This window comes from Gobius niger (genome assembly GCF_951799975.1).
Source record: "Gobius niger genome assembly, chromosome: 11".
NCBI classification, from domain to species: Eukaryota; Metazoa; Chordata; class Actinopteri; order Gobiiformes; family Gobiidae; genus Gobius; species Gobius niger.
This window is the reverse complement of record NC_136862.1, coordinates 20041638-20185816: the sequence shown is the minus strand read 5'-3', so window position 1 is coordinate 20185816 and position 144179 is coordinate 20041638. Positions and strand designations below refer to the sequence as shown.

General features: G+C 41.8%; 1 protein-coding gene across 1 annotated transcript; it reads right to left on the bottom strand.

Annotated features, from left to right (window-relative positions):
• Positions 1–24320: 24320 nt before the first annotated feature.
• dchs1b (dachsous cadherin-related 1b) lies at positions 24321–124378 on the bottom strand. Its single transcript, XM_079566919.1, has 30 exons — positions 123922–124378; positions 102806–103654; positions 102441–102638; positions 101963–102319; positions 101371–101787; positions 50874–51062; positions 47885–48116; positions 46897–47133; positions 44820–45875; positions 44557–44744; positions 44320–44416; positions 44085–44242; positions 41662–42096; positions 40903–41198; positions 40206–40321; positions 36903–37142; positions 36248–36373; positions 35192–35401; positions 34637–34893; positions 34340–34546; positions 32964–33360; positions 32725–32838; positions 32061–32272; positions 31829–31983; positions 31268–31398; positions 30866–31152; positions 30470–30611; positions 29874–30045; positions 29369–29778; positions 24321–28728 (listed from the first exon to the last, which is right to left on the bottom strand). Exons 2-30 carry the CDS (start codon positions 103634–103636, stop codon positions 26681–26683), a joined length of 9915 nt encoding a protein of 3304 aa, XP_079423045.1. The 5' UTR covers positions 103637–103654; positions 123922–124378; the 3' UTR covers positions 24321–26680.
• Positions 124379–144179: the final 19801 nt, after the last annotated feature.

Below are 144179 nucleotides of genomic sequence, written 5' to 3'. Positions count from 1 at the left end.
AATTATAACCAGCGCCCGCAAAAATAACCTAAACTTTATTGTTTCTACTTTACAGATGTTTGAACTATCTCATGCTTGAATTCTCCTGGTCAAGGTGATGCCAGTAATGTAAACACATGGAACTGAATCATACATGATGTCATACTGTCAATTTGGCGGTTGGCAGGTTACCAATAACTGTCAGTTATTAATGAGGTAATGACCAATTACCATTAATAATAATAATAAAAATAACAATAACAATGCATTGGTTTTATATAGGTCTTTTCTGGACACTCAAAGACGCTGCACATTTCATTATTCGTTCACTCTATACTCGGTGGTAGCCACAGCTGCCCTGGAGTAGACTGACGGAAGCGAGGCAACCAGTCTGCGCCATCAGCCTCTCGGACCACCACTAACACTCACTCACTCACTACATTCGCTAGGCTTCCTGGTGTTCCCAAACGGTCTCCCATCCGAGCACCGACCAGGCCTTTCCCTGCTTAGCTTCCAAAGGCCACATTAACGAGATAATGCAATTTGAAGTGCGCTTGTGAAAAATATTCTGCTGAACTGAGAATGTGTTTATTAATTATATTAATATTTAAATAAGAAGATACATGTCAAATTTGTGTCTGCATTATTGTCAATTTCACCACATGTTGACAGAATTGTTCGGTGCCCACGTACGTTGTGACTTAAGTTGTGCTTTTGACTAAAAACACATGAGTGACCAGTGTTTCTGTCTTGTCTTTTATTTGAACAAACAGGTTCATCTGAGGCGTTCACCCTGAAGCCTGGGGCTGCCTCCCTGATCTGTGAGCAGCAGCAGCCTCATTTGCTTTCACTTATGTCCACAGACCAGGTTATGGTGAGACAGGGCACTGCAGGAGCGTATTCTGACATTACCATGGATTACCTCACACATTCACAGTACTACTCTCTTCTTTTGCTGGCACTACATCCATCAATGTACACGAAGAAGCAATTAAATCTGCACCCGATTTGACCTTTGTCCAATGATGAAAGGAGGTTAACCTGTTAGCTCATCCCCCACTCATTTCTAGCTCCCACAATCCCTTCATCTAATCCACAATTCACAATTCGGGGAGGAGACAATGAAGGGAAACTGGGCGCACCACCGTGGAAAAGTGTTTCAGCTGATTAGACTTTTAGTTACGCATTACAGATAGGTAAAAACGCATTATATTTAGATATAGACGATGAGCACACAATCACAATATGCTATGCAAAAACTAATGTAAAAAATCAGTCGATAATAGGCTATAGTCTTTAAAGGGATATTTCAGGATTTTTGACATAGGGCCTCATTTCCTAGTTATTCAGAGTGTTGTTGATTTCTGAAGATATATATATACACGCAGTCCTTATATTTGAGGAGTTTAGTGGCGCTAGTGCTAGGCTAGTGCATGTCTATGGTAACTAGTAGCCTACATTAAAAACCTTTTCAATATCATCAGGTAGTCCTCCAAACGTTGCCGTATCTGATTTGTAGAAAGCTCTTTGTGAATTCCACATGTAGTAATGCCGGCCGCAGGTAAACAAACTACTGTAGATCCGGTAACCGAGCAGATCACTCCGCCACTACTGCGTAGCTTGCAACCAGGAAGCTAATGCTGCTCAAATATAAGTTATTTTAAATGCAAAATGGTTATATTTAAAAACGTATTCAGTCAACACAGACTTTTTCTATCGGTCTGGTGTTATAAGTGATTTGCCTCAGGTGCACTGTGCTTGGGTCAGCGTGTTTTTAATGCAGGCTTCTAGTTACCATAGACATGCACTAGCCTAGCACAATCCTGAAATATCCCTTTAATATGAACCTGTACAAAATCATATACTTCCGGAGCTAATTTCACTCAACATTTTAAAACAGTGAAATAGCCTTTTTTACTTAATGAGTATTTACTACTGCTCCTTATGACAGGTCCTTCAGATGTGTGAAGGGAAACCGTAGATGGTCTGCACTGACAGAGCATCACAGGTGTGTGGAGGTATTGGAGGAATGTGATGTACTTGTAATGAATGGCACATGTGGCCGCAGTATTTCTTCTCTTTGGTCATGCTCTCTGTGCAGATGAAGGTGCAAAGCCGTCTCTCCACTGCACATTTTTACATCAATTAGATCAAAAGGGTGTCTCGTTACTGGCTCAGTTTGTTTTCCCACTTTCTCAGAGTCAATCCCTGCCTAAGTCGATCTCACCTTTCTTTAAAGTATGTGTATTTTGATCTTTGACCCTCGTGCCCACAACAAATTGATCCTGGCCCCCAGGGGTTAGACAAAGAGCAGACTGAAATAACAAGCCCATGGATAAACTGCCTAAATGAAATAATCACCTTACGCTCCAACTGACATTACTGACTGAGCTGAGATGTTCTTGTTCACATGGAATTGATTTAAATGCACAGAACATTTACCTGGGATACAATTGCTTAATCATGTTTTAAGATATACAGGTGAAACTCAGAAAATTTGAATATTTTATGTTGAATTACAGAAATAAATTAACGTTTTAATGATATTCTATTTTTCCGAGTTGCACCTGTATCCACGATAAAGGTTCTTGAGTCATCATCTGTACTCTGTAGTTGAAGTGTAGGATGTTTCGTCTCTCATCCAAAAGGCTTCGTCAGCAACACTAAGATGAAGCCTGAGAAGACTGGGAGCTTACACAGACATGTGTAAAGATATACAAAAAGATAAGATAAGATAAGATAAGATAAGATAAGATAAGATAAGATAAGATAAGATAAGATAAGATAAGATAAGATAAGATAAGATAAGATAAGATGGTACTTTATTGATCTCACAGATGGAGAAATTGCATTCGATGAGAGAGCATCCGGCAGCAGCACCCATTCAGTGCGCACCACTCTTTTTTCAAAATCAGTGTGAACATTTGAGCAGGTTTGACACATTAGGTTTAACATGTAGTCCTTGCTGTCCAAATATGTTTAGGAAGATTAGTGACTATAAATCACCCTTAGTGAATGGATGCATGAAAACAATCTGTTTTAAAAGGGGAAAGACTACAGGCAAAACTATTTTTTTCCGGTTTTGGGACAAATTGGTCTCTGAACATATAAGCTTTCACCTGGAAACAAAAAATATACCTAATCTTCACAATAACATGTTTAAATTTTGCGCTGATTCAATGTTTCCCCATAGATTTATAAAGGACAACACAATTTCAAAGGCCTTTTTCTCAAAACACATTTCTCCATCATTGTGGCGACACTATCTCTACGTCAATAGCACCTAAAGACTTCAAATTTTCCAACCTTGGACTGAACAATATTTGAAGCTTTTTTCAGTGGTATATTTTAAGATCTAATTCCTAGGGTGATTTATTAAGGTTTGAATGTCAAAAAATAAGGCAAAAATTCCATTTTTACTAATTTTCCACACAAAAAAAATGCTCATTTTAGAACTAAACAAGAGATCCAAAATCCCCTTTGAAAAAGTCTAGGTAACTCATTTATCAGTAAAATGAAACCATACATTTGAATGTAGCTCAAGCTGTTATTCAGATTTCGTCACTGAAAAGATAGGAAATTTGGGGCATTTTTAGGCATAAAACACCTTGTTTTTATAAGGAAACATAAATTGACAGAAAACTTGCAATGTATTTTCTTCTAATATTTATGCCAGTAATCTACAGCAAAAGTTTCAAATTTATCAAAACAAGTTGTGAAACCTACGGGGGAAAAAAACACATTTTTGCTGTTTACTTTGTTAAAATACCACATCAGTTTCGCCACTTTACTGGAAACTGGAAAGTGTAGTCACAGCTGCCCGAGGTAGACTAATGGAAATGTGATCACCAATCTGTCCCAATGGCCTGTAAGACCACAAACAGCCACTCATGCACCACATTATGCGTGGTGTCGCACCAAATGACGCACCACTGTTCGGTGCTGATTAGAAAACAATCACAATAACCCCTGTCTCCCCATCTTTTTGGTTCAGGATGGAAATAAGACCACAAGTACATTTTAGATCTTGTTTGTTTTCCCAAAATATAGCTGGGTACGGTGTATTGGTGAATATAAAAGACTTGCAGAAGCCGATCTCTCACTACAAAGTCAACCATTCTTAGATTGGTACTCCAATTTGTCTGAATATCATGTGTCTATGTTTACAAGACAGTCCTTTATGTTCTACTGTAGCCATCTGAGAACCCCACAGAGAAATCATTGCGGGCCTTTACACACAAATGAGTAAATCAATAGTGGAATAAATTGGCCCTCTTCTGCTCAACAAGGCCCAGAGGATGAATGGAAAATGGGATGGCCAAAGGGCACGGGTGGGGGAGCATCTTTTTTTTTTAAATTCAAATAAGCGAGAAGACACCACCAAGTCAAGGAATAGCGGGACAGACGCAGAGACATCATGCGTTATTCATGCGCGCTGTGGTTGGTCAGGGTCCCATGGGATGTACAGATGGATAGGAGGTGGTTTGCTTTGTCATAAGAAGCACATGTGACCGCGCTGAGACGACTGGTGTGATGGCGGGTCCTCTATTGACCTCTAATGCAGAGGCGAGACAGGCAGGCTGCACGTCAGTAAACACAATTATCCGCTAAACAGCCAAGAGCGAGGCAGCACTGGGGGGGAACGGATTCTCATTTGTCTTTATTGAGAGAGTCAAGACACATACCGTCAGAATAGAAGTGTGGGTTTGACCAATAGGGATGAAATGAAATGTGGGATGTTATGAACGATGTGAGTGCGGTGACCTTTTTCACTCAAACGATTTTTTTTTTCCCTCATCGAATGCACTCTGTGAGTTTAAAAACCACTGAATCGATGATAGCTTTGCCAGAGAACCCCATTGTTTTTGAAGTGGTTCAGGATAACCTTCCTTTCAAACCTACTTTTCTACCCCTGAAAACAGACTGTACTGTGTCTGGGGGCAAAGTATCCATTAGGGGTTTTTCATTTTATTTTATTTTTATTCTTTAGAGGTTGAAATGTGTGGAGACCAGGGGTATGGGAGAAAAGCTTTTTTGTTTTGTTTTGTTGGGTCTATAGTAAATACCATTTTGATTGACTGATATTACAGTAACATGGTTGTGAGTTTGAATCCCGTACTGTGTGGAGCTTTTTTGAGTGAGTGGGGGGAACCGGGGCTATTTGTCACCCTTTTTTTTCTAAAGTTCACTGCTCATCAACAGAAAATCCCACAAGAGCCAGACCTGCATTAAATGAAAACTTGAACCCTTGACTTGAAGTAGACCTCACCCTCTTTTTTCTATCATATTGTGATGAATAGTTATTAACTTTCAAACACAACAAAATCAACTGTGAGAAATTCATAATAAAGTGATCATTAAAACATATTAAACATAAGAGAAAAAAATGTCCCACAATTTATGCCCCATGTGACAAATGACCCCACAGCTTTTGTGACAAATAACCCCGAGTGCCCACTTTACCAACAATGTAAGCTAGCTAACAAACGATTTTAGCATGTTAGCTCTAAAATGGCTCAAATTGAAGCTAACATCAGTGTCTTTCAGATCAGTGTCTTTTGTTGCAGGCACTCTCTGAAGAAAAGCTCTCATTACAGAAATAACCCAAACATTGAAGTTTGGGAAAAGGCATAAAACAATAAAAAAATGTGTCCTGTCCTCATGTCTAAAGTGTAAACGTGAAAATTATTAGTGGAAGAGACGAAGTATGTCAATACACATATTATACAGCAGTACCAGCGTACAGCCTCCTCTAGTGTGGCTACAAATTAACCCGCGTGACAAATAGCCCCGGTTCTGTTAGGGTTACTACTGTAGCCCACACTCATAGGTTTTCCCATTAAGCCGAGAGTTACCAATAACAGCAAACCTTCACATTCATAATCCAATGTTTCCCCTATATCAGAACTTGAGATATCTACAAAGATATGCTATAACACTACACTCCTGCACACTTAAAGCATCTAAAGACTATTATCCAAAACAAACAAACTTCTTACTGGACTACGAGGACTTGTCCAAACTCAAGAGTGTGACAATCCAGTCCGGGCCAGGCCGTGTGTTGCAGAGAACGACATTAGCAGATGGATATAATTCACTGTGAGGAGCTTTAAACATGCCGAGTTTGGTCTTGATCCAGCGGTTCAGATCTGGGCTTTGGTCCCAGTGAGAATTTAACAGGACTCCGGTTTTAGGTGTTGACTCATTATTCATTAAAGTGGGCCTCGGTGACTGTACACTGGACTTAAGCGGGTCTGCTGGGTGGATTACCGCTTCAGAAGGAGGACTGTTGGTCTGTTCGTCAGCGGGATCGTTCAAAAGCAACCACACAAGTTTATGTGAAGCTTGGGACCAGTGGTTTCACTTGACTTTGGATACATTTCACTCAGTTATGGAAAAAAATGACATTTAATTGATAAGTGGATTAAAATTGATTTAATTAAGGTCATATATAGAGGGTATTAACAATATCTAATATAAATGTTAATACCTATGCACACAATAGGGGGCAGCAGAGGGATAAAAGAGGAGAGTTCAGGATAAATGAACAAATACATTTTAAAGAAGAACCAAGTAACTTGTTTACCTTAATAAATCCTTGTCATAGTCCCTCTGGGGGTAAGTGTTAATAGGATGATTGGGGGGTGTTTTATCTCCCCCGGTGTCTCTGGCCCATGCAACTTTCCCTGCACTGGATCTGAGGCGCAATACACACTAATAAAATCACGAAGAAGAAGCTAATAGGCTAACAGGCAAAGCTAACTGTGGGCTAGCTCCATTTTAGCAGTATTTACAGCCAAGTTTGAGTAAAAAAAATATCTCCATTGTGGAATTGGGTTGTGGTACAATGTGTAATATCCCTCTCACCCTTTGTTTTTTCTGTCAGCGTATTTACTCTCACGGACAAATAATTAAAAAAAACGCAACATGCTACGACACCTGCAGTGGCGCTTATGGCCAATGGCCGCTGGCTGCTCTGCTTTATGCCCACGACACTAGAGGCCACCATTGCTCCGCCATGTAGTACCTCCATATCGCCGCTAGGCCCCCATTGAAAAGCATTGGAGTTTAGACACATTAAAAACAACTTCAAAGCCTGATTTCTATTTTTTCAACACTAGACTAGGCTAGATATTCCTCCTGAGATAACGCTGGGTTAGTCACAATTTATGAAACCAGGCTGGTTTTCGTAAGAAGAATTTGAGAAATCTCGTACTTAATGAGGGTCGGACTGTTAGCATTGGAGCAGCGCGAGCTACACGTCACGCAAGGGCCGAGTCTACGGTGAAGATCCTGCCCTTCTGCCCTTTTTAGGAACATGCTTCGTCAGAGCTGGGGAGGGAGAGTCTGTAAATCCGCCATGATTTCCCCCTCGACCGTGGTCATTATGGCAAACGGGGAGGAGTGAGCAGAAGCTGTCCATTTATATGTACAGTCTATGTCATGGCATGAGCTACTTAGTTCTGCTTTAAAACAAGATGATACTTTATTGATCTCACATAAAGACACTCATTGCAGCGTAATAATACAAAGGCATAGCTCAACCGAACATGCGTCATCAAGGCTGTATTCCTGTTGCTTCATTTACCAACGCAGGTTACTTGGCATCTGTGTGTTGATGCTTCCTCCGATCTCTCCTTCCTTCCTCACATGTGATTTATCAGAGCAGAGGAGAGAGAGAGAGAGAGGCCGGGAGCACCGCGCTCATTCTCACCAACTGTATAAACACACGCAAATATGCAATAAATTACTGCTCCTGACAGTGGTCCACAGGCAGACACGTCAATAAATATTTTTTGTTTGTAATGTCCTTTTCTTTTCTTTTTTTTTTGAGCAAAATGTTATAATAAGATTTTCAGCACATAACAAAACATTAGCTTAAATTTTGAGAGTTTTCCAGCTGACACAACAGAGGAAACAAGGAAAACAGAGGAAAAAATAGCATCAGACATTTTCCCCTCTATCAATAAAAACCTCTTTGCTGATTGTAAACGGCGGACACACCCATACTGTTCAGCATTCATAAACCAGTGTGTGCGCAGACCATGGGTGGGTAGCGTCTTGCTCAGAGGCACAGTGGCATTGCCATTTCTGTGCGTTTCTGATGCCCATGTGTGCTCATTCAGATCATTTCAGCACTTAAAGCAGTACTACTGTAAGTAACTCATGCCCCGAGAGGCCATAAGTGCCACTGCAGGTGTCGTAGCATGTTGCGTTGTTTTTACTCATTAAATGTCCGTGAGAGTAAATACTACGCTGACAGAAAAGACAACGGGGAGAGAGATATTGTACATTGTGTCACCACTCAACTACCCAATGGAGATATTTTTCCCCCTCTAACTCTAACTGTAAATACTGTTTAAGTGGCGCTAGCCCGCAGTTAGCTTTGCCTGTTAGCCTGTTAGCTTCCTCTTCGTGATTCCATTATTGTGTATTGGTAGCTCCGACCCGGAGGCAGCGAACTTGCAATTGTGGTTTTCCGACCAGACACCAGGGGGAGATGAAAGACCCCCCTATCATCCCATCAACACTTGTATTGCCCCCAGAGGGACTATGAAAAGGATTTATTAAGGTAAACATGTTGCCTAGCACTGCTTTAAATTGCCTGCATTACGGTGCATCCCTGTTATGTCATGTTGCCAATAGATGTTGAAGAGATGTTGCAACATATATTTTTTTACAGAATTAAATGTATTCTCCTTTTACTTTATTGGAGTAATGTGAGAGTAACAATAAAAACGACTTCAGATTTGGAAAGAGAAGACGTGAAGCAGGATAGATAGAAAGAAAAAGGCAATAAAAGTGTTGAGGGGGGCTCTTTATTTAGATTAGGCCAGAGACCAAAGTGAAAGCAGATGGGACTAAAGTCTGGAATACTTTCCACTTTAGGTCTTTCTGAGCTCATTGGACTTCATTTTTACCTGCGTTTTGGGCATATAACACGATTCGAGGCGAGTAATTCTTATTTGTGACAATTGACCAGGACTCAGAGACAGGACTTTTGCTCTGTCGGCTGCTCTGAGGTCATTGAGGTCGGAGTCGGTCAGACCCTCCACAGAGACTGCATGGACAAACACAAGCTTAAATGCAAAACAATGACTGTGAAACAATGCTTGTGGTTTGGGGGAAGTCACTTGACAGTTTTAGCACCATGCAATGTGTTACAGTAACAGCGTGCAGTGTGTGTTTTTCTTTCGTTTTGATGACAATGAAGTTTGCCTCTATGGTAACTGGACTCTGGGAAACAGTGAGACGTGGTGATAGGATGAATGTTGTGTTTACCATAGTACAAGTGCATGATGTACTTGCGTGATATCGGACCATCGCAATCAGCCAAACTGGCCATGTGTGTCTCTGTTTGCATGATCCAGCTGACGAGGAAACTACATTTATTTACCCAAGTGTGGCCTTTGGTTTTGTTGAATGCTATTAGAGATGTATATTAATATAACTCGTCATTACAGTATAGTCTCTTACCAATAAAGATAGATTCATAATTTTGGCTGAAACAGAGAAAACTATATTTTAAAGCCACACTGTGTTACACATCACTCTTATAATAGACAACATTAAATACATTATGGGGGCAATAAAGGACATTACCACTCCATGGAAAAGTTGCTGCTTTGCAGATAGTCAACCAAGCATGATGTTTAAATACATTACATCCTCTTTCAAATGTCTCATTTTGTATCAAAGGTTATGTAAAATGCAAATTCAACAAAAAGGTAACAGATAAATTATCAAACTAAGGATGTTTACAATATGTTCAACGTTCAGCTCGATAAGTGTCTCCAAAACAAGTCACAGTAGACCGACAACAAAAACCAGTGGCAAACAAATTGAGACACAACTAACTTAACTGTAAACGAGCTTCCCTGGACACACACAAAGTCTTAATAGACATGAAGGGGACGGGGACACAACACAGAGTGACATTCCAGCCACAAAAGCCAGCAGTAACTGTTCCACAGTGTGGCCTTTTATAGGTGTGGCTGCAGCAGGTGGTTAAATAGAGGCCAGGTGTTCAGATGCTGCACCAATCAGGATCAGGAATGAGCAGCCAATTAGAACAGAGCTGGAAACTAGTCCTCCAATCACAGGCAAGGGCTCACTCATTCAGGTTTCCATAGAGGGAAAGGGGAAATTATTGTATTACAAACTAATACAAAAAGGAGGGCGACTGAAGGCCTGGGGCCCTAACATGAACATATAACCGAGGCTTGAAGAATGGGTAAATAGAAACAAATATATCATACCTTTAGTCATTGTAAAAGTAAGATTTTTGTATTGTTTTTTGTATTGTATCATTTAGCTGCTTCCACATTCACTAGGAGACAGTCACATTTAGTGGATTTATTCTCTTCTGGCACATATTTTGCTCAATTCATTGCAAAAATAAGATTAGTTAGGAAAACAACAAGGTAGTGATGTCCTTACTGCCTTTATGTTCATGCTAGAGCAGTGAAAAGCCAAGACACATTTCTTGTGTAAATAAGAGTTACTTGAGCAACAGGTCATATAGAAGTCAAGACGCATGTGAGTATTTATGACGTTGCTTTCCGACTCTGGATCAGCAAAGTCCAGTCCACGGGAAAACCACATCCATTTGGTGTAGCATGTGTGGCCCCTCTTGTGTTGGTGATTCTAAGTGTTGTATACATATTTATCACTAGCTGTAAATAAGACCGCAATCAGTGCTTATGTATTCTGTAAACAGACAATGAGTGATGGGCTTATAGTTTAAAACACATTTTCTCTGCATGGCATGCAGCGTATAACCAGGGAGTGATAAAATGGTTTTCAACGTATCTGTGCTCTACAGAGACTCGCAGTTTTGGTCACCTTCTCTGTTTCGTACAGTTGTGCTTGTGTGAGTTTTATTTTTAGCCAGTGATTAATGGCGTGAGCAGCCAAAGGTCTTTTTTTGGGGGGGAGAAACAAGAGCAGGAATTGTGCTGCGTCTGTATCCACGCTCAACCACTCTGTCCAGGATGCATTTAGTTCATGGTATGGATTTTTATGGTTTTGAGGCGTGTAATATTTTCTTCCACCATATTTTCTGTTGTAATGCACAGTGACAGCATTGTGTTGTTTCAGCCACAGTGTAAGAGCACATTGAACTACTGATTTTTTTTTCCTTTACTTTTCATATCTTCAGAAAACACACAAGGGCTTACACATAAAAGACAGAGGGGCATTGGCTTGTTTTAACTGCCTGTCTACCTCTGCCACAAATAAAGTAGTGTGCAACAATACACGTAGTCAAAAAATGAAAGTAATTCAGAGAGCGGGATAACGTCACTACCTCTGGACAACGTGCAGCACATTAAACTGATATTCACGTCACTTTTGGGAATAACACCTAACAATGCGCTGGCTGTAGTGCAAGTCGCCATGTTCAAAGAGCACATCTGGAAATGAGGCAGAAAAATGTACACAGCATCAAAAAATCATCCTCTTTCACTGTTCGAGGCTTCTGGACACTGTTTCTGTCTCTCCTGCTTCAACCTAAAACATGAACAATAGGCGCAAACCTCCTGCTTGATAGTGACGATCTGTAGCTGGGTCCCTGGTGGTGCACTGTGGTCCCTGCAGCAATGGAGGATGGGTCAATGCAGAGGACATGCAAAACTAATTTTAGTGAGATGTGAGTGTTAAAGATGGAGTAGTTCTTGCTTCTTAGATTTTTATACAAGTCTGATCTTTAGCGGCTGTAGTAACTCCACAATGACATGACAGAAAAAAAGTGGGGCTGGCTGTCCTTTCACAATGTAAACAATGCATACCTTTTACACTATTTGTCAGTATCGCTTTTTCTGTATGTTGAATTCTTCTTCCATCTCTGGGAATAACCCGTCTCCACCTGCATATTTCCACAGTAGCACATGCACAGACTAAACGCCGACTGGTCTTTTTCACATTTGCAGCCGTAATATGTCTAATTTCTTGGAACAAGGCACGCAAGTTTTTGTTGGCCGAAATATCCAATTTGTTACAGCCCCTCGGACCCGCCATGCTGTACTTACAGTTCTGAGTCATGGCTGTATACCTGCAGATGTGGAGGGGACTTCATAGTAACCAGAAACGTTTTTTTTTTATGAAGAAAAAAAAAAATCAATCTAGCACTTAAGTCCGAGTGAAATATTATTCGCACCTTATCCGTCCCATTTCAACATAAGAACTCGAGGGCCATTCACGCTCCACTTACTCCATTCATGGCTGGATCGCATTGACATCTTACTGCTCCTCTGCGGGACAAACCGCTCGGCCAAAAAAGTCTTGGCCATCTGAGCAATTTAAAGCTGCAAACTGTATCATTTACAACATGCACAACGCCATCGCTCAATGTATAGAGGCCATGATATCGAGAACAGAAAATAGCCCAACTGTGGTCCCTGTTGTTTTTTCTGTGCGAGGTGAGCGGTGATTTGAAGCTTCTGAATGACAGTCCACACAGCTATACGGCACGCTCTGAGTGAAGAACTGTGCTGTGATACAAAAGCCAGATCTTAATTCAGACTATCAGACTGTAGCATTACGAGAGAGGGTGGTATTTCAGCACATTTAGGCTATATCCACACAAAGACAAAACGCTTATATTTTCAGAAATGTTGTTTGTAAGCACGAAGCCAGCTTAGTTAATGTGTGCGTCCACATGGGTTGACTCAGGTCTGTGAAAACAGCGCAATTCATCTTCCAGGCCTGTGTGAGGCACTGTGACACTAACACAGATAATAGAACAAGATGTAGAGGGTGCATGCACAGTAAACTTATGTGGAATGTAAACGGTGAAAATGAAACTGATTCAAGGATATGATCTACAGGAGAGATGAGGAGAGTTTATTCTTCAGACATAACGGGACTAAAGCAGAAAAACCTGTCAGAGACCGGAATTTGACAGTCAGTCCAAAAACACAGACTGACTCGGCCGTGTTTTTATACTTGTCACCTGTGGCTCACGGACTGCAGTGGAGCAAAGAGGAGCGGAGTAAAACCATCATATATCCATGAGTAAAACTCATTATAAGGTCAGTAGATTATGGATAACAGACCACTCTGGCTCTGTGATGTCATCGTTTTAGTAAACGTTGCGGAGACGTCGTAACAGCGGCGCCACGTAAACGGCGTTTTGAGATCTTTCCACTCTGGAAGCTAGTTTGGAAAACGTTCGTTTACAGACCCCCATTACGCCGGGCTCGTATGAACGATACACTGGATTGATAAAATATCTTTATGTTTGGTCCTCAGCTTGACAACGCCATTCATGTTCCTTTTACATATCATATATTTCTATTTCAGTTTCAGTTCTCGTTTCATACTTTTGTTCACGTTAAACATTTTCTTGTAACAAAAGGTGGTAGGCTACACATAATCTTTCAGTTGGATCACAGTTTGTTCACATTAGGTAGGTTGTGTTAAGAACGTCCAGAAGAAAAGGAGCAAAAGAAAAAGAAGCAAGATAGCAGCATTGCGATCAGGTCCAGCTTTAACTAAATTAAACAGGTTAGGTTAAGATACTTGAAGAAGGCTAACCACGAGGCAAGGTCAATCTTACCGTCACACGCCCACATCTAGCCCTCGTCGGAAGCTGGCTACTGCACTCCGCACATGAGGGCCCAACCCGGATCATATCCCACCAAGAGAGTGACGGACGCCATTGGAGTGGTGCGCGTTGAGGCTCTCTGGACTCTACTACCACCCGAGACGCTAAAATAAACCCTGCATTAGTGCTTCAAAAAAATCTAAAAATGGGGAATGAGCGAGAAATAGCTACCTGGACCCGTCGAACGAAACGCACGCCCTGAACTCAGTCCAGCCAGGCGGGGTGTGAACGAGGGAGGACTTTTATAGTTTTGGGGGCCTGATGCCATCTGCTGCCCGTTTCAATAATTAAAATACAAAGTTTAATCAAATTAATAAAATACATCTAATAAAACTGATATTGCCACAAAACAGTGGCGCCTGAAAGATGCAGCTGAAAGTGAAGTGCCATTTTACACGGTACAGGAGGCCAGACCGCTGGTGTATGACTTATTCAGCAGGAATGGGCATTTAGCTGACATAAAGAAGCTCCCTGTTCGTGTCTTGTGCATTGACTAATACTCATGCACAGGAAATGGTTTGGTGGTCACTAGTTTGATGGAGACTAGTTTGAATCTTCTCTTACCAGCATTAGTGACCAATAAGATTACCCTCGTCATCTCCTGCTGCCAAAACCCAAATAAAAAAGGACTGAAGACTGGATCAGCAGAGACATGTTTTTTGGGATCACTTTTTTGGCAGAGGGTGCTTTAATTTTGCATTACTGCATATTTATAATATTCCACAAACATGTTTTCTTTGTACATGGTACCATAGATGTTTGAAGCACAACAATAGATGCTCTATAAGTAAGTCACAGTGTAGTCAAGTGTGGAATACTGTTCAAACCTCCACCTCATGGGTTTGATTCCACGCTCGCCGCTCTTAACCCCTTTTCACCCGGAGTGGCCCTGTCCAATAAAGGCTACGGGCCAAAAATAAAAAGAAGAAAATCAAGAATCAACTATCAGGAGAATGAGCTCTATCATATTTCTCAAAATCATAGGTGGCCAGAGGATACAGCCACTATTGTCTGACTATAATGTTGAAAAAGTCTTACCAGTATCCTATGTATTTTACTAATAACAACCTGAATTGTTTTGTTTTTTTACATTGGTGTGGTAACTTTAGAGTATGGCAAAACATAAGCCTGAACACCACTTTGTGTCACTTTGGAAAGAAAAACTCTCACAGCCCTGTGGAGCGACTGCTGTCCAACTGAGAATCCACATAAAGATAATGACAGCCCCACACTTAAGTTGCACAACAGAGACCAAACGCAGCCAGTTCTTGTTTTTCTTCCATCGGCGGGTGTTACAATCTGCGCTTTTCCACCGCGCACATAATTCAAAATGACAGTCCCCGAGAAGGATGGGATGTGCAACCCCAGGGCGCATCTATCCAAATCCAAGTATCACGGGGGCGAGGTAAAGCTGAAGACACAGTAGGGGGACATGACAGCGATAGGGGTGAACTTTTGGGGATTGGATTACATGGGACGTCCGACACCGAGTGGGACAGGAAGCAGAGAGGCCAATGGGGGACTCCTATAAGTCTCCACAGCTGGACAGATATCTCTATTTTGTGGCCATGTCCTCACTTAAGCAGCAGCTCTTCCAGGAGTCAAAGCATCCATTATGGAAGCAAAATGACCCTGGTGAAATGTGGTCAGGTTTACGAGACAGCCACCCACATCGAATGCGACACTCAGGGTGTGTTTCCAAATCACTTTATTCGGGGTGTCTCAAGTTCATAAAATAGATTAAAAAGTTGATAAAAAATAAACATGATTTGAAATATATTTCTCATCATCTCTATTCGTTATTTAACTAAGATCGTCCCATTGAGATTTCAGCATGTTTTGGCCCCTGATGAGACCCTATTGAACATGTTTTAGTAGGAAGCTAGAGGAAATCTTTATTGCAAACTGAAAGGCCAGACTGATTTAAGGAGCAAACCCAGATAAGATAAGACTGCTGATCCCACAAATGAGAAATTCAATAGACCCTGAGTCAGTTAACGACATGCAGTGAGTCACAAACTTACCGTAATAGCTCTTAAAGCTCTTAAACCTGATCCGGGCACATTTTCTCCAGTTTGGCTTTACCCAAATCTAAAAGGTTCTTTCAAAAAAAAAAGTCAAAATGGCAACGAAAACAAGGATGAAAATGCAACAAAAAAGCAATGAAAAAGCAACAAAAGCAACAAATGTGCCAGAAAAGCAACAATACTACAATATAAAAGTGACGAAGGAGGGGAAAAAGGTGACAAAACCATGACAAAAAGACCCATGAAAACATGACAAAATGCATCAAAAATATGACAAAAACATGGCAACAATGTGACAAAAAAGTTACAATGAGTTTTGTAGGACTTAGCTTTCAAATGAGGCGCTACACTGTTGCTCTCCAGTCCAAAAGCCTTTAGATTTGGGTACTTCCGAACTATAAAGAAAATGCACTCGGTTAAGGTGGGGGTTCAGAGGTTGAACACACAGAAAGGGGGTGCAAATGGTCAGGAAATGTGCAATCGAAGAAAAACAAGGTAAATGTGCAAAAGATATGAACAAAACAAAAAAGATGACAATGAGAAAAGAAGGCAAAAAATAAACTTTTATAATAAGACACCTTGAAATCTTGGCTTTGACAAACATGGAGCTTGCCAACACTGTCAGCACATGCTCTTACGTCCTGTATTTGCCGACTGAGAATAAAAAAAACTTACATCTCAGCTGAAACATGGCCAAACAAGACGCTAATACCATCTAGAATAACTACTTGCAAATTGACACTTAACATATCTGCGGGGTCAGGTTTCTCTGGTGTTTCCCCATCTCGTGCAAAAGACTCAAAATGCGGTTTCGTTACTCACGCACCCTCAAACACACAACGTGCCTTTCCCCTTGTTGTCCTGACTGAAAACAGGCTGTGGAGACACTGCAGGAGACGTTTAACCGTTAGAAGCTATTGCTAATCGAACACAGAGGCCGGAGCAGACCCTGAGTCAGTTAACAACACGCGGTGAGTCACAGGCTTACCGTAATAGGTGTGTTGTTATAATAGTATATGGGCATGCGGTGATCATCTGATGTGTGCACGATTTCGCCTTTTTGTGCCTGGTCACTGTATTACTAACAATTTATAAGACCACACAAATCTGCTGGCTTCAACAAAAGAAAGACCTCATAACCTTCAATGGTTTAGAATATGTCTCCCAGACCAAAAGTGCAACAGATATACTAAAAGGCTTTCAAAGTTAAAGCATATTTTACCGTATATTAGTGCGTATGGCGATTGCTGAAACTCCAACATGATAAGAATGAAGTTTATTTTGAATGCACATACATTTCTTAAGTGTGTCCATCAGTCTTTGTCAAAGTTGGTCCGCTAAGAGCTGCATGATTTAAGTGCAAATGCTGTGGATGTGAGACAGAGCTGGGACATAATCTAAACACAGAGTCAGATTAAGTCAATGTTTTAGTGTCAGAGGAGCTAAGTCGTCCAACACGTTAAGCCCATATGACAAGTGCTTGGCTCGTCTTCTGTATGCACTTCTCCTCCCAGCCAAAATCTCATCTCTCTCCTGTAATGCGCTTTAAGTTGTCCTTTTAAAACAGCACTTTATGGGAAGGCATGAAGCTAATACTTGTTATTCCACCATTCTCGCGTTTAAATCCATGTAATTCTTCTGTAACGCGTGAGAGATTGTGTCTTGTTTCTCGACCAACTGCAAAGTCACAGCTTAATTTGATGGAGGAAATGTCAATGGACTTGATAATAATGACTTAAACTTAATCAGCAGCTTCCAGGATTCCCAAAGCACTCGGGATTGCTGAATTATTCATCAACAGTCCATTGTAACAGGCAACAGCTGCCCTGGGGCTGAGTGACAGATACATGCCTGTCAATCTGCAGCAACGCTCAACGTTCACACAGGCAAGTTTAGAGCGTGGGGGGAACAATGGGGAAACAATGTCAGTTTGCATTGATTGGGCCTTGGTTAGGTCATCAATTGCAAGGCAAGGCAAGGCATGTTTATTTATACCGCACATTTCGTACACAAGGCAGCTCAATGCGCCTTACAAAAGAAGATTTGCGAAATTACAATCAGGTTAAAGTTAAGGCAAAGCACGAAAACATCAAGACATGGCAAATATACAGTCAGTACACGAGGCCACGGAAGGACGACCGGCCATTGGCCATTCAGGAAACGTGTCGTGGCAGACGCAGAACAACAGGGGTGTGTTTAGGGAGGTGGTGTGTGAAAGTCAGTGTTATGTAAAGTATAAGCCAAGGAGCTCAGTCCGTATCTGATTTAGCTCCGTGGCTTGGCCTTGAAGGGAAAGTGTTGACGGCGTTGGAGAGATAAGCGGTTCAGATAAGCGGTTCAGCTGCTTAAACCTCCTCTCTTAGAAGGAAGAGAATTATTCCAGTTTTAGTTCATACATTTATAATTAATTATCTTTTACTTGATCTCAGCATTAGCTCAGTTCTCCAGAGCAGGTAGTTCACTTCACAGTTCATCCCTTCTCCTGCCAAAATATTGCCTTGCTTGCAAAAACAAACAACAGAACAGAATTTGAGTTAAGTGACAATCATTTCAGACATAACCCTATTTTTAGCATCGAACAATGAGACATTTGTAGTTGACATTTGTTTATATCCTTGCGACACAACGCTGAATCTATGAGCAAAATTCTTCTTGGCTGTTTTGGCACATGGCTCACATGTAATCAAAGTGCAAGACGGCAAATTATGTTGGACAAAAGCGTCATTGTAATGAGGTTTTTGTCCAACACGATTTGCTCACATCGGTGTCACTCACACGAACAGCAAGCCAAGAAATCGCTCTTACATTGTTCAGTGTTCTCATGAGATCTCTTGACTTTATTTGCCCTTCATTTTTCAGTTTTGAAGGAAGACGCTTGAGATTTTGCACAGCGTCCGGATACAGACACATAATCTGGACCGAATGAAACGCTGGATCTCGGCATTATTGTTTTGATATGAAAAAATATGCAGTGGCTCAAACCTTATGTTTCCTGACGGTGCCCTTTAAACCTCTTTACGGAGCTTTGATATGTGACTAACACACTGAACATATCAGCAAAACACAGGTGTATGCTGGGAAGCGTGGCCAAGAAGAGTGGATGTTCTCAGTAAAGATGTTTCTATAAAAACACAATTCTATCAATCCATCATTCTTATGGTAAGTGATGAAAAACACACTTGGCTTCCATATTTTCCCCATTTACTCGAATGAAAATACCAAAAAAAATATCAAAGGCCATGTTGTTGGTTTAACCTTAGTATTTGTGGGCCAAAGTGTTTTCTTAAGTTTAGTGTCTCCGCTCGACCCCTGGCTCACATTTGGGTCATGAATGAAGGGGAAGCGCAGAAGTCGGTAGGGAAGGGAAGGGAAGCAAAAACCGTGAGGTCGATACAAAATAAGGTTTCATGATACTAAAAAATGAGTTGATAATGTACGGTATCAGGAAGGATACATGGATTTAGACCTTATTATGCACTTGGAGACGCTAATGTTGAATGCTATCCAAATCTAAAGCAGTCCAGTGCAAGTTATAGACTAGAGGAAAGGTGGAGTCCATCAATGAAAAGGCAAAACCGGTTCCTGTGTTTTACCTGGGTGACATCCATGTGACCTTTGAACTCTACACTTCCCATAAATGCCCAAAAGTGAATGACTGACTTCCAGAGTACTCCCTGGGCCTGCGGATGGATTGACTGCCGGCAGAGTCAGACCAGAGCTGACTGTGGTTTCAGTTTAGTATGAGGCTGTTAATGTATGGCCCTGCAAGCTTTGAACTATGTAGCTTACGGCAATGTAAGTATATGCTGAATAATGTGCGTGATTATTGATAGTTATTGTTTTCATTAAATCCCTTTAATAGTTTGCTCAATTGTTTGGTCAAACACACCTTATTGAATCATGTGCTGTTTATAATTCTGCCTATCTCTACCGTTCTCTCGGATCAAACTATCCAGTTTAGATCGACTGGTATCGACGTGATTTGGATTGGTTTGGACTGGTTTATACTGGTTTGGACTGGCGTAGACTGGTTTAGAGCAAGTTTGGACTGGTTTATACTGGTTTAGACCAGTTTTAGACTAATTTAGATCAGATATGAACCGGCAAAAAAAAAAACACTGTCTCCCAAATAGTTCGAAAATATCCGGTTGTAGAGGGTAACATATTAAAGGGTTAACCAGCAGACCTGGGCAAAATATGGCCCGCGGGCCACATCCGAGAGATGATTCAGTCCAGCCCACCATGTAGGGCATACATTCATAAGTATGTCAAAAAAAATCTCTAGCCCATTCCTGTGCCGAGTTATGATTTTTTTTTTAGTACCATAATGCTCACTCCAGCCACTAGGGGGCAGCTTAAATAAAAATAAAAGGAAAGAATTCCACAGGTGTCCAGCAGAGGGCACTGACATAATGAAAGATCAGGAAATAAACAACACATTGTAGTCAAGTGGGAAATGGACAGTCTGCCCCTGGGCAGCTGTGGCTGCAATCATAGTATGAATATTGACTACAATGTAGGAGAGACTTGTGACACAGGCTTGTAAAGTGCAATAAGTGTAAGCCGTTTATATGAGGCTACAGTCCTGCCAGGCTCATTATTATTTATTTATTGAAAGAAAAATATTTTTATTTTTTTGGAGCTTTTGTTTATTGACCCCGGCGATACACTCCCGTTATGTTATGCTTATATCCCGATATAAGTTTGTGTTATTGTTCACCAACTCAATTCAGGCTTCTCATGTGGCCTCTTATGAAAATTAATTACCCACCCCTGGTATAGATGAAAACACAGTATCTGAAAATATTGACTACAGTGAATTGCTATGTATTGCTGGATAGAAGTAAAGCTGCTCCACATATGGAATTCAAGTGTATTTATACAGCACATTAACAACTATATGACCAAAGTGCATATGATTGGGGACTGTGCCTGACTCAGTGTCATGAGTTCAATCACCACCTCTGACTGCACTGTCTTTACAGCAAACCAAAAAACTAGACACAAGTTGTTGATAGATGAAATCGGCTGGGAGTTGGGAGACATGTTGGCCCTGCCCACAATAACATGTACCGGATAATAGTACAAAATTGAGTACTAGGCTTGAATGCCATTATCCACGTAGCTTTTCTTTTTTGAATTACCTGTCATTAGTCATTTTTTTGTGTCACACGAAAAGGAAAGACGTACGCATTAAATACACAGCGTTCTTTTCAGTGTAACTGTATTATATTTAACACTTCCTGGCACTATTACTATGTTTCAGGTCTTGCCCATGGTCATTATTATTCAGGCGCGAGACCAAACTGATTGACACCTGCACAGTCTCACACAGAACCTGCCACAGCCATGAGGAAACTAGCACAATTATTTCTTTCCACTAATTTCCCCTCAGCGCAGGAGTTTATTTGTCTTGCATTTATATTCTGATTATGACTTTTTCTACCAAAGGCAATAGACAAGCCAGACTTTCATAAAACTTTCCATTAATTCACCACTAATTAACAACATAACCGACATTTGGATTTTTCTTTGCATGAGATTTATTCAAGTCACGAATCTTGCACTCTTTGTTTGTTGCCTTAATATTATAGTCCCTCCTCTGCGGTGAAAAGTAATTGTGGCAGTGCCTATCGCAGGGTCAGCACTAAATGATGCGCAGCCTCTTTATGACTCAGCTGGCTTCTTTCTCCTGTCATTGTTTCTCGGCACGCCATGTGGAAAAAGGCAAGAAAATGAAACCTAAAAATAGCAAGTAATGCATGTGTTGGCCAGGTTGAAACCAGTTTTGAATTAGAAAAAGCTGAATTGAGGGCAAAACAAAAAAGTGAATGTGAGCAAGGTCTAAATGGAAACTACGATAAGGCATACTTTTCTCCATTTGATCCATCCCTCAATGCTGTGCCATTCTTCCATGATATCTATGATGACTACCAGGGAATGGCTACTACATGAACAAACTTTGAGAGTATAGAAATGTCTGTATAAAGCTGCATAAGGACTAAACTTGAGCTAACAATCAAAAGGATTTACGATACACATGTGGACATTGTTTTTACAAAACATGCCGAAACTTAATAGTCTTTCTAGTAAGTCCCAGGTTATGAGAAACCAGGCACACATCTTTCATGCCTGTTCAGATAACCAGTGATAAACAGCCTGAAACCTAAGCCCCGCACATGCAAAGGTCAGAGGTCGGGGATGTGTGTGCTCGCATAGCTCCCCAGAGGGATCAGACCATGCTCTCAGGGCAAAGTCACACCAGGCCAAAGTAAACCTGAATCACGTTGAGCTGTTGTTAACTCTGGCATCCAGTTCAAAGACAGTAAAGGGAGAGATTTAATCCTAAATTGAAGTACCCTGATTAAGCACAGAAGGAAAACATGTTATCCGGAAATAAATAAAGTAGACTTCAGAGGTTGGGCTGATTTGATAACTATCACTAACTGGATGAAATACTATAAATATCTTCATAAGGTCAATTGAGTATCAAACATTCACTTGGCCAGTGGTCCTCAACTGGTGGGTAGGGTCCCAATCGGTGAGCAGTAACTCTTGTCATTGGGCCATGAGCCTTTCCGAGGGAACGATAGGGTTCTGTGGACAGTTTCCCCCACCTGAGCTGTAGCTCTCTGCAGTTCATCCGGGTCATCATAGGCTTCTTGGTGACAACTCTGGTCAGCGTTGTTCTTGTTCGGTCAGTAAGTTGAGGAGGATGGGCGGGTCTTGGTAGGTTTGCATTGATGTCATACTCTTTCCATTCCTGGATGGTGTATTTACTGTAACTATACTTTGAGAGATGTTCTAAGATTTGGAAATCTTTTCATAGCCTAACTCAGCTTTATACTTACATACTCAATAACTTTATCCCGGACCTATCTGGTGTTTTTGGACTTCATGATGCTGTCTGCCCCACAATAGTCTCTTAACAGACCTCTGAGACCATCACAGAGCAGCTGTATTTGAAGTGACATTAGATTACACACAGGTGAATCTTGAACCTTTTTAGTCATTAGATCAACATGTGATCGTTCAGAAATCATCAGGCAACTTCTGAAGGCAATCGGTTGCACTAAGAGGAAAAGGGGGCTGGTACTTTTGCACATCCCACTTTTCAAACTTTATTAATAAAAAAAAGTTTAAAATCATGCATAAATTTCATTTCGCTTCACAGATTGTGTATCACTTAGTGTGTGTTTTTCATAGAAAATTTCAACTCAATATATTTATGTTTGTGGTCCTGTTGATGGTACTCTCCTTTTGTGAGAAAACACATGGGGAATCTCCTTTATTGTTATAATGCAGACATAAAAAGGACAGCGTATTTGATAAACAAAGGTTGCTGTAAACAGGAATTACCTGGATCAGCCTCAAATAGGGGTTATTATGAAATAGTAGGATCTTGCCTAAGACACGTGCATGTCTTAGGCAAGATCCTACTATTTCCTTGAAGAGCACCTGGCTTTACAGATTTTTCCAACATTGCCTGGATCCCAATTCAGCGCTTACCTGAAGCTACTGCAGCTGTAGGAAATAAAACAGGCTTTAACAACATGCACGTCCTTTTTGGTCAGAGTCTCCTCTTTGATGAGAACAAAACCGTAGGTACATAATCATATTCCTAGGTGTCCATTGCTGACATCTTCCAGTAAAATGCACTCACCAAATACAATTATAATATATTTAATCCATGCAAGACGTTAATAACTGTGGGACTTACTTCTTCCTTGAACTTCCTTAGCAGGAAAGTGCTTTGGACACACTTCTCCCAGATTTTGGATCAGAAACACGTGCCAAGTATGTGCCTGCACGGAGCTGGAGGTCAGCCAATGTCAGTTTGGGGGTAGGGGGTTTGCGTGTCCTGTTTGAGAATGTGTGTTGGGGTGAGTGTATGAGAGGCTAGAGCAGGTCCTGGGACAGAGGTAAACACAGCTGTGTGTGGACATGACCATCTAAGGGAGGACTGCACGCTCTGTTGTTTGTATTCAGTTTGAGCTGAAAGCATTAGAGCACTGGCTTAGGTCCATCTCACCCGTTTGTTTTGCATTTTTTGACTGACATTTTCATGAAGTTAAATATTTCACATTAGCTAATTAGTGTAAATGACGCTGCAAAGCGTACTGGTATTAAATCACTTGTAAAAACCCCTGTTGAACTAATGGCCACAAGCTTTTGAAAGAACAAGATCCATAAAACAATTAAATTAGTTTCGTCTGGGAGTTACAAACAACCACGTAAAGGAATTCAGTTATCAGGGAAGACCTTGAAGTAGAGCTGCTGCTCCACCGCTTCAAACCCTTAAAGGGAGGTGTTGCATGTCCCTGACCTTGAAAGTGCTGCAGTTGAGTGGCCTCGAAGAAAGTGTCTTGAAAGATGAAAGTCTTTGAGTTTCTTGCGGTTGATGGATGTGACTTGATGTGAATACTCACACATATAATGCTGGGTAATATCAAGCATAAGTCACCTTACTAAATGCAAATAAACCACACAAGAATCCACTTGAATCCTTCTGTTATTTCTTGGCTAATGTTGCTCACTCCAGATGCAAAAGTCCTATCAGGCAGATGTTGGACTCTACAGTTTAGCACCTTCCTGTTGTGTTTACTAGACCATGCTGTTTTTGCTCTTGCTTGTCTCTGGAGCGCCTCTCTGTGGGTGGTTTGTTCTGCATCTTGTCCAAAATCATGTATCTCCCCCTGCCCTGTACATTATAGCCAAATTAGGCAGAAAGCTCAGCAGCTACACAAACAGGGCGCTCTCCATATGGAATAAACATTTGTAATTATTCAGCCACACATGATATTACTTTATACGAGCTTGGAGGACTGATGATTGAATCCTGGCGTGAAATCTGGGTTGAGGTATGTGCAAAAAAACGACATTCAGTAGACCTGTTTTAATCCTCATGTTTCTGAGTATAACACAGTGAAATGAAGCAATTTGTCAAAACAGATCAGTAGGAATTTATTATTTGCATCTTAAATACATGTACAGCTCATAGCAGTCATCAAAGACGGTCATGGAAACGTGGAATCTACCAATTATAATGTAGCAGTGGGAAAGCAAAGACCTTTGTAATAATATAACACATGCCGGGCTTGACAGTGACCACGAAGGTTAATATCAAGCCCTGACCACATCTTGTTGGCGGAAAATGATTTTGTATACAGCAACATTTGAGGACAAATTGTCCAAAGCGTTATCTCAACACCTCGATGATGTTTAATGGAAAAGGTTCAAATAGAGTTGCCCCAGTTGCTTTACGTTGTATAAATATGGAATGAATCGACTACTGTATTTTGTCCGTTCACACCAGACACATTTTTAAAATAAATCCTGAATCTTTGTTTTGGCCATAGATCCTTAAATGTCAGACGTGAATGATGACCTAGACTCATGCATTTCTAAATGAAAACATGTGAGTGTGGACACAGCCTATATACAATTGAATATGGGCTGTCCAAACAGCATCATGGTTTTATCCTTAGTTTTTGGTACGAATGACTTATAATTCTATATGAAAGCAAATGGAGAATGGACATTTTCTAAGCTACACCATGACACTTAAGAAGTACTTCTACATACTCTATTAGAATGGTGCAAAAATCAAAAGGATGTAGAATATGGAAATAACTCTGTTCTGAACTGGTAGATCATTGTACATTCATTGACTTCATGCAGCTACTTTGTCTTATGTGCTACATTTGACCAAAAATGCGCTTTACCGACTGCTTTTGTTGGTTACCCCTTCAAGTCCATTGCCTTTGTTTTCATTGTGCTGAGAAGAACCTAACTTTACAGCTGATGCTTCTTTCTTTTTTCTTTTTGTTTCTTTTTTACTAATGTAAGTGATATTTGGAAGCACAATTTTCCAAAGACACAGAGGTGACAAACAGTCCCTGAAAAACAGAGGGGTTTGAGTTGAGCTGAAGAAGCAAAGCGACAAGAGATAAATCATCTTTTGAGAACTTCGATTGACAAAGTGAGAATTTTACTTTCCTACAATCCATAATGCAACACAGAATTCAGTTTGTATAAATAGTGATTAAAACACAAGAATTTCTGTCACTCACACAAGGACAAGAACACTATAAAAATGAAATATTTTACATACTATACATAGCAGAGGCTTCATACATACACATATTAGCATTTACACAATCCACTCTGTGCGAAATACAGATGTTTTGAGACCTGAAATCATACGTCCATATAAAAATATATAAAAAATAATGTAAAAAGGCATGTCCTCTGTAGTGACAATGGGCATATTAGTCTATACAGATGTCGGTGCTTGGCAACTTTGTGAGCTCACTGTCAGTTCAGTTCACGGTAATGTCAGAGGCCATTTTAAAAGCAGCCACGAGATTAAGTAAACGCTGTAAGGTGTTCAAAAAGAGAGGAGCTGTACTCTCTGGCCAGCCAGCGAGGTAAAACAAGGAAAGTACATTATCTACAGCTAAGGGATCTCTGACTGACCAACATGGAAAGTCCTGCGTCACTACAAACATGAGGCTGTGGGCTGGTCCTGTCAGCCTAGTCCCATTCAGTTCATTAACACTTAAAGAGACATACTGTTCGGTATCTAGCAAATAGGCAAAGTCTTTGAAATGCCTAGGGAAAAATCTGGGCACTTGGCACAACAGTTCCTTCATACAGTACAACTTGAGTTTCATTGTAAAGACAGTACAGACACTTCCATACATCCCACTGGTGAAGAAGTTGCGAAAATGTTCACTGTGGGCTATGTTTCATATGTCCCAAACACTTTAAAACTTCATCACATGATCCATACTGACTACAATCTCTATGAGTGGAGTCCTCTTTTCTTCCATAGGTTGTTTTAGTGCACCCCCACTTCATTGTTCTGTCAAAAGAGGCCCACAGTTCCTGCGATAGAAATACTTTAGAAAAATCCATTTGGGCACTTGGCACAAGAGTCTCTTCTTAACTACGGTTCATCAGTTCAAGACAATACACTTCCATACATTCCACAGTTTTGAAAGAGTCAAAAAATGCTATCATTACTGTGCTGTCTGTCTAAATGTTCACTTTAAATAAAAATCCTTCATATTCGCATTTCGTGGACCGGACTCTGGTCCAGTGAGGGCTCCCGAGTGCTGATCATAGAAGCAGATGGCCCTTGGTTGACCCCGAACGGTGAAACGGCTGGCGATCTTGCAGCCAATGGGGATAAGGACGGGGAGAAACTTGGGGACATTGCTGCTGATGATATCGACCCTTCGTGGCTGATGGGTGACCTCCGTAGAGACGCTAAATGCGGGAATGTCCGACCAATCACAGGGACTTTTGGAGGGACTGACATGGCGCCAGGATGGGCCACCGATGTTATCAGAGGAGGCGGGTCAATTCTTGGCTTAGGATCCATTTTAGGTTTCGGTTGAAAAGGCAGGCGCGGGTTTTGAGTTTGCTGAGCCGTTTCATCTTTGAGCCTGGCGATTTCCGTGAAAACATTCGCCAATGGTTGGAACTGTGGACACCAATTGAGAAGGTAGTCCCAGTTGTAGCTTCCTCTCAGCTCCTCGTCGCTGGCGACAATCGCTGTAAGAGACCCATCCACTGAAGGTTTGCCATCTTCTGGAAAGGCGTAATCCTTGGGGAGAGAGATGTTAAGTCCTCGTCCCACTCCGAGATACCCTCCTCCCTCATCTCTGTAGGCCGGCAGCTGTCCCGAAAGCAACGTCCCACTAAGGCTGCCTCCGAGCTTCTTCCCTTTGAACCAGGTGCTACCCTCCAGGCTGGACGGCTCACAAGAGATGTCTGATAACTGATCTGCATCTTGCTGGATACCGGAGTCTGGACCTCGTGCTGAGATGTGCTCCTGCATGGATGAAGTTATCGAAGCCACTCTTGGGTATTCATTGATCATTCTTATTTCATCATCTTCTGCTGCCTCGGCTGACCCTCGTCCACTAGAATGAGAGGGGTCAAGAGAGCCTCCCCTCGGGTACTGACCGCCACCCGCCCCGCTTTGGTCGGCTGCGTATCCTGGCAAAGTCTGGTGGTACATTCTCTCCCCAGCCCCAGAACTGCACTCATCGAGTTTTTGCATAGCAGTGCCAGAAGCGACATTTCGGTTTCCTGCATCTTGACTTTTCTTTCTTCTCCGAGATTTCACCAAAAAGACCACGACAGCCATAACAACCAGTAACACTATGACTCCAAGAGAAATAGCTATGATGCTTATGAGAAGGATGTTGACATCAGGAGCGAGGCCAAAGTTCGTATTTGTGACATCTATGGAAACCTGGGCACTTGTAGTCCTTGAAGCGTCTAGAGGACTGTGAGCTTTTATATCTAGATTCATGAGTCTGGCATCTTGTTTGGCCCGACCTGATCCAGAACCGGAACCACCGCTGCCAGTGCTGTCCATCTTTAGGAAGATGACTCCAGTGGTTTTATTCACATCAAAATAGGGTGAGCCAGTGGGGAGAGAGTACAGAACAATTCCGTCAACCCCTCCATCTTCGTCATTTGCTTGAACTTGACCGATGCTCTGGCCTTTCTTGGCTCCTTCTGGGACCTCAAATGCAAACTCAGGAGATGTGAAAAGCGGGTCATACTCGTCTTCCCCAGTAACAAACACCTGGACGGTCACAGTGGCGGAGTGGTTGCCGGAGTCAACGGCTAAAGCTACAAAATTAAACGAGTTGATCTTTTCGAAATCGAATGACGTTTTGCTTCGAATTTCTCCTGTGTTTTGATCGACTATGAAGCTGTCCTTTCCCACGCTTGGCCGCTCAATCATGTAGTACTTCAGATGTCCGTAGACGCCCGTGTCGTGGTCTATGGCATGGAGGACAGTCACTGCGGAGTTGGCCGGTTGGTTCTCCCTGATGCTCGCTGTCAGGACCTCCACAGGGAAGTATGGGTGATTGTCATTCACATCTTTGACTTCAATAGTGACAGGGGCAAGTGCGAAGTGGCCCTGTCCGTCCGAGGCTTGCACTATGACGATATGAGTCGACTGATGCTCTCGATCGAGAGTGCGATGAAGGCGTAAAGCTCCGGTCCACTGGTCCACAGTAAACAGGTTCACCTCGTCCCCAGAGCTGATGCTGTACAGGATCTGAGCGTTGGGAGTGGAGTCTAGATCTGTCAAGAAAAGCAGCAATAAATAAAACAACTTGTGAATAACTGAAAGGGTAAGTAGAAGATGTGCAAGATTTTATGGCAAAGGAAATTGGTGGTTTGGAACTAAAGCAAACTCAGAGTTTTATAGTAATGCAATTTTCAGTTCAGCTTACAGTATTAGTATTTCAAGGTCGGCAACATTTTAGAAATAGAGTCAAAATAGTTCAAGGATACTAATGTGACTGGTGTTTTAATGTTGTTAACAGAAAATAGATGAAGAGGATTTTTTTTGCTAATCCCAAAGAGTTAAAAAAAAATCTGATTGGTACGTTAAATCTGAGTGATACAACACAGCACTATAATTTAGAGTACAACAGCATGTATTTTACAGTTGCCAAAAATCTGCAAAGGCAATAAACTGATATATTGAGAAAGACATGGCAAACCACATGCTGAGAATCGACAATATGCTTTATGCTTAGCGAAATTTGAAATGACAGTATAAATAAATATTGGAGCCATGAACAACTCCTGGAGGTAATAAAAATAATACAATAGTAGAAGGCTCCCAGGTCAATGAGTGCCCTACAGAACTGAACCATGATGCACCTTCTCCTGATAACATACAATAACATTCCACTACGTATTATGTTTCTCTCACCTGTTGCGGTCAGTCGTATGATCTCAGTTCCGGCAGAAGCCCCTTCGCTCAGCGCCACAGTGTAGTCCGCTCTGCTGAACACCGGCGGGTTATCGTTCACATCCCCGACCGCTATCATGGCCGCCACACTGGAACTCCTCTGAGGTACTCCGCGGTCCGACACCACCACGGTTAGATTGTACAGCGGCCTCGATTCAAAATCCAGACCCTCGGCCAATAGCAGGGTCCCGACAGTCTGGAAGCCCCGCCCCTCCAGGTAGCGGACGCTGCTCTCAATCTGGAAGGCGTTACCCTCATTTCCGTTGGCGATGGCAAAGTCAAATCCGCAGTTGTCCCGGGAGAGATCGCTGTCGAACGCTTCAAAAGTCAAAATTGTGGCCCCTGGGAAGCTGTCCTCAGACACAGTCGCCCTGCAGACACACGGAAATGTATTTAAAGCTGACATTTTGAAGGGGACAGCATAATAAAGCAGGAAATAAATGAATAAATTTGTTTTTTGGCTGACCTGTACTCAGACTGGTGGAACAAAGGAGCATTATCATTGACGTCAACGATTTGGACTTGGACCGTGGTGAGAGAGGACAGAGAAGGAGAGCCGCCGTCACAAGCTTCAATCACGATATTGACTGAGGGACGTTCAGGGTCGAACTCAGCTCTCTGATTGATGAACAGAGTCCCTGTGCAAAGATAAGCGGAAGAGAGTCAAACAGCTGCAGCGCTAGAAAGATGCTATCAATTCAAGATGCTTCCAAACAGTTTGGATGAAACTAGTAAGCATCTATGGAGCATTTCACATAAAGTAGCTCACAACAGACACGCTTGGAGATTTCTGTTAAATCAGCATAAAACGACATCATGAATAAACCACAACTAAATCCTTGGATGAACCTCAAATTAAATCTGCTGTTCATAATGATCGTTGAGCGTTCGAATAGACAATGTACTATTTACCACTATAATTGTCTTTCAAGCAGACAAGCATAAACACATAGAGACTGCACTTACTAATATTGTGGTGAAACATTTGCTGAATGCAGAGTACAACCATGAGACAGCTAAAACGCACAGCTAAACTGTCAGAGAGGATTATGTTATGTATACCGTTATTGGGGTCGATGTAGAAGCCCTCCTGTGTGGAGGACATGACTCTGTAGGTGATGCGCCCATTGTCCCCCGAGTCTCTGTCAGTGGCTGTTACTGTGATGACTGGGCTTCCTGCTGGGGTGTGCTCAGGCAGTGTCACCTGAAAAGGGAATATTTAATATTTTAACATCTCATTACAATCAACCTTCGAAACCTAATGTCAAATAACTTTTAGAGAAGATAAGTTTTGTGAACTCAAACATTGATGCTTTACAGTGTTTGTAACCAAGCCAACCATTATTTTTATATGTTATACCTTCATTATTTTTCTGCTTTAACCCATTTTGATATGGCAGATTTGGCTACACACACATCGACTATACTGAGTAAAATTGAAATAAAATGGATGATTACCTGATACAGATCATTGGTAAAGGTTGGCATGTTGTCATTGATGTCCTCAACTAATATGGTGATGTTGGCCTCAGTGTCGTGGCGGCTGTCCGAGGCTCTCACGGTGATCGTGTACCAGGTCTTGACCTCAAAGTCCAGAGGGGCCGTGAGGGACACACTGCCACTGTAGCGGTGGATCCCAAACCTCCCTAACGCTGTGGGCTCCAGCTTCAAGGAGTAAGACAGGGCCGGACTGGAGTCTACATCATTACCCGTTACCAAGGTGATCTCTGTGCCAATCAAGGTGTCTGAGAAAAACAATGCAAAATATTGAAAGTTATATATTTACTGTACATTGTTGCTCATGAAGTTGTTTTGTGCCCAAAATTCTGCTTTAGTAAAAGCCAGTGTGAATGAACTTACTTTCAGGGATGCGAATCTCTTGGGGAAGTGGAATCGTTGGTTTGTTGTCATTTTGGTCAACAATAATCACTGTTAATGTTGCTGAACCTGCCAACTGAGGAGATCCTCTGTCAGTGGCTGTAACGACTAATCTGTGAATTAAAAAAAACAAAAAAAAACATGAATAATATCATATAAAACTGTGGTTCCAAAACTTTTCACACACAGTATCACCTCATGAAATATTAGACCTTCCAAGTACGATTGAAAACCACTGATATACGATATAAATAGTTCAAAAAGTCGCCTGTCTGTCTGTCTGTCTGGTCTTGTGCATCTGGTGTGCAAGTATGCTCTGCCTCAGTCTTCAGCCGATTATGCTCACTTCCTCACCAGCTATTTCAACATGCAACGTCTGACTGAGTATGATTTATAACGTGATACATCAAACTTTTTCCCTTTAATAGATGTGCTCCGTGATCTAAAAGACTTGCTCTGTTCGCTCGCCGGCACGCCTCATTTTAAAGAAACACATAAAGGCTCGGTGTATGGGGGTCATTTCTGCTGCCGATCTGTCCTCACTTGGTCTGGTTGAAGATCTCGCGGTCCATGATGGCTGCCGTGGTGATGGTTCCTGTCGTGGGGTCGATTTTAAACAGTCCCCCGAACGAAGCCGTGTTCTGGAAAGAGTAAGTCACCTGACCGTTCGAGCCCTGGTCCACGTCCTCAGCCACCACCTGCAGGAGAGACGAGGGAGGAATGAAGTTGAGTGTGAAAATTAATATCGCTCCACCAATGAATAGACTTGACTCACCTGTATAATCGGCTGTTCGTAGAGTTGCGCCTCTCTAATGTAGGCCACGTAGTTCTGCAGCTGGAACCGCGGCAGGTTGTCATTGACGTCCTGGAGGATCAGGTTTATGGCCATGAAGGTCGTGGAGGTCACGGTCTCCGCCTTCACCACGAGGCGCAGCCGAGGAGAGTCCTCAAAGTCCAGCCCTATGGAGCTCTCCACTGTGATCTCACCTGGAGGACAGACATTAGAGTTACACAAATTATGTTGTACTACATTATTGTAACTCTCTTGTAGGGCTGGGTACCATTAAACAGTACCAGTATGGTTAAGTTTAGGTACTAATGGTATCGAAAAAAGTGAAAATTTTGTCCCTTTTTTTTTTTTTACAATCTTCTCGCCCATTTTTTTTTTCATTTTTCCCAATTTTTGAATTTTTTTATTACAAATATTTTCCCTATTATTCCCCATTTTTACACTATTTTTCACTTAATTTCCACAATTTCTCCCCAATTTTCCCCAAATTATTCCCCATTTTCCCCTCATTTCTTCACATTGGAGACTAACTCGATATTGTAAATTTGCAGATCTTTCTTTTCTGGTTACAGTACTAGTGTTGAAATAAAATGAACGGTAGCCAGCTCTACTCTCTTGTTATCTTATGCAAACATATAACTGAACGTACCACTTGAGGAGCTGATCCTAAAGGACTGCTTTCGGTTTCCACTGAAGAGGCTGTAGCTGATGCCTCTATTGGAGCCATCGGGGTGTTGGGCCACAGCCTGGAACACAGCGGTGCCTAAAGAGCGAAGAGAATAAAAATAATACATTAACTGGCCAGGAAGACACAATTACATACTAAAATCTTGGGTGGACAAAATGTATAGGCAGCAACATTGATTGTTAATTCAAAACATGTCATACCTTTTGAGGCGTTTTCTTGTATGTTGACATCTCTTGCATTTCTGGAGAATTTAATCCCGCTGTACTCCACCTCCTTCACAAAGATGACCACCACGCCTTGAGCGGATTGAGCCGGGCTGCCCTGGTCCATGGCCTCCACGATGAGAGTCCTCTGGGCCTGAGTGAGACCGGTGAGGGGCTCGGTGGCCTGGATCTCTCCTGTCAGAGAGTTAATGCCGAAGCCTCTGACCGGTGTGGCAAAACGGTAGAACACGGAGCCGTTCGCTCCAAAGTCCTTGTCCTCTGCCTTCATCGTGGCCAGGACACGCTGACTGCGTTTACTCGAGACCTCTATGATGAGAGGGTCTTGGAGGAAGAATGGGGCGTTGTCGTTGACGTCTGTGATTGTGACTATCACCTAAACAGACAGAGAGAGAAAGAGAAAGACACTTTAACTGGAAGGTTTTCTATAGTCATCTAGAAAACTAGCAATTAGGAACAATATTATGGCAAATGATGCACTTGTTGGCGCATTGTAGTATTAGACAACAATAATCATTTGTCTTCTATGGTTACTGATATGCTAGAATGATTTACCCAGGTCATTTGTAGTTGATTGTTTCAAGTGGTGAGTTTGAAAAGTGGCCAAAGAAAGAAAAAGAAATCAACCTTAAACAAGTCATGGGTAACAAATACTAACCTAACTCAAACATAACTTGGTAATAGAGTTAATGCTGTTTACTATATGATAGAAAGTGTGTTATGCCTGTTTGTTTTGCATAGGGCTACATGTTATGCAGGTGTTCATACATAATGTTGGGGGTAACGTATTACAAAAGCAACGAGTTACACAAATATATTACTTTTTTCAGTAACTAAGGAATATAAAATATTACTTACAGAAATGTATTAGTCATTACAATTCAAGTTACTCGAGTTACAAGTGTAGTTAACTGTATGAACCCCCAAAAATAAATAAATAAATGCAGCCCCAAATCATGTTGAACACTGGTGTTTAAGATCTGCAGTTGCATGTTGTGTCATGTCGTCAAAACAAAACACAAGACAATGGGGAAAGAGAAGGAAAAGGAAATCTCTGACTGCACTATTGCTTACTACAACTTTCAGTTAATTTTTTGCCAAACGTAACTCAAAAGTAACTCAAAAGTAACTCAAAAGTAACTCAAAGTAGCGTAACTCAGCTACATTTTTGAAACAGTAATATGCAATACAAGCATATTACATTATTAAAGCTCTAATCACAATATAGAATATATTAAAATTGTGAAGTAACTTGCCCAACACAGGTCATATCATACACTGTATTACTAAACCACTTATAAGAAGGAAGCTGGGTGGCTGAATGTCACTACATCCTCTCGTCAAGACTTGCATACCTGAGCAGAGCTGTTTCTGGGTTCAGCCGGGGACAGATCCACAGCGAGCACTTGGAAAGTGTATGTGGCCACTTTCTCTCTGTCCAGAGGAGCAGAGGTGATGATGTGTCCCGTGTTTTCATCGACTGTGAAGGCCCCGTGCGCCTCCTTACTCAGGAAGTACAGGATCTTCCCATTAAACGCCTCATCCTTATCTGTGGCTTTGACCTGGAAATTAGATCAACAGAGAACATTAGCATTGTGAGTCTTATCAACATGAATTTTAAATACATTTGGGTTTTATAGATACTTCCTTACCTCCAAAACAGGAGTTCCCACTGTCGCATCCTCAGACACGTCCACCGTGTAGCTGCTTCGGCCAAAAACAGGGCTGTTGTCGTTGACGTCCAGCACGCGCACATTGACTGTGACTGTGGTGCTGAGGGCAGGGCTGCCCTTGTCTGCAGCCACCACCTCCAGGTTGTACTCCGCTGTGGTCTCCCGGTCCAGAGCTCGCGAGGTGGACAGAGCTCCTGTGTTGGCATGGAGCTGGAAGTCTCCATCTGGATCTCCACCTGAATACGGGCAAAGAACACTGAGAATGACAAGATGTTTTTACAAAATGAGTGACGAAAGATGCAAGGAAAGGGGGATAAGAAGACCAGGCCAACTTTGCACATATGTGGCTAAATTGACTCCAGACCCACTGTGAAAAAGTGTAACACAGCACAGATTTATAACAAGAAATGTCAGTCATTTATAGTACCCAGAGCTAAATTCAGACTAAAATACAGGGATAAATGCTCACTCTGTTGGGACACAAAACAAAGTCACTATCTTCACTTTGTATCTCAATTCAATATCTGTTTTTACCAGTGATCCTGTATTCCAGCTGTCCGTTGGAGCCCAGGTCGGGGTCTGTGGCTTTGAGGACGCACAGTTCAACAGGTGCTTGGTTCTCGGGCACCTCCAGACCGTACCACAGCTTCGCAAAAACAGGGGCGTTATCGTTCACATCCTGCACCTCCACAACAACCACCGCTTTGGCGAAGTTAGACGGCATCCCTCCATCTCTGGCGTAGACTGAGGAGACAATGTACGCAACATTAAAAAAATATCTATCTTTGACTGATGTCATTACAATATAACGGCAAAGGTTTGACTGGGCTACTCACAAAACTGATATCCAATGGTAGAAACAAGCCTTTTTATTTTACATGAAGTAAAGTTGTTCGTCAATTATCTCTGTTTTCATACATGTTTTTGCAGCTTAAAACCGATGCGAGAAGTTGTAAAAACTGACGTAAGTTAACCTCTTAATACCCACCTGAACCAAGCCCATTTTCAGTTTGAGATTACCCAAATCTAAAAGCTTCTTGAAAAAAGTAGCGACAAAAACGGGAAGGAAACGCAACAAAAATGTGACAAAAGAGCGATAAAAGAGCAACAAAAATGTGCCTGAAAAGCAGCAAAAAATTTGCGACAATAAAGTGCCAAAAAACAACAACAAAGCATCAAAAGAGCGACAAAAACACGCCAGAAAAGCAACATAACACAACAAAAACGTGACAAAAGAGTGACAGAAACATGATTAAAAAAAAAGCTATTAAAAAATTGAAAAAAATTGAAAAAATCATGCAAAAAACCTACAAAACGACCAAAAAAAAGAGACAAAAACTCTTCAAATATGTGACAATAAAGGTTACGATCAGTTTTGTCAGTCTTTCAAATGAGGTGTTACACTGACTCTCCAGTCGAGAAGCTTTTAGATTTGGGTAAAGCTGAACTGAGAAGAGCTTGGTTAAGGAGGAAGGTTAAGCATCATTTGAAGCCTTTTCTGAAGCCTCCAGCCCCATAAAGAAAGCTTCACACAGTTTTGCCTGTTGAATGTGTTGCCTGCAGCTTGTATTCTCCTGCTCATATTCTCACCTGTGAAAGTGTAGTGGTCTTCGTGCTCGCGGTCCAGCTCTCTGGTCGTCGTGATGACTCCAGTTACAGGGTTGATAATGAAGCCCTCCTCTGTCAGCCCGCCGTACGTCACATGGCCATTAGAGCCTGCGTTCAAAAAAACACACAACATTTAATAAAACCAACCAATGTGGCTTCGGCAGCGCACTTAAAGACCCAATTAGACTTGTTGAATCGAAGCTCTGTGTGTCAGTAACCACACTTTTAATTTGCTTTCATTAGCTCTTTAGCCCGCGGTTCCTCTGTCTACGAATAACCTTTTATTGCATGTTGGTTTTCAAGTCTTTCCCAGAGAAAGATGTTGTTGTTTTTTAATAACTACACAATAAGTAAAAAATCCAGCCACTTTTATGTTTGTAACACTGCATTTATTTACACTGATTGCCCCTCTAAACAAGAAACTCACTACTGTTGCTGCCAGCCATATAAAAACTGCAGAAACAATCGACTCATTTTGAACATTTTGACAAAACTGGACCTGGCTTACATCCTAAAGAATATTTATTTACATTCATTTACCAAATACCCATGTTTTTTTTCCTGCCCATAACCTTATTAGTAACCCACATACACCCAAAGCTCCTCGGTGAATAAACGTAATTGAGACTTGAAGTACCTTGGTCGCGGTCTGTGGCTGTGACCGTCATCACTGTGGTCCCTGGCCCTTTGTTTTCCATCACCGCGGTCTCAAACTGTGCTCGTTGGAAAACCGGCGCCTCGTCGTTCACATCGATCACTTGGACGCTCAGCACTTGCGACGTGGACAGCTGAGGTATCCCGTGATCCTCTGCGACGATGGTCAGGTTGTACACTTCATGCTCTTCACGGTCCAGGGGTTTGAGAATGGACAGAGAGCCTGCGAAAGAGAAGAGGAGTTTATTTAAATGTTCGCTTAGGGGCATTTAGGTCATGACTTCAACATTGCATTTTTTGGCATTTGGGATAAGCGGAAAGACGCAGTTAAACAAAAATCTGCAATTTTACCTTGTTTTACGAGTCTTTCCAGTGAAAATTGATGTTTGTGACACATCAAGCTATTTTTTATAGAAATAATTTAGGTTTTCCAAATAACAGTGACACACAGAGCCAAACAGGGATAAAATGCTATTATAGTTAATTCCCAGCGAGGCCTAATAACCTGAGAAGTATTACGATTTATACATCATTGGCTACATAAACCATTCATTCTGTTTCGTTTCTTTCTCTATTTGAATGTATTATGTGTTCGCCCCTGTCCTTCCCTCAAATACAAAGAGAGGTCAGCCAAAGTGATAGGAAACATGAAGTGTGTATCTGAACACTGCTGCCAACAGTGTCCAGGGTTAAGCAAGTGAACGATACAGGAGAGGCCATTATAAGTCATAAAAGCTGCTGAATGCCAAACACATATATCAGGCGGAGACTTCTGTGCTGCTTTGAAGTTTCTGCGGAACTTTGCTTATATCAGATAGAGAGAATATTTTAAGTTTTATTCTGCTCTGGAGTCAAAGCGCAGAAGTATACTTTTGATTAAAAAAAGCAAGCAAGCAAGCAAGACATCAAAGCAAGGACATCTGTGGCTTTGACCGAGTGTGGTTAAAAGACATCATCAACTTAAAGCAGAACTAAGTAACTCATGCCCCTAGAGGCCATAAGTGCCACTGCAGGTGTCGTAGCATGTGTTTTTTTTTACTCATTAACTGTCTTTGAGAGTAAATACTACGCTGACAGAAAAGACAAAGGGGGAGAGGGATATTGTACATTGTGCCACAACCCAATTACACAATGTAGACTATATTTTTCACTCAAACCTTGATGAAAATACTGCTAAAGTGGGGCTAGCCCACAGTTAGCTTTGCCCGTTAGCCTGTCAGCTTCTTCTTCGTGATTCCTTTAGTGTGTATTGGGTCTCCGGGTCGGAGCAGGAAAGTTGCAAGCATGGTTTTCTGGCCAGAGACAACAGGGGGAGATAAAAGACCCCCCAATCGTCCCATCAACACTTGCATCACCCCCAGAGGGACTACGGAAAGGATTTAGTAAGGTAAACAAGTTACTTAGTATTGCTTTAAGAAGGTTAGACGGCTGAAGCCTATTTGAAATTTCTCTCTTGATCAATTCTTTAAGATGAGCTACTGCTAACACTCTCAGATTTAGTTTAAAAAAAATGTAAAACCCTGTACCTGAATTATTAATTAATTATTTTAGAATAAACTGTTGGGATCCAAACTCATTCCTTACTTTTCTAACACATTGATAACATGTCATTTATTCTTAGGGCTGAGTTCAGCTTGTTCCTTTCAGGGAGTAAAGCGGAGATTTTTCATTTCAAATGTCTGATTGCATAATAAACTTACTTTAAGTGCATATGACTGAGCAAAACAAATTACATTCCACATCTAGGAAAAAAAGGGGTCGACCCGTCATTCCGACAACCCTCCATAGCGACATCCCGCCAATCCGACCTCTATTCCAACAATAGTTTTGAGCGTAGCCTGTTTAGTTTGTAAACTCCACCATCCACGTTAGGGCTAAGTTAAGGTTAGGGTTAGTTCTAGAAGGCCCATGTAGCTTTAATAATTCTCGTGTGTGTCGGAATGGCACGACGTTGCACAAAAGACAAAAGTGTCACCACTCCGACAAAGGGGGACGGGCTGGGACGTTTGATAAAGAATGGAAATGCCTCCACTCCAACAATTAGACCTCAATGTTGGAGTGGGGGGGGTGTCAGAATGGCTGGGTGTAACCGGAAAAAAAAAAAAACTGATTCCTAAGACAAACATTATATAGAGGATACACTCACAAACGATTGGAACTACAAGTCTTGCATAGTGCAATTTAAAAGATGTTATACTAATTTCCCATGGGCAACAATGTTAACTATAGAAAATGGCTCCTGCCAGAGATTCAACTATTAATTTCTCCAAATCTGGCTGACATTAATGACATAGATAGAAGATAAACCAACAATAAAAAAATGAAAATAGTTTTTGCACATTGCACCATTTCGTCAACATCCATATTATTTGCAGTAAAAAGCTCCAGCTGGAGACTGTAACTATGACAGGTCTTATGTAAGGCCAAGGGCAAAATCTCCTCCAAGCATTAATAAAACATATATACTTCAAAACCACAAGAGAAGAGGCTCTAAACTTTAAAGTGGTCTGTGAAACTCTCTGAGCGGCTGTAATTTCTAATAGCACAACTTCACATTGGCAGAGAAAACATATAACTAACCAGGCTAATGATACACCACACATTAGCAAAGTGGTTTGGTAAATGTCTTCGCTAAATGCTAATCGGCTTTTACTGCTATTACTGCTATTATTAACCTACAGTTTTTTAACATGGGAAAGCTTGGGGAAACCAACCACAAGTGAACTCAAGATTTTATAACGTCGATGACTTGGTGCCATCTGGAAAAGGCATCAACTGTGTACCTAATCTTATTTCAGCTAAAGTGAAGCACGGCCACACCACCCAGGAACCCTTGCGCGAGTGATGAAGAGATTATAATGGGACATATAGGATATCAAAGGCAGTGCAGCTCCCCAGCCCAAATAAAGATTGGTTCCCACGAGCAAATCTACACACAATACACCTTAATACTTCATTCTGTAGTGCTGGGTATGGGATTTTTAGTGTTTTAGCAGTCCTGACAGTGTACATACTTTTAAAATCGCGTCTAAATGGAAATATTGACTCAAGAGGCTGATTATCTATTAATCACACTGCAGCCTATATATCCACAATGAAACCTCACACATAAAGCACTCAGCATTACAGCTTGTGTTAAATCATTCAGTGAGGAAATTATATGTCGATTTATGCAGCTCTGATGGGGTGTAAATTGGATATTTATGGGGAAAATCTGGCTTATATCATTGTATTATGATATTATGATGTTTTTAGATTGATTCTCAGACTGTGAAAAAAGGCTCACCGGTGTTGGGGTTGAGGCTAAAGCGACCAGCGCTGTTGCCTGCCTGAATCCTGTACGATACAACGCCATTTTCCCCTTCGTCGTCATCTCGGGCCATTACGTACAGGATCACAAAACTGCAAAAATATAAAGCAGGTGATTAGAAATTACTTTAAAGCAGAACTAAGTAACTCATGCCCCGAGAAGCCATAACCACCACTGCAGGTGTCGTAGCATGTTACGTTTTTTTACTCATTAATTGTCCGTGAGAGTAAATACTACGCTGACAGAAAAGACAAAAGGAGAGAGGGATATTGTACATCCAACTACACAATGGAGATATTTTTTGTCACTCAAACTTGGCCGTAAATACTGTTAAAGTGGCGCTAGCCCGCAGTTAGCTTTGCCCATTAGCCTGTTAGCTTCTTCTTTGTGATTCCATTAGTGTGTATTGCGCCTCCGGGTTGGAGCAGGGAAAGTTGCAAGCATGGTTTTCTGGCCAGAGACACCAGGGGAGATGAAAGACCCCCCAATCATAACATTAACACTTGTATTACCCCCAGAGGGACGACGAAAGGGATTTATTAAAGTAAACAAATTACTTAGTTCTTCTTCAAGGCTAGATTTGTTTTCTTTCTCATGCATGGATGTTCATTCTCTAGATCAGTGGTCTTCAACTGGTGGGCCAAGGTCCAAATTTGAACTGCTATAAACTCACCCCACGGGCTGGTCCTCCATGACACTGACGGCAGAGGGGGAGCTGAACACTGGGGCGTTATCGTTTTCATCCCGGACAAAAATCCTGGCCGTGACCGAACCCCACCGGCGCTGGGACAGCTCCAAGGCCTGATCTGTCGCACGCACCACAAGGTAAAGAGAGGGGGTGGTCTCACGGTCCAGACTCTGGCCTAAAGTCAGGACTCCGGAGACGGGGTCGAGGGTCAACAGGTCAGCTGTGTCAGGCCACTGGTGCTCTATGGAGTAACGCAGGTCACTGTTGGGCCCGCTGCCATCCTGTAAAGCGGGGAACGGGGAAATAGACGTTAGTGTTTAAATAAAATCGTACTTGCTTATCTCACTACAAATCTACAAATGTTCCTAATAATCAGCAATGTATGTATCCTTTTTTTAAATATTAAGATATTACTATGTTGTTTTGAATGTAATAGAAGCAACACAAGAGGAAAAACTTTGAAGGGCAAAAAATGTCTGGAAAAGTGGGTGATATGAATGTAAATTGTCTTAGCATGGGAAATTACTAGGTGGAAATAGGTTGCAAATTTTAGAATAGAATTTAGAGTAGAATTTTTTCACTCCCCTTCACAAAATATGTTGCTGTATGGCCAGCAGTAGCAGGACCTGATAATCTAGGCTGAGGGGCTTCCATGTGGAACATTGTTTATGATATATGAATAAAATGCATCCGTTTCCTCTTTTAATATCTGAAATGTATACATATTACAAAGTTATGACAGACCTGGTCTATGGCTTGGAAAGTATGCACAAAGGCCCCTGGTTTGGTGTTCTCCTGGACCACGATGGAAATGGGGTCCTGCGTGAAGTGGGGGGCGTGGTCGTTGTTGTCCTGAACGAAGATGTCCAGCTGCACCTGGTGGCTGCTGGGATACGCCTCGGAGAAGTTGGACACCTCCACCTGAAGAGTGTACCTCGAGCCCTTTTCGTAGTCTAACTCTCTCACCAAATACACGTCCCCTTTGAGGCGGTCCACCATAAATGTCCCGTCGTGGTCGGTGCCTCCCACAACCAGATAAGTCACCTGACCCTCCGCGGTGTTTTGCTGGTCACGGGATCGCACTGAGCCGACCACAGAGCCCGGGGTGGCTCCTTCGACAATGTTGAGCATCATGGATAAGATATTGGGTTTGGGGTTGGATTTGGATGAACCGAGAACCTGAAAGAAGGAGCAGGTGAGCGTTTTACTGTGTGAAGCAACAATATAACCACCAACCACTTTTTTGCTTTTGAAGAAATGTGTTAGCCATAATTCTTCAAAAAGTGTAACAATTTGTACTAGTTTGTTTATTGGATCCCATCAACATGCTGTTCAGTGTCATGCATGTTGTTGGATTACACTACCTTAGGTATTTCACAGACAGTGAGTCTATATCAATCTCTTCCCAGCCCATCCCTGAGCATAGCCTTGTGCTTTAGTCTGTTTCTGTTTTATTCTTATTACTATAATTACTCTCATAGGAATTCTGCATGAAGACATTTTATACAAGCTTGCCAACAGGCAAACCAGCACTGTGGTTATAGAATTTTGGCTATGAGATAAGAGCAAAATCTGCGAACTATGACTAAATTATAATGATTGTGATGGGAATACATTTTCCAAGTCAAATTAACAATAAGCGTGTTCTCCATATTGCTAGTCAGGTTTGATGAGGGTCCATTCCGTGTCAAAAAGTGAGTAGACACTAAGCAGCGCCTTATACAAAACTTGAAGGATAGATCAAAGCGGTGCGCAGACAGCAAATGGACAGAGATGTTAACAAGCTGTAATTTCATTAGGCTCTCAAACACATTGACACAAAGTTGTTGTTGGCTAAAGGGAACTGGTTTGCATGATGTAAAAGAGGGAAATAATTTGGGATAATGACTCTACTTTGTTAACTTGTCTATTTTGCATCCAGTGTGCACGAAATTAAGAGCTTTGCCCAAATGTTCTAAGGTTTTGTGCATAAAAAAACACAATATTTAGGCCAGTACGTTAAAGGGGAATTTCTTACCCTGCTTAGTGTGTATGCAAACTATAAAAGTAGCTCTATGCAAAAATGTGCACTGCTTAGTGAAGTGCAATCTAAAAATCATTAAGGTGGAACGTTACCCATATGTTTTTACACTCAGTGCTTGTATGTCCTACGGGCTGCTACCGTATGTATTGCGACGTATTGCTTTTCTTCTTGATGTGATTTGATGCAGATGGCTCCCATCAAATCTCATCTGGGAGCGTTTGATTCAGAGGTGCTTGCTCCCCTTCTGTCTAATCTCAATGTTGCACAAGCGTGCAGGAAACACGTAAGTACTGAGAGCATGCACACCCATTGTAATTAGCGAACCCTTTTCCTCGATCAAATCACATTAAAAACAGTGAACTTAAAGCACACCACCACCCTGCAAAAACGCTTCCACTTCCACTATTTTATATTCTTGATAGGACATGTTGATATGAAGGACAGGGCCTGAAGAAAGCCCAGATTTGTAACTCAGTCCAGACATGCTCCAGCCTCCCGTGGACCAGCGGGTTTCGGTTACCTCTTTAACCTTTTGAGCAGGAAGCAGGAAGTAGATTGGATAAATCTCTTGTTTGGACAGGCAAAGATTTAGTTTCCTCACAAGCTTTTCTGTATTACTTTATAATTGTCTTTTGCAATTCAGGGGGCAGTTTCATTTACAGGTAAGAAAACATATTTAGTTGAACTACAAGCACATTGTAGCGTGGCAGTTAGTTGGCGCAGCAGTTAGCGCTCGTGCTTCACAGTTTCTGTGTGGCGTTTGCCTATTCTCCCGTGTCTGCGTAGGTTTCCTCCGGGGACTCTAGTTTCCTCTACCACTAAAACATGTACAATAGGCCAGGTTGAGTGAGAGAGTGTTTGAGAGTGCGAGTGGGGACAATAGATGGAAATGAGCCCATGGCTACAATCCGGCATGAGTCCCATGTATGTTCCCATGTATGTTCATTAACATGCAGTGTCCCAATAAAATAAATACATTTCTTGGTTAATTTAATCTTAATTGCAAATATTTAGGGAATTTTACTCTTACGTTGGTCAAAATAATGATTAAAAGGTCAACCTCTTTCTGTCTGACACAATAATATTCCCACAAAAGAAGTTTCACCACTGTTAAAAATGCATCGCTGTGTTTCTATTGTCCTACCTGTATGCGTATCTGGCAAGTGGAGCTGAGGCCAGGCGTCCCGTGGTCTGCAGCAGTGACAATGAAGGAGTACTCAGAGCGCTCGGCCCATCTGAGAGGAGACGAGGTCCTCAACTCACCGCTGTTTTGGTTCAGGGAAAAACGCTCGGCTCTGGGGCCTAGAAAGAAAAATATAAAGCATTGAATGGGATTGGGCAGAAAGAAAGTGAGATTGTTAAAAATAACGAGGGTCTACCTGATAAGGAGTAGAAGATGGTGCCGTTTTCCCCCTCATCTGGGTCTTTGGCTGTTAATGTTGATATCACAGATCCAGATGGAAGCCCCTCATTGACCTACAGAAACGATGCATTACACATAGCAGAGGCAACTATGACGATCCCTTTAAGGAACTATTCTTTGCACTTGTTTACTGTATGCTAACTCTAATGATGCATTGATTAAGGTATAAATAGAAGGCCCATCATTTCCTTACCTGTAGGAGCAGTTCTCTGTCTGGTCTCACATGAGAAAACAGCGGTGCGTGATCATTCTCATCCAGGACAGTGATGTGAGCTGTCCCTGTGGCACTGCGCGGGGGCGTGCCGCCATCTTGGACCACAACAACCAGCTGGTAACTGGACTGCTGCTCTCTGTCCAAGGCTAGACGAGTACTTATCTCCCCTAGATGAAAAATATAACATTTGTAAGCAATGCGATTCACTTAGATATTATGAAAAGAGGTATTTTGGCCATTACCTGTTAGAGCGTTGATCTGAAAGTGTTTATCCGGATGCAGCAGTCTGTAGCTTAGCCTCGCGTTCAGCCCCGAGTCTCTATCAGTCGCCGACACTCTTCCAAAGCCTGTCCCGGCCATTAGATTTTCCCCCACCGCCAAAAACACTCTCTCTTGACTAAGTCTTGGCGCGTTATCATTCTCATCGGTCACTGTAACCCTCACCGTGGCACTCCCTGTTCTCCCGATGCCCCCTTGTCCTGAAGTGGCAAGGACAGTCAAAAGGTACATGTCCTTAACTTCACGATCCAGAGAGCTTCGGACGAAGAGCCAGCCACTATCGGGCATTATCCCAAATCCTGCCGCATCCCCGTCCGGTCTGAGTCGATAAGAGACGGACGAAGATGCGGAAGATGCAGAACCACCGTTTCCTGAAGCTTCTCTGTTTAAAGCTCTAACTTGGAGGAAGCGAGTGTTAAGAGGCGAATTTTCTCTGAGTTCGACCCGGTATGTCAGAGTGTCAAAATGTGGGCCTTGTGCATCTTGAGCTTGTATGTGGACGACGAGGGTGAAGGTCGAACTAAGCTGGGGCGCCCCTCCGTCTTTGGCAACAACTTGAAGGTCATAACGCGGAACACTTTCATAAGATAGACTCCCAATAAGACGCACTTCGCCACTGCCCCGGTCCACACCGAATGTCCTCTGTCCGGTGCTCCCAGAGGCCCCAGCAGAGACCAAGTCAAAGCTCAGCTGCCCATTGTGACCCGAGTCCTTGTCCGACGCTTGTATGCGGTAGATGACTGATCCCATTTTGGTGATTTCGGGGAGGAGCAACGATTCCGAGGATGAAGGATAGAAAATCGGGGCGTTGTCGTTGACGTCTGAGATGGTGATTCTGACTCTGGTCGTCCCATAAGCAGGGGGGGAGCCCGAGCGCGCCTGGATTTCCAACTCCAGGCTGGAGCAGATCTCGTGGTCTAAAGGCAGAGCGGTGCGGATTGTACCGGAGGAACTGTCCACGGTGAAGTAGCCGTCAGGATCACCAGACGAGATGGAGTACAAGATGTCCTTTGAAACACCTGGACACATCGCAAAGTACAGAATGTAATATAGTAGATTCAGTACGATACCCTTTTTTTTTTTAATGAGATGTGCAAGAGTGCAACAAAATAAAGAATTTCTGGCCAGGTGCTGATCCTGTCTTGCAAGGGTAATGATATATTGATGAAACTTGACTTAAAATTTCGAGATTTATTCATTTATTGGTAGATTCATTTTCTATTAAATCACAAACTCCCTATACTTCAGAGACATGTATATTCCTATTTACTGTATTTATTTTTTTATTTTGATTATAACTATTATAACTAACTAACTAATGACCCTTACTAAAACATTTGCGCAGTATTGTATGTCATATATGGAGCCAGGTAGTGCCAACACTAGTTTTTAAATGCCCATAAATCCTGTAATACTATGCCCCCAACCAACAGTCTACTATTTCTCACAGGTAAGTGCACATAAACACCCCACATTAAACTGTTCCACAACATGAACATTTACATTCTTGTGGCAAGGGGAAACTGCTCTGCTAGTGTCCAGTCGGTGGAGATGGATCTCTCAGAGCACACGATAGGCGCTGAGAGCTTTGCACAGTTTCTCAAACAGATAAGTATCTTCAGTCCGCTCCACTTTGGGTATATTTCACTTAAGACTCCCCCCTCGCTATGTTGTTGAATTCAATCCTGTACTCAAAAGTCTGGCATAGTAATAAATACTGCATGCTACAAGCCACGCTATTGATGAATGTGACGTCTTAATGCAAAGTGTTTTATGTGACTGCTATAGTCAGATCCATTACGGTCGTTCTGCCCTGGTTCTGGTAAGGTAATGGTGAGATAAGTTGCTATTTGAGAAGAGCAGGGCTTGTACATGTGGGGACGCTACGCATAAAACACTTGGGTAATGTCTAATAATAATAAATACATTTGTTAGCCTGGCCACCACACTACTCTTTACTACTCTACTTTACTTTACGTGCCTGAACAATTGTAGTATGCATATAGAAAGTTAAATGAATCCTTTAACCCTCAATCTTACCTGTCCTGGCAGCAGCTCGGACCACGCCCACTGCGGTGCCCCTCAGCACGTCCTCCGGGACAGTGAAGAAGTAATGCGCTTGTTCAAACACGGGGGACGCGACTGAGCCTCCCACAATGCTGATGTTCACTTTGGCATCGACCGGCGCCTTCAGACCTCCGCCATCTTCAGCCGAGATCACCATGGAGACGACCGTGTTGGCCTTGCCGTGCAGCGACCGGGAAAGGGAGATCACGCCTATGGGGAACACAATGACATAGTTTAAACTTTAGTTCAAGCCTCTAATAGGACTGGGGTAAACTTAAACACACTACTGTAACAAAGGACCTAAAAATCCTGTCATCACATACATTTTAGTGCCTTATGGCTCAGCTTGTAAAAAACCCAAATTAATATTAGCAAGATTTTGTAGACAACAAAATCATTACAGCGACATCTTAAAGCATATATCAGAAAGTATTTTGCCTAGAATGCAAACGATTTATTAGCAACTGCGATAGCTTACAGATTTAACATAATGCAATATAAAAAGAAAGTCTCTAGGCAGCTGAAAGATGCCGTGTAAATGTTTGAAATGTTTTAATTGTGTTGGCAGCAGTTTGACGTGCTGCTGCCAAAAATGCAACTTGGTTTAATCATGTAATTTCAAACTTTTAGAGATAGATATGGATCAGTTTCTGCCTACTTTAAATCTATGGAAAGCCGCCTGTTTTCCGCCAATATGTTGCTGGCTGTCCTGCGTTACCATGGAAATCAGCTGTGATAAGCTGCTTTCAATAAACCGATGAGTTTGCTGAAGCTGCCTAGACTTTAATAACCCTTGAGAAACTCTGACTGACAGGACGACTCAAACAGGCACAGATGAAGCAAAACACAACTCCAGGTATGTTTTTTTCAGCACAACAAATTTAAAGTTACCGAGTTCTGCTTTAAAACCACAGAGCGGAAGGTTAAGAATAATACATTTTTTTCAATTCTGTAGTTATACCTGTGTCTTTGTTGAGTGTGAAGAACGCAGAGCCCCCTCCTGGCGCAGTCCGGTACGTCACTCTCCCGTTGGGACCAGAGTCAGGATCGTTGGCCGTAACCTTGACGACGGAGGTTCCCGGTGCACTGTGGGTACTCAGGCTCACCGTGTACAGGACGGGGTAGAAGGTTGGACGGTTGTCATTGATGTCCACTACTGTCACCCTGACACCCGCCACTGAGCTGAGGCCACCCTGAAAACAAAAAAATACACAATAATGGATTACTTTTATGTTTCATTGTTGGTGAAAGTTGAGTTTTAGACATGATGAAAGGCGTTTAGTCAGGATATACAATTTCACCAGGTTAGATAGTTGTATTTAAACACTAATGTCAAATATAAGAGCTCTATTTAGTCACGTTTTGGGTAAGTTCGACAAATAAAACGCTTTACCAAGTAACTCTCTGGACCTATCCAGCATGGACGTGATCCTTGAGAAATCCAGGGCACTCTTAAATTACAAATATTGCTGCATATTTCATGGTTTGTTTCTATGCAAGATCATTGGAGTTTCAAATATGGGGGCGTTTTAGTTGTGGGAAACTTTTCTTCCTTTAAATCTAAATACTTAAAGACAATCGTCAAATTGTTCCTCGACGGGAACAGCCTTGGACTTTCATCCGACTACAACACTGTGACAATAGATTGATGTTGCACAAAATACGAAGCAGATGTAAAAAATAAAAAAAGTACAAAGGAAGCTGTCTGAAAGTTGTCTGCCGAGGCTGGCTACAATGGAGGCAGTTAATCATGATGTAAGTAATTGTCAGAAGAAAAGGGGAAGTTTGTGTTACATTGTATTTGTGGGTTTGGTTTTATGGCAGCACTAAAAACAGGGCTCGTGAAACTGAAGAGGAGGAGACAGCAGTGAAATGAGACGGGTATATCTGAGGGGTACGATGAAACATTAAAATAAGCATTACCAGGAAAATGGTTTACTGATGTATACTTACAGTAATTTTAAGAGGATGACATACAATTTAACTATCGTCAACAACAAGGAGAAGATGAAACAAGGACAACGAAGAATGTCCAATGTGTTAATCTATGTTTATTAAGATTAGTAGCTGAGGTCATAAAAGTATAGACAATAGAGGCAGTAGTTCTGAAATGGAAAAGTAGACAGAACAGCAGCAGTGGTGCAGATCGTCGCCTTGTGATTGGAGGGTCGGCGGTTTGAATCCTGCAAGTGCACACTGTCGTTGTGTCCTTGGGCAAGACACTTCACCCACCTTGCCTTCAGTGTCTGCAAACACTGGTGTATGAATGAGCATGTGAATGGGTGGAAAATTAGAAAATCATTCATTTGAGTCTATCTAATATATGATAGACTCATTATGCAAAGTGAGATATGTATAGCCTTTATTTGTTATAATTTTGATTATTATGGCTCAGCTTGTAAAAAACCCAAATTAATATTTTGAAAATGGACTGTAAGCCACTCTCTTGGAACCGCCACCTTAACGTGGTAGATGATCCTGGGACCTATATTGTCGGGGGCTTTGTGCCCCTGGTAGGGTCTCCCATGGCAAACAGGTCCTAGGAGATGGGTCAGACAAAGAGCGGTTCAGAAGCCTCTTATGAGAGACCAACAGGCCCGGTTAGAACCATGAGGCCGTCCTCCCGTGGACCCACCACCTGCAGGAGGAGCCATGGGGGCAGGTGCAATGTGATTTGGGGAGCTTTAACGGCTGCCCCCACGACCCGGCAACGGACAAGTGGAAGGGGATGGATGGATGGGTGGGTGGATGGATGGATGGTTGGATGGATGGATGGATGGATGGATGGATGGATGGATGGATGGATGGATGGATGGATGGATGGATGGATGGATGGATGGATGGTTGGATGGATGGATGGATGGATGGATGGATGGATGGATGGATGGATGGATGGATGGATGGACGGACGGACTGTAAGCCATAATCATCAGCATTGGCATGTGTCACTTTGCATGTAATGAGTCTATATCCAATATTAGTTTCACATTTTAAGTTGAATAACAGAAATAAATGAACTTTTTAACAATATTCTAGTTTTCCGAGTTTCACCTGTATAAATGTAACCATTTTATGTGACCATTTTAGTAGGTGGTAACAGTACTATCAGTAACTGTGGTAGTAGTCGATCTAATGGAAGTTATAGAAGTACAGTGCCCTTGAAGTGACAAGAGTGAGGAAAAAAATGGGGTGATTAGGTCAGGGCCCAAACTTACTATGTCAAGGGCAAATAGGTACAAAATCTTACTCTACCCTGACCAGTGGCCATACAAGGATAGTCCACTTCAATCCACAACATCACAACGATTGAAGAGATTCAGTACAAGGACAGTGCTTGCCCCCACTTTTGCCTCTTAAAAAAATGCGTTATAGTCGTGTAAGACGTTTGACGACCACTTGAACTCTCTCTCAAACTTCAAACCTGCACCATTGTTCAGAGATTTTTTTTAAAATCTTTTCCCCATTCATGTTTATAGCCAGCATCCTTTCAGCATCCTGATTGCTTTGCCATGTTGCTCCTGTTTTCTTGAAGTGACTGGGAAAGGCATAGGTATACAGCTTCTCTTTGATGAGATTTATTGAGAGGCATCTGCACACATCTTTAATTTGCCTTCAGCCTCGAGCTTTGATCACCGGAGACACTGAGCACACGACTGCATTTGTGCCGGTCTAGGAATGACACAAATCAAATGAAAAATGGCTTGTTGATACAGGAAATGGCTATCCCCATTTATATAATCGTTTCACTTTGAGCAGATTGACTTGCGTGATAGGGTTAAAAAAAAATGATGGAAAAGGTGGATAGGCAGGAAAAAAAATCAAGACAGAAAAGATTTGTTAAGCTTTATGTTTCAAAGACTTTGCATGCAGTGTTTAGTGCAATGTGTGAGGAACAGTGTCCAGTCAAATGAGTAAAACTGTAAAATTGCAATTGGTGCTTAGGCTCTTACCCCATCGGTTGCTGTGACAGTCAGATCAAACTTGTCCAGTCCATCGTCCCGGTCCAAAGTCGTACTGGTGCAGATCTGCCCCGTCTCCTTGTGTATGGTGAACTGAGTTGGCACAGCGCCCCCTCCTGGTGTTCCCAGAGTGTAGGTGATGGCACCAAAGGAACCACGGTCTTCATCTGTGGCTGTGACCTGAAAAGAGAACGACACCAAGCGTAAGGTAGTGTTGGTTCAATGACAGGCAATGGCCCATGGACCCAAGGGTGCCACCCCGGAGCACCCAGCAGGCTTTAGAAGAAGGAAAATGTGTCAGTCAAGTTATATACGATCGAGGGAGCTTTCTGTCACAATAATGCAAACTCCTTACAACCATTAAACAGAAAAAAATACGTTTACACTTGTTATGAGTGCCATAAAACATCTGTGTGAGCAATTTACTTTTTCAAGATTGGATGAAAAAAAGTGGTGGCTTTGAATGCTGGCAAAGTGAACAGGTGGTGGCCATTAAAGTTACAATGGGGTTTAAATAAAGACAATGAGGACACAACATGGCGGTGGACAGAGGGAGAAAAGGGAGGAAAGTTAGGTCGAAGTTGTAATTTAGGTTTTTGTGGCCATCGGAGAAACTCTAAGTGATTTCGAATGGCTATGTGCCTTTAGTGATAGGGTATATTTAAGACTTTAAGACACTGGGGACACCTCACATTTGCAGCCACATTTTCTCATAGTGACCCAAATCTGTCTGGTGCGTGCAGCAGACAGATGTCTTAACTTCTCTTATATCTCTTTCGAAAAATCTAGGCCATTGTCTCAGTTCTGTGGCATTGTTTTCAAACGCTCTTTTATTGTAGAAGAGGGTGTAATTGAGTTATTGAACAGCGTTAAAGATGCGTAAAACCAAAGAGCCTTTGGTTTTACGCGTTGGATTGGTTTCCTTTTTGATGTATGAACTACACAGTAGCTGTGGCTACATACTGTAAGACCTACAATACAGTATTTAGCCACAGCTACAATGTAAGTGGATGGCCACCATGTGGGGAGGGAGGGAATAATAGATAACACATTGCCAAGCTGAAAAGTACCATGTAAATCCAAGTCATTGTTACTTATCCTTTACTGTCACAAGAATTACCCTGGTTCTTTAATATTTGACTTTATTTATTTTTTCATGTGCAGCCTCTAAATTTGTGTTTATTTTTAAAAGAAATCAATGTTTTTACACTGAAGTCAGTACAACACAATTACTAGCAGATGTGTGTTGATTTAGCAAAGCCTTTTAATTCCACAACTGTTATGGCAAATGCTTATACACTTGAAATGTCCAGCTGCTATAAAAGGTGAATAGATGTGCTTTGATGTGTACTGAATAATAATGTCTATCTATATGCAATCGAAACCCTGTAATATCCACTGACCTTCATTTGCACAGGCCTTTGCTTTGACCAAACCATGTCCTTGCTGTTTCATTAGTGCTACATCAGAGACATCACAATGACTCAATGCTCCTATATGACATTATAGAAATATTAAATATACTCCTTAGAGGCCTCCAATCCATTTCCCCCTCACACTATTCCACCTTTCCCTTCCTCTCCTACAATGACTATTTACAACTGGGGATTTAGCCCGCGTTTTGAACTTCCTATAAGCCTGAATGTTGAGACTAATAGAATCTATATGATCTGGGTGTTGCTCATATATTGGTTCGTAATGGATTAGCCACCTGTGGAGAAGAGAGCTCCGCACACAGAGATGACCCCATATTTCGGACTAAATCTAATTAAAGGGGCTCATAAGCACCGTGACCGCCCACCTGGTCTGAGTGACTTCATCGCCACCTCTATCTATATACCCGCGAGGCCACATTTGGACCGGAGCACTTCGGAAGGAAGCGAAGAGTGTGGGATATGAATGGTTATGAATGGTTCAAGACAATATGCAATTTAGACACCCTTTTTAGACACGGTTTAGGCTTGACTTGATCTTGGTACTTGGAAGGACAAAGGTGTGGAGTTTGAGAACCACTGGTCAAGAAGTATCCTATGCTATGTATGATTTTAGGGTTAGGAACTTTGCATTGTCTCACTGAAGGCATTGTTTCATGAACGAACACATATGGAATTATGTTTTAATGACAATCCCACAATGTAAATAGTGTTGAAAAATAAGAACAAGTGTGCATTTAACTGCTTTGACTTTATTATTACCAAGGCCAAGATTGTTTTCCTCACCATTTGCTATTCCTACTATAACTGCTTGTGCCAAAAATTTGAAGTTGCTCAAATAAACTTGCTTTACATTAGTGCAAACAAGACGTCTGTCACTATTCACCATTTTGGCAACACGTCTGTGTGTTTACAGTGAAATTGAGAGACACGAAAGTGAGTGACAGGTTTAGTTTGAAAGACATGACACAAGAGACATATTTTAAGACAGCGGGGATTATCTAAGTTGACTTGCCAGAATTCGCCTCACTTTGTCCAGGAGCTGAACCCCCCCACCTCCCAAAAAAAAATCCACTCCCAAATTTGTAGAAATTCCAGGATTTGAAATGCTTATCTCATCTTCGAAATCCCGAGGGTTGATAAGGTAATCTAGTAAACACACACTAGCGAGACGGTGCCCTAAATCAAAGGTTTTGGTGAGCCAGACAGGAGTGCTTTGCCAGAAAAGGAATTCCTCCCACGCCAAGGCCGGTCTTACAATCCCCAACTAGCTTCCAACGCTCCATGTTGTCCAAGCGCTCTCCTCTCTCCAGAAATGTCAAGCTGAGATAAACACGCAACTACATAGCAACACAAACACAGACAGGAGCCCATACGTAGCATCCAATGTCTAAATCTCATTGAAGAGCTCTGGTGTATTTTCCCATTAAAATTGTGGTTACAGTCCATTGAATTAGGCTTTGGCACGAGGAAGTTTGCGTCTGTGGTCAAGTTGTCAAAAAACATGTTTTTTCAACAAAAGGTTGAGAATTGTTCACCTCCTCTGTGCAACATAACTCAATCTCAATCATACGAAAAGAAAAAAAGACCCATGTAAATCTATCGGCCCCAACTTTGATTCAACTCAGCACAGCCGTTATGTGGAAAAAAACACACAAAAGTGGTAATGCTCCGAGTGGATTTATGATACATATCTGGCATCATGTGAAAATAGCGGGTGTGTGGGAAGGTGGTAGTGTTTCGTAAAAAAAATAATAAGGCCTGCTGTGATGTTAACGATACGCGATTTGAACTTAATGGGCTACAACTTGCAAATCCGACATGGCGGTTGTGTTACATTGAGACTTGTTATTCAAATGAAGCCAAGATGGTAAAATATGAGTAATGCAGACAAATGACAAGTCGTAGATTTTGATTTATGGGAAAACGCTCCACTTCACAGACTCAAGCCACACAACTATTAGCCATGTTATAACTTTTTACAACAATTTTTACATTTTATGGAATCTTTTTATGAGCCGTGGTCTCATGATGAAAATGGGTGCAAGATTAGTTTCTATATAGCATTAGTAAAAGGTTTGCATACAGTATGTGCATGGTAAAATCGAAGTGTGGACATGGTCGCTGATGTCGAGCTTCAGATCGGCGGGCCCAAAAAAAAATCCAGCCCGATCCAACCCGGCCCCGCGGGCATGAAGCCTGAACTGACCAGATCCTGACCAATTAACTTCATTTGTAGGCCAGAGGTAAATCATTTTATTTAAGATCCGTGCATTCTTCAGAAACGTGACCAATAATGATGCTAAGATCTAAAATTTATGATAATGGCTGTATAATCTTTACTGCAGTATCAGCAATGAGCAGGGCTTGGTCAAGACTACCTTGCTGGAGATCTTAGCCTAATGTCCATGTTTTGGGTTGATGGGGGTTAAACAGAGCTTCTGGAGGAAACCCACCCAGACACGGAGAGAACATACATCTAGGGCTGCTTGATTATAGAAAAAATAATAATCACGATTATTTTAGTCATAATTGAAACCACAATTATTGGTTGCCTTAAAAAAAAAGTAAAGAAAACTATGCAAAATAATTTCTTTGGACAGCAAAAAAAAAAAAAGTCAAAATTATATCAAATATGCTACTGTTTCTAAACTAATCCTCTGTTAGAGACATCCCTGGCTCACCTGCCCCCTGCTGCCCAGCCCTCACACCTGCCCAAGCAAACCAAGCTGTGCAGCCTGATGACATCATCACACAGCGCTGTTTGTTTATGTCGGGCCAAAGCATGTGCCAGTATGATGTGAAACAATCATCACAGCGGCATGAAATGATACGAGTTTGCTTTGAGCTTTGTTTGTGTTATCTGCTCATGTAGAAGAGTTTTAAACTTTTCTGCAACAACCAGCCCTGGGCAAAGGATATAGAGGATTCTTAACTTCGGTTCTCCTTTCAGCAAAAGGAGAGCACTTATCAGTAGCGCTATCTCAAGAGCAAGGTGTGAAAATTATTATTATTCTACCTTTATTTTCTCGATTAATATAAAAGCTCATCACGCTGCAGGTAGTTCAGCTGATCAGCCGCACTCACAAAACTGTGCAGGTTTGACCTCTGCCCTTGGACAAGCGGGAGGGCATCCTTAATGATTGTTTTATTCTCAATTATGCCATTTTTGTAATCGTCTATTTCGATAAATTGCACAGCCCCACAAATGCCACAAAGAAAAAACCCACATGGTCATGGAATTTCTTACTGCAAGAACGCTAACCACCAATGGTTAGCGTTATAAATTATATTTTCGAAACTCCCATTCTCTGAAGAAAAGAACTTCGCTTTTTATCAATGATATTAACCCAGTTTAAATGCCAAGTTGCAGTACAATGTCCCTGAACATCTGTCTGCAATGTGACCAGCATGAATCCAGCCTGAGTGTAAGTTGGCCTCGGAATACATAAAGGCAATAAAGAAATGTCACATGGTGGAAATATGTGAAGAATAGCAATAGTGAGCACAGCTGAAGCCGATGCTCGGGGCTGAAGCTCCACGGAGAACGATCTATCCCTAGGCGGGACGTCCGTGGAGCGATGGGTCTATGCAGCGTATAGAGAACATGCAGCAGACCTCATCACTCATAGCTCACTGTGTCTCCTCTCTGCTACTTAGCGCTGTACTTTCGCATGCTCCTGGCCCGTCCTAATGTAAAGCATCACAGTGCGATGGGTCTCTGAGGTCTCACTCGCGCACACGCCCCGTGGTCAAAATCCAGCACTTCATCTGCGTTTATCTTTCATTTGTCTTCAATGGTGCGGTAAAGGACTGGTCTGAGTGCAGGGAGGTGATGCACAGTAGTGTTGAATGAGTGAAGAGGGTGGTGGTGGAGGCGCCTTGAGCCATTTTCTCATCATCAGGTGGTACGTAGTGCAGTTCACATGAGTGCAGGTTTTATTGCATGGGGCTTGGCACGGTGAAAGCCCCAAAAATATAGACTTAAGCTGCTTTCTTTGTGCCTGATGGTAAATGGATGCAAAAACATCTGTCTGTCTCATGGAACAGAAAGTAAACCTTTTCTTTATAATAGATTGCCTTGTTTTGATCAAATGAAAGAGTTCAAAATGTTCCTTTCTGTCACATAAAGTTAGATTTAATTGACCCAAAAAGCCTATGTGGATAAGAACTTGGACAAACATCTGGTAGATTTCACAATGATACAGAAGTATAGTGCCCAGAAAAGACTTGATCGAGAAACCCAGGAGCGACATTTCAACACAAAATCCAGCAAAACTACACTTTTCAATAATACCATGCTATTGTTCTCTTAATATCTCAAGCAAAAAGCTTTGAGTTAACAACGTCAACAACAATTAGTCAATCTTTTGCAAATGGGGCACCCTGGAAGGAGTCCTTAGCGCATGATGTTGGGCCCTCAAATTCATTCAGAAAGATAATGAAGAAAATGCAATGAAAACCAGTTAAACCAGATAGTATAGAATAGTCTTTCAGATTGTTCCACCGTACCAGACTTTACATGACTATTTTGTGAAGATAAGGCAGTTCTTTTAATAAACACCAGCCCTGTCCTATTGCTATCATTCCTTTGTTGTCCCAGAGACAGGCGTCGGTCCAAACAGCCTCTGTCCCGCTGCAGCCTGCCACTGTGTCTGTAAAACCTCAGCTCTGAATCGGAGCACATGTTGGTCTGAGCGGAGGTTTCAGACGCAGCTGGAGATCTGTAGGGCTTTTACAACTTCTCCTTGAGAAAGCCATAATGAACGCTGTAAACCATAAAGGACAGTCTGGTCGGCCCATCCCACGACTCAGACCCGGCATCAGTAAAGAATTAATAACAGCCTTTTCGAATACAAAAAGACAAACATGAAGTGTTTAAGGAAGAGACAATGATCAATCTACTACCTCTGGCACTGAGGTGGAATTGCATGAACAGGTGTCATAACGGTCATGCTTTTCAGATTTTTTCTTCAAGTTCTAGCTCACTAGCTGAAACATCAGGCAGCACTGTAGGTCGAAATATTTTCCATTTTAAAGATTAAATATTTTTACATGATCACATAACATTTGCCGTCTAGACAAAATCTGCAAATAAAATAACACTCTTTATTTGTTTAGTGAGACATTAGCAGTAAATCTGGCCACATCCGGGTGCACATGATAGGCCTCAAGTTGTAATAAAGCACAATTATCCTTGAGAGCAGCAGCAATGACCATAAAAGACCAGAATGGAGCAAAGATTGCATCGTTATAGACCGAATGCAAACTAGCGCAGGTTATTTACAACAGTTCCCTCTCTTATAGACGGGATACGCCTGGGTGTCAGGGAGAGCTAAAACACACATTTCACTTAAGCTTTCTGTTTTTCCGTAGACACATTCTTTCATTCTCCCATGAGCTGCATTCCCGGTATAAAGAATTCCCAAATTTCGGAAGCAATTTCTGCCTCCATGCTTTGGACGGATCGCGGCTCTGGATAATATTACGATGCCGTGTAGAGGAGTGAAAGGTGAGGATGAGGGAGGTAGATCGTGGGATGGGGTGATAAGTTTGGCAAAGGAACAAAAAATGTGTTCGAATAGAATAATGTTTGACCAACAAATGACTTTGCCAAACCCATTTAGGACCCGGACTCCTCTTTATCATAAAAGCAAGTAAATTTCACTTCTTGGCTTGCACAAAGATTAATCCATACTTTGAGTTTAGTTCTCTTACTGGTGCTATATTGTTATTCTTCCATTGTTCCTTAAAATCATCATGCAACAATACTTAAAGCAGTATAAAGTAACTTGTTTACCTTCATAAATCCTTTTCGTAGTCCCTCTGGGGGCAATACAAGTGTTAATGGGATGATTGGGGGGGGTCCTTCATCTCCCTCTGGGGAGGCCAGAAAACCATGGTTGCAACTTTCCCTGCTCCGACCCGGAGACCCAATACACACTAATAGACTCACGAAGAAGACACAAACAGGCTAATGGGCTAAGCTAACTGCGGGCTAGCGCCACTTTAGCAGTATTTACAGCCAAGTTTGAGTGACAAAAATGATTGTATAATTTAGTTGTGGCACAATGTACAATATCCTTCTCTCACTTTGTCTTTTCTGTCAGCGTAGTATTTACTCTCACGGACAATGTCTCCTTTAAAACTCCATTCCCAGTGCTACACAATCCCAAACTTCCAAACCAACTTGTGCCTCCCAGCTGTCAATGGCGCACGATTAAGATGTATGGATGGGAAGTGCAAAGAGCGAAAGAGGGAGTGTGATTGCGGGACGGGGGTGATGTCTTGGCAGAGGAACAAAAGACCAGGCTAATGATAACACGAAACCTTGAAAATGGGAATGCAGAGGACTGAGAACTTCATCTCTTCAATCTCCATTCCTCCCTTGACCTCCACAAGTATTTTTTTTTTCCTCTTCTTCTCCGTGTGCCTCCCTCTCGTTATGTCGTCTCTTGAGCTCGTTCTTTCAGCACCCTATTACACACGAGCACTTGTTGTCTTTCATGTGGAGTTCACGGCTGGAAATGATTAGAAACATCAAACCGCCGAAGGGAGGCATAGAGGGGAGAGCGAGAGGACTTCTGTTACTTCTATATTTGGAAGAAAGATTTATAAAGCCAACTCAATTGTAAGATAAGTCAGGACAATGACCGAAAAAACTGAAACAAAAACATTGAACAACATGCAATCTCTAATTCGTTCCAATTTTGTGCAAGTTCAAAACCGCAATGAATGAAAAATGGAACGGGTTTCCCAAAGTACTTAGAGGCACGGTAGGTTTACATGCGCCCTCTGGAAATGGCACATCCGAATAAAGGCGAGCTTGGTGTCCATATCTGTTTTTATAAGACAAAATGACAGTCAAAAGTGGTACTTATTTGATTGATAGTCCCTATAGCTAAACAGTAATCAATGCTTTTAGCCGCACGGTCTATCTTTACAAACATGTGGTGCGTATTAGCGGCGCATCTTTACAGGCTCCAAACAACTCGCACTAAGAGACTGTTGTTTATCCATTACCATCATGCGTGTTTACACTGAGGATTAACCACAAACAAAATAATGGACACCAGTAATTGGATACTTTCAATAAGGAACAGCGCGAGTTTGTTCAGATGTGGAGCGCGCGAGGGGAGCAGCTGCAGGAAAGTGTGGCAGAATTCAATTGTGTTTGCTATAATAAAGTAATGCGGTCATGGGCAAAACACTAAAGTGGTAAGAAGAGATTGCGCATCCAAGAGGTCGATAACAGAGGACGGTGTGATGGACGCGAATGTGAAGAGGGAGTGACAAAGCGCTTGGGAACTGTCTGGGGAAAGGGGGACGTTGGCAAATTTCAATGTCTCAGAAAAGCTATCATAGAAAACAATGTACCAGCTGTAAAAAATGGTCCAGCTGTGTCATGAACTTATACAGAGAGAAGGGTTGCCTTGTGTGAAAGCCACTTAAAAAGCTGATTTTAGAAGCCTTTAACTCGAGGAGACAGTGGGCGGCATCGGGACAATGGGGATGACATCACCTCTCTGGACTCTGAGTGATAAGAAAGCCTTTGGGATTATACAGTACAGGGTCCTATCTCATCTAAAGCCCCACAATGTGTTCACTCTCAACCCCCAGTGTACAGATACGTGCATGCCCCCTCACTATAGCATCAGTCCAATCGGCCCTGACTGACAGCCGGACTAATCAGGAGAGAAATCATCCCTCTACTTCGCTTCAATATTAATAGCTGTTTAAAGCCCGACTCCAAATCTCCACTCCTGTGAAATCGCCAGAGGTTTTGTTGGGTCTATCGGAAAACTAATGAGAAGCTCCGGGCCGAGAGTCAATTCGAAGACGTGATGTCTACAAGTGCCACACACCACGATGCATGTAATTGCAGCTACGCCAAGTACAGCGACTGAAGTCTGCTCCTTTTATGAAAGTTGGAGAGGTATGATGAAAGTGCAAGCTCTTTCGCAAAACCAACAGAGAGCACAGTGGGTCCCGTCATTGCCCCCGTCTAAAAATAATGAGGACATGCTTCTAATAATTGGACTTGTGCTCTTCTAATTGTGGGAGTCTATTCTGTACGAAATGAATCCAGTAAACCCTCACTCGTCCCCCTCAACACGTCTCACATTGTTATTGTTTTACATTTGGTTGATTATTCAGGATTGTATGGATCCGGCTCGAAGGACCAATATGCTGGATTGCAGGATTGTATAAACTTATTTTCTGGATTCTTCATCACACTCTTACAAAGGAGCAAAGTCGGACACACAAAGGGCAGTTTCGAAGTTGTAAAATAGGTTTCAATCTGTTACAAAAGTCTGGTGATCTGAAAAGTAACATAAAATAACTGATTACTACGAGTAACTCCCTAGTTCCACATATAACTGATCTCCTAAATCACAATACTTGAATTAACTTGGCATAAGAAGTAAGAAATGACTCTTAACACTACTAATGTACTAGATTTGACCAGATTTGACCATCAAAATCTATCTTTTAACCCACCTTTGTCATGGACGCAGACATTTGCAACTACATGCTGCTTCGTTACCTAGCAACCATAAACTCCGCCCTCCTGGTCGACTATAATGGAGAATTTATGGCACATTTTACACAAGTAAACTGACTGACAAACAAACTAACTAATTCCAAATAACAATAACAAAAAATAATTTGATAGACCAAGCGTTTTGTATTTATCTTTTTTCCTCCAGCAGAAAACTTAACAAACCCAGTAATTAGTGGAAACTTACACCTAAAGCCCAGTCCGTGACCCTTGTTCTGAAATCAAACAGACATTTTGAGCTTAATGAGGTGAAAACGCACAAGTCTGACAAACAACACAGCTGTTCTGCTTTGTGCAGCCCAAAAAACAAGCCAATTCAACATCTAAACATCGATGTTTCTTTGATTTATTTACAGTAGGCACCATGTTATTTTCGATTTGAAAGAAAACAGTAATTAGCGGCGGACCGAGTATAAAGCGCCACAAATGAGGGGCTTCGGCCATAGGAGATGAAATGACAGTGTCTCAAAGGGAATACATTTCGGCACAGAAGACGTTGCTTCCTCTGTGCTGGAAACATTTCACAGACCCGAGTGTTTTTTTTCTGTGTTTTTTTGTGCATGAGTGAAGAATCCAGATCTACTGCGACTGTTGTGTGTGGATAAATATAACTGTTTTGCCTTTTAGTGGTTTGTCCAATAAAAACATATTCCAGAGAGGCGTCTTTGTTCTTTCTTCCCTCCAGGAGTTTAATCTGGGACACCACGCTCCTCGACCACCACCATCTATGCAATAAATCCTGTTGAACGGAACTGGATAATTGGTTGTAAAATTATTTGTCTGGAACTTGAGAAAGAATTCAGTATTGTAATTGGGGGGAAATATGGCTACTTAGTTAGTCCAAGCAGGCCTTACAGATGTATTGATCTCGCCATGTGACAGCCTGGAGAGTGCACATTAAAGACCAGATCAATAAGCCTGAGTCAAGAAATCTTTTACGCTTCAGCGGCTAAAGCTCCAGAGATACACGCAAAAACAAGAAAAAGAAGGAAATAACGTATGCGAGCGCCGCTTTGATCTTTGCTGTAGTAAATTCAAACTCAACGTGGCGTGCGCTATCTCCCTGTTTACATTCACCGGTTCAGTCGGTGCTGATAAAGCTGATGCTAGACAGTCTTCAAATAAACACGAGCGCCGTTGCTATTATGCCGAGGTGTTTGGACAAGCCTTTTCCAAACCAGGAGACAATGTGGGATGTTCTAGTCGAGCAACAGCGAGTGCGTTTGCAAATATGGATAAGTCGAAATGAACTAAACACAAAATAAAGATTAGGTTTATCTTGTTTGGGTGGCGGTTTTGGCCCATTGAAGCAATTTAGTGTCTCAATGGGCTTTATTCAGTCAAGTGAGCTGTCTGAAAGTGAGTTTTTGTGGTGTTACTATAGGGCTGGGTACATTTATTTCAATGCTGGTACCTTAACGATACTTGGTTTTCGATACTGATACCTGAATGATGGTTTTACCTTTACTAAACTATTTGTCACATAGAACCATAAAACAGATTAATAATGTTCATTTATTCCTTTGATTTTAATTTCTTTTGCATTGGTATCACTTGTTTGAGGTGAAACAACCAAGAAACTTCCTTTAACTACAAAAGGGTTGAAAAAAACACTTTCCAAGTTTTTTCTTATTTTTCCAAGTTTTTTTTCCCAGATTACCCATATTTTTTCCGATTTTATTCCCTAAATTTTCCCCAGTTTTTCCACTTTTAATCCTGAAATTTTCTTCTTTTTTTGTCAATTTTTCCACTGTTTTTCCAATTTGTTTCACTTGTTTTGCCAATTTTTTTCTGCTCTTTTGTCAAATATATATCTCAAATATAAAGATTCTATATTTCTTTTCGGCACCTGCTTTCGATACTTTTATTTTTTCTATACCAATAGTACCCAGCCCTATGTGTTGCTATGAAAAAATATAGGAACCACTTCTGCTGCAGCTGCAACTGGGAGAGACCAGTTTGAAAGCATTGAATAATTCAAAGCTTGTCCTCTTCTGAACTGTAGAAGTTAATGTCTCTCACACTAAGACCAAACCACTTTACAGATGGAAGTTTAGACCTCAAAGACTTATTGCATTGTTATCTGTGCCCCGTTCGAAGTCTGCCGTAAATCTCACCCGAGAGCAGCTACACAGATTCTCCACTGACATGTTTTCAATTGAAACAAAACCACTCCTGTATAAAGTAGATCAGATTGGAAGTGCGTCCTCTCTCCATTTTGTAAACATTTATACCCCGGAGTCACTTTATTTCCACATTTGTAAACCGGCTTGTAACTTAGTGGGAGGTTTGCACTAATAATGCAAAGTGTGTTTATGGTACGTGGCTTTATTGGAAAAACATGATATGGTATAAATGACGGTGAGATACAACCCCAGCTCTATCAATTCATCTAACTTCAAGATTGTTCCAGTAAGCTCATGTGTGAATCTATAATGTGTAATTAAATCAATGTCAGGCCCACGGTTCAAAGGTCAACCCTGCTTCCAGCTGGGCCCCTCTCTCCCCGGTGACCCCTCAAGTGTGCGAGTGTGCAACAGGTCAACCGCGATGGAAACAAATGAAAGTGTGAAAACAGAAGGAGGAGATAACACCTGTTATCTTTGTGCAATAACAGACGCATTTGCATAATGTGTCCACCAAAGAAAAAGCAAGCCGCATTGGTGTCACAATAGACACGCTTTCAAGATCAAGGAAGCGTTGGAAAAATGGAGGATGAGCACACAAAAGAGGGTTTATAAAGATCTGTGGTTTCTCCATGTTAGCTTTCTGTTACCCTGTACTTCCTAAGGTCACGCCGCTGCAAACTCCACTCAAAGGATGTGATCACAGTGAAATAAAGCAGCCCAGATGCTTTGGCCATATATATCAAATGCATTGGTGGCTTTCTTAGTATTCAACATTTCACATTTTTAGCATTGACCTATTGATCCTTGACGGAAATTAATAAACTCCCTTTATTTTTATCGATTATTATTTATACTAAAAATTAACACTAACTATGGAGATGAGAGACACTGACACTGTATAGGACATCACAATTTAAAGAGGGGAACATGGTTCAAAATCCTATTCGGAATCGCTCTTGGGGTCATGGAGAGTCAGGAGATGACCTAAGATGACTTCATAGAGTGCATAGAAAAGTACAGCGTACACCAGTTAATCCCAGGGCAGCAACTTCAGAGACAGACGTGAGCTCCCACAGTCCCTCTCCAGGTCTCTGCGCTTAAAACTGCAGATACTGGCTGCATTATTGTATGTCAAGCGAGGCCAAAATAAATGTACTGTAAAAACATATATTGCTTTACGCTTTCTGTCTCTCAAGGAAGATTCGGCGCAGTGCAATCTGGACACAGCTGATGCTTTAATATGACAGGTTTTTTTTTACTGTTCCCAGCATAATGTATAAATCAAAGCCCCCATTGTATATAGTGCATTAATATTTGGTCTCAAAAGCTAAAGTGCATTGATCTGACATACACATTTTGTGGCCTAAATTATGTCTTACATCAAATCAATGAAAATTAAAGGAACAGGCCACCATTTTTAAATTCTGAGATATGTTCTTGCCTGAGCTTAGACGAGTTGATGCGTACCTGTCTGGTCTTTGTGCGTGCCCTCAGTCACGCAAAACGACCAAAGAGCATTTGGCCAATGTATTCCTATAGCTGGCCAATGTATTCCTATAGCTCCAACGGGGGTGAAGTTCGAAGCGACCAAGCTCTTCCACGGGCATGCAAAAAGACCAGACAGGCAAACTCGTCTAAGCATGTCTCAGCATGGAATAACCTGTTCATTTAACAATAAAACTCCTCAAACTAATTTGTTGCTTCAAGCTGACAATAGAGCTTAAGGTGATTGTGCAGTTAGCAGCAGCAGGGAGCTCTGATAACTGGATTAGTGTGTGACCTCGGCGTGAACTGAAGCTGGAGTCAGGACTGGGGCAGGACCAGAGACGGTCACGGACACAGAAAGGTTTCTCTGTTTGTGTTAATGCTTAATTACAGAAGTGGTCGCCGGCAATGATGAAGCTAAACACTGTTAAAGATATCGACTAAAGGGCAAACTATCTATAATGGCTAAAGTTTGTGACCTGCTCAAAGATTCAGTGGAACCTTTTTAACAACTTGCAATCTGGACTGTGTTGCAAAGACATCCTTGGCACTGTCCAAGACAGTGTTTGGACGAAGACAGTAAAACCATAAACTGAATTACTCCTCCCACTAACTCATAGGTTGAGCTGGTGCCATCTGTAGAAATGCCTCTGTATTCTTAACCTGCTATTACTCAGCGGTGTCCTCCTTCCACTACCAGTAAAAACACCAAAAACAAATCATTTAGGGCCATAACTGACCATTTCATAGAAGCAAGGGCAGGGATATTAGACACTGGATCTTCATTCGCCGCCTGGGGGACGTAACGAAGTAGCTTATCTTTGTTGAATTAATTTCCGGACTTCGCGCGAGTGAGAGGAAATCGAGGAAGAGCGAAGAAACACTGGTCCTGATTCCAAAAGCACCTGTTAAATCACGCTCCGTGCAGGTCCAAATCTCTTTCTCCCCCCCTCTCTCCCTTAAATTTTCAACCAAACTCAGAAAAGGCAGCCAAGTTATTTTCTGGATAAACCGTTCTGTCTGGGGTGGCTTCTAAATCACCCGCGTTGCTTTGCCTTTATCCCGTGCTCATGGCCGGGGCTCATGTGCTCCTTTCAAAGAGGATTAAAGCTAATTGTTGCGCCGTGCGGGTCGCTAACTTTCTCATTGGTTTTGCGACTGATTTGGAGCGCAAACAAAAGCCTATACGTGGTCAGTGTGGACAGGCAGCCAGCGGGGAACTGATCAGATTAAAGCAAGTACCAAAGGGCTCGTAAAAAACCAAACCAAAATACACTTTACAAAGAGGGCATGTCGTAAATTAACATCCATGTGGTACACAGGCTTCAGAAACGTACTCCACGGACCGTCGGGCCAAGTGGAATGTCCAAGGAAAACAAGTTGGACAGGCGTGATGCAGCCCTGGGGTCAGAGCTGCAGCCAACTCCTGCCGCGAGCAAAGCAGAGTTTGAAAAAAAGAAAGACAAAGGAAGGGGGAAAAACTGAATGGTACCTGTTAACCTCTTAACCCCCACCTGAACCGAGCACGTTTTCTCCAGTTTGGCTTTACACAAATCCAAAAGTGTCAAAATAGCAATGAAAATGAGGATGAAAAACGTGGCAAAAAAAAGACCAGAAAAACAGCAAAAGAGTGACAAAAACGTGCCGGAAAAGCGACAATGATACAATTTAAAAAAGCAGCAAAATATGGCAAAAGAGAGATGAAAAAGCAACCAAAAAGCCACAAAAGAGCGACAAAAAACGAGCCAAAAATGTGATGAAAAACTGATGTAAACAACAAAAAAGCAACAAAAAAGTTCTCACAAAAGCAATAAATAAGCGACAAAAAAGCGACAAAAAAGCGACAAAAAAGTGACAAAAAAGTGACAAAGACTCGACAAAAAAAGTGACAGAAAAACATGATGAAAGCAACAAAAAAAAGCCTCACAAAAACAATGAATCAGCGACAAAAAAGTGTCGACAGACGAAAACATACAAAAAATGTGTCAAAAACGCTGCAACAACTTGACAAAAAAGTTATGATCACTTTTGTAGGCCTTAGCTTTCAAATGAGGCGTTACACTATTGCTCTCCACTCGAGAAACTTTTAGATTTGGGTAAAGCTGAAATGGAGACAGTGCGCTCGGTTTAGTAAGAGGTTAAAAACCTAAAATCCTAAAAAGTTTTAGATGATTTTTCCTGTAAGCACTTTGAAATCTCATAATCAAAACATAAAACCTTCCAGGAGTGACTTGAACTCATCCCAGCCAGTTGCAATTCAAGAAGACACAGATAAACAGACACATAATAAGCTTTTTCACTTTAGAGTCCCCACTTCACTCAGCACTTACGGTATCTTTACCAAATAACCAACCACCCCCAATTCCAAAAGAAGGTTAAAAATGTGCAAAAACAAAGCTCGGGTTCTGTGGGAAGACGCCCTAAATCAGCCACACGTCCACACTTCATCAGTCAGCTCGATGGGAATTGGCTTCTCGACGCACGGAGGTCAAAGACAAACACTGAAAACGCCGGGCAGACAAGACCCAAGCCACAAATGAGTCCATTGTCTACTGTAAAAATAGTAAAAATACAAATTGGTATTCACAAGAAGCCGAATGCTTTTAGACAGTGTTTTATTACTGACTGAGGGGAAATGAAAATCTTAATTACTTGAACAGCAGCGAGCAGGCACTGATAAACTTGGATGAAGATTAATTTATAAGCTGAATAGACTTGGGTTTTAAATACAGAGAAATAATGAGGCTCCAGCGACTGTGGTGATTTGAATGGTCTTTTCTGTCTTCATCGGCCCATCTCGTCTCCTATCTGTACCGCTGCAGCCTTCACTCACGGGCTGAAGAATTACCTCTGACGTCAGGGACAAGACCTTCAGTTTACTGATTACTCCATAGCGAAAAGTGCAGTGTATTTTTAGACTTGGGGAATGGGAAAAAGATGGGAAAAGGCTCTTACTTATAAAGTCTGTCCTTATAATTGTATAACATGTAAATATATACAGAGCGTGCAAGTTCAACTATTATGATACAAACTTGCACTAAATAATAAAGAAAACTCTCTATAGATTTTCTATTGAAGTTCAAGTAGTTGAGAATTCTTGCATTTATAAGTGGTATATTGTGCAATGAGAGGATAATACCGACCAAAAAGGATCACACGGTTTAATATTTTGTTTAGCTTTAGCATTCGCTGTGGTATTGTTTAAAGCAGTATTAAGTAACTTGTTTACCTTAATAAATCATTTTTGTAGTCCTTCTGGGGGTAATACAAGTGTTAATGGGATGACTGGGGGTCTTTTTTCTCCCCTTGGTGTCTCTGGCCAGAAAACCACAACTGCAACTTTTCTGCCTCTGGGTCAGAGGCCCCAATACACACTAATAGAATCATGAAGAAGAAGCTAACAGGCTAACGGGCAAAGCTAACTGCGGGCTAGCGCCACTTAAACAGTATTTACAGCCAAGTTTGAGTGAAAATGATCTCCAATGTGTAGTTGGATGTACAATATCCCTCTCTCCCTTTGTCTTTTCTGTCAGCGTAGTATTTACTCTCACGGACAATTAATGAGTAAAAAAACTAAACATGCTACCACAGCTGCAGTGGCACTTATGGCCTCTAGGGGCATGAGTTACTTAGTACTGCTTTAAATAAGCCTTTGCGATGTCAAAAGATCCAGTGTTGCATTATGTTTTTTTACCAAGATTTTGTATAGATGATGGGAGAGTGTGACCACTGTGCAAAGCCTTCTCCAGCACATCCCAAAGATTCTCAATGGGGTTAAGATCTTGGGTCAAGTAGTGTCGACAAATGGCAAATAAAAAGCATAAAGGTGAAATCTGCAACATTAGGAAGTAAAGTTTCTGCTATGTTCAGTAAATGAAGACTTATTGATACATACAGCAGGCTTCACCATTCCTTACTATACACTGTATATGACCATGAGGCCTATTGTAGCTGTGATGCTAAATGGTTGCGATGAAAAGGAGACCCGCAGAAGGGTTACACAACACTGAGAGGTGATGACATCTACCCTTAGTGTCTGGTACAGTTCACAGTCAGAGCAGTGGAAATTATAGGATCAGACGTCTGAGTGAAGAAAGTTACATATAGCAGAGAGAAAGAGTAATTGCATGCCACAGCGCTGTGACAAAATGGTAGCACTTTCTACAGAAACTTTTTGAAATCAGATATGCAGGTATTGTATGGCACTGGCGCGACTTAGAAAAAAGGGAGATTAGTGCAAAGTCACGGGGTGCAGACCTCCAACACTGAGTCAGGAGGCAGTAGAAGGAGAGAGGGGGAGGAGGTGCTGAGTAAGATGCACCAAAGCACACAGTAATGGGAAATGAAGGGGTCTCAGTTATCACATGGCCTGTCACACCAAGGCTACGGGGTCTGGAGGGAGGGAGTAGAGTTCTATAGAGATCAAAGCTGCTTTTGAGTGGACTTTTTAAAGGGGGAGAAAAACAGAGGAAGCTACATCTGAAAATGGAGTATCTAAGTTATAAAGCATAGGGCAGCACAACATGTGAAAAGATTACGGTTTTGATAAATGCCTTGGATTTCAGCATAAAAAGCCTAATCCTCCATGCTCATGATCAAGGTCCTGGCTTTGTTTTTAGATTTCAAAGTAACAAAGAACTGCAAAGGCGTCCAGACATTGTTTAGCTTTACCCTATAGGAAGAATATACCAGTCCTACTGATCTCATTGTGCACCTGCTTGAACAGATTTGCATGTTTTTTTTTTCATCCACCAACCCCCACTTTCATGTATCCACTGCCAAACCATCTTGTGGCCTCTCTCCATCTCCCCTCTCTCCCTCTGCATTTCCATACCCTTCAGTGTATTTACTTGACCTCTGCCCACTGTCCCGTAATGTTTTTCTCTTCTACCCCCCCATCCTTGGGCTCAGATGGCCCCTTAGCCAGCAGCACCAGTGTGTGGGGGGTCACATTCAGCCCCGCTCAGCACAAACAAAGGAGAGCCGTGCATAGACAAATAATCCAAGTGCAGAAAAAAGGAAGAGGATTGGACAGAGGCTACAAGACATGGGGCTCCCGACTGTCCTATTGGTTTTCTCTTCCATTACTGGCCATTGTGTTGACTCTGCATACGGCGGCTCCCTGTGGATAGAGCCTTTCGAGAGTGCTGTGCTGCTGACAGACGTATAACAAGGCCGTTAAAGTAGATGTAAATATTCACCATTAATTACTTGCATAGTATGAATTTAATGGTGGAATTTAATTTACTGCTCATCTTAAGTACATCAACATGTTCCGAAACAATTATAATGTCTTACAGGTTATATGGCAATTCATATAATCTTGTTGTTGAAGAATCCTCTAAATTCAGAGAGTGTGACCAGGTATACCATGTGACTAATGTATAGCCGGATGTAGCCACTGGTAGCGGACCTGGCTAAAGGCTAAATATCCCTCTGGGGTCTTTTAACGGCAGGCCTGAAACAGAGAAAGCGCTGCTGATGTGGCCGAGAACAGCAGCTGCCCGGATGGTGGCAACAACACCCCCTGTGCATTTCTATCTTAAACACATTGCTCCCCGAGGGTCTCGTCAAAACATGCCTGTCAAATGCAGTTAGTGAATGGTTATCAATGTACAATGGCGCCTTGTGTGCACCGGGCCGACTAAAATGTAAGCCGCAGTCCCCTCGCCGGCTCCAAACCTGCTCTTTTCTTGGCCTTTCGCTTCCTCTGACTTCCTCCAGCCACCTCAATGTCATCAGCCTCTCTTTGTTTCGACCCTTTCCACCCTGACGCGAGTTTATTGACGATGCGTCCCCGATGGCTGCTGAATTCGACAGCATGTGCAATATACGTTTACCACAAGTCAAACCTGGAAAGCTAATTGTCCACGGTGTCAGTAGTCAATTGTTGTCTTGAGAGTTTTGGTATTGGTTTCATGGCTTTGCATTCAGGCCGAGACACCTTTTTGAATCTCCTCAGATCTCAGAAGCTAAGAAGGGATGGGTCTGGCTAACCTGGGAGACTGTGAGAAAGGCGCGATACAAATAAAGTCATTCCTTCCTTCCTATAGTTGAATCTGCATGTGATCTTGTCAATCTGCAAACAGTAATAGCAAGAAGCCCAATACAAAGCGTCTACTGAAACTACTCGAGCTCAAATCCCTGCCTCAGTATGTCCCCTCTGTTATAATCTGTGTAATAAGGTGTAATACAGTGCCAGCCACCTCCCCTTTGTTCTCCGGACAGTGTGACCCTGGATATGGCCATTGGGGGCAGTACAGTCAGGCATCCCAGCTTTGATGTTAATCACCACTCACTTTCTGGCACAGGGCTACCCAGAACTTCTGAATTAAGTGGCTTCAAGCAAGTTGGAAATGAAAGAAAATATTTTCAAGAGAAAAGGCTTCAAGGGGAACAATCGGACAAAGGGACATTTACCAAGCTTTGCTCATGTGCAAAAGTGGAGTCATTTCAGCATTTTTTTTACTCGCTTATTAGCCTTCTCTCATAAACATATTTGGGGCTCCAATACTGTAATACAGGGTATGAAATGTTAAATTAGGGCAACATGCCAACAAAATACATATGTTATTTTTCAGTTTTCATCCTCTAAACCCGCCTTGAGATAAATGACCCCTACCGCATTGGCAATGCAGTCGTGCGCGTGTCAAGTGCCGTTTAGTAACCACTCAGCAGGATAAGGGTGGAGAGCAGAGACATGTAAGAGGCAATGCATCATCTTTTAGAGAGATATTTAGACAGCTTGGCAGAAGCATGTGGATTTAATATGAACAGTATTGCAGGTATTTATCAAAAAATAGAGCAAAATCTTCATTTTAAAGTACTGGGAAAGAGAACTGTGACAGAGGGAGGATTAGCTCTATTCTTCAGCAAGTTAGTCACAGGTTCAATCCTACGCTCCTTCACATACATCTGACTTTTATACTCTTACTTGCTAGATAGAAAAATAGGTACACATGCAACAACGTTCCATTGTCATGTGCTGTATCTACAGTATGTTGTTTACTCCATGTGATCTTTTCGGCCGTGCCTATTCAGATAATTCAACCAAACACAATACTAATCCGATATTTACAGTACAATATGCCAAGCAGTGTGATTGCACATAATGGAAATTTGTACAATTATAGTCAATCAGTGCATCCTAGGACTGTTTTCAATGACTGCGATTGCCAAAGATGACGAAACATGCTGCTTTTTTTGACAGCATTGGGAGAATAATACAACATTGCTCCACATCCCTGGCATAGGAATAAGTTTTGAATGAATAGCAGGACTAGATCAACTTGTCAGCGCGGCGGCCATCTCCCACAATACACCACACAGCTGCTCCAAACAAGGCTCCAGGCCAGGGGGATCCGATAGCTTCCCAATACTACACTAGACTCCTGCCATAACTTAATTCAACAGTGATGAAACACAGAGAAGCAGAAAACTGTAGTTTTGAAGAACTCCCGTTCGGAGACTAAAAAGATCAGAGAGAAAGTCCGAGCTTTTCTCCACATCGCCTGGCAGACCACCAGTGCAGTGTCCTTTGATCCAAGATGACCTAGAGATGGCCAATAATCCCTTTAAAAGCCCCCGCCTCTGAAAATATCCAATCTGAACAAACAGATCAGACAAGACAAAGAATCAATTAAATATTGGAATAGTCATATTCGCTTCTTATGGGCTAAGACTTGGGTGTAAAATGTCATATTGTGCATAAGTTGCCCCATCCTATTTGTATCCATGTCCGCCCAGAGAAATAACTAATAAATCATTAGTTATGTGAGCAAGGCAAGTTTATTTGCAGCGCACAATTCATACACAAGGCAATTCAAAGTGCTTCACAGTTGCATAGAATTACAAGAAAGCAGCTCAAATCAATCTTAGCAGTGTTTTTCAGATGGTAAAAAGCTGCTGATGTTATTGCTTTGATGTGGCTGTTTAAGTTCAGGTCTGAGTCCATGATCTCTCCTAGATTTCTAACCAGATTTTTTGGTTTTAGAGAGAGAGAGACTTTCTCTTTGTGTCAAAACAATGATTTATGTTTATTTGGAGAAAGTTGTTTTGCATCCACAAACTGATCTGTTGGATGCAATGACAGAGTGTATCTACAGGCCCATGTTTACCAGCCGTCAGTGACACGTAGATTTGAGTGTCATCTGCATAGTTGTGGTACGACACATTGTTGCTGTTTATTAGCTGACCCAATGGAAGCGTATACGCTGATAAGTTGAATAAGAGGGGTCCCAAGATTGACCCCTGGGGGACTCCACAGGTCATGGCATTTTTGTCTGAGATACAGTTGCCAATTTCAACAAAGCATGTCCTTTCCTCGAGATAGGACTTGAACCAGTTTAGAGCAGTACCAGAGAGATCCACTTTGATACACTTTTTGTGCACGCTGGGATGAAAGCAAATCAATATGCAAATCCCAGGCCACCTAAAAGCTGACAAGAAAAGCAAAATGAAACAAAGAGAAGAGATCATTTGAAATATATGGCTTTAAATCTCTCTTTTTGCAGGGAAAGGTTGACCTAAATCTACATTCGTATGCAACTTAACATGGCTCCATGGCTTTTAAAAGTAACATAAAGGAAGAGCTGTTGCAGTCGAGGTGTAACATTCGATTACTGTGGTGAATTTACACTGTGGAGGTGACCCATGCGCACCAAAGGTTAGTTGTAACAGACAAAGTATATCTTCAAGTGCTCCTTCATAGTTTAAATAAGGAAGTGACCCTGATTTCCAATAGCACTGATTTTGCTATGTACATTCTTATATCTTGAGACCGGACGCCACTGCGTAAGATGGTCTTTAAACTCAGACTCAGGAAGTGATGCGATAAGACAGGAAACTGGCTCAATTGTTGGAAATCAAGGAGGAAGCAGTGGCTCGGTACGATAGGCGCAGATACTGTTCAGAAGCCACACAAGAAGGAGACCGAGGATAAAAAGGACAACATACTCACAACCTTGGCTGTGAACATTGGAAACTGCAACTCAACTCATGTATTTTGTATCAAACATGTTCCAATCCATGATATTCTTAAGGACAAGCTTATGTTTATTATCACTATTAGGGATAAATGTCATGATCTTGTGAAACAAAATGAGAAAAATCATAACAAGGATGCTACGTCACCTAATACTGCATTAACAATCATTTGGCAATACTAAATGGCCCCGCCCTAGTCACCTTCTGTTCAAGAACCAGCCAATCAGAGCAAAGTTAAGCAGGGGGAAATGACTTAATTGTGCACAATAGAATTAAAAATGTGCTGATTATGATTTGACTTCAACACATTACACTACATTTGCTTCTTCTTCCCAGCATGGTGGCACATTCCTGCCTCGCACTTTCAATTAAACCCTTTTTAACGGTATCGCCCCGAGAAGCGCGCTCTTACGGCACAGTGTATAAACCATCGCGACAGCCGCCTACAGTCTCTACAGCATTCAATTTACACTTCTTAAGCCCGTGCCTCGACTCCGTATGAACATCCTAAATTCTCCTGCGCGGTGCCAGACGCGGAGCTAAGGTGACAGCCGCACGCAGCGTGAAGCCAGACACTAGCTCCAGGTGACTGCAGCAGACCTCATTACGAACAAGGACAAAAGGATGCTTGTCAATCATTGAGAGGGTTTATGTGTTTATACAGATTCCCACGGTGACATTCAAGCTACACCTCTGAGTCCGTGTTTCTCAAACTATAATGAGGTCTTTTCTCTGGTGGAGAGTTTAGTCCCGATTTAGACCAAGTTTAGGGCTTGTTTCATACTGGGGTTCACCCGGAAAACTATGACCCGGATGACCATTTTTCTAAAGCGTTTTCTCTGCCACTTTTAGTCCTGGATTAAGGTTATTGCAGTTTTGGGTTCAGTATATTCACCGTTTTTTTCCTTCCAAACAACTAATCAAAAACATGTATCTACTATTCTAAAATGAAATCATTTCTTAAAATAAAATGGGCTGTATTCCACCTGGACAGGATTATGTCGATTAGCGGTTGTGGTAAGTCAATTTCAATTATTTTTAGAGCAATCTCTCGGGTTTACATCAGGGGCATATCGTTTTTACACTGGCTCTGGGTAAAATAACACATAATATAGCATATATAGCATATATAGCATAAAGCTGTCTCCTATGTTTGAACGACCTGTCATATTTAGTCTAGGTAAAAGGTATTAGCATTAGCAGCTGTTTGATTAAGTCTCTATGGCTAAACCAGATGTGCGACTTCATAATGACCCGCGTTATTTTCATCTCTCTTTTAAGTCTATGGAGGTACAGTAGCTCTTTATTATGGGACTGGTCTGACTGGTGGAGAGCGATTTTCCTTATTCAAATCCCAGACGCCTCGTACTGTCTCGCTGTCACCATGGTGAGGACTGGGAGTCACTTAAAAGCGGGGCATATATTAAATTTTTACAACATAATAACACCATTTGCTGGCTCACAAATATTCTATATTATTTAGCAGTACGGTAATAAGCCATTTTGTCCCACAGCACAAAGATAACGGATTAGATTCCTGAACTCCACTCTCTTTTTGAACTTTGCATGTGCTCCCCATAAGTTTACACTGGGCATGATGCTTCCCCCATTAACCCCAAAACCCCCAGCTAGGTTTTTCTAACCAAAAATCAGGCCAAGAGACGGGTTCTGAGGAAGTGCTGCACTGCCATCACTCACACTGCTCCAGAAAGGCTGCCCACATGCACTTCTTCACATTGAGTAGACTATTTATATTCAACATGTGCGTCTTCGTGTAAGTACACCACAAAATGCATATGTTGAAAAATGTCACGCTCTGCAAGATTTAATTCAGCTGTATAGGAAAAAATAAGCATGAGATTATATCAGCTATAGCATTACTCCAGTGTATATGTTACTATGGCAACAGTATAAGATACCATCCACATCAGGGGGGAAAATAGGGAAAGGGGGGAAAGTGGGTCGTTTTCCCATGTGCAAAGCTTTCATGTCCCTCTTAGTTTGCCGCCTCTGTGCCACACTGACTTGAAACAATCTGAGGAAACTTGGAAGTTGATCAAAAATGTTGGACACGTTTCAAAAGCGCTCGGATTGTTTTGAACTGTCACGGCTATAAATATTAAACTGTCATTCATACAGTTGCCTGTACACAGTAGTCTGTAACATGACTGCTGGCTCCAGTCATTTGATCAATGGCGCTGCAGATTTAAACCCAGCGAGAAGTGGGAGTAGGCGACTCAATTGTTTTTGGTTCCTTCATCACCACAATCCTTTTTTTTTCTTCATCCGTGGGAAAAGGATTTTGTGGTAAAATGCCAACCTCAACTTCACACGATACAGTGAGAGGTTACCCATTTTTAAGCCTCAAGCCTGTTGAACACGCTTAAAGCAGTACTAAGTAACTTGTGCACCCTAGAGGCCATAAGCGCCACTGCAGGTGTCGTAGCATGTTGCGTTTTTTTTATTATGAATTGGCTGTGAGAGTAAATACTACACTGACAGAAAAGACAAAGGGAGAGAGGGATATTGTACATCCAATTACACAATGGCGACAATTTTTTTTCACTCAAACTTGGCTGTAAATACTGTTTAAGTGGCGCTAGCCCGGAGTTAGCTTTGCCCGTTGGCCTGTTAGCTTCTTCTTCGTGATTCCATTAGTGTGTATTGGGGCCTCCGACTCACCAATCATTGCATTCACACTTGCATTACCCCCAGAGGGACTAGGAAAAGGACTTATTAAGGTAAACACGTTACTTACTTAGTATTGCTTTAAAGGGAAAGTGTTTCCTTCTATCTCATAAAGAAAAATATCATATAACCTCATACTGCAGGCTACAGTCACTTGTTGAACCTATAGGAGCTGGTTTAATACGCAACATTGAGATTTTAAGCTATGGCGTTTCAACAGTATCAGCTCAGTCTGGAAAACTCATGACGCAAATGTGAAACATTTGTCTGATCAAAAATCTTTCTCCCAATTCTCTTATCAGCTTGGCAACAGGACCCGGCTCTAACAACCAAGCAGGTTGATTCGTCACCACTATTTTAAACACCAAAAGATGAAAGTCCCTTGTGCAATTCCAGGTAATGGCTTCCAGAGTGCTAAAGTTCAGATGTATTAGCAACTAGACTCTGCCAGAAGTAAAAAATACCCCAAACACTGATTGCTTTGAAGATGTCTGCTTCATTAATGATGGTTCCCGAAATTGCGTCCGTCATACAGGGACATGATCAATAGGCTTGTAAATGTTTTAGCACCGGCTCTACTAAAAGCGTAAATTATTGAAGCAAGCGATGGAGTGAAATACAATCCCCGACAAAACATGGATGAATACGCAGAGGAGGGAAGGGGAGCAGTCAGCATTATGAAGAGTCTTATCAGTTATTCTACACCGCGAAGCTTGTATGGATTTGACAGGCGAGAACGATTAGAAAAGACAAAGCAGTTTAGGCTGTCATTCAATCACTTTGCATTGCGTTTCCGAGCAAAGAACATGCTGACAAGAAAACTACAAAACTTGAGGGGCTTTTGCAAGTTGGGGGGAAAAAGGGAAGGCGGGGAGGATTTTCACATCTGAAGTTAATTGCTGCACTTCTGTCAAGATCCCAAAGAGCCGAGAGCGATCGTTTTGGTGACCCACAACTTCACCCCTCTCCACTCCACATGATTTATCCACTTGTATACCAACCCATGAAGTCAAAACCCAAACAACTGTAAATATATGGTAATATGGTTAAGAAGCCCAGAGGTTGAGTCAGGATCAAGTGTCGAAAGAAGAAGAAGCAGCCGGTAGATTAAATAGACAGTTTTTATGGGTTTCTGTATGGTTTGGAACTTGACCCGTGCAGGGAAGGAAACTAAAAGGGGATGAGGAGACATTTAAACCTGTGATGTCTCTCTGATATAGTATTTCTTAAGGTTCACGTATGCAACATAAAAGTTAGTCTTATTCTTGTGGTATAGTGCTATGGTCAAGTTTGAAAAAACATATATCAACCTGTACATATTGAAAACATATCAAAATGTTTCTCTGCTTTCCAAACTGTACTTTGGCACGTGTTGCTCTTTAAAACATATAGCTACAACAAGTAGAGATCTGAAAGGTGCATAATGAGCATGTTTACATAGGATTTAGTGGCGAGAGGCATAACTCAAAGTGAAAACGCTCCTGCCCAATCAGCTCCTAATTACTGTGTGTAACATTTCACTCCAAAAAAACAAACATCTCCCGAGTAAATCGCAGCATTATGTAACAGGAGTCAAGGCCTTTTCAGCTGTACGTACAGTATTTGTGGGATCTGCAGGGCTGACAGATGGCTCGGGGTCCCCGCTCAGCACCTCGCGTGACTCCCGCTCCCCCTAAGAGGTTGCCCCGGGCCCAGACCTTAACCTAATCAGAATGAATGGGCAAACCAGATGTTGCACGTGTGTATGTTTACCTGCAGTACATCTGCTAAAACTGAGCTCCAGGCAAGAGTGTGCATGGGTAAACGTACAGTGAGTGGACGGTTGTTGAATTTAAAGGTGATTTGTCAACACACATGGTTTTTTTTAACGCACCAGTGATGGTTTCTTACACCAAGTACCCACTCAGAAAATATATGTACAGAGTGTCACTTAAATGGACAATGCTACTTATTATACATAAAAAGACACAATTACTTCAGCCGTGGTATAGCCCCATTCTAGACTTGGTTTATCCTTAGTTGGCCCGGTTATATGGATGTGAAACTACAGTATAGAAAGACAACATGTAGGACTAAACCAGTACTAAACCCAGCAGACGAGAACATGGTGAAAAGACTGTTGTGGAGCGGAGGGAGCTGTGCAGGAGGAAGAGGAAGGAGGAGGTGGAGGAGCTGAACAGTGCAGGACACCACGCTCTGAAACAGGGACAAACCCAGGAAGCAGTGCACCTTTTCAGGGGATGAGAGGAGACTGAGGGCAGCCAGCCAGGTTTCCTCCAGGTGCTGTGGTTTTCCTCCAAAAACATGCTGGTCAGTCGCAGTGGCTCAGGACTAACACCTGAACACTACTTCGTTGTACCCTTGTACAATGACAAATCAAGCAGTTACTTACTTACTTACATTGAGTGATCGGCATTGGTCAGTTGTTGAATCAATGCAATGCTAAGGGCTTTGAGTGTCTCCAAAGTGTCTTCTTCTACTATGTACTGTATGTTTATTAATATTATTAGTAAAACCAGTCAAGTGCATGTATTGGTTGCCGTAGGCTGAGAATTAACCAAATCTAAACCAGGATGATATATTTTAAGTCTCTAAAATGTCCAAACTATAACCAAACCATAACAGATTGCAACAAAAACCAAAGAAACAAATTGCATGAATCTCCACACAGCCGACCACTCTTTGTGAACCCTTCTACTGTACCCCCATTTAACCCACAGTGGTCACTTGTACAGAATTCAGGGCAGTAATTTGACTAATTTCCTGACTCACCCTGCAGGCTACGGCTCCTAAACAGTATGCCAGATGGAGGCAGCGCGACGTTGAGATCATTGTTGATAATTCACTTTTTCCCAAAGTTCGATGTAACACAAAATGATGGAACATGTGGCGAGGGGCGTTCGTGTGTAAGACCCCTTTGTGATCGCTTCCAAGTGCGGAGAGCAGAAAATGAAGGATGCTAAGGATGGCCAATATTTGACTACTTATCGCAAATTAGCTTTTGCTTTGAAGGAAAATGTCCTCTTTGAGTAACATACTGTGAACTTCAAAGCATGTATGTGAAAACGCTTACCGCCAAAGATCCAATTCTCATTACGGAGGATATTCCAACATGGCTACAACGGTGCCAATGTAGTTAAGAGCTGGTTTGACATGAGCCAGGAGGTGTCTAGTGTGATTATAGTCTATGTAATTGATCAAGACGTCACAATGGAAGTAATGGGAGGGCTGCAGGTTACTTGAGCTCTGACCTTAACCTCAGAAAACCTTCAGGGAAATGCTACAAAGCCCCTATATGCGCACTTGATATCCTAAAGGTCCACTACATGTTACAGCACACCATCATTTTCAAAACATCGAAAAGTGTTTGGACCTTTGTGGCTCTAGAGTTGATGGCTCACCTCAAGAGAGTTGTGACAAAACGTAAGAAAAGTTATCCGTTTGTCCTACGTTGTTATTTTGCGTTTCAAATTCATGCGCTTTTATGGTGAGTATTAAGGCTTGGAGACAACGGGACAGACACAGACCGAGAGAGCAGTGCGTAGTAAATCACGGTAATGGCTTGCTTTGAAAATGCCCATAAGAAGCGGACGGGGAGAGGTCGGTTTAATGGCGCAGATTAAATCTCTATAGCTGGACCATAAACCGAGTATATCTGCGTTTCCATAGGTCTGCTATAGCCACCAGCTCATGTTACCTCTGTCCTGGCTCTGAGGCTGCCTCCATAACCAAAGCTGACGCCAAGAGCCTTTTTGAGTTTTTGGGGGGAAAGAAGCGCATCCGAAACTATGGCGCATCCATTTTTTTTTTTGTGCTATTTTGTATCTGTGTATCTCCAAACAGTGATGGATTTTTTCTAATAAATGCCAGTTTTATAGTTTTGAGTGGCAAATGTCAATACTATGGGAGTAGGAGTAGCATATTGGCAAAAAAGAGGGAAAAAAACGACTTCTTTAAGTGATAGTCTGGAAGTTTAAATGTACCTATTACAAATGTTATAAAATGTGCAAAATCAACCACCTGGTCTTTCATTTTGATGTTAAGTAAAGTGATAACATATATGTATACATTACTTTTTGTGATGTCCCTCCTTCCCAGATCTCAGCAACTAATCAGAGGCTAGTATCCTCCCGTGTTGACCAATGAGCTGAGCTTTTCCTGTGTAGGTCCGGTCCAATCAGGAGGGAGGGGGAGGGAGCTTAATCGTTTACTTTTGAAAATTCTGTGCCTGCTCCCCTCACTTTGCAAACTAATGTGCGTTCCAGGCACTTGGAAAAATACCTTGGAACATCCCTCAAACTGGTAAATACAACTTATAAACTCGGAGACCTCAATACTGCTACGAGTGCAAATGCAAGATGAAGACAGTAATGGCGGCCCCAAGTGGAGCAGCTAATGATAAAAATGTAATAAAAAAAGCACTGCATCAGTGATGTGAATGTTGCTTTTGGTCACAGCTTTCAACATAACGTTACGTTGCATGTTTTGAATTATGTCTGGTTTGGAGAAACATTAGCATCGTATGAGCTAACAGCTGTAGCATTAGCCTCACATGTTGTTTACATTATGAGTTTAATCACCTGGAACGCTTTGAGGTCGTAATTTTAAAATGGGAAAGATACCAGTTATCAGTTGCCTGGAACGCACCATAAGAAGGGCTTTCTGGTTAAAGAGGGGAGGAACTTGATTGTTTACTTGTTTCATATTTCACTCTCTCTCCTCACTTTGCAAACTTACAGACTATCACTTTAAAATATTTTCTCTTTTACTTGTGGAGGTTATGAGTACATTTTAACTTGAGACATATAAGAGCAGCCCTAAACTGCAAAGGTCTATCATTTTAGTGCCCTCAGTTTAAAATAGGTCTGAAAAAGCACCAACTTTGCAATAAAATACTTGATACTTTGCACTTAAAACTGCAAAGGCCGCTAAATTGTTATACCATCTGTCCCGCATGTATAAAAAGAACATTGTAACAGAGCAGTCCTTATGATAAAGACATAGAGACACCTTATATATCAACAGGGCATAACTTTCACATATCTATTCTAAAGTGACATATTTTACAATGGATCCCCTCAAAACCTATATGGAAAATCTATGTTTAGCAGTGATCAGTGTTGACATTAAACGTGGAAACCATTGCATGTCAGTGGTAGCTTAGTTCTGCATAGCTTCACATATTTCCCTGTTTTTTGGACATAAATATGAATGTGGATGGAGTTTGTGGCTGAGCCCGGAGCACTGAGCTGTCAGCTGTAATTCTGGTGCAGGTGTGGGGATTTAAATGAAGCTTTGTCTCCCTCCTACCTGAGAAACATGAGTGACTTCAACCTGGGTATCCTGTTTTTGCTGAGTTGAGATTGTTGTATAGTGCAGAACACGCGAGACAAGCTACTACTGTTCGGCCTCAGAACCAAAGAGATGATGTTTTTGAACAAGCCCTACTAACACTATTACTGCTTATACTGCGTCTGCTTCTACTGCTGAAAAACAAAAAAAACAAGTCGTAGTCAACAATTCTTTCCACTTCCCACCTCTGATTGAATGTGTGCACCCTCTACTGGCAGGCATCATCAATCCTGCAATAATCTGGAAAGTTAAAGGCTAATAAACAGTATACATTTTATGTGCATTTTAAAAACCAAACCAGGCATTAAATTGAAAGGTCTTTGTAAATATGTGTGGGTATATAGGGGTGAGCAGTGTCAGGGAAAGAGGCAGGTTGCACAGTGAGCACAAACGTCCAAAAAGCAGTGAGTGACTGATTTATTGGGTGAATAATTGCCTGCTGTTTCTCGGCCGTAAGATTTTCGGCCGGTGTGAGGCTGTATGTGCGTGTGTATGTGTATGTGTATGTTTAAAGCAACGCTCAGCAGTGAATTTGATGCAGACCACCAGCACTGAGTTAGCCCTGGGCACAAATGCAGTAGAAAGACTGTGAAATGTATGCAACTTACAGGATACAATAGTTTCAGAGTCTGAAAAACCCTTTTCTGCCATTGTTTCAGTGTTTTCATGTTTTGTAGTAAACGTGTGTGAAGATACTGACTGAAAATAAACTAAAACTAAAACTAATGTATTGAAACCAAGAAATTGCAGAAATCTTCTTCACTGGTCTAGCTAAATGTCATAAAATCATTTGCTTGCTACCACAACCTATAATTAATTATCAGTGTTCTATAGTGCTTCCATACAAAGGATTGTATTTTTAAGTAGGTCTAGAGCATTTTTGTCAAATAAATAGAGCCATTATACCAGGACATTGTATGCGTTGCTGTCAGGTTTAGTACTTGAGCTAAATGCTTTTGGGTGTATTTCATGCTCCACCGATGCGGGTTGAAAACACAGGCAATCTCTGAGACCGCCAAGCTGTGTAGACAGCTTATTTATCAAACCCGGCCTTGTGAAGAAGCGGATCAGACTACATCCCCCTAAATCACCTGGATGAAATGGGAGGAAGAAAAAAGTAAATCACTTTATTACGTGGTGCACAGAAGAGCGGCGCTGGGGCCAAGACTAAAACCAAAAAGGCAAAGAGAGAAATGTGTGGTTAGGAGGAACGGAAAGCTCTCTTCCAAAAATACTAGGACATGTTTTGTTTTTCAAAATGAATCTCACTGAGGTACACCAAAAATTATCTCTTTTTTCAGGATACCATGATAGATTCGTTTCATCGGATTTTCTTTAACTCAACGACCCATTCAGCGGCATTTTCGTCAACAAAGGGCCTACACCTGTTTTATAAATCCTATAAATGAGGCTCTGATTGGACGCCAAGGTCAAGTTCAAGCTTCCTCTTCTGGATTTAAACCAATAAAAGACGCTTTGAATGCTAAGCCCTCATTACGTGTCCTCAAGCCCGTGCAGCAGGAGGACATTATTAACAAAGCTAAATGGAACTTCCTCCACAAAAACGTCCCAGGACCATTCACAGGAGAACAAGTGGAATTCGCCCCTCGCTGTGTGAAGTATAGGGGGATTGGATAAGGCACTGAGTGGCCTTGACAATGTTACAGGCACTTCACGGCAAGACTGGCAGATTCAAGGGCGCCTGCAGAAATGAATGTGAGTGAATGGGGTTGAGTGAAGAAAGAAAGGACTTCCGTAGATTTGGTCGCCATTTTGTACTTCATTTTGTACTTCCTTCATTTTTGTCAATCTTTGATGTAAATGAATAGTGCTTTGTTTCATTGGCTACATTGATGGCATGCAGGGGGGGTCGCGAGACACTGAGCCCGGGGTTGTGAGATATTTTAAACAATGAATACACACACAAAGAAAAAAAAAGTTGCCTGAAATAAGTGCGTCAAGTGTGTCAATGACATCATGCGGTTTGCCTCAGGGGAGCTGTATGGGCCCCCTTTTATTTCTATATTCATGAATGACTTTACAGTTAAAAAGTCCAGTATTGTACTATATGCTGATGTCTGTGTGGGCTCTCAGTCGTACAGGAGTTGCCCATCTACAAATAAAGGTTCTTGAGTCATCTTCTGTACTCTGTAGTTGAAGTGTTGAACGTTTTGCCTCTCAAGAGTAAGGTGAAATGTCCTCGCCGGAAAAAAAAACACTGACTTTAATCGATCTTCGAATATTTCAAAGTGGCCTATATCTTCACATTTTTACTATGACAGAAAAGACCTGGACAACAGAGAGCTTACACAAATGGGAGAATGAGTGGCCCAGTGTTGTCGACCAGCAAAATGCAAGTAGATAGTAGTGGATGCTTTGCCTGGTGTTGATAATCAGTTGAGCACGGTCCTCCTCCATATTTGCAGAGACAGAATGACGATAGATGGTCATCTCAACGGTGCACATGGGACCAGAATGCGCCGTATATAAACAACCATCCGCATGTCTGCCCTAACACTCAGCTATGCTCTCAAATAGACTCCCAGCACCTCCAGGACGCACGGCAGCAGACTGTGAGGTGATGGTTACCAGATGAGGGGGCCCTTCCATCCCGGTGCACTTTGTCATGGGGCTTTATCTTCCATTGTGGCTGCATGTGTTGACTCGCAAATGTACAAAAGCTTTTAGGCATTTGGGGGGAAATAACTAAATAGTGTTGGAAACTAATCATGTTTTTTCAAAGAGCTTTCAAACAAACTAGGGTGTTCATGTTCTTGGTAAGAGTTCATGATTTTGACAAAGGTCTATTACGCCAACGTAACATTTTGTTGCTGTTTGTGCATCATGCAGCTTGTGGATGGGGGTGGGGGTGTTGCCTTCTTCTTGGGTGAAATTGCCCCCTCCTAAATGTTATCATTTCTCGGCGCTGGCAGCTGGCATATGTGCGTCCCATTCAAGTCGAGTGACAAGTTTAATTTGACAATTAAGAAAACAAAGGGCCCCATTTAGAGGCGCGGTTGGGGGCTTTGTCCTGTGTGTGCGGCGCGCTTCAAGACTATACTTCAAACTGCGAGAGACAGAACTGGACTTAATGTGGACGCAAAAGCTGGACACTGTCAGGAGGAGAACAAAGGACACAATGGAAGTACCCCTGAATTGACTTCCTGCTAATTCAAACCATCACACAGCGTACAGATGTGTGATCTGGCTTTGAGTTGATGGAAAGAAAATTAGCTCTAACGCTCACAGCAACACAGCGGACCACGGGGATTTAAAGGTGAGGCAAATAAAACTCACAAAGGGTGTTTTGTTCCTAACTGGCTCAGGAACGCACATAACGTCACGTGCGAGTTTGATAGATGGTTTAATGGTAAATTGCACGCTGTCATAAAAAAGAGCCATAATCTGTTCATTTGAGGACTTGTAAATGTGTAATTCAAACAAATTTGCTTGAATTAGAATAGACAAGTAAAAACCATCGCTAAGCCAATAACACCATGGCCAAATTTTGAGTCTTTATTCAGAAGCTGTCTTATGTTAGGAATATAAAAGGTTTTCCATCCCGATTGAATAACTGCAGACCTGGAGTAACCTTGACCAAAATACATTTCCAAACACATACGCCCATGCCATATAACCTCGAGCTGTCGAATGGGTCGGCCTTTCTTTATATGTGTAGCTCCAATTCCATTCATAACAATTTCCTTATCCATGACATAAGACCCAGGCGGTATCAATAACCTCACAGTTTACAGTTAATATTACACCCAATCCGTCACCTTTATCTCGTGCCTGTGAAGTGCAATGGGGTGCCAAGAAGCCACGCACGTCCTCCTCACTTACCCACTAACTTTTTATTTGTTTGAAATTTCACTCATGACAGTTTTCCACTTGGCTTGCGGCAGCTTGGATCTCCATCACGCCTTATCAGCAGATCCCCCATAATTCCCCCTGTCTACCCCCATCCGCTTCCATCCTCCCTCCCGAGTCCGCCATTTTGTCCTGAGAGTCCAGTTGCCATGGTTACGGCAATTGAAAAGCTTCACCCTTCATCAAACCCCCCCACCCACCCACCCACCTCACCGTCACCTTCACCCTCACCGCCCGTCTCCACCACTGACTTCCACTACATGCTATCTGTGTGAAGTAATGGAGGCCATCCTTCACTGAGCAGACGGTTCATAAGAAAAGTGTCTGCCTGCGCCGCTCTGTGCCCAGTTAGAAAAACATGACCCCTCTCTTCCCCCAGACACCAGTGAAATATCACCGAGCACACAGCGCCTCCTTTTCCAGAAGAATGTGCACGGCAATCAGCGGCCCCGCTCTTGGACAATTACTGATAAAACTGATCAATACAAATCGATGGCTTCCCAGTTTGCAAGAGAACTCTCACATAGTGGTTATTGCAGACCTTGTGGACAATGTTATTGAGACAGCACAATATGTTACACAACTTTAATGCAATACATTTCATCTAAGAGCAAAATCAGCTGAATTATCTCAGTGATTTTAAAATCTAAACTTGAGACCTCCAGCTAGATACTCCTGATCATGAACCGGGATCAATATCTGGAGATGGGTCCGCGTAGGCACTGGTCAAATGCAGAGGACATAATTTCCCTAAACAAAAATAAATTTTACAATACAAAATGCTAATAGTCCGTTTCCTAAAGTCACAGTACTAAAATATCAATACTGACTGAACTGTAAAACCTTGCATGTCTGTCATTTATGTAAACCATGTGCATTTTCCCGCTATCGTCTCTTCAATTTAGTTTCCGAAACGATTAGATCGTGCCGCTCCAACAGTTAACAGCACGACATGACAAAGACACAGTCCTCATGGCTGTCTGCCCACTAGCATAGGGCTGGCCAATTCTCCGCTGCACTGCTCCACTTTTCATTAACGTATAGTGGGTAATGTTCGGGCTGAGGGAAAATGGGAGAAAGAGAAATAGCCTGTTTCAAGGGCAGACAGATGGAGGTGAGGCCGCAAACACACACATATAGTCACATGTACAGGACTAAACTGGTGATAAATTGGCCGAGCTCCACCGCCTTTATCCTTCGTCGCTCATTGTCATAGTAACGGCTGCACCACCTCTGCTGCATCCTGCTTCGCACATGCTGCTGACGGGGTTTCTGCCATTTTACACTCAATAAAATGCCTTCTCTCATTGGTTCCAGAACTTAATGGTAATTAAAAAGAGAATGTGTGTTTAGTGGTGGCATACTGACCTAATTCCCATCCTGTGTGTAGCATCTATGAATCTGAAATACATCGTTATAAATAGTTTATGGAAATGGCAAACGGATCATGATTTTACAACTGCATGAGGTAGTTATTGCACCCAAGCTAAATGTGGTGCTAAATGTGGTGCCATTTTAAGGACTTTTCCCCATTTAAAAGATATAATTGTTTTTAGATAGAAAGTTAAGGTGCTATGGTTTACTTTATTATCCCCGTAGGGAAGTTTGTCCTCTGCAAGTCATAATGAACCTGTTGCTTCAATACACAGCCTATACTATGGAGTTTGGTATGAAATGTTACAAATTGATTATGTACAAAATCCGCCATGTTTGTTGTGAGCAGCTCCATTTAGAGAAGCTGAAAGGGTGTAAAAACAGTACAAACGATGGCCGAAGAAGGACTCAGCTGCGATGCCACTACTGGTGAGGAATACATCTAACACACTACAGTGTCCAAATGCTCTTGTGTGAACAATCCCTCCCGTTTTTTTCCTCTCCCTTTGCTTCATCATTATGGATTGTGCCCTATTATCCCAGAATACTACACTACTGAGCTCTATTACACAACTCATAGCTAGATGGGTCAAAATGTCCCTCATCCATGCTTCACATGGGCTAGTAGATTCTTTGTCTTTGATCTCTTGTTGTTGTTGTCTTTGGCTCCGACCGCGCAATGATCCCAGATGTTTCTGAAGCACCAACGCCAGCCCTGTGCTCTTCATTATCCCATTGATTTAGCTGCACGCTTCATTACGTCAAACAGTGGAGTATACATTGAGCATTAACTAGTCTCATCTGTGCCACACTTCCTAGGACCTCCTCTCTGTGCAGCTGGTCGACATGAAAGGACCGTTTCAAAGATAAGCAACAAATAAAGGCTTTAGATGGAGGTTGGTTTTTGATTTTGGCATTAGGGTTCGGGATCCGGCATCGCTTTGTAATCAAGGAGCATAATGACCCCCCAAAAAAACTGAACGAAGCCGTCAAAGTGAGCTTGCTGGAGCTGAGGGGATGTGTGTGCATCAGACAGCACTTGCAGCTTTCTAAACGGAGATTTCCCAGAAGGGAGTAGAACCGTAGCCAAAATACAAGCACTGCAAGAGACACAGAGGCGGGGAGACACTTGTGAGTCTACCATTAACAATTCACAGAGAAATGAATGATTTGGGTTTGTAATGTGGACCTGAAAACCACCGTTTACAATACTACAAGCATTTTGCACCCCGCCACAAAGCATGACAAAGAAATGTATATTAAGAAATGGAAAGACACATTTTTGATACTGTATTCTGTGTGTGAGCTAGTTAGCGAGCTAGTTAGTTAGTCTGAATCCAAACAACAGGTTTAAATCAAGTTCAAACCAGTACTTTACACTCCTATCTTTAGATGTGTTTCCAGTCATGTTCATAACATAACTGAGGCCCACAAAGCCATCCCAGTATATTACTCGGATGATAAAAAAACAATCATTTATGCTTTCAACTCAGAGCAACTATAACCTATAATTGTTGCGTTCCCCTCTGTTGCAAGCCACAGCTCAATTTTTCTTCACTGTCTGTCACAACGACTAAGCAGATTTACTCAAAAATGTGCTGCATCGTCTCCACCTTTTCATCTTTCCCTACACTCTCTCAAAAGTGTCCTGACTTCGACGTGATGGGGATGAGTGACAAAATAAGAATTTTCCTATGCCTCTCCCCCTTTGTTCCATTTTCTATAGGGGCCGCCAGATCAGTCGGGATGAAATCTTCTGTCACTGAAAAGACTGCATTTTCCCCAGTCTCTCACCGCGGTGCGGAACTTAATCTAGTGGCACTTTTCTTGCTGAATCCTACGAGATGGACGTGTTATTTCAAAACCAGATTTATTCCCGGCAGCTCAGAGAACTTCCTCGACTCACACCAGGGTATGTTTAGCCGTCGTAAATCCAACCGAAAACCGCACAACTATCGAGCGCCAGAAATGTTAGTTCTCCTGAAATTGACATAAAATCTGACACATCCTCGCTCCAAAGGTTAAGTCGCTAATGCGTTTCGAACGGGATGATTTAGCTAACCTCAGACGACACCTCAGGCCCGAGCCAAACGCCTGCGAATGCACTCAGCGAGAGGTTAAGCAAACAGGGGCCACTACTGTTACATGTCAGCAGGAATCATACCAGGCTCCGCACACGTCCAACACAAACAGTAAACGGTGCACTGGCTTTGAGGCATGCTTCAGATACTGCATGATCTGACATGGTTCGTTAGCATTCGGGACAGCGTCTGGACAAGGGGTGGTCAGGCAACGGCTCAGACTCCGCCTCTGTAAAAACATTTGTAATGCTCCCAAAATGGATATTGTCATTTTAAACATTTTGTTTCACTCATTTGTGTTTAGTTATTCTTTTTAATGTGGCTGGAGCTGATCCCAAGTCCTCTGGGCCACATGTGGGGTACACTCTGGACAATGGCCAAGGCTGACAGAGACAAATTGCGGTTCATTTTATGTTTTTCTCTGACTTCAACGCCTGCATGTTTTTGAACTTACCATCATGCACCTCAAGCTATATTGTTTATATTCTATCTAATATTGCTGACTTCTGTAAAACTGATCTGGCATCTTGAGTTACAGCAGCAATTCTGAACAATAACAAAGAGTCTGGGTTCTGTAAACTTGATTTGTCGCAAAGTCCAGCGTCCACGAAGTCATTGTGATAGCGCTTGGTTGTCTGCCTATGTTTTGCTTCATCCCTGGCCACAATCTGGCCACTAAACCTTCCCAAAGCCCATAGTAGCTGGGCTGCTAGTCCCCAGCCACAAATGAAATAGTGTCATTTAGGTGTTATAGGTCCTTAATCGACCCCTGTTTTCAAGTTGGGAGTGAAATGGATCAACCAGCTCTCATAAATAATGCATTTTCCCCAACACTGCAGGGTTAAGACAGACCACCCATCTTTACATGTTAATCACTGCCCTGAGACCTATCATTATTCTTATTAGAAATTCAGCAATGTGCCAGTTGGTGTCACCTTGGACAGGGGAGAGAGCGGAGAGCGCAAAAGCCGCTTGTCAGAATAATTGGGAAAAACACTGAGGTTAAAGCTTCGTCTTAAGCCTCTCATTAATGTAATATTGTGCTCACTGCATGACCGGGTTCAGCGAGTGCATTGGGTAAAAAGCAAGGACGAGCCCTCAGGAGACAGTCTGTGGACAAGACCAGAATTTGGGAAGAAACATTTAATATTAGGAGCGCAATAAATCATTTTCTGATGTCTATTGAGTTCCCGTTTTCACATGTCTCTGATCATTCCTCCATTTGTTGTCAACACGTCGTCCTCTGTTCTATATTCCCTTCAGTCCTCAAGATTTTCTAAGTTCATTGACACAAATCACGGCTCGTACAAACAGTGGGGAGGTTTCCACTTGTGTAACCTCTCCAGTGCAGTCTGACGGGCGGACCGCAGCCAAGCTAACCGCTAACACACACGCTAACATTGCAGGGTAGTGGAAATACGGCCACGGCTATTCTGTGGTCTGGATTTTTAAAGCTTCTGAAGTGGGACCCTTTACCTCACTGAGTACTTTCATGCCTTTAGATTTAAACATTTACATCCAATGACAACTCCCGTAAGCTTCCAATATATACAGCACGGCGCAAAATGTTTTAGTGAGGTGGAGAAACAGATGTCACAATTATTATTAGCATAGGATCAGTGCCATGGCAGGAGGTGCTCTTTATATTTTTCTTCTTATTCAAGCTAATGTGCATATTTTTTAGGCAAATGAAGGCAGAAATCCAGATCCAGATCTTGAGCTACATGTTTTGTCAAGTCTACAGCTGGATGTTAATGGCCCAAAATTCACACAGGAAGGCCCGACACAAGCTAGGAATGGAACATCTTCTTGCTGTGAGACAAGAGTACTAGTAGCAACTCACGCCTCCTTTATAACATTGATACACTTTCATTTAGAGATGCACCGATCCAGCTTTTTTGCTACTGATACCGATACTGGGGTTTGAGAATCTGCCGATATCCAATTTTTACCAATACCAACAGACTATCTTAAAAGTGGCTTTCTCTGAGTGAAAACTTTTTTCATTCTTCTCCATTGTAACATTTTACTGTCATGTTACAGATTAATTATCAATTATATCTATTGACAAACTCTTGGATAAACATTTAACAAGGATGACTTTTCTAAACTCAGTTATTTCTTAAACTAAAATACACTTGACTTCAGCAGTGGCCGATTTTATTTTAAATGGCTACTTTAGATATTTCTATCATAGTTTCTCACCCAGCCTTGATTAGTTTTCATTAGCATTAGTATGCTCCCGCTAGCTTTAGCATGCTATTGCTAACCGCAGAGTTTTGCGCAGCGATCAAACATACATTTGCGAAGGTTAAAACTCAGCGATTGAATTCTCCAGGTTCCTAACTTCACAATGATGTACATATTCCATATTCACTAAGATTTAGGTGATAAGAGTTGTGTTTTTACGGCGTTGAGAGCCAAAACTGGTATTGGTTCAGTCTCGGATATTTGTAGCCGATACCATCTTATTTTTCCCCAAAACGGCTCCGATATCCAATACCAGTATCGGATCGGTATATCTCTCCTTTCACTCACCCACAGCCGTCTGAAAACTCACCAATTTCTTCTGTGTGATACTGTACAGCACCCAAGGCCCACAGTGGAGCCCTGGCCCGTTCACATAAAGAAACAGATGAAAAATGGGGTAGCTGCGTTTTAATAAGGGCAGGTGGTAAGTAGTAAGGGATTTTCTTGTAAAATATTCCACATTTGGTCTGTGGAAACTTTCTCCACTGTTTCTCTAACCTTTAATAGACATCTCCCGGTGAGAACTATCCCTTTAAAAAGCTCAGGGTCCAGAGAAAAGACAATATAAGGCGCACGCATGAGGGAATGGCATCTGGGACAAGTAAAGGAAGGCGAGAGATGTGGACCATATTGAGAATAAGAGCTTTATATAAGTCGGTGCCAGTTCTGTGATCTCATAAGTCCACTGTTTTATACTCTTGTCATGGCATAAAAGCAGCGCTATAGATCTCGAGGACTACAATGCATTAGCGGCTTCTTGAAGCATCTTCTCATACTTTGAAAAACGGTTGATTTATTTGGAGGGAAATAATGTTTAGCTGCACTACCGGTGACCCCTGGGAGAAAATAAACATAAGGAGGATCTAGGGCAAGGCACAATGCAGAAGACCAAAGGAATAGCTTCAAGGATACTTCCGAACAATGCACAAAAAAACATCCTCAAAACAGGAATTTCTCAATAAATGTTTCTGTCTGTTGATGCTTTGATTTGTCTCAAGTAATGCATCGTTTCATCTGGTTCACAACAGCTACTGCAAAGACAACTAAAGACCTTTATACTCTCGCTTTTAGTTATTTTCTATTAGAACATAATCATGCATTTGGTCGTTCTCCAGGGCCTCAGTTCTCCATGATAGAAAGAAATAAGTTGGTGCATGTAAATTACAGGTTTAGTTCAACTGTTAGTAAAGGGGCAAAATGACCATATTTGATATACTGGGAAACTGAACTGTTCTCCTACCCATTACCCTTGTAATTTATTGACCACCTGCTGTTCCAAATGCTCACCACCTCCCCCAAGACAAACACAATTAAGCACAACGCAGGAAGGGTCATAATTTACTCCAATTTAACTCACTGTGTCATTACAATTAGATTAGCATGACCTGGTAAACTGCGTATGGCCTTCTGCTCATGTATGGATGCTCTACAATGTTTCTCTATGTTGGATTTTGGAATATAAGAAATAAATAATGAGGTTTTAGCAGTGTGAGGATACGTTTGAGAGAAACACAATGTAGTAGGTCTGAACAAGTGAGATTAGGCCAACGGCAAGACATAGTCGATAGAAAACGTGTCTGCGTTTCGTCTGATTCCTGAGCCTGCAGTGGATTGATAGTGTCGTGGACTGGTGGAGTGATATCAGGACTGAGGCTAAAACTCTTCTTGTCCACTTTGTCAGCTTCAGACATCCACAATGTGTTATCACCGTGCACTACAAACTTGCTGATACGGCACAACCCCAGTCGCAAGATTAGAAGCCACTGGGTGCTGCGGTTTCTTGGGGAACATTTGAACAGTTTTGTTTTTTAGATGTTGCAGACTTGTTTTCCATGTTTTCTTTTTCTTTCCAAAAGATCAACAGAGCAGAGACACTCGTGGCAAAACCTTGCGCACAATTCAGGGTTTGCGGTTTCCAACAGTTTCCAAAGGTCTTACTCCTACTACTGCCGTGTCACAGCAAGGTCATAGTTTCAGTTCATGGGTCTTTCAGAGCAGAGTTTGCAAATTCCTCTGCTTGGGTGGGTGGGTTTTCCAACCACCTACTCCTCTGTAGGTGCTAATGACCAGGATTAAGACTGAGGGAAAGATCCATGGCCATAGATCCAAATATCCCTATTTGAGTTGAAATTTCAATGATGCACGAGTTGTAATATTGTAAATACCAGTTCTCATACCAATTATATTATGCCTTGATGAAATAACTAGATGCACAAACCCAATTATTTGTCTATTCACTTCACTGTTTGGTTTAGCTCCCTTGGTTCACATTACCATAAAAGTAAAAGTGACGAGCCACAGAACTGGGTAATAAAGCCTTGATAATGTCACCGTTTTATTGCACAGATCCACAGTAAAACCAGCTGGGCACAGAAAATGCTCTTTATCTCCAATCACTGATACAGCATTGATTCCTTTAAAGCAGTTTGCCAAGAGTAGTCCGCTGGGCTGTAAAGCTGCTTTAATATCTCAAGGTCAAAAAAACGGGCTGAAATAGTGAAAATACAACCAGATGAGATGAAGAAATGGAACATAGAGCCATAAATTAGGAGTAGAAAATCCAGGGAGAGGCTATTCAATGGCATATGGTACAGAGGATTGCACTTAATGAGGCGTGAGGCCATCTCTTCCACACAGAGGCACCGGCCAGTCACAGCACACATGAATGGGCAATTTTAAACAGGTTTAAAGCGTGGCGTTTGACAACAGCCAGTGATACAGAGCCTGACTACTGTTTCTGAGGGAAGAAAGAAATGAAAACAATATCAAGACAGACTGAAACTGAGATGGGCCAGAACAAGAAGTCCAGCTGAGAGGGCTTTGTAGATTGAAAGAATGAAGCAATGAGGGGAAAAAGAAACCGATGTTATGCTTTTAGTTTGTAGAGCGATGTACAATAAAATGGCACAGGACTGAGGATTGGTCAAAAGTTCTGACAATTTGTTGGATGTCTCTACCGACTTTCCTGTACTGTCCTGACGAATAAAGTCTATGGGCCAAAAAATACTCTGGGAAAAAGTAAGTTGAAAACATTATTGAAATGTTGCCCATTAAAGCGTCACTAAGTTACATTTTTACCTTAATAAATCCATTCGTATCCCTCTAGAGGTAATACAAGTGTTTATGGGATGATTGGGGGGTCTTTCATCTCCCCCTGGTGTCTCTGGCCAGAAAACCCTGCTTGCAACTCCCCCGCCTCCGGGTCGAAGGAGCAATACACACTAATGGAATCACGAAGAAGAAGCTAACAGGCTAACAAGAAAAGCTAACTGCGGTCTACCGCCACTTAAACAATATTTTCAGCTAAAATTGTGTAATTGGATGTACAATATCCTTCTCTCACTTTGTCTTTTCTGTTAGCGTAGTATTTACTCTCACGGACAATTAATGAGTAAAAAAACGCAACATGCTACAACTCCTGCGACACAGTGACACTCATGGCCTCTAGGGGCATGAGTTACTAAGTTCTGCTTTAAGTTTAAGAAGAAACATTCTAGCTTTTATGTGCACTGCAAACATAGCAAATCTTTATGATAATCATCAATATGTTTTTGGGTATAACGTCTTTTGTACCCTGATGAAAACTTTCATGAAAGAAGGGCCATGACTGCATATTGTACCATAACCATAAAGGGGTTTAAGCAACGTCCAGTAAAGCATGGACAAGAACTTGTATTAACCACCAACCCAATGGTTAATTGGCGACCTGCATAATCCTGCACCACTGTTACCCCCTCCATCATATTATGTAGCAGAAGTGAAACATTTTGAATGGCAAGTAGCCAAGGTTTCATACAATAACTATTCCCATTTGACATAAAAACAAACTAAAAGTCCTGTACATGGCTAATTTATCTCAATCACCAAGGGAAATATTATAAAGCTTTGGGACATGACTGTAAAATCACGGGGGGATTAGGCTGGCGGTAACCGAGCCGGCGGTAGCTAACAGGTGATGAGTGCCGCGCGAGTGTTGATGGATGTTATGGGAATACTTGGCATACCAGACACCCCACGCTGATCAGGCTTCACACACGTCCAGTCAGGCTAACACCGGGCAGCTGACGGACCCGCGAAGATCGTAGCGACTCAACCAAAGCCGGGAGGAAGTCTGTCTCCAAAACGGGACACCTGTTAACAGCATGAGACCTTTCGCCAAATCTGAAAACCTGGACAATGTCGGAACGCGCAGCCATTTGTCACCGCTGATCATCTGTTTCGTGTGTGTGTGTCGACAACCCGCAGCCTTCCCCTTTGTGATCTTATAGCGCATTTAGCATAGTGACAGAATAATTAAGCATACATGACAAAGTTTGAACAGCTGGGACGAGAGCACAGCTGCAAAAGAAGAGAAGAGCAGAAGAAAGAGCACAATCATGATAATTAATTCAATCTTTCATCTGTAATGTGTAACCTCAACTGTTCAGCGCGGTGCTCCCATCTAAAGTTATATCAAGTAACTACTCAATTACTGGCATGCTTTGTTTTTTGGGAAACAACCAGAAATTAAACACTATAGGCAAAGGTTGAGTGAGTCTACTCTACTCCAAATGGTCTACCAGCAGTACACTCTTCTTGCTCTCTGTCTGCCCTGTGGGTTTAATAAATGTGATTAGTCTCAGTGTCCACATGTCTTAAATATGATTAGTCCTTCCTATGGAGCTTTATAAACTCCAGCTTTCACATCTTTCAATTTTGCACTCAGCTCCTGATTGTTCTGACAGACAGCAGCGTGTTTACTTAACATTCAAACAGGAAGTTCAGAAGGGCCAACTCCACCTGTGTCAAGAAAGTGCACGTTTCCGAAGTTTTTTCTGTCATGCCCTGACACCAAATTTGCATGACCAATCACACATTTCCTATGACTTTACTAGCTGCAGGCGACAGTTAATAATTGTCCTTTTAAAACGTAAGAAAAGTCAGATATATCCGTATCTAATGGGCTCCTGTTGATCTTGAGTTGCGGCCAGTAGGTGAGGATTTCCTCTCGATGGCCCCTTGATAACACAAGTGTCCCAACATCTGCAGAGGTCAACGGCTTATGAGGCTGTAGGAAAAGTAGTAACAGTAGTAACCGTAGTGGTAGTCATAGTAGTAGTATTTTTACTCAAAGGTCTTCTCTATGCAGTACCAGTCATGATCGGATTGCTTCCATTCTTCTGGGCAACAAGCCTAAAAGCTTGCACCTGTACGTCCACCATCTCGCCAGCCAAGGCAAGCAAGGCTTCTGTGGCAAAGAGCAGCCAGCCAGAGCAAACCTTGAGGCAAACTCTTTTTTTCCCCACTGAGGCACTGAGGGTATGATCCTAAAAGTGAGGCGAGTTGGACTGGTGACCACCAACTTTTAATCAGGGACTCAATTTTTGTTGGTTCTGGATTGTATTGGAGAGCTTAAATAGGCATGTGTGATTCTGTAGCATTAAAGGGATAGGCCACCGTTTTAAAATACTGAGATATGTTCTTACCTTAGCTTAGACGAGTTGAAATGTAGCTGTCTGGTCTTTACAGAGCTCAGGCGGCGTTAGCATTTAGCCTCTCCTCTTCTCATCTATGGATGGACCAAGCTCTTCCATTTTCCCTATTTGAATATAATAAATATATAAAAAGAGCATGGTCGCTTCTAACTTCACCTCCGTTTGGATCCACAGATGAGAAGAGGAGAGGCTAAATGTTACCGCCGTCTGAGCTCTGTTTACGTGACTGAGCACACGCACAAAGACCAGACAGCTACACATCAACTCGTCTAAGCTCAGGTAAGAACATATCTCAGTATTTAAAAACAGTGGCCTATTCCTTTAAGTCATTAAGAAACAGATTAAATTGAGGATCATCAAATATGTCAAATGAACCAAATCCTTTTGTATGTTTGACCCTTGATTTATTTTCACAAATGTGCAAAGGTTGTATAATACTAGGAAGTCTGAAAATCTGGTACCGTACTGCATTGAAAGCACACTTTTACTTCCAGAGCAGGCCAACATATGAATCCCATATCATTTCAGTCACTACCAGTCAGCCCTCTGTTTTCTCAAGTATTTAATCCATAAAAACACAGACCCGCTCTTATTTTTACTTCCTGACAGTTCTCAATTTTAGGCTTGTATTTTTCATCCTGGTTTGCTTTGATTTCAGATGGCGAGCACCTCCCGATCGCTTTGTGCGTCTCCGGCTCAGCCCACATCTGTGCGTCTGTCTGAATGATTGAATGCAGCTTAACAGGCCTGACCAGGAAACCACATGGTGAACATCACAGGGGAGATGCTTCACCTGCTCAAACTGACTTTCACCACCGCACACAGGAACACAGATGTCGGACACACGGGCACTGGCTCTTGTCCGCATGCATGAGTACAGCAGGGTGGATATGCACAGGCTGTGACAGGGGGAATTTGGGCATTTTATTTCAAATGTGAAAACAAGCAATACCTGAGGTCTACCGTGCGAAAGTCAAAGTAACTATGAAAGGTGACTTTATGTACAAAAATACAGGAATAGAGTCTAAACAGAAGACAGTGAGAGCGATGGCACCTGTACTGTAAAATATAACATGTTTAATCCACATCTAATCTAGGTAAATGGTTTCAGTGAAGGTAAAAGATTAAAATGAGTTTAAATTGAGTATCTTTATCTTGCATCTTCAAGTGGTTTAAATATCCTTGAAATCACTCCTGAACCGTGATCTTAATCCATGTCTTCAGTAAGTTTGCTTCTTACATCCCACTATACTGCACAGGCTTCTTTATATGTGCGATCTGTGCATTCTGGCCGTTTCCTGAAATCGTGTTTAACAGTGATTTGGAGATGCGCAGTTACTTCCTCGTGGTCGGGCCACGCTGGACCAGAGCATGTCATTGGATTAGGCAGAAAACTCCAGGAGGCACAAACCGGCATAGAAAGGAGCAGAGGTTCAAGTATTTAGTACGGTCAGCAAAATGAGAAACACACTACTACTACAGTATGTTGTTGAATCAATAGTACAGAAGTGAAAATGACTTAACTGGGGCATTAGAATCTATTCAAGTTACATGTTGATTATGTTCATATTGGCAAGTTTATCAACAGAGGTAGTGGTAAAAGTGATGCTGAGTGGATAGTTTCCCTTGTAGATTAGTTTAAAGGAATAGGCCACCGTTTTTTTTTTCCATACTGAGAAACGTTCTTACCTGAGAATAGATGAGATCCATAGATGAGAAGAGGAGGGGCTAAATGCTAACACCATCTTTAGTCTTTTTGCATGACTGAGCGCACGTGTAAAGACCAGACCATTACACATCAACTCGTCTAAGCTCAGGTAAGAACATATCTCAGTATGGAAAAAACTGTGGCCTGTTCCTTTAAGGAGTGGATGTTAACAGTGTATGGCAGTAGTAATCGTTAATAGTCTGAAATCCAACTTTAGAGGCATATAATTGTGACTATTGTACCTAAAAGTAGCAATGTTGGTGTAATAGTCATAAAACTAAACATATTGATTGTAAATGAAGTCACAGAAGTCACAACTTTACTTTTATCTAACGCAACAGTGCCTTAGTCTTCACAACTTCAGAATGGTACGAATAATGCACCTACACAGAGACACAGAGCAGGATTCCTGACTTTCTCATGACCCGCGCGGATCCTCAGGATATAAACCTGAATGGAAGTCTACGCACAAAGCACCAAACCGACGTAACCCTCCGGTCTGACAAATCCTCTGAGGAAGTGGAGGAAGAGGAAATCACGAAACCAGAGAAATAAATAACTCCTTTGTGTGGCGATGAAATAAACTTTGCAGAACATTATAGATGACTGTAATGGCAAAGTTGATAAGAAACTTCCTACTCTTTAAGAATGCGTGAAAAGCGTTTGGAAGTCTGGAAGATACTCAGTGTGTTGACAGTTTACTATAAGGCAGATGGAAAAAGAAGCACTGTTACTTTAAATAGGACATTATTTAACAAAGTAAGAAAAGGGTAAACGTCTTCTTCCACCAGGCATTCATTAAGACTCACTGTCTGACTTTCTCCATTTTTAGAAGTTTCTGCCACATTGTCCAAATATGACCTGACACAAAGCCAATACACTGATTGTGATCTGGTGTAAATATTAGCACAATTCTGGGAACGCTTTTGCCTTTATCTCAACGTGTTTTTTCATGAGACAAATTCTAATTTCCAGAACATAGGAGCCAAAGTCACATGAGATAAACTTGCAATCTAGCCTAATAGGTACCACTGATCCAAATTCCCATTTTGGAAAACCTCTCATCGTATTAAAAGCATTGCATGCCGTGGAGTTTTTTTTTTACAGGGCAAAGTGAAAGAAGTTGCTAACGCTAGCTCCCATTATGCTGCAAATCACGGCCCGGTAGGGGGACTTTTTGCCCCAAGTCTTGGCTCTGTTCGAGGGTATAGAGCTGCAGAACGTGCCGCAGAGAGCAAATCAGCCCTATTCACTGGCTCTGCCCCAATGGAAAACCACCCCTGTTGTTTGGCGTGGGGTACGGCTGCTCAGTGCAAAATAACTGCCGGCTAGGATTAGGGAAAAAAATGTTGATTACAAATGTTGCAATGATTGAAATCAAAGGCCAGGGGGTTTATACATAATGAGTTCAGATGTAATAATTCAAACTAACACACCAAAAATAAGCAAATTACAGGGGTCGATTACTTACTGATGGACAGGTTGTGCAATGTGGAATGGGAAAATGTTAGGAAGCAGTCAAGAAGCGACATCTTTGCACTAACCATCATCAAATTAGAGCTAAGACAAGCCAAAACTTTAGCATGTCATCCGAGATATACATATACATATACATAACATATAGAAAATATACAAAGAGCTGCACAATATGAGAAAAGAAACTGTCTTGAACCTCATCACATAAAGCTTTTGAAATTAGAGTAGGTGACAAAGACGTGAGCCGCTATTGTACTCAAGAAAAATAAAGTAAGCAAAAGAACAGAACGACTGTCAGAAGTTAGTCGACTAAACGTATCAGACTGAATGTACGACTGCCCACTTTGGCTCGTAAACCTCCTCCACCCATTTGCATCGAACATCATTTATTATCCTTGTCGAACTTTCCCCTGCTACCTCCCGGAGGCCAAGCCAAACACTCATTCAAGACCATTTTAAACCCATAAAAAGTTAGAGGAAACAATTTCTAATTGTGTTTCCACTTCAGTAGCCACGTCCACACGCTGTATGACTAAGAATCGGCCTGGCAGAAAATTCACAGATCTGAAAACACCTCAAACTCGCCTCATCTGCCCTGTAAAAATATTTGGTCTGAAAAGGTCACGATGGCCAGTTTAGATTTCGCTGGAAGACAAACAGGCTGTCATGCTTTCTCATTTCATCCGTGGAGCTCCCCTTGATACAGAAGAAGTAGCTGGATTTGAGATAAAAGCCAAAGCCGTGAGATCGTGCTCATATATTCGCCGGCTCGCTGTTGGAGGGGTTACCGTAGCAACCTCCAGAGGTGAGAGAGAGGACATAGTAAATCTCTGCGGAAGGAAAGCAGGTGAAGTTTTCTTGCCTTACGCTTTCATGAAAAGACAAAATGAATCCCATGGAACCAGCTAGGTTAAAGCTAAGATTGTACCACATCTCTTGTTCATTTCTGATGCACAGGGGCGTTTGTAGGGGGGAGGCTAGGGGTAGCACAGGCCACCCAAGAAATCTGATTGGCCACGTCAAGGGGCTGAGGGAGCAAATTGGGGGTCAGTACCAAGGTAATATAAATCTTATACTATATATCAATACTTATGAATAGTCACAACAAATAACAAATATGTAGGAATGGTATGCACCTTTAAATAAGTAAGTACCCCCCCTGAACCACCTCCGTGAAAAAACTTTGGATATGCCCCTGTCACTACACAACATCAACACCGAGAAGAACTGCAGTATTGAAGAAACGAACAGCGCTTTACTTTACTATATATAATCTGTAGTTTAACTGTGTCTATTTTTTAATCAAATCATTATGGACTTGGTCACTGCAGTGCAGCATGGGACTTGGAAGGAACTCTTATTTTTTGGCTTATCATTGATTTGCAGAATCCATCTACAATCAAGTAAAAAATCATGCTTTTTTTTCCAGTGCGCAATCAGTCAGGACTTGGAAAGGTTGTAAGGTACGGACGCTGTGTGCAGTGAAGAGAAGAGAGGACGGAGGAGACAGTAGTTTTGGCTCGAGAAGTGGGACAACGAGACAGAGTGCCGTGAGGATGGAAAATGGCAGCTTCAGGATCTCCTGGGAGTTAAGATAAAATAATCCAAAGTTAGTCCTACCTCTAAGAAGCAGGTCCCCGCTGAGGTGTTCTCTTTGATGGACGCGTTGTAGTTGTTGTTCGAGAAAATCGGCGTATTGTCGTTGACATCCTGAAGCACGATGTCCACTTTGGCCGTAGAGGACAGAGGAGGCCTCCCACTGTCTGTCGCCACAACGGTGATACTCGGAGCAGGCTCGGACTCAAAATCCAGTACCGTTGCCGTGGTTATGATCCCTGTGACCGGGTCGATTGAAAACCAATCAGAGTGGGAGTTCTTGCCTTTGAGGAGGCTGTACCGCACGTCGCCATTGGGGCCTTGGTCTTTGTCTCGAGCAGTGACTTGGAGAACGAAGGAGCCCGGGTAGACCACCTCTGGGATAGTCTGTTTGTAGGACTGCTGGTCGAATAGAGGGGGGTTGTCATTGACGTCCATTACCTGGAAAGATAAAGAGTTATAGGGTTGTGCACAAATAACTAAACAAGGGTGAAACAAGGGTCAAAGACAGAGGGATTCTAACATGAACAGTCTCCAACGACAGGTCTGGCCAATTGGATTCGTAGTTAAAATATGATTAATTTCTACACATATACAGCCCATGTACTTGTTTTACCTGTATCGTGAATGAGGACTCTGCTCTGAGTGGAGGGGTCCCGGAGTCAGTGGCCATCACCCGCAGGTCATACGAGTCCCGCTCCTCTCTGTCCAAAACCTGGTCCACATAGATCAGGTAGATGATGCTGTCTTTGGTGGTCAGAGCGAACTTCCCATCTCCGCCCTCCAGGGACACATTGACGTTAGCGTACTCTCCATAGTCTGGGTCGGTGACGGAAATTCGGGCCACGTACTGTCCCGGCTGGGCCCCCTCGGAGATCCGGGGCGAGCCGTCTTCACTGAGGAAGATGATGGTCATGGTGGGCTGGTTGTCATTGTAGTCGCGGACATGGATGGTCACAAAGGCATTGGTCACCTGAGAGACAAAATGTTAGAGTATTCTTTTTGCATTGTGCCAGGAGGAAAAGAGTTGAAAACAGAAGTAAGAAGAGTTCCAAAATGTCTTAGAGCTTTTTTTAATACATTTGAATAATTACCTCGGGATGGCTGGCATTATCCCGCGCCTGCACCACCAGCTCATGCACTCTCTTCAGTTCATAATCCAGGGGCCTGTTCAGTGTTATGACCCCAGACTTCAAATCCATCACAAAATATCTGTCTGGATCGCTCTGACGCCTGTTAATCTCATACAGCACCAGGCCATTATCCCCTTCATCCTCGTCTGTGGCAAACACCTATAAAGACAAGACAAATCATGAATGCCAATCAAAATACAGATTTCATACAGACATTGGCAGCTGTGATTGCCTAAGATGTGTTTGGTCAAATTAAGATTTTTCCTTCAGTCAAACTAACTAAACGCTGCTGCATCGGAAAATTAACTTCAGCCAGTATGACGAACCTGCAAGATGCTGCTTCCTTGCTGCAGACTTTCCGAGATGATCGCATGGTACCGACTCTGGTTGAAAACTGGAGCATGATCGTTGATATCTGTAATAGTCACTTCCAAAGTCATAGATCCCATCCGCTTTGGCGACCCACCGTCATACGCCTCCAAAACAAGGGTATATGCGGACCTCTTCTCTCGGTCAAGAGGCCCATTGACGACTAAGTCCAGGTTTAGCACCTTATTAGTGCTCCTCTTCGTTTCGAGTCTAAATGCTTGCCCCACGTTGCCTTCTCTGATTGTATACCCTTGCGTTGTCAACTGGTCCTTGTCGGCGTCCAAGGCAGGCTCTAAGTGGAATCTTGTCCCGATTTGCGTGTGCTCTGGTATCTTGAGCGCAGCTTTCTTTTTGGAGAACACGGGCGCGTGGTCGTTGATGTCATTGACAGAAATGGAAACCTCTATAGTCGTTCCCGTCATAGTAACAGCGATGAAGCTATAGTGGTCTTTTTGTTCTCTGTCAAGGCGCTTCGCAGTGGTGATGATTCCCGTGGTTTCGTCGATGTAAAGGTCACTGCCCACGCCCGTCCCCTCGTGGTCCGAGATGAAGTAGAGAGTGGCGGTTTCTCCAGGAGGTAACCCGGCACTTATGTCACCGACTATTGTCCCGGCTGGCTGCTCTTCATCAAGCTGTAGCTCCAGAGCCCCAAATACCGCTGAGCACTGGACAAGGACGAGCAGGACGTACAGATAAATCACAGTGTGCCTCCACCTCCAGAGTCCCAGCCTCACACAGGGCCGACCGACCCACGACCGCACTCCTGACCCTGCACTTGTTATCTGCATGGCTGAGTCTTGTTACACCTACGGGAGACACAAAAAGACAAGAAGCAAAGTATTAGATCAACTCAAAAAATGGTTAATGGGGATGTTTATTCAGGACTGGCTGAACTAAGTGAATCATATATTGGACATTCTGCTAATCTTGATCTTACTAAACTGTTGCCAATTCACTATATTGCAAAATAATCTTCTTTCATATCCTTTTAAGTTTTTCCTACAGTTTTAGACTATTACATTGTGTTTACATCATACATGCTATCCCTTTTTGAACAAGGGATAATACTGCCCGGATTGCAACTTTCTCCTCATAAAAAGTGATATTTTGGAGAGAACCCCTGAGCTGGATCAAGCATTTAAAAGCATGAAACGGCCAAGACCTGTCCAGGATCCAGACGGGATTTAAAAGACTCTTAAGACGCATTACTCCATACTCTATATTTATCTGAAGAATAATAAGTTATATCCACCAGGTGTGAACACATTTAATGAGGAGAGGCACACAGAAATCCAAAAGAAAAACAATCAACATGACAGAAACTTGAATCGAGATTTAGGCCGCAATAGAATAAATGATTACACACTTATATACACAGGAGGAATGCATGGGAAAATAGGCCTATAGCTCCTTCAGTATAAGTTTTATGGGAATAGTTGTCATTTAAGACTGAAAATTTAAACCCCATGTTCCCAAAAGTTTAAATCATGCACGAAACCGTGAAGACACTATTGTCCTCATGCTACTTCTAAATCAGTCTCGTTGCTCACATGGATTTAGTAAAAGCCACACTGCGGAACACTCCTGAGCAACAAGAAAATGTCAGGAAAACTACAAAACAAACATCAGAAACAGCAAATGTACTCTTAACCTCTTAACGCCCACCTGAATTGAGTGCATTTTCTACAGTTTCGCTTTACCCAAATCTAAAAGCTTAAAAAAAGCTTCAAATACCGATGAAAACAAGGATGAAAATGTAACAAAAAAGTGATAAAAACGAGGTGAAAACAAGACAAAGAGCAATGAAAAATCAACAAAACAAATGACCAAAAAAATTACAAAAACACAACAAAAAAGTAACAGTAAAGACAGCAAATAAAAAGAGTGCAATAAACCGTGCCGGAAAAGTGTCAAAAATCGAACAAAGGTGTAATAAAAAAGTAACATAAATGTGGCAAAACCATGACAAAAAAGCAACAATGAAACAGAAATAAAAGACGACAAAAAGCGGCAAAAATGTGACAATGTGACAACAAGGTTATGATCACTTTTGTAGGCCTTAGCTTTCAAATAAAGCATTACACTGTTGCTCTCCAGTTGGGAAGTTTTTCAATTTGGGTAATACCGAACTGGAGAAAATGTGCTCGGTTAGCAAGACACCGGCGATGCTATTTTTACATTGGGTTATCAATATAAAGCATTCGGAAGGGGTCATAATATAAAAGCAAAGTAGCAACATCTCCATGGAAACGAGTTGTTAATGTCCCGCTCCCAGCAAAGTTGCAAGTCCTCATGTCTGAGGAGAGCTGAGCCCACACACAAATAAGACATGTGTTTTTTATGTATATCCTACCAATTAAAACACCCCTAATGAATGAAATGCTCCAAAGTCTTTATTGGTTGTGCTGTTACGCCGTCTGGTTTTAATGCCAGAGTCCAAAAGCCCAGCACAAAACCAGAAATAGTACGTTTTCTATTTACGTCACGTTGTTAACTGCTTGTCACATCGAAGTGAAGAGGTTTTAAAATCTTTGTGACACAGTTTTCACCGCAAAAAACAACAACATCTGGAACTTCGAGATTGTTCAGACAAACAGCAATAATTATTAACAAATGGCGTCCGACCCGAGTTCAACTACTTTACGATCCAAAAAAATTGAAATTATTCTCGTAACTATGCAGGAAACTCCGCAGCCCTGAAAACTCTCACGATATGCTCTCACGTTGCTTCTTGATTGGGTGCACAAATATTTATAATACGCTCAAAATGAGAACAACTGTTTACGCGTATCGCTCGGGTATTTATAATGGAAGATTAATTGGGCGCTTAATTCCACAAAACATCCCACAATATGGCAAACTTCTTCGAGCTCGTTTATCACAATTTGCTAAGTGAAAGAAGCGTATTTTCAACAAACGCCGACTTCGATAATAGCGTCAATACCTCAACTCCAAGGAATGCGAATGAGTCTATTCGCTGATATCCGTGGCGAGGTATCAAAGCTACACATGTGCAGTACAGGCAGCGGGCCAGTGGCAGAGATAGGAGGCTGAGGATAGATGGAGGGTGTTGGTCATTGGTCATATTCAGACAATCACTCCCCCAGCGGTAGTTTAATGTGCAGTTAACATTAGGAGTGCCAGAAAGAAAGAGCGAGGGAGGGGGGGCATCATGTCTGACGTACACTACTGGCAAGCGCATTGAGATGGATAGCAAAAACTCTATCTGTGGAAAAGGTTCATACTGTCTTCTTATTTTAAACTGTTTACAAACATAAAACTCATCTGTTTAGGAAAGTATTTTGGACATAACTTGATCAACAATGCATGCGCTGTATGTTATTGAGACCTATATGTGAAGTTGGTCTGTACTTACTTTCAAATGTCTCCAAATGCATTTAATGTTAGTTTCCACCTGAAATGACTAATACAGTAACTTGCTGTACCGAAAATATATTTTTATTGATTTTTTTCTTATCTGGAATGTGTCATTAAAATGAGAGATGCACCGATCCAACTTTTGGGGGGTTTGAGTATCTGCCAATATCCGACATTCACCGATACCAAGACACTTTCTTAAAAGTTGTTGTGAGTGACAAAACTGGTCCTCTTTTTGCCATTGTCAATAAAGTCTTATATTTTGTTACCAATTATCAATTATGGCGATCTATTAAAAAAACTGTAATGGAAAAACATTAAACAAGAAAAACTGGACTTTCTACACTAAAGTATGACCAGCTAGTTACAATAATATTAACAACGCATATTGATCTGATCATAACAGCTTGTGCATAACTCAAATATGTTAAATAAGTTATTCTTAAGCAGCATTTCATAAACTAAAATATAAACTCTTGGCCACTGCAGTGTTTATTTTATTAGGCTACTTTAGGTGATCCAGTCATAGTTTCTGTCCAAGCCTTGATTAGTTGATGTTAGCACTAGCATACTCTGGCTAGCTTTAGCTATTGCTAGCCGCGGCATTTTGCGCAGCGATCAAAAATACGTTTGCGGAGCTTAAAACTAACTCAGCGATTGAATTCTGCAAGTTCTGCCCTTCAAATTTAGTTGGTGAAAGTTGTGTTTTTAAAACAGTGACATCCCAAACTGTTATCGGCTCAATATCAGATGTTTGTAGCCGATACATTTCTGAGATTCCTTGTGCACTCCCTAATAATAAACTAATATAGATTTTAAAATGCAAAATCCTAGAGTTTTAAACACATAAAGGCATTTGGACACTGTACTGGTTAGAGTTGGCTCTTGGCTCTTTTCTTGTTTTCAGACATTGACAGCGTTCTCTAATACCCAATCTATAATGGGTTTACATGGAAACACTGAATTTACACTGAACTCTATTAAATCAGTTCGTAAACCCAAATCAAACAACCACTCGAGAAGTATATAAAAAAAACGTATATCCCAGAGAGCCAAAGTTGCTATACAGGAATGCTCTAAAAGCAAGCTATGCATTTACGTCCACTTTAAAGGCCATTAATGAACACTAATATGACGACTGTACTGGAAACATGCCTATCTTCTGTTGGTTTTACATTTTGCCCTTTACTCCCTATAGACTTATTAGCCTGTATGTAACCCACTAAGTAAATACTGAACATTTCTCTGAGCTTCTCCATTCATCCTCACAGCCACTCCATGCACTGACCCCAGCCTCCTCCTGCAGTAGTTTATGAGGCCTGCGAGGAGGAAAGATTAATAAAGGCTACAGCTCCCTCGGGACGGGCTGAGGGACACTGATACAGGTCCCACCGGTGGAGGGGTAGAGGGGTGCACTGACCTCCACATCTGCTCTAGACGGGACAGTTGCACTCCTACACCAAAGCGCAGGGAGAAGTGTATAGGGGAGAGATTGGAGAAGTCTGGAAACACCCTGGTCTTGTCCTGTTTGTGTTTGTGGAGCTGTCTGACTGTGGGACGGAGGAGCAAACTGGGAGGAGATAAATGAAAAGATCTGGTGTATTGGGTTGGGAAGAAGACTTTGTGGTGATGGGAGTGTAGGGTATTTTTGGGTCTTTGGAGACTGCGCTTTGTTGAGCTAAAGTAGAATATTCCATTATGTGGACAATGCAGAAGCAAAAGAAAATTCCCAATTCTCATAAGATTCCCATGTTGAAATATAAATTGAAGCACAAACTAATGCCATAAAACAGCATTCTTCCTAACATAGACATATAGCTGAAAATGTCTCTTTGTGCATTATGTAAAATGTAATGTTTAAATTCATTGTCCCTGGGCTTCGGCAGTACTTTTACATGATATAAAAAAGAGTTAAGTACTAGATGTTTGTGATGATTGACAAACCATTGCATTCAGTTTGATTACCATATCTCAGTATGTTATCTTTTTTGGAAATGGCTGAGGTTGTACAACGTGAGTGATAGTGTTTTGGCCGTATTTCCAACTTGTCACCAAAGTGTTTCATGGTTGTCTGACTGATTGGAATATAAAATCAACAAGACTGAGCCCAGAATGTATGTAATGTCTGTCGACTTTGAGTGTGACTGAAGGGTTGTATTGATGAACACATCGCGCTGTTCCCATCTGTCTCTGCCAATGAACGGTCAGATCATGATGTCATCCTTCCTCTGACTAAAGCCGTTATGCACTCGACATAAAACAAAGGGCTGGTGTGGATGAGAGAGAGCAGGGTCTGAACGTAAATCAACTGAACAGATGAAAAGTTGGCAGGGGATGACATTCTCTTTTCTCAATCCACGCAAATAGTATTTTACGCTTTACGCAGTACACCAAAGGCTGCACTACACTGTTAAACTGTTAAACCACCGAGTAAGACGTCTGTGTAGCCTCTCAAACCCTTTTCTACTGACCTGGTTCTTTTGCCGGTTCTGGGCAGGTTTCAGAACCTGTTCTGCTGTTTCTACTTGAAACTGTAACCGGCCCAGAACGGTGCGCTGAGACCAGCTTGGTGGAAAAGGGGTACAAGTCATCTAGGTGTAGGGCTGAACGATGTTGATGATTAGGGGGTCTTTCATCTCCCCCTGGTGTCTCTCTGGCCTAAAAATCACAATTGCAACTTCGCTGCCTATGGGTTGGAGGCCCCAATACACTCTAATGGAATAAGGAAGAAGAAGCTAACAGGCTAACGGGCCAAGCAAACTGCGGACGAGGGCCATTTACAGCCAAGTTTGAGTGGAAAAAAATGATTGGATGTACAATATCCCTCTCTACTTTGGTCTTTTCTATCAGCGTAGTATTTACTCTCACGGACAATTAAAAGTAGAGTAAAACAGTAAAAAACGCAACATGCTACGACACCTGCTGTGGCGCTTATGGCCTCTAGGGGCATGAGTTACCTAGTACTGCTTTAAACACAAATCGCAAGTTTTTCAACAGAAGTCATAAAAAAAATACTACATAAAGACCAAAACAAGACTAAAATTGAACTAAATTAGGAAGAGTTTAACTAAAACTGATTTTTTAAACATTTTTATATTCTGGTTATTGTTTGTTTTGGTAAATGTTTCAATGACCACTCTGACCTTCTCTAGCACTTAAATGCCTGGCTCCAAAGAGTTTTTCTAAAAATTGCTGTGACCCATGTGATAACGCTGGGCAGGGTGACATATTTTTAACCAATTTTTTGTGCATCAGCACTAAAAAGTTGAAGCCTTTTCGCCGCTGCACTGTGGAGGCTCGTAGCCCTTTTAAGAAACAGGCAGCCATGTTAATTTAACCGAGCACTCGGGACCATTACAATGAATGGGGCTGAATAGATAATCATACTATATGTATACAGTCCTTGATTAAAAATGTTTCAATGAACTAAATAAAAGTCTTCAGCTGATGACATTGTTCAGTTAACTACTTTTAAAAACCGATACTATTTGAGGAGACAAATTGCATTGCAGACTCAGTAAACATACATCACACAACAAAAAGAAAAAAGGAATTATCTAAAAATGAAATCTTTTGCTAACATATTCTTGCATCATTTAATAACCACCCCATGTTTCCACAACCTTCAGCTACCATATAAACTCTCTAGAAATTAAACTAGAACACCTGCAAAACACGTGTGTATACCGGCTGTGACATCATCATTCTGCGACCACACGGACCCACACCAGTCTGGCGAACAGGGCTCCAGCGAGTCTCACCCACATTATATCTGGCATTGCACCCCCATAATCTCCTCCACTGCACACAACCTCAAAGCCTCCAAGACACACGCTTCCACTCTAAATGCCTTAACCATATAATAGCAAACCCTACTGTTTTCTATAGGAAGTGACTATTTGAAGTAGTGTTGCGATCTGTGTAAACACTGCAGTGAGATATAGCCTTCCCTCGTGCAAAGCCAGTTCTTAAAAGTCGGATTTGTCATTGGGGACATGGTTATAAGTGAGACAAATGCAGGCGCAGAACTCAACTCAATGTAAAAAATGCGTAAAAGTATTCACCCTCTAACCAAGAGCTCCAGGGTTCAATTCCCAGTCTAGTCAATAATATCAACATGGATGTCCAAAAGTGAATCTTGCAGCTCAGAGAGGCACTTTTGGACAAAATCTATTTGTTAAAGTTAAATTCATCCCAAGCCTTTGTTCCCCATCTAGTATAATAGCTTCATGATCATCTTTCAGGGTTTGTGTTTTCATTAGTGTTCATATAGACAAAGGAAAGTACTTTTACTTTGTTACATTCCACCCGTGCTTCATATCCATCCTGTTTCTGCCCCTCCCTCTTCCCTAATGGCTTTAGCAGACAAAGTTGGGCACGAAACTCCAGCCATATCGAAGCCAAAATGGACCAAAAGAGTCACACAGTTCCAGCGCAAATGGCCACTTCACAGACTGTCCCGTCTCGCATGTGTTTCCTGAGCATTTGCAGGACGGAGCACAGAGGACGATGGATGATTTCAGTTTTAGTTTTTCAGCGGTTAAGAGGTCTGGCACTGACCTTGTAGAGCCAGCCAATAGACATATGTTCAGGCCTCAAACTGCTGCTGTGTGAAGGAGAACATTGGCTGGGAATCACAGTAGACAATCTGGGAGCGACAGAAGAAAAATAAAGAAAGAAGGAATTGGTGGAAAAGGGACTTCTAATTCTGTAAAATGTAAACAAAAAATTGGTCTAGTTTTCAGTTACAGTAAATAATTTGATTTTCAGTAATCTCCCCGATGACACAATTTGGAATAACTTTTAGAATATCCCACAGTTTTTTGGCTGGGTGAGGTCAATTGTGTTGACCTCACCCAGCCAAAATATAGCAACACCAGCAGCCTAAAGTGCTTCAGACAAAGAACTGCATTTCAAAGAGATAGCAGAGGGAAAAAAAAGAAAACACAAGAGAGTAAATCAAATACAGGATAGAAAAACAAATGCAGATAGAAAAGTTTAACTTGTATTAAAAGCCTGTGCAAAGACTAAAACTGTTCAGAGCCTGGACCGATCTGACATTTCTTGAAATCAATGCATAACAAAGCTAATATACTGTACTTTATTCTACCTTCAAACCATTTTTGTGTTTTTTCTACTATACTTATTCAATGTAATCCTAAAAGTCTAGGCCTTGTCTTTCAGGTTACTGTGTGAGAAGCTCTCAGGGCCTTTATTTTGATTTCCCAGCATTGGAGTGCATCAAAGCAGGTGATATTCGTACATTGTGTGTGACTGGCTTCGAGCAAAAGCTCAGAGTTTTTCCTGTGAAACTAAGCGGAAAAGTAAATATCCCCGTTAATGGTCCACTGTAACGGTCTACTGTGCTACCGGTAGCTTTGTTTTGCCAACTTTTTCAAGCTGCCATGTAAAACATGTTGAAGCAAAATGCAATAAAAACATCCTCATAAAAGTCACATTGTTTGGCTTTTCGACAACCAGGAAACTCAACACAAGAATATAACCAGAGAGAGGTATTTAAAAAATTCGATTTATGACGCCATTATCAAATCACACCAACTTAAACATCCACACCATGAATCTCCTCCGCTTGCACTAAAAGAAGGAAAACATTTTTACGATACCCCTTTGCCAGTCTGCAATTACACAGTGGCTGCTGGAGTGACACCAAATACTTCACTGCCTCACAATGTTGGGTGAGTTGTGGTCGTGGCAGGCAGTTTTTGGTGAGGTAAAAAAAAAAAAAAAAAATCTTTATGTGTGAAACGTGAGAATCTCAGTTTACATGTCGTAGAGTAGAGAGTATGTTTTTAGAGGGGCGACAACTTTGACCCCCTGTCTAGCCCTGCGTCGCCTTCCTCTATCCCACCAGACGAACCCAGCTGTCCCGAGCACTTAGAGCGTGCTGTGAGAGGAGTTAGCTAGGTGTATATTTGAGAGCGCTTCCACACTTGTTTCCTTACTTCCTCAAGTCGCAAGTATTGCCTTACAAACTATTACAAACTGACTTAATTGAGAAGGCACAGGGGTTGGAAGGAAAAAAATTGTAGGGCACAGTATTGTAATTTCATGTTATAATACAAATTCAATATACTAGTAAAATCCATTAAATACGGATTGCCCACTTAAACTGTAGAAGCGTGACCCAGGAAGATTTTTACTGTGTGAATGAAAAACACAGAATACTGTCCAGGTATGTTTAGATAGGGGGGAAAAACTGGAGATGCACCGATCCAGATCCGTTGAGAATATATATATAAACCAGTATCGGTTCAATATCGGATATTTGTGGCCGATACATGAAATCATTTTTTTTCCAGTATCGGCTCCGATATCCGATATCAGAAACGGATCGGTGCATCCCTAGGAAAAACAACAGTTAAAAAGCTCCAAAAAAAGTTGATTTTGCATGATCTATTAACTCATGACACATTCAGATCCAGTTATAAGTTTCACACATGACCAGACTGTCTGAGAGGCACTAGCCACTGAAATATACATGCCTAAGTGTCCGCTGAAGTGTAATCAATATTAATACCACTTTGCGCTTAAGAGTTCACCGCTGTGTTGTTCAAATATGTTGCTTCACCCGAGGGAGCGCTACAGACATAACTCACATCCTCGAAACCTAACCCTAACCTCCAGCGGTCAACGCAGAGTGAGTAAAGCCTGAATTAATTATGACGAAGACCGCGCTGTTTCTTTGTTACAGAGGAGCCTCCATGACGACAGCGATGGGATGATGGGATACAGAGCGACATAGCAACCAAGTAAAGAACTGTAGCTACTTTGGCTGCGTTCATTATTAATTCGGCTATTTCGACACATAGTGGAGTGAACCAGCACACAAGGGTCGCTTTAACAGGCACGCCGGTGAAGTCGAGGGTAACTTTCTGTTGTTACGACTTTGGTGTAGAAAAGGACAGTAGGGATAAACACTCTGCTACTGTGCATCCCATTTGCTCTTCAACTTAGAGCCCCACTATTCTCCACGTTTACAATCTGGGATTCTTAGGAATGTTTCAGTTATCAAAAATTGAGTATGTAAAAGCTCTGGTCCATAAAAGTTCAGTCTGGGGCTTCATTTTACAAGCAGTTTCCTACTGACGTTGATATCGGTGCCTTCAGAGAGTCTGCACAGTGTCAGCGAGGACTACATCACCACCGCTGCCAAGCACCGACGCAACACGACGGTCTTTGCCATTTACAGACGGCACATTATGATCTGTTTTTGCAAAGATTCTCTTGTAAAAGGAAGTATTTGCGTGGAATTGTGAGGGACATTTTCCAGCGGGTTTGGCGGTGCGCTCTCATTTGGATGGGAAACGGTGCAATGAAAATAAGGTTTAAGTGCTGACTTCTTGTAAAATTGTCTTTTATTCCGAATCATAAAAGTAAAGCCCCAGTTTTACATTTTATTCATATTTCTGGGTCGATGGTGTTCAGGATTCCTTCCCATAAAACTGTCTACGTAACATCCGTATGTTGGCAATCACCTTGCTTTATGTCAGTGCTACAGGGCTGCGTCAGAAACCTTTTCTATAAGACAAGGTCGGGAGTAAGAAGTCGTTACTATCACACCTGACAGTAGAGCTATCAAGAAAAGCATGGCACACCTCAGTGGAAAGATTACACGAAGCAAAAGGACCTTACAGCTGATGTGTTAGTAAAATGTTTGTTGTAAAACTGTCGATTAAAAAGCAATAACTGAGATGCACAGCCCTTTAAAGCACATCTTCAAAGTTGCGGTGTTCCTGGTCTCTTATGGTAAGTATTTATCAAAAATGAAGGAATGTGCTTGGTGGGCGGTGATCATTTACGGCTAAAGCGGTGAAAGCTGCCATCCAAAGTGAAACTGCATGTGGCTCTAAGACGCTGCCTGTCTTGCGTTCCTTCATGGCTCCGCGGGTTTGTTCGCTGGGGGGGAAACAGCTGAAACTTTGAGGCAGTGAAAGCGTGACAAAACAAAGCGGGCGCAGTGACTCAGATTGGTGTTTGTTTTCCCCACACACAGAAGAGGGATAAACTGGAAAACAGGATGAGGCACACCTACAACACACCAGCAGGTCCCAGATGGTGATGCGTCCCAGATTTTATGTTGCAGATCGCAGGCAGACAAAGGAAGACATCGCGCTGAGACGAAGATATAACTGTGAATTGAGTTAAAAGAAACTTTGGGGTGTGAGAGGAGAAGGCGAGGCTGCAGTGAGAGCTGACTCCGTTTACAATGTGGGACAGGCTCACTTCGTTTGTGGTTTATTTGATGAAGAGAAGTACAGGCAATACAAAAATGTGTTTTAGGTAAACAATGGAGACCAGGATTCTTTTATTAGGTTCTCAACCGAACCGCGGTGGTGTGGGATGAAACTGTAATGTCACTGTTATGTTTTGCAAAGCTATAAATACGTAATGTTACAAATTGAATCAAATAAATATCTGAATTTGAATGATTTTGTATAAAAACAATGCAGACCAACTACATTAAGTGCCCTTTACATCTAACACATAAAGCCTTAAAGGTAAGTGCGCAGCTGCTGTGGACCATCCCTCATCTCTCCAAACCAACCGAGCATGTCGTATCCACCAGGGCAAGGACCTCACCATCCACGCTGTCAAAGTCCATCAAGTCACTGCTGAAACTGAGATTAATGGCCTTTATGTAGAAGGGAAAACAACAACACATGTGGCCAGCAGTGGATCTCTAAATCAACGGCACACATGAGCATCTAGAGTTCCGACTCCGAGCCATTAAAGTCTAGGAAGTGTTTTTTTATCAGTTATCAATGTTGTCCATGTGTTTTACATTGTGTGATTGTGTGACTATGCAGCATGTATTACCCTGACATCACAGTGGGTTAGCAAATGATTACACCTACATGCTATCTGCGATTGAGAAGACCAGTTTCCTTGAAGTGTTCATGATTCAGAAAACAATGACAATTTGCCCCTGATTAGATGTGCACAAAGAAGTCAGTGCAATCAAGAAGCGAAGCAGCGAGCTAACGGGGCGAGGGTTCAAAGTCAAAACAGTCATGGGATAGTCAAAACAGAGACAGAGAAAGGAAACCAAGAGCCACAATTGAAATGCACACATGCAAAATTCTCCTAACGGGTGTTATTTTGGACTTTTGAAAGAAACTGTAACTGTTGTAATCTGTATTAAAGAGGCTAGATGCAAGTTAGCCATTTTATACTAACTACTGCCACCTCAGGTCATAAGTGTAACTGCACCTTCTATATTGAGCTCGTGCATGACGGCACTTCGGACCCGAATCAACACCTTTTGGAGTGACAGTGCTGAATTTTAGAGGCAGTTGTGGTGAACAGGTCTGGGCTGATTCTACATACTAAGACATTGTTGGAAAATACATAATTTTGACATTTTTAAACTCTGTATAGTCCCTTTAAGTGTAAGTATATTAAAACACTTATTATAAGCTTTGCCCACTGCAATGGGTGCTCACTTGCTAACTTGACAGGGTTCAGAAGCGCTGGCATTTGTGTATCTTCCAGGTTTACAAACGGCTAAAAAACGCAGCAGCCATTCCCCCCACAAATATCTGCAAACAACACAATGCACTTCAAACCGTAAAATGGATTTCACTCTCTTAATGGCGAACTGCACTACAATCAGCATCATACAGTATCATATTATGAGCAAAGCAAAGATGTCCAGACTTCCCTGTCCACGCACACTTTGCTAAGCTCTCCCCAAGGCGTAAAACTCAAAACTGAAAACTCCACTGTAGTTACTCGCTAAGAATGGTAAGAGGACTACTGATTTATATCTCATTGTAAAAGCAGAGTCTCAGACAACAGTAATCAAATCTGGATTTTGGAACACTTGAGTTTTAACTTTATAGTGATGAAACGATATGTTGAAAAGGAATCGAACTCCTTTAAAGTGAAAGTCCTCCAGTACGAGAAACAGCTTTACCAAAACAATATCTTTGAAGCCTTTACCCTCGTCAAAATTGTATTTGACAGATCAGGGAAAACTCTCTGACTCATCACTGGCTCTAAATTTGGAAAACTGAAATGAAAGGATTTTTGGGGGGAGTTAGTTATTAAATTCTCCATCAACTCTCTGGTTAGTGTCGCGCCAACAGCTGCTGGCCCTGGGAATGCCTCAGTGTTATGTTACTCTATTGTGTTTCTTGTGGTAAGCCCAGAATTAAGTCCGCCTGTCTGTGGTTAATTTGCTTTGGAGAAAAGAACATGGCGCTGATACCCGCTGGTTAATAACGATCCTGAAGAGTAATGACTTCATCGAGAAATCATTAATGAAAGGACAATGTAAAATAATGTGTAATGAGGAAAACGCAGATGGAAAATCCCCTTGAATAAATAACGTAGTATTGTATTAATATATTAGGGATACCATGTGATTCAATGATAATTATGTTGTCTGCAGTAAAGGCTGATGATGATATACTGATAATCTTGTTTGTCTATATAAAAGAGACAGTGGATGGGATCGACAGGTAGATAAATCAAATCAAATGAGGCAGCTAATAAAGAAATGTCTGGGATATTTGAGGGTATAGGTCTTCCACATTTGAGAGACATTCTACAAATGCACATGGCCCTTTTGGACCTTTCGAAACTTGACGGCTGAAATGATTTGAGCAGAGAACCAGTTGCTGGCAAGAGGTTATTTTCCAAATGAATCTGGATCTGGCCGTTTCCTTCCAACGTTTAATTTCAGTGAAACTTTTCTGCACCGAATAACACAGTATCTGCCTTGTTTTGCACAATCTCTGTAAACCTTTGCGTCATAAAACATCTGTAGATCGGGAGCTTCTCAATGCAGTTCATATCCATTTCTAAGCACTGTAACAGGTTAAATCAATGCCCTTGTGGACATTTCTCGATCCAAAAGTCAGTAACATAAGTGTACCTTTCAAACTGGTGAGCGCACTCTTCTTCATTATCAGTTGTGTGAATTAAAGAGCATTGAAACTTTCCTTCCTCCTCTCTCTCCTGGCAGCCACGCTTGTTCCAGCGAGCCCCTTCACTCTCGCAACACGTCTTCGTACCTGAGTCGTCTGTGGCCTACATGGTGCTCTGTGCTCAGTGCTGTGTTTGAAGTCACAGCGGCTCAGATCAGCTCACTTACCTCATTAAAAACACATGAGACACTACACAGACTGGATCTCGCCTTTCCTTCTCTTCCTCCTTCCTGTTAGGTTTCCCCACATAAGCCTCCACCGGCTTCAGATCTGTAGATGTGATCGACAGCCGCTACAGCATTCATTAGCTTCTATAGCATCTCTGTTATGGATATGTGAAATGTTTTACATCTATGCGTTTGGACGAGATTGTTCACACTGGTGTCGGCATTGGAAATCAAACAGATCTTAACTTTTGAAGATAGAGACTTTTCATATGATACATTGTGTGATTTGTGTGGAGCAACTAATCAACAAAATCACTAAAATACTGATGGATTTCATTATCTTGACTCACCAAGATACTGAAATTTTAAGGCAATAGCACAGCAAATTGGATGGAGAGGAACATACTGTGCGGTGCTTAAATAGTTTCACAAACATGCCCAACGCAATCATTCCAAGCTTGTTCAACTTTGATTTAACTTTTACTTGGCCACTGACCGAAATCAACTTCAGATGTTGTCATTCTTACAAAACCGAACGTTAAGTAAAAAAGTATTTCCAATTCTTTCTTTTTCTTTTTTTTTTCTTTCTTCGCATTATGGTTTTCACTTTTCCTTTTCTCTAAACCACAAGGTCTCCTGGCTGGTGCTCTAACAAAACACTAAGGTTATAATCCTCTCATTTACCAGGCGCTGAGAACATAACAAGAGCCATTTCCAGTCATTTGACATCTGACTAACTGTAAGTTCATTGATTAAAGTTGCGAAGCCCAAAATCACATTCTGACGCTCTGCCCACTTCAAAGCAATATCCCGGGGCCACACACGCAAACCCGGAGCAGACACACTTCTTCTATTCATCTGCAGCGACAAAAGCAAACGCGCTTCAAATGATCTAACCATAGCGCTGGCAGTCGCTGTACAGTAGTTGCAGGTCCAGAGCTCTGCGAATGAGGGGAAAAGAGGAGACAACAGAAAGATTTAGAGAGAACTTCCATCTGGGTTTCCTCTCGGAACATAGTAACAGGCTATTTCCAGTACTTTTGGTGCATTATGGTAATAGTGGGACAGACTGAGATCCTAGCCCAGAGTATCCCAGAGAGGGGAAAATAGCTTTGCCTCACGGCTGACTCCAGCAGGATGTTGTTTGCCAGAGGATCCCGCAGCACTTACCTACCAGGGCCTGTTCGAATGGTGGGCTTCGGGGCAGATCACTCCGTAATGAGGGGCGCGACCCGATCAAGGAGGAATAATCGGGTATTGAAGGACTTGGCCAAAGGGCGTTATAATGGCCTCACCTGCTAAAAAAACTCAATGGGGCTCTTTGTAATGGGCCGAAGGATATGCCTACTGTGCTTTAAGAAATATGATCATATTCTACAGATGTTTCAGCGACACATTTTGACGTCTTCTTTGATTTGTTTCGTCCATTGCTTCTGTTGTCCACCTTCCTGTTTCTTGCCTTTTGGCTTCCCTTCTAACCTTCAGAATCCTGGAATCCTCCATCTGATGAACCCTTCTCAAATACTTTGCTCTTCTCTTCATGACACACTCAGGATGACACTTCAGGATTTGGGGGCACTGGCAATTCTATCTTAGTTCTTCAGATGACCTCTCCAGGTAGCTCGCCAAGCCTCTCCAGGTAGCTCGCATAAGACTTTCTGCATCTCTACACGCTTCATAACTGAAATTTTAGATGAATTATTGTAGGAAAGTATAAGGACTAAACTCAAGTCACTTTCTTTGAAATTCCATCTTGGCAAGTAATTCTTCTGGGTGAACTCTACCTAAGTTGCGATTTTCACAAGTGTTTTTGAACATATGTAGCTCTCCAGTGTTTATATTGGGTAAAAGTAGCTCGTCGGGTAAAAAAAGGTTGGAGACCCCTGCTTTAGAGCATCCGATTTTTGAATGCTTCGCACCTCACCTTGCTATCTTTCTTAATGGACCATGTAGACCCATGGACTAATCTGTAAATCTCTTATCGTCGCAAGTTCCCATCATCTTTTATGATCCCAGGAATATGCATTTTGAGGACTTCAGCAAAACTAGCATTTGCCATCCTCTAAATGTACTAATGCAGCGGTTCTCAAACATTTCACACAACTACCACCTCATTCCAATCACCACTACTATAGTAATACATATTGATTAATTTCTGTAAACTTTTCGTGCCTTGGCTATGGATAAAATATCTGCTTCAACTCACAGGCAGTCTTTCATTGCATCTGAGCTTCTTCATCTAAACCCATGAACCACCAGACTGTTAGCCTACAGTCGTCAATACCACTGCTACTGCTGTTTAATAGTCCTCTGTCAATATGCATCAGACTCAACAGGCATGGCCTGTGTCCTCCTCAACTGACCCCACCATCAGAAGTCATTTTAGCTGCTGGACAAAAGAGTGTGGATAAAGACGAATCCTCTTACATCATCATTGGGCCCCAGAACAAACAGAGAAGTCTCAAAACCCCGGGTGCTCCATCACTCAAGGCTCCGACACGAGAGCGCAGTCATTTCCTTTGATTGGGGCGGCTACGTTTAGCCCTAATATCTTTTCCAGAACGGCAGATAAATAGCTTTTCATATTGGAGGTTTCATTGCATTAGGGAGGTGGGGTATGCCTTTACCATGGATAGCATACCTTAGATTATGGCCCGTTTTAAAAGGAGTGTATATGCAATTTATGGCAGTCTTGAGTAATTATTTTTATAGCCCTCACATATGAACTTGTACCTCATATTTTAAGCATTATAGTAATACAGATAGTGCATATTTATAGCCATTTCCATATTTCAAACTCTCCTCATGCCCTCACACACACTCACAGTGAACAAACTATAATTAAATTTCACGATTATTATCAGCAGCATGGCAGACTAGATTGTAGCTGCCATCGCCACCAAGTTCCCCCCCCAAGCGTGCGGTTAATGAAACGAGAAGCAATCTTCAATGGGGATTTCTTATCAATGTAGAATCTTATTTTGCAATTCTACTAAAGAGAAGCGAATAATATGTCTGGCATTTTAGCGAATGGTTTGAAAAGCACATTTTGAGAAAACCAAAGCCCCTGGTACAAGAGCCTGCATACTGATGGAAATTACACAAAATCCTTTCAATATTGAGTTCAAGTTTAATCGAGGATGGTGGTCCGAAGAGGTAAATAACACCAAACCTACACCACGGGAGAAAGAAATGTGGACAATAAAGAACAGCACAAAGTAAATATTTTCACTTGCTACTTGTGGAGTCACAGGAGGAAAACAGTTGTATTTATGTTTCAGTAGCTTAAGTTTTTTGCTGTCATCTGCTACCCATTTAACACTGTGGGAACACGGGCCATTGTGAATCCATTAGGATCGAAATACAGACTTGTATCACACAAAGCGGCCGTGACTGAAATTGGTGCAATAAGGTTACTCAAGTGCATTCACTTTTACGTGAGTAAATTTTGTAAATACGTCTTCTCTTAAAGGAACAGGCCACCATTTTTCCATACTGTGATATTTCTAACCTGAGCTTAGATGAGTTGATGTGTAACTGTCTGGTCTTTGTGTGCGCTCAGTCACACAAAAACACTAAAGATGTTGTTAGCATTTAGCCTCTCCTCCTCTCTTCTATGGGGACAAACGGGGTTGAATTTAGAAGCGACTAAGCTCTTCCACGCGCAGTAATATCTTCACTTTGCTGCGCAGACGTCGAAGTGCTCCTAAGGTGTTGTTACGCCTTACACTATAGTACCCCTTTTTATCCATTTAGCAAATCGACATGTTTTTTTTTTTGGGACTATGCTTGGATCGTGTAACTACCCACAAAACCGTATTTAAAAAGGGGAAAAGTGGAATAGCTTGGTCGCTTCTAACTTCACCCCCGTTTGGCCCCATTGAGGAGAGGAGGAGAGGCTAAATGCTAACAACATCTTTGGTCTTTTTGCGTGACTGAACGCACGCGTAAAAACCAGACAGGTACGCATCAACTCGTCTAAGCTCAGGTAAGAACATATCCCAGTATGTAAAAACGGTGGCCTATATCTTTAATTTAAAAAATATACTGTCTTTGGCTCGACAGTAGATTCATTTGAGTATTTTACAACAACTACCACTACTACTATTTTGCACTTTTACCTTGTTAAAGTAATCACAGTGCTCTCGTAAGCCTGACTATCAAAACTGGCTCACGCCACAAGCGCTTAAAATCGGTCCCATGACACACTTTTGGGTCCTGACCCACCATTTGAGAATCACTGCCCTATAGCTCATTGTGTCCTTTTTGATGTGGTTTATAGGCCTTTACAACAGATTCCTTCCCAGCTGTAATTTGGACTTGGCACTGACACAAAGGTAATACTGTGGAAAGAGAATAAACTTACACTCACACAACACCATTTACATTAATAATTAGTCACAATAATATTTTACTTAACAAAGGCGTCCCATGACTTTCCCTTTTGTATAGTCATGTTTAGCCTTATTAACAACACAGACCTTTCACTTATAGCTGCAGAGATGATCCCGTGGGCCATGTTAGCAGATTTTACAAGGATTATTTTCAGATGTGGTTTTTGTGACAACCGCAGGGAGGACAACAATGGATCCCGCTCACAGCATCTCGGGTCAATGTGGGTGGCGAATGTGCAGTTTGAGTACACTGTATATATCAGCAGCATAAAGTAAACTTGAGATTGCATGAGATTTGCAGAGCACAATCCCCCACCTTGTACATCTCTTACAGTAAAAACCATTACAATAAACACAAGAGATCCCCTAAGACCTAAAAACTGGGGTATAATCTTCTACATAGTCCCAACTGATGAAAGCTTCAAGCAGTTTAAAAATATTTGCCTGCACGCCAGAGTGAGCCCCCCTTATGGTCACAAATGCATGGATTTGGAAATCAAATGAGATGCAGAAGCCGGGCCAAGAATAAAACCTGCAATAATCCAATATACAAGAAAAGGGGATGGGGGTCCGTGAGGGGACATGTGACGCACGATAAGCTTTATCCATGAAAAAATGTTAATTGGAGCTCCTCCCGCAGCAAAGAGGGCTTTTTATTGGGATATGGCCCTGGCACTGGATAATGGAGCCATTTTTACAGAACAAGATGAAGCAGAAGGTAAACAAAAAAGATTTACATTGAGTTGATGAGTGGACTATGGGGCAAGTAGCACTTCCAAGATTCCGTTCATTTCTTTTGTTTGATGCATCTTAAAACAAACAACAGTTTCTTGGTCATTTGGCTGTTTTCTTCAGGAGTCAGAATTGCAGAATACTTCACTATACTGTATTCCTTGATACACCCCCCCCATTTTTGTCAATCTGATGTAATCTCTACTGCGACCAGTTTTTCATGTTCCTGATCCTACCCATCCCCATAACTCGAAACTGGAATTTCAGCTAGGATTTTTCAAAGGCTTCACCATCTTCGCTGCATATTCACCTAGAACAAAGCCTTAGCTATAAACTTTCCCGAAACACTAAACCTTCTAGTGATGTCCAATCTTACCTAAGTTGTGCAAACTGCTCCTCCTGGCTGCAACTGCACTAAAGTGTTATGTGCTATGTTCACAGCCTGAGAGGTCCCATCATTTTAAAGAAAGCCCCTCACAGCGTGGTCCAAGCAGCAGTAGCAGCAGCAGAGAACAACTGGACCACATTGGACCATGAAAGGGGATAGTGTAATAATAAGGCCAGTATCTATATCCCTCCTGACAGCACAAAACCAAGCAGCTATGTGGCCCGGCAGCAGACATCAGATCGGACTAAAATAACCGTTGCGGTCCGGTGGTTAAATATGCCTCTGGGTTCCCATTTTAACTTTTTGGCCAAGAAAACATACACAGACACACACATACAAAAATGGAAACTATAAATATGGCTGTGTCGGGTTTGATTTGCTGCATTACCAAACAATTTGAAATCACTTTTGGCATCTACACTTACAGAGCATTATCATAGGCTTTCTCAGCTTTCATAATGATAGGCATCTCTAACTCCCGGCTTCCTTTCACCATGTGAGAAGTGGTGGGTCTAAATTGCCCCTAGTGGATCCATGTGAGAGTCTTTTTTTTTTCTTTCAGTCCTCTGCAAAAAAAACGGGCACAAACTAGACTTGTGTTGTGTTGGCTCATCGTTGGAGCTTCAATCCTCAAGGTTCACAAGGAATAGCATTTTATTTATTGTATGCAAAAGTTACTGTTATGATCTCTGCTATGATCTAGGCTATTTGTGACATATATTCAGCACGCTTTTGAAACCATATGCTTACACTTGCGTATTTAGACTCTCAAATCAAGCATTTTAATCAGGCACCACACCAGCAGCGTCTGTACTGGATCAATACGAGTCTCCTGCATCAGCTCCATTGATCTCGCTTTACTACGATCAGCCATGGTCAAACCCCCCATACCACATCACACGCCGTCAGCTTGTGCCCATAGCATGGTGCGCCCCATTATTCCCTGCGTGACAAAAATAAGCGCGTGCCAATCTCTATTGATCATCATTCATGAGTTTTCTGTTTGCATTGGTAATGTAAAAATCACAGAAGATGAGAAGAAGACGCGAGGCTGTCACTTACGTGCATTTGAGCCACTCCGCTGCTGCTGCTGCTGCTGCTGCTTTGGGTGTGCGTTATGGATATCCCCCTTGTCTCCTCCAAAAAAACCGATTAGCATGCAGACTGGTCTCCAATTCCAGATGAATGTCAGCCTGCTGCCCAAATGAAGTTGATGTTTGTTGTGTCTACATAATATCCACGCGCCTATTTCCCAGAACCGGCAAAAAACCGCTCGTCCAGTGAAGAAGGGTATCCTCCCGTTGTCAGGTGAGCACAAGCCGGGGTTTTTGTAAATTCTTCTCCTACGCGTTTTGTGTTGTCGTTTGAAGCCGGCGTGTGTCTCCCCTGCATCCGCTGCGTTTTTCCTCCCTCAGCATCACCAGCGCACAGACGCGGGGTGAATACGAGCGCGTGTGCGTACTAGACAGAGGCGCTTCGGGGGCTGCTTCACACACACGAGAGTGAAAGCCGACTCCCTCCTCCGCCACAAGGCCCAACCCCCGTCGTCACACACTCCTCCCTCCTTCTGGTCCTCTCACACACACACGCGCGCGCACTAACACACACACACACTTCCAGGCTGGTTAATTTATTCGGGGAGCGACACAAAAGAGAGTGGGGAGAGGGGGTAGCGCGTGCTGTGTGTGGAAGTGTGTGTGTGTGGGGAATACAGTATAGGGAGCAGATCCGAGAGCAGACTTTTGGTGCCCCCAAGCTCCGTTCAGTGGAAGTAGTCTACAAAGGACTATCAAAGGCGAGTACAGTAGGGTAGATATGACTCCAATTAGGGCATTGTGTCTGTTTTTTGTTTTGTGTTATGGAGACAATGGCATGAACATGAGGAAATGGATGATTTCAGATGCGAGTATACTGGAAGCACATGTCGTTAAAGCAAACCTGTACGGATTAGTTGCCTGCAGATGTATGACAATTTAAGTATTTTCTAGCTTTTAATGGCATCCAGATATTTGTTACGTGATCTTATTGTAACAGATGCCCTTCCTGACCCAGTCTCCTATATTTGACCGGGCTTGGGATTCCGGACAGGTGTAATTAGGCAGAGTCCTTATTGTTAAATTTACTCACACAATTGATATATATTACAGTGGTGTACTATAGACCAGGGGTAGGCAAGTTTGCATTTGCATTTTTTTTATGATCATCAAAACACTGGGCCAAAGCTCACCATTGTAACCCAAAGTATAAAGAACCATTTCCTGCAAACGCCAATACATTACATTAAATATGAGCATGTGGGATGTTCTGACAGGACATTCAAGAAATACACTACAACGTTGTTGGCTTTAAGCATTGTCTTGTTTTGAGCGTTTTTGCTCACTTTTTTCCTGATCTGACCAAGTTTGAGGACATTTCAGACTGGTTCTAAGGTAAATCTCTCTTGAAATCAGAAAGCAGAACTGCCAATGGGACCAGACCAATGTTCTTAACTTATCAGCAGATAAAGTTACTTGAAATAAAGACTAAGTGTATTAAAACGAGTCAAAAACATACCAGAACAAGTGAATAGTTAATACATACATTAAAACTTCAATGATCTGGGTCAAAAGCCCAACTACATCATAAAGCAGTACTAAGTAATTTGTTTACCTTAATAAATCCTTTCTGTAGTTCCTCTGGGGGTGATACAAGTGTAAATGTGATGATTAGGGGGTCTTTCATCTCCCCCTGGTGTCTCTGGCCAGAAAACCACAATTGCAACTTTGCTGCCTCCGGGTAGGAGTCACCAATACACACTAATGGAATCACGAAGAAGAAGCTAACAGGCTAACGGGCAAAGCTAAATACGGGCTCACGCCACTTAAACAGTATTTACAGCCAAGTTTGAGTGAAAAAAATTATCTCCATTGTGTAATTGGATGTGCAATATCCCTCTCTCCCTTTGTCTTTTCTGTCAGCATAGTATTTACTCTCACGGACAATTAATGAGCAAAAAATCGAAACATGCTACGACACCTGCAGTAGCGCTTGTGGCCTGAGTTACTTAGTACTGCTTTAACTCGCCAAAACAACTCAAAACAAAACTAATCTCGTTATTACTTACTCGTTACACTCGTACTTTAACAGTATTTGATCTGTATTTTGCATGATAATATTTCTCAAAATCATGTTGGGGGTTAGAGGTTTTGCTAGAGGGCCGGATCATAACAATAAGCTCATTTATAACATACACGATCGCCGCGCAAATTTGCATTCACAGCAGATGTAGTTGGAATCCCATTGCCAATTATCGTAATGAATGCATATATAATTACCTACTATTGCCCGTAGCTATAAATCTTAAGTGTTGCATCCATAACCACCAGATAGACGGCCTACGAAGAGGTGAGAGAAGCCTTTACTTAGGTGAGCTGCCGACACACATACACACAGGACTGCTGACGTCAGCGCGACAAGAGTCATTCATCACCCCAGATTTTAGGTCAAGCCTCCCCACCTGCATCACTGAACCAGAGCGAAGGAGAGAAGGGAGAGAAGAGAGAGGCTGGGGAGGCTGGGGAGGCTGGGGAGGCGGGGGAGGCGGGGGAGGTGGGAAGTAGACAGTGGTGTAGGAGGTGTGAGCCTAGTAAGTGGAGGGTGAAGATGAGGCGTGAAGGGTGGAGCTGCCTGACAAGGACAACAATCAATTTAGACTTGTACACTGGGGATGTCTGTGTTGCCGTAGTTACTATAAATATATATATGTTTATATGTTTATACCATATGCCTAATTGCTATCTATACCTAAGTGGCAGGGTCATTACTACTAATTCTGAGCAGGGAATGGTTTAGTCCTAATTTAAGATTTAGTTTATAACTCTCTATCTGTTTTGATGTATGTTTTGGCTTCGACCTTCATCCTCATTTAGACCTGCAGTCGTCCTCTGTTGTGTTAAGAATCTGAGTATGTTACAGAAGTATTAGAAATGGTCAAAACTGTAGTTGTGGGAGTCAGTTTTCCAGCATTAATGTAGGTTTTAGGCCCTCATAAGCTCTTTCTGCATCCCCAAACTAATGATAGACTTTGTTTGAGTGATGGGACAATGACAGCTCCTCTAGATTCTATTTTGACAAGATCAGCATGCAAAACACAGCACTAAAAGTTTGGCATACACAAACAACAGCAGCCGTCCCAAGGGGAATTAATCATTTATCGTGACTGTGCTGCACAGTGGAGTGAGCATCATGTACAAACTAGTGGTCAAGAGTAAGACTTGCACCAAGTGAGGCAAGAGTGCACTTAGAAATTAAAAAGATGGTATGGCTAACTATTACCGCATTCATTCACAGTGGCAATTAAAATGTTGTTCTCAGAGGAGGTTTTGGAATAAATGTTAGTAGTTGAATAAACTAGTTACCAATGTTGCCTTGTTTTTTGTGTTTTAAGCTTAATAAATCAAGCTAGGATTAAGATATGAAAGATTCTTATCAGGAAAAAAATCCCTTTTATTATGAAATATTAAGTACAAGGAAAATTTGGAGATAGAGAACAATGAATCAATGAAATAATGGTAAACCTGAAAACTGAAAGCATTGAGTTTTGCCTGACCAATGCCCTGCTGATCATTTGTTAAACCTTTTCATTTAATTAAAGGTTGTTGCCGATGGGTAACGACATGCGCTTCTTCTGGGATGATAGCGCGACTGTGACGAGATATGAGCTTTATTCGACTCATACGTTTTCACCCTCAGCCTGAACTCTCAGATAAGACCAAATACTATGAAAACATTCCACTGACTTACCATCAAAGAAAGTATTCATTGCTGTGATCTAATGCGTGATTGATTCGCCTCCATATTGGAAGAGAATGAAAAGGGACAGCGTGATTAGATTTGAAATTGGGATTAGATTTCCAATATTCAATTAACAGTGCACATTTAAAACATTTTAGATGAGGCTGGAACATTTTAACTCAAGGCAGAACTTGTTTATTGAAGCGTAGACTTGGGGATGTCACAGCAACAACATTTTTACTTTGATTTATTGAGACGCAAGATTATTGCAATAAATTCCATGAAAAAGACGGGGGGTGCAACTAAACGCACTGATGATAAACATTAAGAAAAATGTATTGTTATTCTGATATTTATTTAATAATATCTTTTATTACTTATTGTGATAGGCCTTTGTAAAGATCTCACAAGATAAACACTACCGTTGTTTGTTGTTTGAAGGATATTAAAGGATCTACGTAAATAAGTAATACTTAACCAAGAAGTCACCAGATCATTTCAAGTGGTCACCAGATCAGATCATGAGTTAAAAAGCACAATTTACCTTCAAAAAATGAAAACTGTGCTACCAGAACAGAGTTTACTGTCATTTTTATGCCTGAGCATTGACAGTATTTACTGTAGTACCGTTAGAGTCATTAATATCATTTATCGCAATACTTTCCTGCCTCAATATATCAAACTTTAAATTTGTTATCGTGACAGGCCTAGCCACCAGTGTTTGATGACAATTTGTGGAAAAAAACAACAACAATGAATGCATATGTTCTATGTAATGTTAATGATAAACACTTGTGGGGGAAGCAAACCCTGGTGGTTGTTTTTCTAGACAGAGTTAGCGACTAAAATAAGTAGTAAAACCACTCATCTACATTACTGCCATCTTTGCAGTTATGCCAATTTCAACAATAAAATGACCACTTTGCATTTGAATTGAACTGCAGCCAGTGTATCGGTGCGGCGTTAAAAAAGTAAAACCAACTAAACTTCTTGCAGTGGTCTCTTATTTTTCCAGAGCATCAAAAGTATTTTGTGAGCACTTGCCACAGCGTTGCAATTATACACTGCCTTAACCAGGAGCAGATGGGTGTCACTTCAGGAGGGGCTGCACACACTGGCTGAAAGCAGTGACGGAGATTTATGGCACCACCGCACACATTCAAGAGCAAAAATGTCCCCTTTGTCAAGCATACGTCCTTAAACAGTGAAATGTGTCCGTGGATTTATTTGGCTCCTCCGTCCATCCTGTTTGTCAGTTCCTCCCTCTTTAACCTCAAACCCCACAATGATAACCCCAGTTCACAACTCAAATGTGAAGATTTACAACATGTCACGACTCTTGGATAAGATTTGTGCTCGTTCCCTTTCCCTCCAGAAAGCATTTACTCCTGACCATTAATCGTCCACTAATTGTAATCATCAGTGACTTCCTTGTGATGTGAAACATGTTAGCGGTTGTTAGGAGTTTATTTGTTATCAATGGCCGCTAATGGAGTGGTTTGACAAGCTGGTTTTGTCTTGTCATCGTTCTCAGACATGCAAAGATGTCTATGTGTACTGGACCAAAAATACTTTCCATATTTCACTGCTACAAGTAAAAAGATTAACACTCAAATAAGTATAACATCCATCCATTTTGTTCCGCTTTATCCGGGGCTGGGTCACGGATGCAGCGGTCTCAAAGAGCTCCCAGAGATTTCTCGATCCATGCAGACCTCCTTTAGCTGTTCTGGGGGGACCCCGATGTGACACCAGGCCAGCTCGGAGACATAGTCCCACCAGCGTGTCCTGGGTCTTCCATGAGGTAACCAGGAGGTATCCGGAACAGATGCCTGAGCCACCTCAGCTGGCTCCTTTCAACGTGTAGGAGCAGCGACTCTACTCCGAAGTCTTCCCGGGTAATTGAGCTCCTCACCCTATCTCGAAGTAAGTAAAACAATTACTGCAATTACTGATATAATGCTTTTAACAACCAATTTAAGGTCAGACCATCGGCCAAAGAGCCTCAAATGTTTTAACCTCCTAACCCTGCCTGTACTGAGCACATTTTTAATACACGACTAAAAAGGGACAAAACTACCAAAAGCAAGGAAAAAGTGATGAAGAAAGCAACAAAAACAACAAAACTGCTTAACAAATTAGGCAAAAATGCGTCAACAACGTAACAAAAAAAAAGTCACGATCAGTTCTTAGCTTTCAAATCAGGCATTACCCTGGCCTATAGGCTTTGAGCTCCAGTCAAGAAGCTTTTAGATTTGGATGAAGCTGAACGGTAGAAAATGCGCTCGGTAAGAGGTTAAGTGGAAAAACTGCAATATGTGAATTTTTTTTTTGACAACTTAAGTGAATTTGTGCATAATTGTGTATAATTGGTTACTTCCACCTCTGGTTTCAAAAGACCCGTATTCACTTAAAAATAACAGTAAGGGCAGCATCCTTTTGGAAAATGTGGCCAAAATAATTTCTCCTGGCAGCAACACTATCCGACTCCTGTGTATCCTGGCAGCTCCGACCAGAAACGCCTTAATGCTCTATTTCCACTCTGACTTATTCCATTCAAATTACTATCATTGTGTCATCTGTATTTTATCCTACACACGCACACGCACACGCACACGCACACACACACACACACACACACACACACACACACACACACACACACACACGTACACACACAGCATTGAGGGCATAATATGAACTTTGATTCACTTCTGCTCTACATATAGAAGCCCAGTATATAAAGAGCGCCGGTGCCAGGACAGGTGTCGGCCATGTTGATCCCAGCTTCCTGTGCGTCAGGACGAGGTGAGGTCAGCCTTACTCATCAACTCTGAGCCAAAAGAGGAAAGCGTTTCCCTTTTCCCATGAAGCAAAGGACCATTGTGCCACACAGATAAACAAAAGGCATATTCTTTCAGCACAGAAACACACACACAAACAAATCAAAATCAAAACGTTGATGACTCAAGAACCTTTATTGAAGACACTTTATTACCTTTTAACCTCGTAACCTCCCACCTGAACTGAGCCCATTTTCTCCAGTTCGGCTTTACCCAAAGCAAAAATCTTCTCAACTGGAGAGTTCACAGCCTCATTTCAAAACCTAAGACCTAGAAAATGAATCACAACTTTTTAACTGTATTTTTGTCTCTTCTTTGTAGTGTTTTGATAGGTTTTTTGGTTGCGCTTTTGTTGTTTTTTGTCACTTTTTTATTGCGTTATTGTCTCATGCATGTAAACAAGCCACACCGGATTGTAGCTTTGGGCTAATTTCTATCTGTCGTCTCCCATGCGCACTCTCTGACACACTCACATTCATCCTGCCCTATTGTACATGTTTTTAGTGGTAGGGGAAACCAGAGTGTCCGGAAGAAACCTACGCAGACACAGGGAGAACATGCAAACTCCACACAGAGAGGCCCGTCCCTGGTGGGAATCGAACCCGGACCTTCTAGCTGTGAAGCACGAGCGCTAACCGCTGTACTACCGTGTCTTTTTGTGGCTTTATATGTGGCTTTTTCATCACTTTTTGTCATGTCTTGTCATACTCTTCTCTTGCTTTTTTGTTGCGTTTTCATCCTTGTTTTTGTCACTATTTTGAAGCTTGCAGTGGCACAGTTGGTGGATCGTGATCAAAAGGGCGGGGATTTGACGCTGAATGAAGCGAATGTGCTCCTGAAGATGCACGCTGTTGTTGTGTCCATGGGCAAGACACTTCACCCACATTGCCTCCAATGTCTGCGTACACTGGTGTATGAATGAAGGTAGAAAAGGGCTATATCAGTTGAGACTATTTACCATTTAATGCCAAACTGGAGAAAATGTGCTCGGTTCAGGTGCGGGTTAAGAGATTAAATTTAGGCTATCTACACCGGGTCAGTGAAGGTGCCTCACAACACACACACACAATCTTGTACTGCTGTCTTAGTGAGGACATTCATAGACATAATGAACCCCAAGCCCCTAACCTTAACCCAATTCTAACCCTAACCCTAAAACCACATTGTGACCCTCAAATAGTCCTTCAAATAAGTGAGGACCACCCAAAATGTCCTCACTTTCCAAAAATGTCCTCACTCCAGGGCCGTGGGAAGATGTTTTGGCTAGGGGGTGCTGAGAGACAAGATTGCCCCCAAAACGCTATTTTTTTGCTTATTTCCTATTTATTTAATATTGCCTGTAATGCATAGACGATCCACCAGGGGGTCTGTAGCGCCCTCAGCACCCTGGGTTCCCACGGCCTTGCCTCACTCTGTTGGTTAAAAACTCAAAGTGGTCCTCACAATGTTGTAATTACAAGAGCACACACACACACACACACACACACACACACACACACTCGTGTATTGCTATCTTTGTGTTGACACATTATGTATTACCCAGATCCTATCCCCTGAACCCTAAGCCCCTAACCCTAACTCTAATCTTAACCCAATTCTAATCCTATCCTCACTTTCCAAAATTGTCCTCACTCTGGTTAAAAACTCCGACTGGTCCTCACAATGTTGTAATTACAAGAACACACACACACATCGAAAATCTGTGTATCCTGTCTTACTCAGTTTCATTATCAAAATATTTTGTGGTTGACACGCCATCATCGTAACAGTATTACTCTAGCTTACTTCCACCCGTCCCAACCAGAGTAGTGCTTGTCCTTGTGTGAGCCTGCAGCGTATTCTTAGGCACATTATTACAGCCTCTATTCTCCGTGGCCGGTTTCCCTGCCATGCAACCGCACTCTGGCTCAGTGACTGTGGCCGTTCTCTCAAAGCAGCTCCCATGTGTTTCTGTCGAAGCCATAAAAGAGAGACTTTAAGTGAGCGCACGTCGGACCCAATGTACGCTCGCTGTTGGTTTGTTGACCAGTGTGTGTCTTTGTGTGCATTAAAGCAGTAGGTTTCCTGTCGTGCGGTTTCCTCTGGAGAAGCCGTTGCCTTTTTAGTTTTTGTGGTACTTTTTACATGGCATTGTTTTAGTGTTTGACAGATGAGGTTTTCTGGACTAAAAATGGAAAGCCTCTGAGTTGGATATGACAGAAGAGGAAACTGACATTGTTATTAAGGAGTGGCAGAGCTTTTCCCAAAAAGGCCCAGATTTGCAAGTCGAGTCAACAAAATAAATGTTAAAAATACTGTGCGCTTTCACGGCTTTCACAACAATTTGTGCTCATGATTTTTACATTCAAGATTCCACTTTGTGAGCTGTAAGTTCAAACTTATATTGACCTCTTACCACCATCTTAACCGAGTGCATTTTCTACAGTTTGGCTTTATTCAAATCAAAAAGCTAATAAAACAGCATAAAGTCTATCATTTGAAAGCTAAGGACTACAGAACGGATCCTAACTTTTTGGATGCATTGTCGGCGCAGTGTCATCACAGTTTTGTAGTGTTTTTGCTGCTTATTCATCGTTGTTTTTAACGCTTTTTTGTTGTGTTCTCATTACATGTTTTGTCACCTTTTTGTCTCTCTTTTTTATTGTATTGTTGCTTTTCTGGCACGTTTTTGGTGATCTTTTACTGCTTCTTTGTCACTTTTTTGTGGGCTTTTTTCATACTTTTTGTTGTTGTGTTTTTGTTGCTTTTTCATCATTTTTTTCCATTGCTTTTTTGTTGTGTTTTGCCACATTTTGTTGTGTTTTCATCTCGTGTTTGTCACTTTTTTGTCGCTCTTTAGTCACTTTGCTTTTCTGTTGTTTTTTTTCCAAGCAGCGTTTAGATTTGGGTAAAGCCAAACTGGAGAAAATGTGCTTGGCTCAGGTGAGGGTGGTGAGAGATTAAGAAAGAAATTATTAAGAAAGTAACATCTGCATTAAAAATACAATGTATAAAAAAAGTAGACTTTAATTAAATGGTGTCTTCAGATTTGTACCATTTGCTTCTTCCAAATACTTTTGGAATCACTTATGTCAATCCTTCTCAAACAAAACAAACCACAAATATGTATAAAAGAGCAATCACGGCTGCCGCTCCAAAATACAAAACTATCCAAGAGTACATCCAAAAGACTCTCTTGTTCACTCCGCCAAGATTACCGCTGGATCTTGTATGCTTACCGTATCTTGAGTGGTGCCGTTTATACTGTGTCTTTGAATTGACAGAGAAGTTAAACTCGTCTCTCAGCGGGTGAACTTCAGACACTGGCTTTGGTCCATCTGGCAGTCCCCACCTGAAAGCAGCCCCCCAACATTAGCTAAACGTTTGTCGGGAATTTTATCTCATGCGCTCAAGAATGAAGGTCAAACAGGGATGTTGAGGTAGAGGGAGAAAACAAAAAGAGTCAATGATCATTACACCGTGCACTAATCAGCCATGAAACACAAGTTCAAGTCCGAGTCTGAGTCCAAGTGGAGTCACTTTCTGAGTTGAAGTCAGACGTTGAGCACATTCATAGAGTTCATTACTCTTTCCCAAGCAGCGTCCAATCTATAGACCCTCACATAATTCTGAAAGCATTTAACTACATATAAAAGCTTGTTTATAAAAGTGTAGAGGTAGTATCGAGAACTCAAGAGCCAAATTAGCCAAGGCCTGAACCTCATGCTAATGGAATCACGAAGAAGCTAACAGGCTAACGGGCAAAGCTAACTGCGGGCTAGCGCCACAGCATTTACAGCCATTGGATGTACAATATCCCTCTCTCCCTTTGTCTTTTCTGTCAGCCTAGTATTTACTCTCACGGACGATTACTGAGTAAAAAAACACAACATGCTATGACTGCAGTGGCGCTTATGGCCTCTAGGGGTATGAGTTACTTAGTTTTGCTTTAACTTTTCAACGATGGATACTCCCTGGATGAATGAGAGCCTTCACAAACACAAGCATGATCAGACGTACAGAAAAAATTTATTAGAGCATCTCCAAAACGTTGTGGGGTTCACCCGGTCTGCAGTGGGATAGGGTGGTAGAGTTTGTTGCATTTAGTCTCAAGGTATGACAGTTTAGCAGCCCTAGTAAATATTAAACCATCTTATCTTTGGAAAAGTGAAAAGTGCTACAGTAGTCAGTCAGAAGGATGCAATTATGATTGCAATACAGCTACAATACAGGAAGTTTTCATGTCTGACACAAAATGGTTTTGCTGTTTTTCATTTTCCAATGCATCACTTGTTCTTACAAATCAACAGCAAAAAATGTCAAGTAGTGGCACATAAAAAACCCTAAAGCTGGTTTTAATATCATCCTCAGTGATGTATGACCCAAAAGGTGTTTGGCTTCTGTTCCTGATGATGCAGTTTACAGCTCAGCTAATGCCTGTGTTTTCCCCCCAGTCATCAGCTTTCCCTCTGAACAACACGAAAATGCATTCCCGATATAGTCTATACCTGCAACCTGCATCTCTCATGTCATCACCTTCTCCCCCCGCTCACTAATTTATGTCTCCATTACAGCCACCTTCCTGCCCCTATATCAGAAGGTATGGTTTATCGTAAAAGGAAAAAGCCCCAAGCAGGAATACAGACACACTATATCAGCACAACCTGCAGGAGATTGTGCAGCTGTAAACAGATTGATGCGTCATAAAATGTTAATGCATGAGTAAATTACAGGAGGAGATGCACATTTTTGTAAATCATACACATTTGGTTGCTGTGACACCATCTGTATACCCTCTATAAGAACCCGTGCTACTGTGAACTTTTATTGTGTTGCTGGGGCCGGTCACAGGCACATAAAACTTGTTTGTCCTTTTCATACAGCTTCAATTTAGGCGGTGACCGCTGCAGACTGGACATAGCTGAACTGCATATTTGCTGCACTGACCCAGTCATCTCTCCATTTTTCTTTTGTTATTTTGGTTGTTTACGCTTTATCATTGCTTAGCCTAACAATTGCGTGGGAATTTTTGTCCAAAGGGAAATCCATAAGGCTGACGAGGCAATTTCTATACTCAACATGCTCAATCTCCTCTTTATTTTACTTATTGTTGATAACAATGCTATAGTTAAATATAGTAGGCTTGTTCAGAAAACATATCCCACTTTAGACTCGAAGAATAACTGATAAAAGCCTTTTCCATCGCACAATGTCCCTCTGACACAGACGTCCCACAAACAGGACACGGCCCTAGAGCTTCCTGTATGAGCCCATCCACTGCACTACGGGCACTGGGGCTTCCTGAATCTGTGTGTGTGAGAGGAGAGGTATGAATGTGTTTGTTGCGTAAAAAGCAGTCACTGACCTCTGCTTCCTTCCACTCCCGGGACAGCCGACTGCGCCATCGTGGGAAAGAGGGGGTTGCACCTCTGAATACCTCCAGCACGTGTCAAAGGAGTTTTACTTCTTTGGCAAAATTGTGCAAATACCACAGTAAAAAAACTTTAGGAATACAATATTGAGACAATTCTGCACAACCATCTAACCTTATGATTGAGTGATTGTGTGAAGTGGTGGTCAAGAAGCCCGTTGGCCTTATTGTCTCCTTTTGGATTTTAAGTTAAAATCACTGTGAAGCGCCACAGTAGCTCAGCGGTTAGTGCTCATGCTTCACAGTTCTTCGGGCGCCTCTCTGTGAGAGGTTGCATGTTCTCACCATGTCTTTGTAAGTTTCCTCTGGGTACTCAGTTTCCCCTACCACTAAAAACATTTACAATAGGTTAATCCTCCAGGTGATTCTGGCCGTTAGCCTGGCTCCAAATCTGCTATGCTTATATTGCTCCAGCAACATTGAAGGATGGGTCGAATGCAGATAAAGGATCATTCTAGAACCTTCGAGTTGACTTCATTTGTGAGCCATAAACACATTGACAAATTATTTGGTCGGACAATGCACTGTCTGCATTTGACCCATTATTCAAAACAAATCAACAGTGGGCAACAATCCCAGTGCAGCTGTCTTGTGCAAGGGTCAGGAGCAATATAGAGCTTTAGCCCACTGCCCATAGGTGTAAAATATTTGAATATATCCAATATTCAAACCAAACTAATGTAACTAATTAGACCCCCTGAAAGTGATTAACTCTCCACAAGCCCTATTATTTTATCAAACATTACGCCCAAGCCACTGCCTTGTCTTTCTTTTTTTGCCCAGACATGGGGAAGACATGCAAACACACATGAGGTTTCACCAAAGTCTCTGACGTCTGTGTAGGCTCTCAGTCGTACATATAGTCTGTGGGCTGATCTTAAACGTTGTGCCACTGGCGAAGATGACTCAAGAACCTTCAATAAAGTCTCTGATATTACAATCATCAGTGATTTATCACAAAAATAACCTCTCTTTCAAAAGTCTTTTGCAACTGATTTGTGCTGTATTTATCTACAGATTTTTCCACCAAAACACATCACACACACCCTTACTTTATGCAATTTGCAATTTCATGAGACCGCTCCTTTCTCTCCTGTTTATGCCTCTGTGTGTGAAGGGACGTCCTGGACCTTGGCGAGGTGCTGCAGAGCGTGTCCTGTGCACCAGGAACAGGAAGAGGAGAAAAGGTCAAGTGCGTCGGCAAAGATAAGTCGCTGCGGTTGAGGGTCAGATGCTTCCGATTTATTGTTATTATCAAGTGTTTTTCTGCACAGATAATGGAGTTTTGGACTTGGACTTTGGCGGAACAGAAGGACTTCCTCAGAGGACGGCCATGTTGGTCAGGTCACGGACCTCTCTGATGACCTGCAGCTGACTTGGTTTGGGAAAAGTCTGCGCTGTACGTCACACCGGGTCAGAGTGGAGAATCTACATCAGTTAACGATGACTTGAAGAAAAACATGAACTCAAAATTTGTGTCTATAACCTCTTTTTTACTCACTGTAGCTTAAAATAGACCAAATCCAGACACATTTGACTTACAATACAGACACAATCTAAGACGTTAAACATTTTTGTTGTTATTAACATTATTAATAATTTGTTGTTTATTATTATTTTTTTGAGTCACACATTTTTAGAAACAAGAGATTAAAATCTGTTTATAGTTGGTATTATTACATCTGAAAATAATAAATTTAACTTTATCCCAGACAGAAGTGGTTGATTGTTCATAATCTGCATTCATAATTTAGTTCTCAGAGTTTCATTCCTTGTAATTGGACACCTATATCCACTTAACCTTTGGAGTGTTCAATAAAAACTCTCCTCCGCTCCTCTGTGTCTGAGGCTGAGGCTGCACACAGAGGCTGGAGCTGATAATAATGTGTATTTACTTAGGAAGTTTAATTTAGGCTCGGTGTCCGAGTGCTCTGCAATAGTTTGATTATTTGCTTTGAGGAGGAGATTGTGATTACATTTCCCGATCGGCTCACTGCTGCAGAACAACAATAATCACAGAATAAGGTGATTTCCCAACCATTAGCACAGGTCACAAATGTTTACAGCTGAGCGCTGAGTGAGGTTTTCGGAGCTTTTTGCGCCAATGGGCTGCACAAATGTCTATATTTTAAGATGTTTTGTCCATAAAGGCTAAGAAAATACATTTTTCAAAGAAAACAAGAAAACATCCTGACCACAGTAGAAATGCTTGGGTGCCTACCCTGGTCTGAGGACTATCCTTGTCTGTTTTATGTTTTTCTTTTTCTTTACTTTTACTGTAAACCAGTTGCCCCATTGAGGACACGAAATAAAGTGAAGTGATCACTGTCCAAAAAGTATTACACAAGTAATCTTTCTTTTCTGTTTGAGTTTGTGAATCTACTATTTGGATATCAGCTATGCAGAATTGAAGAAAAAAAAACTTCTACTATGGCCAAGCTCTCTCTCCTTAGATTTTCTTGTTGAACATGCTCTGTGATAAAGTGGAGTTTACTTGAATGGTCATGTTGATGACCCTCAATCACACGTTAAAAAAGGTTATGTGGTGACAGCGTCGACAAATGTTTTTGTTTTTGTTTTATTTTGAAGGTCAGACTGTCCTTTTGTCATGCATATAATAATTCTTGGGTCATCTTTTACAGAAATGTGGCAGCACCAGCCAGACAAGAAATGTTCCATTTTCCATTAAAAAAAATGAAAATAAAATAAAAAAAACATTAAATCTGAAAGTCTGAAAGTTGGCAATTAAAACAGTAGTAAGTATCTCATGCCCCTAGAGGTCATAATCGCCACTGCAGGTGTCGTAGCTTATAGCGTTTTTTTACTCATTAATTGTCCATGAGAGTAAATACTACACTGACAAAGGAAGAGAGGGATATTGTACATCCAAACACACAAGGAGATTTTTTTTTTTTATCTCAAACTTGGCTGAAAATACTGTTTAAGTGGCGCTAGCCCACAGTTAGCTTTGTCTGTTAGCTTCTTCTTCATGATTTTATCAGTGTGTATCGGTGACTCCGACCAGGTGCAGGAAAGTTGCAAGTGTGGTTTTCTGGACGGAGACACCAGGGGGAGATGAAAGACCCCCAATCATCCCATCAGCACTTGTATAACCCCCAGAGGGACTACGAAAAGGATTTATTAAGGTAAACAAGTTACTAAAAGGTTAAAACATTTTAAACATTTAAGAGGAGAGTGAGACCTTCAAAATTAAAAGAAATAAATATTAATTGCAAGCATATTTTTGTGTTGAAACTCCCACAACAGCTTCAACACACTTGTTTACACGTGTTTACAACTGGAGACCACAACAACAACCAACAACTCAATCTGAACATGCTCTTGAATAACATGCTCAGACAGATTTCATTTCAGTCCTGGAGCCTCCTCTTTCACTGTGGAGAATCCCTGTTGGCCTTGCACTGTCCTATCAGACATGAGGGGCTATTCATCTGGCCTTTTTATCAAGCTGCTATCTCTGAAGCCATACATCACAAGACCGTGACCCAGCCGTGCAAGTTTGAATCACGCACAGGCTAACAGGCTGATGAAGGACATGCACAGAGGACAGTCGGAGAGGGCGCATCATTGAGTAAACACATTTAGATAGAGTACGGTGTGCGGTAAACAGAGCAAATAAGGTTATAGGTCTAGACTCTTTGCCGATCAGAGCGGGAGACTGACAGGAGCCGACAAGTTTATGTGTGGGTTTGACATTTAAAAAACGTTCTGTCATCCAGGGGGAAATGACTGCGAAACTTCAGCTTTTTAAACAAGTCTGCTTTATTAAACCTTAAGCGTGTACATATGCTGTGGAGGTTATGTTTTGGCCAAGAGGTAATTTAGTTTGAAGACATTTAGAAAAGGTCAGGAAGTACTGGAAGAACTGCTAGTTTGGACAAGAGGACCTACAAGACCAGCCCTGACCATTCTTGTCCATTGTGCCTGAACTGTTTATCTTTTCAGAGGGTTTTAGAGAAAACTGAGCCAGACTAGTACAGGAATTATCTGTCCAATCTCCATATTGTTTCAACATAAAGATAATGCTTACCTTCAACTCTTTCCTCTCCTCGTAGCATGGCAATTCAAATTTTTACTCTGCCTTATACGGACTCCAAACACCCTTAGTTTCTGGAAGACATATTTATTCAACTATGCTTCACTTCGCCAACACAGAAAAACACACAACAGGCAGGTCATGACAATTTTTCACCATCGAACGTGTGCTCCCAACAGACTTTGATTTCTACCAGACGCAGGGAAACTTCAGAGGATGTGTGACATTTGTTAAACCGTCTTCATAAACCATTCTGACTGAGGAGGAAGTCATGAACGGTCGCTTTTGCACAGTTTCTTGTCCAGGTGAGTTTAGAAAGGAGGGGGGGACACAGGAACAGGGTGTTTCTTGGAACAGAGTCTTGAGCCAAACAAAGAGCACAGTGTGGAGCAAAAAGTGACACACGCCACAAGGGAGTTGAACATTTTTTTGTATTATGGAAGCTTTACATTTATGTATAGGCCAATATAGAAGTTCAGCTTTTTAGGCCATAATCGTAGGCGGTGCAGACGGTCTCGATCCAGAAGCACCTGGGTCGAAGTGAAGCATGGCTTTCGTTGGACAATCTGAAGGTATAGGCTGACTTGACTTGACAAAACAAGTGGGTGTGACGCTGCACAGTTGGAGACCCGCTGGGGCCACTGGCTGTTCTCAGACCCTCTGAGGACAAGGTTCAAGGGCCAATAACTGAAGTATACTGTGATGAAGTACGAGAAATGTCCATCAGTTGCCACAAGACTGTTGGCACATCAAACCGTCGGAGAAACTTAAACAGTATAATAAACTTTGTCTAGGCCTATCAGCTAACCTAGGCTCTCAGTCATCCAGGAGTTTTTGGAGCAAAGGCTTTCAAAGTCGACATCTGGACTGGGCTGGACTTCTCTCACCAGCGATTTCTTCTCGATAATGATTAAACCAGGGAAATACAGTAAACGGTGGCAGCCCGTTTAAACTCCGGCTCCTCTTGAGACCAAGGATCCGGACTGCTATGGACACTCAAAGATCCTTTACATTGCACTATTCAATCACTCCACACTTGGTGGTGGTAAGCTACTATTGTAGCTACACCTTCCCTGGGGTAGACTGACAGAAGTAAGGCAACCAGTCTGTGCCTTCGGCCCCTCCGACCACCACCAACTACTCACCCACTCACTACATTCGCCCAGGCTTCCTGGTGTTACCAAACGGTCTCCCATCCAAGTACCGACCAGGCCCTTCCCTGCTTAGCTTCCAAGGTCTGACGGGATCAGGCCTAGCAAAGGCGGTATGGCCATAAAAAAATACCTTTAGTCACCTTTTGTTCTGAAATAGGTTGATTTTTGTCGTTTATTGCTCTGGTGGTGCTCTTTTGGTCTTGGAAGCCCATTGTTTAGGAGAGGCAAATTGTGTCTTAACACCCAAACCTGCTTTTTTTTTCATGGCCTCTCCACTCTAAAAAATATATTTTCTTCTTGGCCATTTTTAATATAGATATTTTTTTCTTTAAACAGTCTCTAATGGTGTGACTTTAAGAGGGAGATGTACAGCTGACTGTGGGCCGCTCTCCCTTAGGGCCACACTTCCCTCTTCGAAAGTTCCCTCAAGTTCCTTCTCATAATTTGACTTTTCCTTTTTACTGCTTGTTGGAATCTGCTTCACGTTAGCGAAGTGTGTCGGGAGCGAAGCATGGGAATTAGTCAATATTAAACTTGTGGCAGTGGGGTATTTTTCATTTTAAGAGGCTGCGCTGCATGTTTTATCCCTGAATTTTCCAAGCATTAAGGACTTATGCCCCAGCTACTGCGAGCTTTATACTCGGGCAGTTTAATATGGTTTGAGTATGCTGTCCATTTGTCATTCTCATGGAGTGCCTGGTACACAGGGACGCTGGTCAGTGAATTTCCCATGATCCTTTGCGTGCAGATAACCCTAAATGGAAAAACAAGGTGGTGTGTGTGTGCATAACCAAAAACCAAAAAATCTGCAACTCAGTTTAGGAATACCCACCGTTTGTCCACATCAGAGTGACCACTGATTTCGGAGCTCTGTAATCACTATATACACGGCTATTCTGGTGCAACTGGGCTCAATGGATAAGACAAGGAACGGTTTGGGACACAGAGTTTTTCCATGGAGACGATGGGAGTTAGTCGTAAGAAATAATAAACACGATTAAGATGAAACTCGATGGTGGCAGCTGCACGGAGGCGTGTTTGTTTGAGAGACCATTTAAAAGGAACAAGGTTAAAAAGCTGTGGGAAATTTAGCGCTGGGTGAAGCTATAAAGGTTTGAATGTGTGCTACTGGTTTGGTGGATGGTTTGCAAACAATATTAAAAAGTGATACAAAGCACTTTTTTCTTGTAAGATATGTTAATCACACATGACAGTACAAAATAAAGTGTGTCGCCATAACAAGTGATATATTTCGGCTTATAGTTGTTTTCATTGTTCTTTAGGACACTTTGAATTGCTTTGTGCCTTTAAGTACATTTGCCTAGTTCTCCTTGCCCATCATTTTCCATAGTGTGGGAAAGACAGGGTTCATTTTGTCATAAAAGTGAATGTTTTATCTCAAAGTCTGTTAAGCAAATGGGTGTAGAGACAGAGTGACAGTGTTTACGAGCAAGCGAAAACTTATCCCAGTCTCTCCAAAGCTAAATCTTTTGCAGAAACTGTGGTTACGGCTGTCGTGGAAGTCAGTCAAACCAGCAATTAGCGTCCCTCCTTTAACAAATAGAAACACAAAATCTCTGTCAGAAGTTGAAGTTGTCATAAGCGCTGCCTAATATTTATTAGACTTGGCTTTTGGGGAGCGTTAGGGCCTTTCAGATGTGCACACAGGCTCCACAAGACGACAGTCGTAAATACAGTATAAGCCATCAGGCCTAATTCAACTGCTGGAAACAGAGTTTAATATGTCATACTACTCTTTTAAATGGATATTTCAGGATTTTTGACATAGGGCCACATTTATTAGTTATCAAGTGTTGTTGATTTCTGGAGATATTTTTTTTATTTTAATTTTTTTATTCATGCAGTCCTTATATTTGAAGAGTTTAGTGGTGCAAGGCTAGTGCTGGGCTAGTGCATGTCTATGGTAACTAGTAGCCTGCATTAAAAAACAGTCTGACCCAAGCACAGTGTACCTGAGGCAAATCACTTACCGATATAAATGTCTGTGTTGATTCAATATTTTTTTTAATTACCCCCACAGGGACTACGAAAAGTTCTTCTTTAAGTTAAAAGCTTCAGTTCCCAGGAATGATCTGAAAAATGAGCACATTAAAAAAGAAAATCCTAAAATCTCACAAATTTACATAAAAATAAATTAAAAATGATACAAAAAATAATAAGCCCTGCTGGTTTTAAAGTCTAATAAGCAGAATGAAAGGGTTTGTCTCCTTCCTCGGGGGAATAAAAGAGTCAGGTATTTGTTAATAAGGGCAGCTAATCCACTGCAGTCAGAGCTTACAGATACAACCAGAGCAGTAAGATTTGGTCTGCTGTAAACAGGAGAATATTTCAATGTTCATGTTACAATGTTGAAAAAACATCTTTGAATCATCTTGGGGGACTATTTGAAGCGCTTTCCTTACCTCCTGATTTGTAGCACAGCTTATCTTCTCTTCCCAGAGCACCAAGAGGTAAAAAAAAAAAAAAAAAAAAAAAAAATAGTCTAAGCTTCACTACAAAGCAACACACTGCAGCCCATTTCGATTCTAGTTTGAACATGGTCTGACAGCACAGAAGAGTTTGTTCTGAAGGGTATAAAGACCATGGACTTTTAATGAGCAGTGTAAGATCAGTGCAAGAAAGTGATCAAGATGTGGTCAAGATGTTTAAAAGGATAAACTGTGTCCTAAACGCTTGTGTCAAATTTGGAGACGTCAGAATGCCCTAAAATAATAATTGTCATCATCACAAAGAGAAAAACATTGTGGAAAGATCAATCAGATGGAAGATTCAAGGATTTAAAACATTATTCCAAAAAGGAAGAGACCAGAAGGTGGACAACACAGATGCCAGAAACAAAAACGTGTCACTAAACATAAAAATATACGAGTCAACAATGATTCACCGCGGCTTTTGTCCCTGAGAACCTCTGGGATGTTCTGAGAAGTGGTGGATGTAAGTACCATTAGTTTTATTTTGGGCAAGAGTAAGTACTCATCTTTCTGTGATGTCTAAATTGCACAGGAGGCCATTTCCAAACAACTTCCTGACATCTGCTTGTCATCTGTTACTTGATGATTATA

Excerpts from the sequence above, each read along its gene's own strand:
- dchs1b (XM_079566919.1), bottom strand. The coding sequence starts at position 103,636 with ATGCAGATAACAAGTGCAGGGTCAGGAGTGCGGTCGTGGGTCGGTCGG. Across the intron at positions 44,417-44,556 it reads ACAGAGAACTGCTCCTACAG|GTCAATGAGGGGCTTCCATC; the intron begins GTAAGGAAATGA and ends TCGTTTCTGTAG. Across the intron at positions 33,361-34,339 it reads CCAGAAACAGCTCTGCTCAG|GTGATAGTCACAATCACAGA; the intron begins GTATGCAAGTCT and ends CTGTCTGTTTAG.